Source organism: Sordaria macrospora, chromosome 1 (genome assembly GCF_033870435.1).
Source record: "Sordaria macrospora chromosome 1, complete sequence".
NCBI lineage: Eukaryota > Fungi > Ascomycota > Sordariomycetes > Sordariales > Sordariaceae > Sordaria > Sordaria macrospora.
Window position 1 is genome coordinate 5,995,713 of NC_089371.1, and position 120,972 is coordinate 6,116,684.

The 120,972-nt window shown below is 52.1% G+C and overlaps 33 protein-coding genes and 1 non-coding gene across 34 annotated transcripts; 13 read left to right on the forward strand and 21 right to left on the reverse strand.

The window, feature by feature from the left end:
* Positions 1-1,025: 1,025 nt before the first annotated feature.
* Positions 1,026-4,072, forward strand: SMAC4_01434 (uncharacterized protein). Its single transcript, XM_003352552.2, has 2 exons — positions 1,026-1,148; positions 1,516-4,072. The coding sequence occupies exons 1-2, from the start codon at positions 1,080-1,082 to the stop codon at positions 2,722-2,724; spliced, it is 1,278 nt and encodes a 425-aa protein (XP_003352600.1). The 5' UTR covers positions 1,026-1,079; the 3' UTR covers positions 2,725-4,072.
* Positions 4,073-5,610: 1,538 nt separating this feature from the next.
* Positions 5,611-6,573, reverse strand: SMAC4_01433 (uncharacterized protein; the record flags this gene model as incomplete). Its single annotated transcript, XM_003352551.1, has 1 exon — positions 5,611-6,573. The coding sequence occupies one exon, from the start codon at positions 6,571-6,573 to the stop codon at positions 5,611-5,613; it is 963 nt and encodes a 320-aa protein (XP_003352599.1).
* Positions 6,574-11,080: 4,507 nt separating this feature from the next.
* Positions 11,081-11,578, reverse strand: SMAC4_01432 (uncharacterized protein; the record flags this gene model as incomplete). The annotated part of the gene is made up of 1 exon (XM_003352550.1): positions 11,081-11,578. One exon carries the CDS (start codon positions 11,576-11,578, stop codon positions 11,081-11,083), a length of 498 nt encoding a protein of 165 aa, XP_003352598.1.
* Positions 11,579-14,076: 2,498 nt separating this feature from the next.
* On the reverse strand, positions 14,077-15,326 carry SMAC4_01431 (uncharacterized protein; the record flags this gene model as incomplete). The annotated part of the gene is made up of 3 exons (XM_003352549.1): positions 14,077-14,643; positions 14,876-15,224; positions 15,274-15,326. The coding sequence occupies 3 exons, from the start codon at positions 15,324-15,326 to the stop codon at positions 14,077-14,079; spliced, it is 969 nt and encodes a 322-aa protein (XP_003352597.1).
* Positions 15,327-22,561: 7,235 nt separating this feature from the next.
* SMAC4_01429 (uncharacterized protein) lies at positions 22,562-25,248 on the forward strand. Its single transcript, XM_003352547.2, has 4 exons — positions 22,562-23,520; positions 23,670-23,893; positions 23,971-24,074; positions 24,225-25,248. The coding sequence occupies exons 1-4, from the start codon at positions 23,514-23,516 to the stop codon at positions 24,517-24,519; spliced, it is 630 nt and encodes a 209-aa protein (XP_003352595.1). The 5' UTR covers positions 22,562-23,513; the 3' UTR covers positions 24,520-25,248.
* Positions 25,249-25,590: 342 nt separating this feature from the next.
* SMAC4_01428 (uncharacterized protein) lies at positions 25,591-31,415 on the reverse strand. Its single transcript, XM_003352546.2, has 4 exons — positions 31,105-31,415; positions 30,536-30,967; positions 26,089-30,457; positions 25,591-26,020 (listed from the first exon to the last, which is right to left on the reverse strand). The coding sequence occupies exons 2-4, from the start codon at positions 30,763-30,765 to the stop codon at positions 25,919-25,921; spliced, it is 4,701 nt and encodes a 1,566-aa protein (XP_003352594.1). The 5' UTR covers positions 30,766-30,967; positions 31,105-31,415; the 3' UTR covers positions 25,591-25,918.
* Positions 31,416-34,365: 2,950 nt separating this feature from the next.
* Positions 34,366-35,946, forward strand: SMAC4_01427 (uncharacterized protein; the record flags this gene model as incomplete). The annotated part of the gene is made up of 1 exon (XM_003352545.2): positions 34,366-35,946. The coding sequence occupies one exon, from the start codon at positions 34,366-34,368 to the stop codon at positions 35,944-35,946; it is 1,581 nt and encodes a 526-aa protein (XP_003352593.2).
* A 349-nt stretch (positions 35,947-36,295) lies between these two features.
* Positions 36,296-38,125, reverse strand: SMAC4_01426 (uncharacterized protein). The gene has a single exon (XM_003352544.2). It carries the CDS (start codon positions 37,895-37,897, stop codon positions 36,398-36,400), a length of 1,500 nt encoding a protein of 499 aa, XP_003352592.1. The 5' UTR covers positions 37,898-38,125; the 3' UTR covers positions 36,296-36,397.
* Positions 38,126-38,538: 413 nt separating this feature from the next.
* Positions 38,539-41,821, forward strand: SMAC4_01425 (uncharacterized protein). Its single transcript, XM_003352543.2, has 2 exons — positions 38,539-40,753; positions 40,817-41,821. The coding sequence occupies exons 1-2, from the start codon at positions 38,939-38,941 to the stop codon at positions 41,519-41,521; spliced, it is 2,520 nt and encodes an 839-aa protein (XP_003352591.1). The 5' UTR covers positions 38,539-38,938; the 3' UTR covers positions 41,522-41,821.
* A 2,388-nt stretch (positions 41,822-44,209) lies between these two features.
* Positions 44,210-44,755, reverse strand: SMAC4_01424 (uncharacterized protein; the record flags this gene model as incomplete). Its single annotated transcript, XM_003352542.1, has 1 exon — positions 44,210-44,755. One exon carries the CDS (start codon positions 44,753-44,755, stop codon positions 44,210-44,212), a length of 546 nt encoding a protein of 181 aa, XP_003352590.1.
* A 2,007-nt stretch (positions 44,756-46,762) lies between these two features.
* SMAC4_01423 (uncharacterized protein) lies at positions 46,763-49,171 on the forward strand. Its single transcript, XM_003352541.2, has 6 exons — positions 46,763-46,878; positions 47,011-47,243; positions 47,595-47,637; positions 47,695-47,744; positions 47,796-47,815; positions 47,895-49,171. Exons 2-6 carry the CDS (start codon positions 47,199-47,201, stop codon positions 48,508-48,510), a joined length of 774 nt encoding a protein of 257 aa, XP_003352589.1. The 5' UTR covers positions 46,763-46,878; positions 47,011-47,198; the 3' UTR covers positions 48,511-49,171.
* A 99-nt stretch (positions 49,172-49,270) lies between these two features.
* SMAC4_01422 (uncharacterized protein) lies at positions 49,271-50,434 on the reverse strand. Its single transcript, XM_003352540.2, has 2 exons — positions 50,182-50,434; positions 49,271-50,026 (listed from the first exon to the last, which is right to left on the reverse strand). The coding sequence occupies exons 1-2, from the start codon at positions 50,182-50,184 to the stop codon at positions 49,382-49,384; spliced, it is 648 nt and encodes a 215-aa protein (XP_003352588.1). The 5' UTR covers positions 50,185-50,434; the 3' UTR covers positions 49,271-49,381.
* A 406-nt stretch (positions 50,435-50,840) lies between these two features.
* Positions 50,841-52,368, forward strand: SMAC4_01421 (uncharacterized protein; the record flags this gene model as incomplete). Its single annotated transcript, XM_003352539.1, has 2 exons — positions 50,841-50,976; positions 51,086-52,368. 2 exons carry the CDS (start codon positions 50,841-50,843, stop codon positions 52,366-52,368), a joined length of 1,419 nt encoding a protein of 472 aa, XP_003352587.1.
* A 28-nt stretch (positions 52,369-52,396) lies between these two features.
* Positions 52,397-53,677, reverse strand: SMAC4_01420 (uncharacterized protein). The gene is made up of 2 exons (XM_003352538.2): positions 52,843-53,677; positions 52,397-52,767 (listed from the first exon to the last, which is right to left on the reverse strand). Exons 1-2 carry the CDS (start codon positions 53,525-53,527, stop codon positions 52,667-52,669), a joined length of 786 nt encoding a protein of 261 aa, XP_003352586.2. The 5' UTR covers positions 53,528-53,677; the 3' UTR covers positions 52,397-52,666.
* Positions 53,678-54,755: 1,078 nt separating this feature from the next.
* SMAC4_01419 (uncharacterized protein) lies at positions 54,756-56,951 on the forward strand (the record flags this gene model as incomplete). The annotated part of the gene is made up of 1 exon (XM_003352537.2): positions 54,756-56,951. The coding sequence occupies one exon, from the start codon at positions 54,756-54,758 to the stop codon at positions 56,445-56,447; it is 1,692 nt and encodes a 563-aa protein (XP_003352585.1). The 3' UTR covers positions 56,448-56,951.
* Positions 56,952-59,707: 2,756 nt separating this feature from the next.
* Positions 59,708-60,760, reverse strand: SMAC4_01417 (uncharacterized protein; the record flags this gene model as incomplete). Its single annotated transcript, XM_003352535.1, has 1 exon — positions 59,708-60,760. The coding sequence occupies one exon, from the start codon at positions 60,758-60,760 to the stop codon at positions 59,708-59,710; it is 1,053 nt and encodes a 350-aa protein (XP_003352583.1).
* A 456-nt stretch (positions 60,761-61,216) lies between these two features.
* On the forward strand, positions 61,217-61,301 carry SMAC4_13106. The gene is given in 2 exon segments: positions 61,217-61,252; positions 61,266-61,301. It is a non-coding gene; the product is annotated as a tRNA-Arg (tRNA).
* Positions 61,302-61,816: 515 nt separating this feature from the next.
* SMAC4_01416 (uncharacterized protein) lies at positions 61,817-65,231 on the reverse strand (the record flags this gene model as incomplete). Its single annotated transcript, XM_024655234.2, has 3 exons — positions 61,817-62,903; positions 62,963-64,513; positions 64,568-65,231. 3 exons carry the CDS (start codon positions 65,229-65,231, stop codon positions 62,254-62,256), a joined length of 2,865 nt encoding a protein of 954 aa, XP_024511141.1. The 3' UTR covers positions 61,817-62,253.
* Positions 65,232-67,375: 2,144 nt separating this feature from the next.
* On the reverse strand, positions 67,376-69,981 carry SMAC4_01415 (uncharacterized protein). The gene is made up of 3 exons (XM_003352533.2): positions 69,194-69,981; positions 68,944-69,086; positions 67,376-68,868 (listed from the first exon to the last, which is right to left on the reverse strand). The coding sequence occupies exons 1-3, from the start codon at positions 69,632-69,634 to the stop codon at positions 68,571-68,573; spliced, it is 882 nt and encodes a 293-aa protein (XP_003352581.2). The 5' UTR covers positions 69,635-69,981; the 3' UTR covers positions 67,376-68,570.
* A 747-nt stretch (positions 69,982-70,728) lies between these two features.
* On the reverse strand, positions 70,729-72,476 carry SMAC4_01414 (uncharacterized protein; the record flags this gene model as incomplete). Its single annotated transcript, XM_003352532.1, has 3 exons — positions 70,729-70,904; positions 70,986-72,237; positions 72,348-72,476. The coding sequence occupies 3 exons, from the start codon at positions 72,474-72,476 to the stop codon at positions 70,729-70,731; spliced, it is 1,557 nt and encodes a 518-aa protein (XP_003352580.1).
* A 6,476-nt stretch (positions 72,477-78,952) lies between these two features.
* Positions 78,953-81,768, reverse strand: SMAC4_01413 (uncharacterized protein). The gene has a single exon (XM_066089588.1). It carries the CDS (start codon positions 80,656-80,658, stop codon positions 79,399-79,401), a length of 1,260 nt encoding a protein of 419 aa, XP_065945783.1. The 5' UTR covers positions 80,659-81,768; the 3' UTR covers positions 78,953-79,398.
* A 2,106-nt stretch (positions 81,769-83,874) lies between these two features.
* SMAC4_01412 (uncharacterized protein) lies at positions 83,875-85,721 on the reverse strand. The gene is made up of 2 exons (XM_003352530.2): positions 85,468-85,721; positions 83,875-85,406 (listed from the first exon to the last, which is right to left on the reverse strand). The coding sequence occupies exons 1-2, from the start codon at positions 85,504-85,506 to the stop codon at positions 84,471-84,473; spliced, it is 975 nt and encodes a 324-aa protein (XP_003352578.1). The 5' UTR covers positions 85,507-85,721; the 3' UTR covers positions 83,875-84,470.
* Positions 85,722-86,370: 649 nt separating this feature from the next.
* On the reverse strand, positions 86,371-88,934 carry SMAC4_01411 (uncharacterized protein). The gene is made up of 3 exons (XM_003352529.2): positions 88,069-88,934; positions 87,766-87,987; positions 86,371-87,705 (listed from the first exon to the last, which is right to left on the reverse strand). Exons 1-3 carry the CDS (start codon positions 88,245-88,247, stop codon positions 86,454-86,456), a joined length of 1,653 nt encoding a protein of 550 aa, XP_003352577.1. The 5' UTR covers positions 88,248-88,934; the 3' UTR covers positions 86,371-86,453.
* Positions 88,935-90,443: 1,509 nt separating this feature from the next.
* Positions 90,444-92,281, forward strand: SMAC4_01410 (uncharacterized protein). Its single transcript, XM_003352528.2, has one exon. It carries the CDS (start codon positions 90,550-90,552, stop codon positions 92,221-92,223), a length of 1,674 nt encoding a protein of 557 aa, XP_003352576.1. The 5' UTR covers positions 90,444-90,549; the 3' UTR covers positions 92,224-92,281.
* Positions 92,282-92,313: 32 nt separating this feature from the next.
* SMAC4_01409 (uncharacterized protein) lies at positions 92,314-93,372 on the reverse strand (the record flags this gene model as incomplete). The annotated part of the gene is made up of 1 exon (XM_003352527.3): positions 92,314-93,372. The coding sequence occupies exon 1, from the start codon at positions 93,367-93,369 to the stop codon at positions 92,314-92,316; it is 1,056 nt and encodes a 351-aa protein (XP_003352575.2). The 5' UTR covers positions 93,370-93,372.
* A 695-nt stretch (positions 93,373-94,067) lies between these two features.
* SMAC4_01408 (uncharacterized protein) lies at positions 94,068-96,137 on the forward strand (the record flags this gene model as incomplete). The annotated part of the gene is made up of 3 exons (XM_003352526.2): positions 94,068-94,640; positions 94,715-95,382; positions 95,917-96,137. Exons 1-3 carry the CDS (start codon positions 94,480-94,482, stop codon positions 96,135-96,137), a joined length of 1,050 nt encoding a protein of 349 aa, XP_003352574.1. The 5' UTR covers positions 94,068-94,479.
* Positions 96,138-97,151: 1,014 nt separating this feature from the next.
* SMAC4_01407 (uncharacterized protein) lies at positions 97,152-98,405 on the reverse strand (the record flags this gene model as incomplete). Its single annotated transcript, XM_066089587.1, has 1 exon — positions 97,152-98,405. The coding sequence occupies one exon, from the start codon at positions 98,403-98,405 to the stop codon at positions 97,152-97,154; it is 1,254 nt and encodes a 417-aa protein (XP_065945784.1).
* Positions 98,406-98,743: 338 nt separating this feature from the next.
* SMAC4_01406 (uncharacterized protein) lies at positions 98,744-100,069 on the reverse strand (the record flags this gene model as incomplete). Its single annotated transcript, XM_003352524.2, has 3 exons — positions 99,631-100,069; positions 98,960-99,548; positions 98,744-98,907 (listed from the first exon to the last, which is right to left on the reverse strand). Exons 1-3 carry the CDS (start codon positions 99,841-99,843, stop codon positions 98,744-98,746), a joined length of 966 nt encoding a protein of 321 aa, XP_003352572.2. The 5' UTR covers positions 99,844-100,069.
* A 338-nt stretch (positions 100,070-100,407) lies between these two features.
* On the reverse strand, positions 100,408-103,162 carry SMAC4_01405 (uncharacterized protein). The gene is made up of 4 exons (XM_066089586.1): positions 102,712-103,162; positions 102,602-102,633; positions 102,423-102,502; positions 100,408-102,334 (listed from the first exon to the last, which is right to left on the reverse strand). Exons 1-4 carry the CDS (start codon positions 102,791-102,793, stop codon positions 100,978-100,980), a joined length of 1,551 nt encoding a protein of 516 aa, XP_065945785.1. The 5' UTR covers positions 102,794-103,162; the 3' UTR covers positions 100,408-100,977.
* Positions 103,163-103,336: 174 nt separating this feature from the next.
* Positions 103,337-105,671, forward strand: SMAC4_01404 (uncharacterized protein). Its single transcript, XM_003352522.3, has 5 exons — positions 103,337-103,478; positions 104,401-104,546; positions 104,640-104,707; positions 104,979-105,148; positions 105,210-105,671. Exons 2-5 carry the CDS (start codon positions 104,407-104,409, stop codon positions 105,501-105,503), a joined length of 672 nt encoding a protein of 223 aa, XP_003352570.2. The 5' UTR covers positions 103,337-103,478; positions 104,401-104,406; the 3' UTR covers positions 105,504-105,671.
* Positions 105,672-105,749: 78 nt separating this feature from the next.
* Positions 105,750-107,386, reverse strand: SMAC4_01403 (uncharacterized protein). The gene is made up of 2 exons (XM_003352521.2): positions 106,947-107,386; positions 105,750-106,861 (listed from the first exon to the last, which is right to left on the reverse strand). The coding sequence occupies exons 1-2, from the start codon at positions 107,186-107,188 to the stop codon at positions 105,868-105,870; spliced, it is 1,236 nt and encodes a 411-aa protein (XP_003352569.1). The 5' UTR covers positions 107,189-107,386; the 3' UTR covers positions 105,750-105,867.
* A 799-nt stretch (positions 107,387-108,185) lies between these two features.
* Positions 108,186-109,852, reverse strand: SMAC4_01402 (uncharacterized protein; the record flags this gene model as incomplete). Its single annotated transcript, XM_003352520.1, has 2 exons — positions 108,186-108,376; positions 108,439-109,852. The coding sequence occupies 2 exons, from the start codon at positions 109,850-109,852 to the stop codon at positions 108,186-108,188; spliced, it is 1,605 nt and encodes a 534-aa protein (XP_003352568.1).
* Positions 109,853-111,660: 1,808 nt separating this feature from the next.
* Positions 111,661-113,740, forward strand: SMAC4_01401 (uncharacterized protein). The gene is made up of 2 exons (XM_003352519.2): positions 111,661-112,766; positions 112,968-113,740. Exons 1-2 carry the CDS (start codon positions 112,492-112,494, stop codon positions 113,446-113,448), a joined length of 756 nt encoding a protein of 251 aa, XP_003352567.1. The 5' UTR covers positions 111,661-112,491; the 3' UTR covers positions 113,449-113,740.
* Positions 113,741-114,486: 746 nt separating this feature from the next.
* Positions 114,487-118,432, forward strand: SMAC4_01400 (uncharacterized protein; the record flags this gene model as incomplete). Its single annotated transcript, XM_003352518.2, has 5 exons — positions 114,487-115,176; positions 115,256-115,404; positions 115,482-116,193; positions 116,267-116,553; positions 116,610-118,432. Exons 1-5 carry the CDS (start codon positions 114,848-114,850, stop codon positions 118,430-118,432), a joined length of 3,300 nt encoding a protein of 1,099 aa, XP_003352566.1. The 5' UTR covers positions 114,487-114,847.
* Positions 118,433-120,972: the final 2,540 nt, after the last annotated feature.

Consider the following 120,972-nt stretch of genomic DNA (forward strand, 5'->3'; position numbering starts at 1 on the left):
CAAAACCGGAACCGTAACGGGCTTGCGAGCTGCAATCCCGAACAATTATGTTTCCCTAGAGATCAATCCAGTGCTAGACAGAAAAGAGAACGCAAGAAGCCACTCATCTGACTCTGACCATTTCCTTTGCGGGTGAATGTCGGCAAGCATGAACTCTTAACTTGTTCCACCAAAGGCCGATGGGTGCAGCGTCCGGGACAAAAAGATAGTGCGAGGCTGTGGTGGTATACATGCCGGCGTCATATCTGTTGTTTGTGTTGTCGGTTGCGCGTTGCGGACGTGGGATTTTCGGAGCTGCATTACTGTAAGGTACAAAGGTACGTAAGTATGTAGGGTGGTACTGTTCGGAGTCGGAGGGTCAGCCCGTCCATTCCGTCTTTAGAAACGAGGGAAACATGGAAGGGGGGTCTGCTTCATTGTGCCGGGCAATCGTTACTCACCATTGCATTGAGGGTTGAAGCGATCTTCGTCGAATGCCACTCTCCATCGAGATGCCCTTGGACATTCGAATGCTGCTGCTTCTGAATGCGTGCCATCTCCGATAACCCATAACACATAACCGAGCAGTCAGACTGCGCGAAACTCGCAATGTTCGGGGGGCCTGTCGGCTGCCAAATTGCTGGGCGTCCATGTCAGGGTTTGGGGGGTTGAAGGGAGAGGGGTGCTTGCTCACTGGGCAGAACCGACGCTAAGAATTGCCTCCGACATGGGATGGGGACGGGGGTCTGAACTGCACCAGCTGCGGTGTGTTGGGTGGTCAGTGTGGCAGGCCATGTCCGCTGCTGGCCTTTCTTGCTGCTTTGGCACCCCCGATGCTCACATAACTGCACTTGGCTTGACCAATGCCGAGCATCCCTGAGGAGCACCATTCGAAGTTGCAGCCAAATATTGCCGGGCTCGGAATAGGTACCCATGAAGAGGATGGGAGATCAGCCAGAACAGCATAAACCGTGTGCCCCGCGTACCTTGCTAAAAATCCAGAGCAGCAAACCACCGCACAAGGACCGATTGCGACGAACCGAAGCAGCCACAACACCCATCGCCATCGCCATCGCCAAACGTGAAAGCGATACGCAAACATGGACTTTTTGAACCAAACACTCCGCCACACTGCCGTCCGTAGGCCATCCGACATGGCTCATTATCAGGTTCGTGACCCATTTTCTCTCGTCACCCATTTTTTCTGCCTCCAAATCGCGATAAGAAAGGCCAGTCGGCGTGTAGGCAAACCTTCGCCCAGTGCTAGTATTCAGCTACGAGTGAACATGGCGATAGCTGAAAACCCAGACAAATGGCAATACCTTTTTTCGCTGTTCTGCGTGTGTGCCATCGTTCATGTCGTGAATACACAGTGCGCGAGTCGTGTGGTGTGTTTTTTTTTCCGAGGAAACGGTTCGAATCGTCACCAATGTCGAATTGGTCGCGGCGCACATGTGCGGAAGCCATCGGCGAATGATCGAAAACATCGTTTTGTTTTCGTTCTCTTTTTTGATCCTGTGCTGACAGATGGCGTAGAACATCCAGTATTCGTATCCCATGTTCCAACCAGGGCAATTGCCGCCTTCGAATGTCGAATCTCAACCGATGCCGTCGCACTTTGGATTTGCCCCGTGGCAGGATTTCCCCATGATGCCGAACGCGAAGATGTACCTCGGAAGCGATGATTTTTCTTCTGCCCCATTCGCCCAAACATACACAGCTCGCGCAGCCTCCGTTTCGCACAGCGTGGGCTCAAGACGCGTCGACTCAACCGCAGCGCTCCCAAGCCAAATCCCTCTTGATAACGCCATCCAGACCGGCGCACCGTGGCCGGCCGCCGACCCATCAACTCCGGTCGGAGGAGAAGCCATGACTGCCTACGTCCACAGCCCCATGGGCACATTGAGTAGCGCTGCTAGCAACATGAGTTTCCCTCTCACGCCCGATGCCACGAATTCTGTTTCCAGCTTCGACTGGCAAAATTCCGATATCATGGCGAGTCCTGGTGTTGCGTTTAGTGTGGAACAGAGCGCATGGCCGATGAGGTCATCATTTGACAAAGCCGCTACAGCGGAAACAATCGCATTGCGGTCCGAATTGCCCAATATGGCAACTGGACCGTTGCTGGAGGGTTTTGCTGAGGCCGTAAATGCAAACAACTTTGTATCCTCTCCCAGCTATTCACAGCCAAGTGTCGAAATCGGGGCATCCGGTGTCGACAGTCGTTTGCAAACTCCCGCGCTCGACCAGTCGCAGCCTGAAAAGGCAGAACCCAAAAAGCGCGGCAGGAAGAAGACTCCTGAATCTGCCCGCAAGGTGTGTGGTCAAGACAGAGCAGCTCCTGTGTCTGCATCGGGCCGTGCTCTGCGAACCGCCGCCCGCAAGGTGGTACGCCCCAAGTCGGCACAGAAGCCGGGGGAGTCTGCAGAAGAGCGCCGCGCCAGAGTAAACCACAACCAAGTGGAGAAGCAATATCGCAACCGGTTGCACGAGTATTTTGACAATCTCCTCAAAGTGCTCCCTGACAACCCTAGCTTGGAGCCCAAAGCCGAGCCCGGGAACGATGGTGAGTCGCAATCGTCGTCGTCCGCAGCAGGCCAGAAGTCGAGAAATTGGAGCAAAGCAGAGGTCCTGGAGAGGGCTTGTCGTCACATCCTCGACCTCCAAACTACCAATGCCAAATTGATAGAAGAGCTGGAGACCAAGAGACGGGAGTCGTCCGCTTCGCTGCCATTTTCAAACTGAAGTTCCGAGGAGGCCCTCGTCTATTTCGTCTCGGTATATGACCTCGGAGTGCCGATCTCGAAATCGAGCCGGATCTGTTGCTGTGTCGCGTCTTTTCTTCTCTGTTGTTGCATCACATTTTTGGCGTGTGTTGGCGTGGTCTGCTGATTTTTTTCAAGTTTTGTTTTTGTATCCTCAGGATCGGGATCTGGAGTTTGGCGGGTGAAATCATGTATGATATCTTTTGCTTTGGTCTGCACAATTGTTTAGTATGTTTTCCGACTGGACCGACAAGTTCCAATTGTTTCGCTCTGCTTCGACGCGCCCTGAGAAGTTGTGTTTGTTGTGTTTTCAAAGTGATGAAGGACTCTCTGGCTTTGTTCCGCATTTTTGGCTTTTGACTTTGGCAGTGGTGAAGTTGTAGCGACGAACGGTGAGTGGTGGCGGCGATGATAACAATAGTGCTAATGATGGTGGTAGTGTAGTGGTAGTGCTTAGCGCCAGTGGTAGTGGTGGTGTTACCTGGCGGTGCATCGTGGTGGAGGAGGGGAGACGGATTGGTGGTGAATTTTGGTGGTGAGATTTGGTGTTCTTTTTGTTTGGCAAAGCAAAGACGGGAATTGGGGAACAAATGGATATATGGCAGCCAGGCAGAGCAACAAGGTTTCTGACGTCAGAAAGATCCACGTATTTGTACTGTGTTGAGAGAGAGATTTTGCGTGAAAACGAGTTGTGTTCCCGTCCCGCGTGGTCGAATTTGCGCCGGTGTGCCCCTTCCCCTTGGTTTGTCGGAGGTGTCGCCGGTGGTGGTGGTGGTTGGTGCGCTTTGGTGGTAGTCGGTGTTGCTGTAATAGTGGGGGGGATTGGCAACGGTTTTGTAAGTCAGCTCAGAGGTACCTTTCCCATCATTGTGGTCCCCCTCCAAACAGGGTTGTCCCTTTCCCGACGTAATAACCCATTTTCCGCCTTTATCTTCAACAATGGAAGTCGAGATTTGCGAGATGGGCACGGGTCCTGAATCCGTACCTGAGGAGAGTCGTGTAAATAGAAATGGAAAGTTTCCGAGGTGTGGACGAAAGAAAGACCGGTGGTCCCTTAAAGGCAGGTAGCCAGACGGTAGTCGGTTGTGCCCTTGCTTTTTCCAGCGCGCATAAGTGTCTGAGAACCGAATAATATCCTTCTAGCCCCTCGAAGCCAGTGAAGCTGCGTTGAATCCGCGTTGGTGCCGTGCTGCCCCAGTGCTGGAATAGGAAAGCATGATACCACTGTCGCGCAACCGATTCTCCAATTCTCTATAAAAGGGACAATTTCATGACAGATTCGCCGGGGAGGCCGTGTTCTATATGTCCTGGCTAGCGGTCCTGAGTCGGGATCATGCTGTAACAGACTGGATTCTGGCAGTGGTTTCCCTTGCCATTTTGTTCCCTGTTTAATTTTCTCTGATGCACTCGCGATCCAGTGGTCCCAGAAACCTTGGCGCTCCCTCTTGTTGAACGCTGATTTGCTGTGGTTGCCAGGGCCAGGCTCGACTTCCGCAAAGTTGAGTGCTGAATGGTGGGTGAAGTCACTGACAGACCCTCGCTAGCATCATACGATAGGCACGCCTCAGGCTATCCACGGGCATCTGGCTGCCGGGTAGGAGGCACCTCCGATTCGCCCAAAACGATGTCTGATTGGCCAGAGCCCATTGACTGTCAACACTAACACCTTCTAGTGTGTACCTCTCTCTACCTTACCTATCCTTTGAGCCATTGCTGTTTCTGCCGTCTCACTGTCAGCTTTCCCGATCGCGGTTGATATTGAAGGAACCTGATGATCGTCGCATCTTGGTTGGTCTCTTTCTCCTGCTCGTCGTTTTGAGCCATCCAACCGCTCTGTTTTCTCCGCCGTTGGGATGACAACATGTGGTATGTACATTAAACATCATGTTCACATTGCAGCGAGCATTCGAGCGATCGGCGGTGTCCTGCGCCTATAGCAATCCTTGAGGCCATCAAGAACGTGCCTTCATTGAACCCTGCATTCTCTCGCTCTCTTGGCCAGAAGCACCGCTGCAACCCGTCAAGTCTAACCTCAATCTGCTCGTAATTCGGTCTTCTTTCAAAACATCATGATGGTTTCCCTTTTCCAATCTTCAACGGTCTTGCTGCCGCAGTCATAGTATCTCTCCGATTGGCCCGAACATTCACCGGGTCGGGTCTTGTGATCGAGATCCCACGGCTGGAAAGGAATTGTTGGGCACACAACGACGCTGACCACAGCAATATTGCCATGTTGACCGTTCTACCCTGTCGCAGCGTCCGGAGTCCGTTCCTGCTCATTTGGTTGGCCACCGGAGGAAGGCCCGGTGTGGACAGGCCAGGGCAGGATCATATCGCTCTGGTTCTCTTCAATCTCCGCTACAATGCCCCCTCCCCCCTTGGAGGCAAGCACCAGGCAACATGGACAAAGGACAAAACTCGGTGATCTTCTCGGCTTCTCAAGACAATTGCAGCCCTGCGTTGATTTCTTTTTATATGTACAACTCCGCTCCGCGACTCAGGATCCTCGAATGCTCCGGTTACACTACTTCGGTCCTTCACTTTAAATGCTCGGATGCGCCTGGATATGGAGATCGATTACAGCCATTATTTGGATAGTGTACGTGTACAATGATGCGTGGTTACCCTACCCGGCCTTCCCGCTCAAGTGTGCCTTCAAGTTCAGCTCGCTGCCCGCCCAATGGAAATTTGCACTGTCAACGCCATACCGGACCTTCCTCCGTCTTTTTGTTATCCCTCAAGAGACTTACTCGATGGACCCAAAAGGAAGAAGAACAACATAACGCCCAAAACCCCCCGCCGGAATCGGCACGGTATAAATGATACGTTTCCCGCCAAAGTGACATTGATACACCCGGTGTGCCGGTCATCGACGACCACAACCACAAGTCCCGCTGACAGGATCCCGTTGCGTCAACACGCGGTGCATCACGAATCCCAAGTCCCATCCATTATCTCCGTCCCTCGTCAACACGATGCTTCCCCAGCAGCACAACCTCTCCTCGCTCGACAGCTGAGCCGCCTCTTCCTCGTCCAGCTCGGAGAAGTCCGACAAGATGCACCGCGACTGCACCCACTCATCGGCGTCGTCAAAGTGGCGAGGAAAGGCGACGTCAACATCCATACCAGCAATCCCGTTGGGCAGGCGGACGCCAGACAGGAATTGCTGCACCACGGCCCGCGGCAGAGCCACTTGCTCGATCTTGATGCTTCCATGTCCCGGATATGGACCCCCTCTGCCTGCTGCTGGTAACGGCTGGTGAATATCGTCGAAATTGGTGACTGACAATTTGCACCGCGGGATGTGGATAAACGGCGTCTCGACAGACTCGCTGATGCTGATACTCTGTGTTGGTTGTCGGCTGCGTCCATCTGTCGATGGTGATGTTGTTGTCATTGTTGTTGTCGGCCATACGGCTACGAGCAGCTCGGGGGAAGACGTCGTCACATCGTCTTCATATTGCGATGATTCTTGCATCGGACACCAGGTGATATCTTGCATCGACGTTGAAACTGGACGGTGAGGCTCTAGCTCTCTCGAATGGGCCAAGATGACGCTTTGCGACATGTTGGAATCGGCATGCTGCTGTTGCTTCTGCTTGTGTGGTGATAGTGGTGGCGGTCGTGATTTGGCCCCACTTGGTGTTGGTGGGTTATTGGTGGGCGTACTGCTGGCGAAGCTCCCCGCCGTGCTGGTGTTGTTGCCGCTAGTTTTTGATGCTGCTGATGAAGAGGAGATAATTTGAAGTGAAAGACGGTCTGAAGCTGAACACGACTGACACCCGCCGGAGTGCGGCAGGACAGCCGGGCGTGGGAGCGTGGCGGCCATGGACGCAGATTTTCTCTTCAAGGTCAGGCAAGCCGGGCAGCTAAGGTGGTGTGTGTTGCTGTTTGACTTTATGTGCGTCCCGTCCTTTTTTTTAAAAAAAAAAAAAAAACCCCCCCCAAACCACCACCGCTCAATGTATGTTCACCTTGGTGCCAGCGAACGCTCACGAGACTTCCGAGACAAAGGAACCTGGAAACCGGATTTTTGGAAGGGTGCCGGTCGGTCGTCGACAAACTTTTCCGTCACAGCAAGAGAGCTTCTGAGGGCGTCGTTGGATGTATACCCGAATACATGGATGATGGATGGGTGTGGGTGATAACACATCTCATATATGCTCTCTACGTGTAAGATTTTGGTACAGCAACCAAGGACGGGCACGTTGCAACGAAGCAAAGCAAGATGATGAAGGCATTGACAGGGCACTGGCGACGATTGCCAAGGGAGTAGTTCAGCGTTGCATGCTTGATCTTATCCCCTATCGACACGGTACAGGTGATCCCCCGTTTTTCTTTCTCCGTTTGTTCCATGTGCTGACCCGGTTTATTGGTAACCCCCTGATCACGAATCAGGTGGGTGCTGCTGAAGACTTTCCCCAGGCATCCAGCCAAGCCAACTTCCATGCTCCATTGCTCCCCCCAATCACTCAACGTTCAGCCAGCGTCAGCTTCTGATCATTACCTTTCCCCGTCTCCCCACAGCGGATGGGAACACTGTGAGAGACTGTGAGCTGGTGGTGGTCACTGGGCGGATGCAACGCACCAGGCCATTTCCCTTTTGGGCCCAAACAGTTCCTTCAGCTTGAGGTGGTTTTGGTCTTCCTTCGACATTGTGTGCCTATTGTGTCCAGGAACGGGCAAGGAAAAGGCAGGAACAGCCGGAATAGGGCACGAATAAGGTCGATGCGATTCCGTGTCGCCGATGTGATGAGACATGCAGCAGTTGGGTTGTCTCTATCGCATGCCCCTTGTCTCTCACTCCGTTGGGACACAGCCACTCATCACGGTTCCTCCATAGGCGCCCAATCAGGGGCTGACTCGGTGAGCGGAGCGCCCAAGGCCACACCAAGAAATAAAGCTTGACGCTAATCTCTAGCGCATCATCAATGACCGCAGGCCCGGAACTGCTCCGGTTCTAGCACACCGGGAAAGTGACCGTCCTCGCCCACGGAACCGTGTCCATCGTCTCCGAGACACACTTTATCCACCACCCAACAACAACGCAGCGAAACGAAGGATCCCACGACGACGCAATAGCCCAAGCACCCCCAAGGAATTCCAGACGCGAAAACGAGACATGATCATCCACACCCTACCCGCATTGGTGACACATCAGATGACTGTCAGCGCTTGAAGCCACCAGATCGTCGACGTCTTCCATTTCCCAAGAGATGGGGGGGAAAAAACTGGCCACTTGCCCCTTTTTCACGCCCATATGCCAATAAAGCCAGCCAAGCTGGCCATATTCAGGGCAATTGGGTAATATCGATATGTGAAGAACAGTGAAGCACTCCGTGATCGAAATCGGCTCATAATGTTTCCTTCACTGCAACATCACGGAATTGGACCACATACGGAGCGAAATACCGATCAGAACTCTTTCCAAGGGGGGACTATACTCCTCGCAGTACCAATGAACCGTCTGAGGGGAACCGCGCAAGAAATACGGGGTTGAACTAGATGCTTGGGATTTGGTAATATCGGAAAACCGGGGTGTTGCAATGGTGAGACCCTCTGGGAGTAGTAGGAGATTCCGAACCAGACAGTGGCTGCAGACAGACACACACACGGCACACACCTTACACACCCTGGCAGGGCCTGGCAAGGCCTAGCAAGCCATCTTTTTTACCGATAGCTTGGAAAAGAAGCATCACTCACGACTGAGACACTTTCACCGGTTTCAAGGTTGTCTGCCGGTGAAGGGGAAGGTCAAGGACCTCTCTCTCCAGGAGTCCTTCAAATCGTACTGTGTGAGATGTGGCCTCTTGCCTCATCTTTTCGGTCCTCACGGCTTCATACCGAACCTGTCAATAACCTGGGAGCAAAGCCTTTCTTTTGGCTGGCGAACGCTAGTACCTATACCCTAGGTAAGGTATCTATGGAGCTTCATCGTCTCTCCGATACGTTTTGGATGTTAAGAAAGCAGGAGAAACATGGCTTTGATAGGGTAGAGGCACCTTGCACATCTGCCGTCTTCGTATTGTAGACTCACGCGGTCAAATCTCTTACCTTCGGCAAGTGGATGATAAGACTCACTTGCTATAAAGTATCTCCAGACATGGTCAGTCTGCTTTGTAATCGACATCTCTCATCCTCCTAGAGATTGTTGTGCGGGTTATGATGGACTAACTGTGCACCAGGTCTTGCTGCCTGATTGCTCATGAAGATCGGATGCAAAATAGCAAGGAACGAAAGCGTCGGCAATTTGGACACGACAAGCTCCAAAAGCCGAATGAACGCTTCGTTCCTTTTTTCCTCGGGATAAGGTATCAAAAGGAAAAGCTCGCGCTTAAAAAGTGCTGTCAGGGAGGGACGAACCGCGTCAGGACCTGTTGGGACCTGCATAGACGCAGTGTTAAAACACCTGACGACAACGAAAGCCAACCTCATGTTGTCTTTCTATCATCCCATGTCCCCATATACCTAAGGTACCCTCCTCCTCCGGCGACAGTAAATACGCCAAAGATGTGTTTGCCCGTCAGCCTTCGCATCCGTCTGTTCATCCACTTCTTGGGGATTAAGCCTGTCATGCAGGTATCTTGAGGTACACTGTTGCATTCTTCACTTCCCACGATAACTCGAGCAAGATGACATGCAGAAGCTAAACCAGATCCCACCAGCGTCGAGTTTGAAAACTCCGAACAGTCGCAGATTATCGGATTTACTGTTTCGGATATTCGACTGGACTCCCTGACAGCCCACCCGTTCTCCGGACAAAAGTCCTTAGGGCTTACAACGCTACCAATTGCTTTCTTCTTTTGATCATAGACTTCCTAACTCGGGCCCGAAGGGTCCGAAGATCGTTTGCGATATGTCGCGAGGTGACAAAAAGCAATAGACCCGGCAAAGATAAGTGACGACATGCCATGCCATGCCTTTAGGAAACAAGCGAGCCGTTAGCCTTTTTTTAGGTTCTTTATTGTACTCTTGCCTTGCTTTTGATGGCCAAAAGAAAAAAGTTGGAGGAAGGATTCTCCTCCCTGTCGCTGTCGCCCTCTAGTACCTGCCTCTAGTATCTTATAATAAAACATGAACCGAGAAGGTGGAATACCTATGCAAGCGCGCGCCGGAGTTATGAAAACCCATTGATCGGATTTATGTTTACCGTACTACCGTACTTGTTAGTAAATGGCAAGGGATTACACAAAGCCATCCATCTCGCTCACCTTCTCACGATCTTGATTAGCATCTGTTGCGTTGACTAGGTACCTCTAGATAGTATGCTGAGTTGCTCCATCTCTTTGTGCCCTTTTCCTTTGCTTTTCCTGTGATTATTAATTATTTGCGCCTGCAGACAAGGGTTTAATCTACCGAACACCCGGTCCTTAATTTCTCCAAGCCATCAGAAAGCCACCATAAAATGAGCAAGTTCTGTGGGTGTCATTATCACCTTGCAGGGCTGAGAAGTTTCTTCTTCTCGGTGTCGGTGCCCTTGATGATCAAGTGATCGTGGCTTGACATGACATGGGAAGTACAAGAAAGGTGCAAGGTGAAGAGGCGCGGCAATAGTTTCGATCTTTTTTCTCGCATTGGTCGGTTTCACGCTTTTTCCTCTAAACAAGTTACGTTACAATTGTTTTGGAGCTTTTCAAACCCCTGGATGGGTTTATCGTTATTCAATACATCTTTGACGCGTACCTACATATTGCACAGTGACTCATACCTCTGGAGATACTTACCTCTATGTCAGAGGAAAAAGACAGAAAGGGCAAGCCATCCGACTGGCTTATTTCCGAACCTATTGGGCCAGGGACTCATGCACATCGTTTTTCGCTTTGACATGGACATGGCCGCGGTTTCACGACAGGAAAGTCTTGAACCAGACTGTTAGGTCGGCAGTTGAAAAGAGTTAACGTTTCTTATTGCCTTTTTTTTCCACTATGTCATTGTCCAATGTACTGCTTTTCAACCTAACGTCCCAGTCTCCCATCCCCTTCATGTCTTGCTGCAGTTGTCCATTCACTCTCTCCCATCGCTCTTTCCTTCACACTCTTTTTGAAGCAGGAAGGCAGACATGATGTCATGAACCTTCCTCCGTCCTTCGGCTGTTACCGATTTCCTAGAACTCCAAGACTTCAACATTCGTCCCTTCCAATCGTTGCTGCCTCGTGCTTACCGATCCTTTCATCAGGGCAACCGCTTCACTTTGAGTCCCCAACCCAACAGAACCTCAAGTACCGCCTTCTTTTCCCCCATTCCTTCGTAACTTTATCCCACTTATCGAACTCCTCTTCCGTCGCGCCATCGCGCCGTCCTCCTCCTCCACCTCCTTTTTGCCAGGCTCATCATGGCTAACCTCCCTTTATCCCCACCCAGTTTAAAAAAGCTGAACGAGCAGCCCCTGTCTGCATCCTGATCTTCCTCCTCTTTGCAGCATCCTCTGTATTCACTTCTTCCTCGCGCGTCGAGCTATCATGAGCCTGTGGTGTGCTAGCAGAGTCGACTGTGTCTTGGCCTGTTATCCCCATGCCCTGTGCCGTTATTGCTGCTGCTGTGCCTGACTCAGATCTGGTGGGAGTTGTGTATCCCATGAAACTTGCGTCCGTGCCGGCGACGAGGAAGTTGGAGGTGGCTAAGGGAGTAACATCCAGGGGCTGAGAAGGCTCCCGTCGTCGCGGCTGAGTGGTTACCGCGGTGGCGTAGGGGGAAGTGGAGGACGAAGAAGGCGAGGAAAGGGAAGAAAAGGAACGGTTACGTGGTGTGGCTGGTGGTCCTGATGGACTGGTCACGGGGGTTGTGTCTAACTCCTGAACCTCCTGGTTGGAGGTGTTCTGGGTGGTTGGCGCCATGATTTCTGCTTGAGTGGTAGACTAGTAGGTTGCTCTCGTTTTCTTCGTTGTCGGTTGGGGATGGGGAAGAAAAGGACCAAGAGTTTCCGGCCAGAACCACCAACATGGCCGGTCTTTTATGAGCATTTATGGCTTTGATTTCCTCGTTGATGGAGCATGTCATGGATGCTGGGACTGCTCGCTGTTCATCATGATGCTTTTGCCATGATGCTTGATCATGGCTCCCAAGGACATTCACCATGCCCCCTCCATCGAACATCTTCTGAACATGGAGGCTGAGATGGCCGAACATGAAGGATCTAGGAGTTGGTGCATCATGAATGGGGGACCGTCTTCATTTTAGAGTCATTTCACCAAACGCTGCAAGGCATTTTTCTCACAGTATTGAAGGCTCCCAGGGCAAGGGTCCTGGCCTTGATATATGCAGAACCCTTCACCGTGCAGACACAAGGCTGGATCTTACCCATCGCCGTTCGTGAAGACTATTGGACACTGACATATGTTTGTTGAAGGGTTGATGGAGGTCACACGAACCAGGGATAAGCTCCGTTCACTGGCCCTGTAAGGCAAAGAACACGGGTACGGCATGGGTTGTGAAGTTCGGCCGGGAACGCAGGTGTAACCGTTGGATACAATCTGTCGTACGTTCTGGAAGACCATGGTGCTTGGGCAAGGGGTGGACGTGAGACCAATCATGGCGGCTGGGATGTGTGACTGGATATGGACCAAGGACCTTCAGTTCAACAATGGTATGACTCTCCATAAACGGCCATGACATGTACGAATGGTATCTGGTCACGCGGCCATGTCTGTTCACCAACTTCAGCCGCGATTCATTGATGCCTGGTGCTTAAGGAATAATCTCAATACCGTATATGAGCAAGCCCTACCTTCACTGCGGATATATCTATATCAGACGGAAGGGGCCTGCCTACCAAGTGAGAGACAGTCACCCGGTAATGCCTTCACCTGCGGCGAATTCACCTAGACCAAGACGATAGGAAGAATCCCAGATGAAGGGCACTAACTCGGCTGTCACTCGCACTCCTGCTTAGGTACCTTATGAAACAGTCGCTACTGATCTACATGGAAATTCTGTCCTCCCGATACCTATTACGCGCCCGGATCCAAATACCCTCCAATCCCCTTCGAAGCTTCCACAACACCGTATTATTATGACCGAGCAAGTTGAGACCATTACCTCGATGCAGTCGTAATCCACATTTTCTAGATCATTGCCGTGGTCGCCATAGAGCGGCACAGGTGTCTTGTTCTGTCGGGGTTGTCTCGGTGGCACGGCTCGCGGCTGTTGGCTGGTGAAGTTTGGGGCCAGGCTGTTCTTGGTCTTGGTCCCAAAATATCCACGGCCACACCACTCCTCCTGATAATCCCCGTTCTCCTCTTTCTGCACATCCTGGTGTGCCGCAAGAAAAGCACCTCACCCAACAGATCTATGAATTTGGGGATTGTTGACCGGGTGGCATATTGTCATCGTTGTCTACGGCGCTCTACGAGGGATTACCCGATGAGGAATCCACCGGTTTCTGTGCGAGAGGACATATGCTTCTTTTAGCACTGCAGCGCGGGGAGGCTCGGGTGTCTGTTGGGATCCGTGGACAACCCAATTCCCTGACCATGACGCCCTCGGGATGTCGCAGCTGGCCCTGTACTGAAAGCCAACTGTAGTAGCTTAAGGGACAAGCCTAGTGGCTTGATTATTCGTAACTTGCCGCTATGTGGCGGTGTTATTTATGTGTTTTCATACTTGTGTATATTCGTTTATTTACATTTTCCTGTCCTGTTTATATAGGGATAATAAGGGACTGCTAGCACGGCAACAGCAAATTAGTCTCAACTATAGACATGTGGCTATTTTCTCTCATTCTACCTGTGCATATGAGTGATGTAGGGGATCTTTATCTGAGATCAACAGTGCGGAATGGAAATTCAGGATGACTGGGATATAATACATTGTCGAGTTTGCTGTAACATAAAAGCGGGGAAGTTATTTAAGCTCGAGAAACCTAGGCACCATGAAGCAAAAAAAAAAAAAAAAAAAAAAAAAAAAAAAAAAGGAAAAAAAAAAAAGGAAAAAAAAAGAAGGAATTGAGGGGCGTTGAGGTATAAGACGCAATGCGTGTCCCTATGACAAGAGGAATTCGCGATGCTCAAAGACAAAGAGTCGGTAGGCTTTGGCCGGTGATACAACAAACGAGAAACGATAATGTGAGAAAGACACGCCCAGAACTACTGGTCATCTCGGAAACCTCGAACAGGCCCGAAAAAGATGGAAAGAAACATACCAACTTTCTACATCAACCAGCCCCAAATTGCTTCTACTAAATAACCTGCCTAGTAAGTAATATCCTCATAAAAGCGCACAACCCCCTTAGCTGTGACAGGCTGGGGTGCATATGCCCAGACGGCCAAACCTACAAAAGATAGGACGATGTTCTGCTTGCAAGGCAGAACTCGGAATGCACACTATATAGCCAATGTCAACCTGTGACATTAGCCCTCTCCCCTTCGTCTTCTCTCGACAGCGTATACCCACCCGCCTCCTCACCAGCAGGCCTCATATCAGCCAGTCTGGCTAGAACCCCCAGCATTGCATAAATTTCTGCATTATGAACGTAACTTGGTGGCAACGTGGTGGAATCCATGCACCCCGCCTCCCACCCAAGATATGTATAGATAGGGCCACTGGCGTTTGCGTCATGGAGGCAGTAGTATCGACAATGCATCATCTCGCGGAAGATGATTCCCAGGATTGACCACTGTACGATGTCATCAACTTTGAACTCTTTTACTGGGCCCAACGCCGCCTCATCTTTGGCTTCTTCACCTGGGTTCAGTGGTTTCAGGTGAGCGAGGCAGAGACGGTTCTTTGCGGCTCTTATGCTGTCCGGGAGCTTCCCGAAGGCCTCCCAGGTGGACTTGCACAGGTCGATCACCACTCTATCTGGGTTGTAGACTTCGAAGTGACCTTTGATGCCGTCGAGACCCCACAGGTTGCGGATTACTCCATTCTTTCCCTCAGCAGAAAGCACATGGGGGGTAAAGGCCTGACCTTTGAAGTCTTCAGCGAAGGGGAGGGTGTTGAAGACGAAGTTTTTGTGGTCGAGGTGGGTGAATTTCAGGCTGGACGAAGGATGTACGAGGTTGAAGCGAGCGCCTGTGGGTCAATTTGTTAGCATTAAAGTCACCTGCCGGCTTGGTTAAGGTACATGAGCAGGAAGGAGGACTGATTATGGACTTGTCATGGGGGAAAGTGGTGGGAAATTTTTACTTACCAGCGTCGCATTGAAACCATACATCTGCTTCCCACCGGTTGTGGGTCTTTCTCCAGTTAGTAGCAAGGTCTCTAAGCACTCCAACCACATGTTTATAGGTAGTCATTCGGACTGCGGCGCTGTGGGGGTTCATAGTGCGGAAGTTCTTGCCCCAGTTGAACTTTTGCGTATTAGTCTTGGGAACCCTGAAGAGAGTTTCGTATACTCGGGCAAAGTCGGTATCAGAATCTAAGGTCAGCCGGTTCACGGCCCGTTGGGCATAATCCATAGCTTCTTTGACGAGACTCTCAAATTCGTTGTCGAACTTTATATTACATGATGGATCGATGTAGTACTTCTTGATCTTTCGGGGGCTGATGTAAGTCCGTGAAGGATATGTTAGTAAGTTTCACTAGGCCACACCTAAGAAACAGAGGAGGGAGAGGGAATAGTGTAAGTGCATTTGCAATGGCCATTTTGTGCTGTAGTTTTAGAGAGCACTATACTAGATTTGTTGGGAAGCCTTCGAATGCGGTCGCTGGAAAACTTAAAATCTTGCTGATGTCAGCTAATCGAGGCTCTAGATTGTCTTTCCCGGCGCTGGTAGTGATAATGGTTGGAAGAGGGAAGAACCAGGATGTTGAAGAATATTTAAACTAAAAATCTCTCCTCCTGATCATGTTTGAACAAGGATTGACAATGCACAGGATATGCAGTGAATAGGGCATCATCCACTCGGAATCCATCCCATATAGTCAGCCTCCCAATGGACAGCCACTCTGTGCCGTAGGAAGCTTTCGAACCTTGGAGGATCTGTGATGAATAGGCTGCGGAGAGCCTCTGTGAATGCAATTATACTTGGAACAAACAGAAAGAGGATGATAAGGCGGAGGAAAAAGATTTCCAGTGCGACCGCCAGACCCTTGTATGTGTTTTCTTTTCTTTGTGCCGGGAAGTTTCCGAAGTTCCGACGAAGGAGGACCGGAGAACACGGGAAGGCCTTCACTGGACTTCACCTGAGCATTTTCTTGTTGAAAAATGGACAAGTGATGACACAGAAAAGCGTGATTGGTTCTGGAGGTCCGATGGAAGAAGAATAGAAAGAAAGAATGGAAACCAGGACAACCTGCCTCGTTGATGCGGATGCTGATGCGGATGCTGATGCGGATGCGGATGCTGATGCGGATGCTGATGCTGATGCTGATGCTGATGCTGATGCTGATGCTGATGCTGATGCTGATGCTGATGCTGATGCTGATGCTGATGCTGATGCTGATGCTGATGCTGATGCTGATGCTGATGCTGATGCTGATGAGAAGATTGAAGATGGAAGAAAGGGAACCGACCGGGTTTGGCATTTCGAACTCCCGTCTCTCTCTTGCTGCCTCGACGTCATCTTTCTTCCATTGCACCTTCTAATCTTTCTATCTTCCATCGTGCCTTTCCGAAGGGGGAGTCATCCAGTTCCACTCCTCCCGCGCAGTGGATCCATAAGACCCTCGAAAGTTATTGGTCGGATCCATCGATTGATCTCTATGAGAACGGACGGGTACTTACTGCGCACGGTTTTCGTCTCTGGTTGCTGTTAGCTCTCAGTGAGCCGTTTTCTAGCATCGCAAGATCTCGATGGAGGGAGAGACGGAGCCTGTGCCAGCCAACAAGTCTCAGACGTGACCTGCACCAACATAAACATGGATTTAGCCAGAAATATCCCGCCAGCTCAACGGGTTGATGGGACCTTACATACCTTTTCACAACTCAGCAAGTAGGTACCTACCTACATGCTTCTTCTTTTCAAGGCTTGCATCTCCAGACTGATCGTTTGTCCCTGCGGCACGGACATTTGGTTATCGCTCGTGAAAGAAAACGAGTGATCAATGATTGAACAACCAACATGAAGCGAGGGAGAACTAACAAAAAGGGCTAAAGCAATCAATCCAATCCAACGTCCAACTCCTAAAATATTGCCAACGCAACCGAAGTTCCTCCAAAACAGGCAACATGAGAAATTGTTAACAAGATGCCAAGAGATGGTTCCCACCAGATTGATTATACCTAACCAAGCAACATGAACACCACCAACACCCTCGAAAGCACAAGACCAAGCCATGCTGAGACTTATCCGGACAAACAAAACCGTACCAACCAGAGCAGATCATGAATCCCTGCCAATGAACCTCCCAATCGACTCGATCACAAAGGAAAACCAGATGAGGGCCAGCCTCAACCCAAACCCAAGCCTCAACCCCAGCCTCACTACCTCTAGGCTTCTTCACTGCCGTCCGTTTCTAGTGTCACCACTCATCTCATCGCCAAAAACTCCGTAGGCCACACTTCTGCAAATGCCAGCTACTATCTTCATCAGACCTTCAACACCAGCATCACCTAGTCTTCATCGCCAACCCCTTCCCACAGGCAAGTCACTTCTTCCCATAACCTCCACCATATCCACCCCCGCTCCCGCTCCCACCACTAGTAACATGATGGGGATTCCATCCTTCTTCGTAGCGACTCTGGCCCTTGTATCGATCGATGGGGGTGTTGCCGTTGGCGGAGCCGTACGTGCTTTTGTAGGCGGAGTAGTTGACAGAGTTGCTACTGGTGCTGTTGGAGGAAGGGGAGGAGGAGTAAGAGTTGGTGGAGTTGTCTGGAGCAGATGGGGGTTAAGGGTTAGTGAGTTGTTTTGAGAGGTCATGGTGGGGAGTAAGCTGGATGGGAAAGGGGAAAGGGTTCGGGATGGGAAATAGGACTGAGCAGGGGGGAAAGATCGAAAGGTTGATATGGTGCGTGGACAGGTCTTGGAGGCATGTGCTGTGCTGAAGGAGTGACTAGGCATAAACGTACTATTGGTGGAAGCTTGGCCGGACATATTGGATGTGGATCTGGGAGTTGGTCGATGAGTGAAGGCAGTTGATATGAGACTGCTGTTTAGTTCAGCCGAGATGCTGACGATGTTAAACAATGATGAGATGAGTTAGATGCTGAGGTCTCTTGATGATGGTGATGCTGTTCGGACGGTAATGGGCCCAGGGCGGAGCCTCCCTTATATACTCCTCCGGAGTGGTGTGGATGTCGGTCTGGTGTCCTCGAAGTGGTGTAGGCGTGAGATTCTGGATAGGTTGGTTGCCAACGTATATTGACCGGTGTAGATCACCCAACTCCTACTCGCCAGGTCGGTATCGATGAGAAGTTGACACGCATTTGTCGAAGCTCACGGGTTGTCAAGGTATCCCAGTCCCGGCTGATTTCCGGTCTACTGGTCTCAGTATCCCGCCCATGAGCCGGTCTTCTTCCGACTAGAGTGCCACGCAAGTAAGCCACACTTGGTGTATGACAGCACGCATACTCTTTATCCATTGGGGTGCATGTGTGGCCAGCATTATCTGCGTACGTGCGTAGGGTGACATGTTGTAGTCCTGCACGCCTCTTTAGTTGACACTAGCGGATGTCAACCTGCAACATAGTAAGGAGGGGCGCAAGACAAAAGAATCTTGAGAACTCCAGGTGTGGGAGAGGTGCAGCATGCATTTCACGGTTTGGGACATCCCACTTCGAATAGGATTTTGTCTAGTCAAAACATCGGGTCGTTTGAGAGGATGAAGCGGCCGAATGGTAGCCTGTGATGACAGCGACATAAGGCCTACTCAGGCAGCGTCCCGTCGTACGACCCGAAGAGCAGGCACCAGGAATGTTGAGCCGCAGACGTGAAGCGGCCTTCGAGCATATCCCGCCCTACGCGACATACTCGGGAGTTGTCTAGTAATATCGTCAGCTGTCAGACATCCTGGATGAAGGGGTGCTGTCATGCTCGGGACGTTTCAGTGATATAGATGGCCTTTCCTGGTGATTTTCTCCGAGGCGCTGACATCCAGAGTTGATGTTGCTTGGAGACCTTCACTTATCACAACGAGCTGATATCTTGCTCTGTGAATAGTCCCCTTTTCAGCGTCGGTACCATACGAAAAACGCACTTGATTCTCATACTTGCTGCCTCGAAACCCGTGAGTGTCCCGACAAGGGTTCCCACAGCGGGCCTTACCCAACCCGCCCGTGATCGTAAGCCGGAATCCGTATCCGTGACCTGAAGGTTCCGAGTCCCGACGACGGGGAATCTTGCCCAAGATGGCAAAGCACATCATAAGCGCCCAGGCTTCAGAACTCGTTATCAATTAGTGATTGCTGGCGGAAACGTGCAGGTTGTCATGGGTTTGCACATACCCTATGAATAGCGAGCGAGCCGGTCATCCATCGGCCCGCAAATTACTACACAAGGTGTCAGAGAAACGCTGTCCTAACGACAGTGGTAGTACAACCTACTACTTCCCAGTATCGTTACTGGATCCCTCAAGTTGAGAGGGTGATTTGGTTCACATCCGGGCCTTCGGTAAACTCATCAACCTGCGAGTTGGGAGATATGAATCTTACCAGAAGTGAAGGCGTGACATAGATATTGCTTCGACCGCATCGCCATACTATATGCAAGTTCCCGTTATGACAGGGTTCGAAGTCACTCCAAGGCAGGGCTGGCGGAAAGATACAAGGCGAGATGTCAAACTAGATTTTCGTGCTTCCCTCACACGCGTGATTTTCGCGATACAAGACATCTCGTGTACCGATGGGTAAAGCTAGTAAGTCATAGGGTTCAAATACGAACCCTAAATCGATATCATCGGGGCTTTTCTGGCACCTTTTGAGTTGCGCTGGTGTATAAGGAGGGTATAGCAAGGGAAAACCGGTGTGTGAGTGTATCGAAATGGGCTGTGAGAGACAGTAGGAAAGGTTAGCAAATTCACGGTTCTCACCTTGCTGCTGACTTTCTTACACCTGGCTTGGATGAAGAGTTATGCTGCGGATACCTGCCAGTCTTGCTATCCTCGGACTTCAAGCTATTGGTGCAACTTCTCTCGAGTTCCGATGGTGGCCAAAGCCTTAGTTGCCAAGAGGAACCCCCGAGGTCGTGTTCCATTTCCAACCGCACTTTAAATATCATCTTCCACAAGTGACCACATCCTCGAGCTGCGACCGTGTTAGAGGCCTCTCTACGAGTGGGGATTCCTTTTGACCGTAAATATGACCCTGCGACGGACATTGGGAGTCACAAACCCCCACGAGCGATGTATTTTGGGGGAACTACAAGCAAATGTTAGTGCCTTACATGCACAGGCAATCTCGCGTTTGGAGGCAGCTGAGGCTTGAAGTCCTATCACCAGGTGATACCTTTGATAGAGGCTCGATGACCATGACACCTATGAAGATTAGCAGTGCTTTTTCCACAACTGCGTCTGGGCTGTTCCACAGCGTCTGTATCGCCCGTAGTGCAGAACAGCGGATCAAGCCAGAAGTCCGGAGCCAGTAGCTAACAAGCTTGAGCAGCTGAAGCACAACTTGATGTGCAGGAGAGCTTGACCGCCCTTGTCATATTGATGAGCTGATCATACCCGACTGCGTGACCGAAGGACGAGATAGGTATACCTGTCAGGGGATGGAAGCCAATGGGGGCATCCGCAGGTTCTACGGCAGCGTGGAGAAGCACGAGGGAGTCAGTTCCGGCACCCGAAGGAAAGGTTCGACCGTCAACGGATGCTGTTTCCGGTCCTAGACCATGTTGGCTTGAAATTTTGCGTCCTCTTCATCCTGTCACCGTACCCATCACCTTGGTATCATGTGCCGGACTGCATGTACATATCATGCAATTACATGATGTACCCAGAGAAGGTTGCAGCGCAGCATCCCCGCCTATGCGTTCAGGGCTGCCCGTTTCTCACCGCCGGATGGAGATTATCACGCCCAAGAACAACGGATCAGCATTGATATATTTGACATTAAGCACGTAAGCGCGGAAGGAGTTTCGAAAATGGTATACGGGCGTAAAATCGTATGGCAAGAGGACGGTTTTCCTGTTCTTAGAGATGGCTTTGCCACGGGAGAATGGCACAGCAGCAAGCCACTGGTAACACGGAGATGATCCCAAGCTCAAGGCAACCCCAATTTCGCGATATAAGGCAACCGGACATGTGGTCAACTACCATATGCCTCTCTTGACTTTGAGGCTCTGTGAAGGTAGGGGGGCAACGGCAACCACTGACTGGCTCTTCCGGTTATCATGATCACTCCATTGTCTCCCACGCTTCTTTGACTGGAAATTTTCTGGGATGTGCGAAGGAGAGAGCGAAGAAAAAAACATCGAATTGGGAACCCCCTGGAACATCACTTTGTCGATATGTTGTCGTCTCTTTCTCCACTTTATGGATTTCTTTGGTCGATGACACGCATCGGCACGGGTTTCATATCAGGGCCAGATATTACCCGAGGGATGATGACATTGGCTGCAGAAGGAAGATCCGGGGAGATCGGATCGCCCTGAGAGGGGTATCTTCAGAGGGTGGTGGTGTCGGAGAAGCGGCTCGGTTAGACTTTTGTTTCCAGTTCCATGTGCCGTTTTGTTTCTCGAAGTTCGATGCTCCCTTCCACGGGAGCGAGTAGTGGCACGGGTATTGGGGGTCGTTGGAAGTCGGGGAGAGTCTGAACGGCAGGGCAACCAACACGAACAAAAGCAGCTGGTGCTGACTGGACAAAGCAGAGCAACATGCCGGTTGGCGGCCAAAACACCAGCGGGAAATAAAGAATTCCTACATAATATTGACAACAGGGGGGAGGTAGATATGTGTTCAACATTCACGCACTTGCTCTCATTGTGTGAAGATAACCGTTTCAGTGTGTTGCGGCAAATCCAGGATAACTTGCCAGACATGTAAAAAGCGTGTTGATTAACCCCATCATCTTGAAAGTAAAGAAAGGTGACGTCAACCTAGAACATCAATGTCGAGTTCAAGGTTTTGAGTGCAGGTCGAGGGGGAAGAAGGGAATAGCCGCTACTCCTCAAAGAGCATGGGTTCGATTTGCAGTCCTGATGCTGGAGCCAAGGAGCCGCCAAGGGCTGCGCCGACCAGCCCGACCTCCTACAAAGAGTGCCAAGGGTGATTCGAGCTGGAAAATAAGAAATGGGCAATCGACGGGATCGCAGTGGTTAGAAATCCTGCTTTGGTTTTCGACACACATGCCGTCGGTCTCGTGGGGAGAAGGTCACAAGGTGGTGTTGCCGAATGTTGGTGTCGGTGGTTGGTGTTGGTGTTGAGGATGTTGCTGACTGAGCGGAGGAGATTGCAAGACAAGCCAAGGAATTGAAGATTGAGCAGCCGACAGCATCGAATTCGGAAGAGGAAACCGCAACTTGGGTTGGGACGACAGCTGGGAGATTTGGAACATCTGTGACGCGCCAGCTGGTGCATCCGAGTTCCACCTGCTAAGAAAAGTGCCTGGCGCTGTGCCAGCACTTCCAGCACTTCCAGCACTCCCGGTTCACCTTTCCATGCGCGCTCATTGTCTCGTACCTATTTGCGATGGATCCTCTCTTCTGATTGGCCGGGAGTCGATCCTCAGCCCGCCTAGCCCAGCCCAGGACGCCCAGCCCGGGACGCCCAGCAAAAAGGGAAGAAGCCGGCGTGCCGTCCACCATCGGGCGAAGAAAGAAGGACCAAAAGTTGCGGGTTGCAGTCAGCCTGCCAACAACTGCAACAATCCAATAACATTCCCAAAAAGAGTCCAGAATCCAGATTGGTCCATCCACGCTGCCCCGAGTGCTGACGCTCACTCACACCCTCGTTTGCACTGCGTAATCATCCGCTTTCCCCTCGCTTCGCCTTTCTCTTTTGCTCTTTGTCACTTGCTTTTTTCCATTTTGCCATTTACCGCCGACATCTCACCAACAACGACGACTCGACCACCGCCGACATTCGCTTCCCCCGACGACGACTTCGAGAATCGAGCCTCTCCTGATTCTGCCGCTTTTCACGACGGGCAAAGACATCAATCGTTCAGCTTTGACGACACTTCGCACCGTCCGTCCGCTCGCTTGGACCGATCTAATCGGAGAGGAACACTCGGACATTACCAGGGAAATACACTGAGGGAAGATCCGCGTACTTGTCTGCCCAGACAAACCCCCCCGGACGGCAAAGGGACCAACTGAATCACGCACAACACCAAGCCTTCAATCGTTTCTTCAGCAATCTCGTCGTTATCACCATCCGCAACAACGGTCAACAACAGAGTTCCAAAGCGATCGTATTCGTTGCACTGTCGTTCCTTCGGTTTTCTCCACGGACCCGGGCGCCAGCAGCCATCTGACATCGGGTGTGACGGTGAGACGAGAGTATCAACAAGCTTTCGCCCGTCAGCTGTCATTCGACCATACAACGACGGTTTCAGGGACAAGAATCAATAGGGCCAACATCAGGAAAAGGAGTGTGTCAATTGGACAACACTCAGCAACCATCATTCGGTCTTTCTGTTAAATCGACCAGCAACCCCTTTCGCTCGCTTCGCAGACACCGATTAAATTGAATACGGGCGCATTTTCGGGGGCATCTTGGTGGAAGGAATTGAAGGTTGGGCGGACGTAGCATTCCATCCGCCGACACACATTTGGGGCGAAGTAAGCCACCACACGCAGCAGCGCTGTCGCCAAATCACGGCAGCCTGATACACCTGGAAGAGGACCATTCTTTCGGAAACAATAACAACACCAAAACCTCGCCCACTCGACGATATTTGCACAGACACCGACAAAATATCCCCCATCCAACCGTACATAATCATTCAAAATGGCTGGTACGTCAAAACCGTGCTTACGAAGTTGCATGAGCTCTCCACAAAGGAGCCATATCTGGCGCCCCCCCCCCCCCCCCCCCCCCCCTGCTACTGCATTGTTCCTTTGTTTGCTGCTGTAGCTTGTAGCTAACACCGCCGCTGTACTCTAGCGCCAGTAACGACAATCTTCCCAACACAATCGTTGCCTGCATGCGCAACGGCATGTGGTCCCCTTTATGATGTTAACGGAGCCTGCGCAACCGCGACGGCCGCCGCCAGCGTTCTCCAGCAGTGTTTCTGCGGTGATGCACGATTAGCTCCCTTCAGTACCGGCACGGCCGGGGTGTGCGATGGTGCTTGTGCGGCTACTCCTACAGATTTGGCAAGCATTCAGGTACGGGGAATTAGACGTTCTTTGATCGTTAATCAAACACGGTATGGGGATTGTAACTGACATATGATGTCAAACAGGCATGGTACACAGGCTACTGCAATGCCGCTGGGACAGCGACTGGCACAGCAGCAACGTCGACAAGTACCGCTGTCGGAAGCAAGGATAACGGCGGAGGCTCATGGTATGTTCCTTTCTCAGTTTTCATCCTTCAATCCTACGTTGATCGGCGTCATGTTGCAACTGCGCAATACCAGCCCATCGGTACACTACCGCCGACGTCACAGTATCGTTGTTGACCCAGCATGTAACTAACACTTGTACCTTTCAACAGGGTGGACAATCACTACCAATGGATCATCTTCCTCGTCATCATCGTGGTCGCCATCATCGGCATCTGGATAGGTGCCTGCTTCTGGAGGCGAGCCTACCTCCGCAAGCGTGACCGCCGGTACGCGCTCGGCAACAACCTTGCCCACACTACCGAGTCCGGCCATGTGATCCCCAACGACGGCGTGCACGTTCCCGGAGCGACCATGTTCTCGCCTGCGCCTATCGCCGAGGCTACCGTGTTTGACGATAAGCCAAGGAAGACGAAGAAGAAGTGGACCGTTAAGGAGAGGACATGATTGCGTCCAACGGGCTTTGCTCTACGTTCACGCATATGGCTGTTTGTTCTGTCGATGACACTATGAGGAAGGCAATAATACGGATAAACTCATCTCGAACATGGATGTTCGAGCAATCGACGACACCGCACAATAGATCAGTCTTTCACCACCTCCGCCCACCGCCCACCACTTCTCCCTCCTTTTCAACTGGAGGACCAGTTTTCGCATATCACTTTTAGTCCACCAACTATCATCCTTACGCTCTTGTTGGGTATCACCGCGCGAGGTCCACGTTATTTGCTGTCCCTGCCATTGAGCTTCTGACACACTTTTCCATCTAGTCGGCGTTTTTTTTTTTTTTTTTTTTTTCGCATATCCTTTCAATTATTCTAGTTTTCTTTACACGGGGTGGTGGGGGGCGGGCAATGTATGTTTGTCAAACTGTATCAGTAGCATGGATAGGCTCTGCGATGTGAGCTATAAGCTAGGCTGTACAGAAAGGGGTAGGAGGAGGTGGAAAGGGGAAATAGAAGCATGAAGGGAGACATGCATGCATGATGGTCAAAAGGAGAGAAGACAAGAGAAGAGAAAGGGACGACAAAGGGACGATAAAGGATACCTCCTAAACCACGGTATTACCAACCATTTCTGCCTGGCTGGGAAGAAGCCAGATATTCGAACGGTCCTTGGAAGTCAATCCTCTTCATTACCAAATAGAGCGGAGGTTTCTGTTTGTGCCCAAAAGAATACAATGCATTTTAGGTTGATTATACTGTCACAAAACTCTGGTCTTCCAAAACCCCCCTTTTGATCTTTTGTTTAAGGCTCATATGCCCTCCCCAAAGTGCCGAAAGTTGAAGTAGTGGATCATCGCACATAGCAATGTCAAGAATCTAAGAATGGCAATCTCGTTACGTTCCCAAGCTCGCCAAGTTCCTTGACTTTTGGAGCCCCCAAGAGCCCAAGAAGCCATGGTGCCTTGGCAAATCTATAAATGCTGAAGCCCTTGCTGCCCATCACTTATAGCCCCGGACACTACACTAGGTAAGTATTCTACCATATATAGTCGGTACATGGTGAAACGCCGGGCGGTGTAACACCTTTAGTAAAGGTATAATCTTCATTCTCTAGGTTATATCCTATATCTCTACTCTCTTTCCAAAAAAGCAAGATCCTTGCTTGCTGGCTTGCCTTCTTTGTGTCTGTCTCTTTTCGGTTCTTTGTCTAGGTTAAACCAAAGTGTTTGTACGCAAACGCTCCATCCCATGATCTATCACATTTATTTCAGCTTTTCGTCCAAGGACCACCATTTCTCGTCATTTCCCGCGTCATCATCGCTGTCACGCTCGCTCGTCACCGTTGTCGTAGTCGTCAGCTTCGTAACCAAGTTCGTAGCCTCTTCAACCACCCTTGATACCTATCTCAGGGGCAGCGACTGCCTCTCAAGCTTGGCTTGTTCCTCAGCGGCATCCATGTACAGATCGATCAAGCAACCAGAAGACCACGCTTGGGTGGGAGACTGTACAGAAGGAATGAACGGTTAGTATGGCATTCATAATCGGAGGGTTGTGCAGATGGGGAACTCACCGAATCATGGCACTCCTCTCCATTCTTCTGCGTCAACTCCGTAAGTCCAGCCCATGGGCTCCGCTCAATCATCTCCTTGCATCCAATTAGTCTCCTGGTGACCTGCTGGAAGGCCTCGGTGCGGCCCTCGGCATCATCACGGCCACGACGCATCAAATCAAACTTGAGCAGCGCACGAAGGAAGAAACCAGTAGGCCAGAGCCACTCGGGACCCTGGTGGTAGTTGCGGCCCTTGCTGGTGGCAAAGTCGTCACTGTCCTCGCTGTTGCGGTAGTACGGCCTGTAGTTCAGGTCGCTGGGGTCGAGCGTAGCCATACCAGTGGGACCGCGGAGAGCGGTGTCTGCTACCCAAAGAGCATGCATAGCGTGCTCCGGAACAAAGAGTTCAGGAGCGCATGTCATGGCAATTGGGAAGTTGCAGCGGAGCTGGTAGTCTTCATACTCCTTGCCGGAGCGGTAGAGATCCTTGTAGATACCACGGCGGTTGATGATTGCCGGATTAACATCATACTTGGAGTCCTCATCTGGGGAAATGGGGACGAAGTAGCAACGCTCAAAGTTCTCCTTGATGAGCGCAGCCCAGTCCTTCAGGGCAATCTCAGTGCCATCGGCCTTCTTTACGCGGGAGTGCTTGAACTTGCCGGCTTCATTGAGAGAAGCCACCCACTTTAGGTTGCTATACAGCATGCCCGTGATCTCAACGGCAGCACCGTCTCTGGGAGTTCCTGGAACGCCCTTGGAACCAGCGCGTTCGCTTTCGCCCATCTTGTCCATCCAGGTACCGCAGTTGGCCTGGTTGCCACCAAAGATGAAGCCGTTGCTCCAATCAACCTTGATCTCCTGGTTGAAACCCTCGTCGCTCATCTGCATATCCAAGTTGGGGCCGGCATTGGCTTCACGGAACTTCATGCCCTCGGCGTGGCGCTGGAAGACTTCCTGGATGATCTCGGCGATGGTGCTCTCCTTGCTGTACGCACGCTCATCATTGACGTCAAAGTAGGTATCGTCGTAAGGGAGGAAGCGCCTTTTGACCTTGTCGCCCAGGATCGACAAGCCATTGGGAACCAGACGGGTGTAGTCCTGGATGCACTGCAGGAAGAACCAAACAGAATCTCTGGAGTTGTATCTGGGGTTGTTGCCGCTTCCTAGGAGGTTGGGAATCATGCCATGCTTAAGCACGCTGGCGAAGGCGTGGATGTGCTCTCTGGCCTCGGCGTAACGACCTGTACCGAGGTACAAGCCACGGAGGGAAATGAACACATCACGACCCCAGCAGCGAGCCCACTCGACAGCAAAGTGAGGAAGACCCGCAGCAAGCGACGGAACGAGCCTGTTAGGGTATAGTGACGCCGACTTGACAAGACCAGTCTGCTGAACGCTGACCATGGCCAAACTCTGCAAGAACCATTGGCCCTTAATGACGTTGCTGTCCATCAGGGAGATACCGCGCTCAAAGGCCGCGAGATAGGCAGTACGAAGAACAAGACCGAAGTATCTGGGAAGCAAGAAGCTTGGGATGGGGCGAATAGCGTCGAAGCGCTCCTTCAACCACCGCGCAGGCTTGGCCAACCGGCGGTACTCCTCCTTCTTCGAGGCGCGCTCGAGTCTCCCAATAATGTAGTCGAGAGCCCACTGGCCGTCACGAAGATGCTGGCACAGAGGATGTGCGAGGTTGTTGTCCTTGATGACATCCTTGAGGATACTCCACCAACCTTGCAAGCCAGCATACACAATCTTGCCGTGGCCGGGGATGTCGTAGGTACCATCCTGGCCTTCGCTGGCATCACGCTCTTCGGGCTCGCACTTGTACAGCAGGAAGTTGAGGTCGACAAGATCAAGCTCCTCCATTGCGGCCTTCGCGCCAGAGGTGACAAAGTTGTCCAAACCGCTCGAGTGCTCCGCCGCCGGGATCCAGGTCTCGAAGAGAGCAATACTTCCGGGAGGGAACTTTTCACGGACGGTGATGATGGTATCTTGACCCTTCACTTCCATCCGTACGCCAGGCAGACCAATCAGACGGCTGGGAAGACCGCGAAGGTGCTTCTTATCGCTCAGAACCTCCTCAACAGCTTCCTTGCTAGCATCAACCTCAAGCATCCAGCTACCGAGGTGGCGAGCCTTTGTACCGGTCAGATGAACAGGGTTGAAAGCGCCGTTGCCATTTCCATAACCGGGGAACGCAGTGTGGGCAATGAGGAAGTAGCCCTTCCTTGACTCCTGATGAACTCTGTGGACAGTGACGTACTCGCCCTCATGATGGATATGCGTCTCATCGTAGCCATCCATGCCCATCAAGGTGTGGATCTGGTTGAGAAGCTTCTTGACACCCGCAATTCCACCTTTACCCTCTCCCGTCTTGACGGGAGCCTTGGATGCCTCGGAAGTGTAAAGACGGGTCTCGCTAACCAAGTCAACAAGCTTGGGGTAAATCTCGTCGTATCCCATCACACTGCCGGTAGCGCTGGCGCACATGGCGACCAGGGCTGCGTTAGGGAGCGTGTCGCGGGCATCACGCTTTTGAGCAGGAACCTCATTGTCATGAGTGCAATCCATGAATAGTGCTTGTACGGGAACTGGCCTGATACGGCGGATGACCTCACGGGTGTAGACGCCATCTCCATTCGTGCTGCTGATGGATGATGACCCACCCTCGTTGCTTGTGATTTCATCGACCTCGAAGCTACCAATGGGGCGACCTCCGTGGCGATGAACCAGACGACTGAGCTCGCCAGTGCTCCATGCCTGCATGGCCTCACGAATCAGGGCGCTGATACCCAGGCGCTTGACAAAGACGTAATCCATCTCCTCGGAACCGGTGAAAAGCTCGGCAACGACATAGAGATCGGGACGAACACGACGAGCCTCGTCCAGAATGTGCTCGGCAACATGAAGAGGAGTGGAATGACAGTTGTCGATGCGGAAACCGGCGAAGTACTTGGCCAGCATACGGGCGTACTTGGTCATGTGCTCCCACAGCCATGGGCTGTCTTCAGGACCGTTGCCGTAACGGAGCTTTGTGCAGTCTCCCCAGACAATGACTTCGCGGCGAAGGTAGACACGAGAGTTGGGGCCGGCGTTGTCGACCAGCGCGTTTCCGCCCCATACCCATCCGTTGTTCGCAAGAACAAGGTCTTCTTTCTTGTGCTTCTTCGTCTTCTCGTTGACGGGAAGACGCGTGAAGTACGTCTCGATCAGGGGGTTCTCGGCGTTGATAGGCCCAAACTTGGGGCCATGGTCGTCGAGGCGGACGTACTTGATGCGGTTGAAGAGCTGCTGCAAGATTTCGGCAACTTCGTCGTCATACTCCTTGTAAAATGGAACGTTGACAATCTCTAGGATCTCAACAATCTTGTTCCTGGCAGCTGCCTGGTCGGCAGTGTCCTTAGTCTCCCCTTCGTACCGGCCGAAGAGGGCAGACAAAAGAGCGGCAGCCACCTTGGGGTTAACCCTCCGCCTGAAGCGCTCACCGAGATAATCCATGTTCTGCAGACCATGCTTGGTCAAGAACTCTGCTTGCTCCTTAGGTGTAGCGGAGTGAAGAGCGTCGATACCGCCAGCTCCAATGGATCCTTGTGGGAAGTCAGTCTCGTTGGCAACCCAAGCCTCAGCCGCGGCATCAGCGTCGCGCTCCACATCGAGAGTATAGTACTCCCAGAGACGGATCTGAGCAATGACCTCCTTCTTGATGGCGTCCATAATCTTGACCAAATCATCGACGTCCTTGAGCTCAGTGGGGAGGCTAAGCTCCTCCAATCTGGTACCAAGCTCGAGCAGCTTGGTATCGAGAAGGTAAGCGGACTCGAGCCATGGCGCAGTCGTCAAGTTGTAACCGGCCTCGGGGTGCTCCAAAAGCCACTCGCTGTTGTGTGCAGTGTGGTTGAGGACAATGTCCGTCAAGCTGAGCAGTGAGTGGTTCTTCTCCAGACTTTCCACCATCTTCTGGACATCGGGCTCGCCCGCGGGGAAGCAAGCTGGGTCCCAGCCCAGTTGATCATACAAGCTGTATGGCGAGTTTGATGCACCTCGTACCTGCAGTGGTGTGAAGTGGATCATGTTGTATCCTCGGTTTCTGATTCCCCGTAGGTGGCGTTCCCAGTCTGTTGGGTACTTGCCCATGAACTTGCTGATAATGGAGAAGATGGATAGCGCCGGAATTGGCAGCGGCTGCCCGTCCAGCGAGAGCCTAGGTGCGACATCGATATAGTAGACTGGTGTCTTTTTCTGAGTGGCCTTGGTGACGGTTCCGTCGGCGTTTACCAGGTTGCTAGCCAAATCAGGGAGTTCGGCATATGTGGTGTAGAAGGCGTATGCGCCAGCCTCGTAAATCGGAATCGAAATCTCGAGCGTGCGGTTGAAGTCAGGGACGAGCCTGTAATGTGATTGTTAGCAATGTTTCCCGGTATTTTACAGCTTTCATCTGGTAAAAGTAGGGGGTGGGTTTGTTTACTTGAACTCGCGGAACTTGTTCCGCTGGAACTGCTGGCCGTGCTCAGGGATGTTCACCCACAAGCTGCCATGGCTGCAGATGCTGGAAGTGCCCTCGATGGCAAAGCGGATGGTTACTGGATCTTTCGACTTGGGTGCAATGTAAATGTACTCGCCAGGCACGTCAGGCGAGCCATCGTCCTTGAGCGGCAACAGGTAAACTTCGTTGGAAACCATTGTTCTGGGGATCATGTTGAGGAAAGAAGGGCGGGGTCGGAGGGAGCTTCCCACGACCTTTAGTATGGAGGGGAGCTTGGAGAGTGCTGGCGTGTCGGTGAGGCGCTAAGCGGGCTCTAGCGTAGCAGACCGGCGGTGATGGAGCTTGGTTCTAGGCGGTTCAGAGAGGAGACAAAACTTGTAAGGATCAACACGGTGGGATCCCAGGTATATCTGCCTGATCAGCAAGAAAGTTAGAACGGTTTCACCCTATCAACGACGTCGGTAGGGCCTGTGGGAAGCTGTAGTGGCGATGTCCGTAACGGTTGCAACGCTGGAAGGGCACAGGGAATCAGGGATGGCTGCTGGTCTTACGGTCGTTGGTCTCTAGACGCGAATTAAGTAGACAGCAGAGACAGAGAGAGGGCTTGACAAAACATTCCAAGACGACGTGGCTCCAACAACAGCCAAGGGGGGCCAGAGGGGATTATGTATGAAATGTAAGTAGGTGACGGCTGTTCAAGAGAAATCCAAATCGTCGATATCGTAGGTATGGGCCCGTGTGGTTTGTCTGTGATAGGACCGGAAGGCAGACAATAGCTTCCAAACTGGGGCTCGACTGGAGCAACTTGGCTGGCGGATGAGCTTACAACCAAGGTTTGTATTCAAGCTCGACGACTCTGGCCGGGGGGGGGGGGGGGGGGGGGGGGGGGGGGAAATACCGAACGGCAGTCTAGAGCAGAAAGGACCCGTCAGAAAACAAGCAACAAGCAGCAACGACAACACTGGCGATGCCACCCCAGCCCGTGTTCAACACCACCTCGGACCTGCCGCTTCAAGTGGTGACAGACGAGACAAGGGACTCAAGTGAGCTGATGGAGGTCGTGAGAGCACTCACTCAACAGCACGGCCAGACTGATGCCAAGAGCGAGTTTGATCCACACCAATCAATTGCTTGTCCAATGACAGACGGAAATGCAGGAGTGACAGCGAATAGGTATGACTGCTGTGAGGTTGCTGCAACTTGGTTGTAAAGAAAGAAAGAGACGGATGAGATGGGGATTCAGTTGTGATGTGGGTGTTGTGGGTGTTGTGGGTGTTGTACGACGAGACACTTTCCATTCTTTTATCTTGACCATATTGCGACGGGTTCCTTCCTTTGTAGAGAGGACTGGATGGAGATGCCATTCTCGCTTGTCATGAACGTTCCTTAAGATCTTGATCATGATGGGTTTCAAATTTGGCGATTAAACACGCCTTGACAGTTTTGACAGTTTTGACAGTCTGTGCCTGAAGATCCTTGACTCGTCGTCGCAACGTGCTTGGCCAGGCGGACCATTCAGATTGCAGACCGCTCGCTGCAGTGAGCTCCGGGTCCGATCGAAGCCAGACGGAGGATTGCCCATGGCGCCCAACGGCCGGTTTTTCAGCTTCATGCGAAAAGATGCTCCCATGTCTCGAAGGAATCACAAAGTAATTTCCTTGACGTCCTGTCTGGGCGCAAGTGTACACTACGGATGCTGACCGCAAAAAAGAAGCGGGGCGGTTTTCCTTCCCCCTTCCAACTCGATGACGATATCAACCAGTGGGAGCTAGATGGATTCGGTTTAGGCTCGTTGGTAGGTACAGTACGTGTTCTGTCGGCCTAATCCTGGGCCTGGCTAGAGTTGCTACCATACCCGTGCCACGCAACCCTTAGTAGACTTTTGAATTTGGAGAAGGTGTCTCCTCGTCCTGCACAATGCCCGCGAGGTTGTGAGAGATGATATCGCCAAAAGCTTCCGCCGCTGTATAAGTTGGGTACTGAACTGATGTGCTCTTTCAGTCCAGACCCTGAACTGACCTGACTGCAGAAACTTCTGCCGTGCCCACTGAATTTTCAAAGATCGGCCGACTTCCAAACCAGTGGCATGTCAAACGCCGTCTTGGAGAAGGAACTGAGGGGTGGCATTGGGCTGCCCCGCGCCGATTCCATATCCCTGTCCAATGACATCACCGTTCAGTCCGCGCCCGAAGCTCTCGTGGCTCCAAAAGAGTCTGGCAGGCGCACAAACCACCACGACTTTGCGCATCCGGAAGGTGACGGTATCGGATGACAGTTGTTGGATCGATCGGATCGGCACTTTTATCTCGCTTTCCCCTGCTTATCTGACTGCAGATGATGCGACGGCCACTTTTGATGGCCGGGCCCCAGTCATTGCACGGCTTCCGGAGCTTGGTCTTAAACTGGAGATTGGGCGGAGCTTCACCGGGCTGATCCGGCTCCGGCTCCGGCTCCGGGGTGGGGTGTTACATAAACATGGAGCCCGGCGTAAGACCTGTACTGTGTACGTCCGTGAACCGCCCGAGCCTCTGTTAATTGTTAAAGGAATCAATGAAAAACTTTGGACAGTAGCGACAGTTTGGGGTTCTTTGGACTGGCCCAAAGTCGAGATTATTCGCGTCGCTATTATGCAGGGCGTAATGACGTCTGGTAATGTCTGATATCGAGACCTTGGTGACGTTCCCGTCCTGTCAGGACCACTCGTACGGCACTATGTCTGTGCAAGCAAGCAAGCCCGGCGGTTTGGTTCAAGTTGTTCGAGCACGGTCTGTCGTCCGGACGTGGTAACTCCATCAAACAAGCTTTTATGGGACCTGGCGTGCAACTCGGTTCCTCTACAAAAACCCCCCATGCCCCTAACGACAGACATCAACCGCATGCCCGTCCGGGACAAGGTTCACACGCCGACCGACCGACCCCCTTTCGGTCCTCAAGCCGAGACGCCAGCACTCCAGCCGGACGAAGCCCAACATGATCTCTGGATGGGCGCCAGGATGATCAGAATCCAGGCGCCCCAGATTTTCTAGCAGAATCCAGACTGGATTTCTGTGGAGCCCTCAGCGCTTCTATCACTCCTAGTCCTGTGACAGGACGGGATTCGCAGTGTCAACCGAAAAAGGGGCTCCAAAACCCCGCCATGTTCCCCGCATGGACCCTACGTAACCATTCCGGCTTGTGCCCGCCTAAAATTTTCGAAAGTCTTCTGGCAAATCTGGCAAACAATGGAAGGGGGTGCTATGGCCATTTTGTATGTTATCGTCCACGAACTGATGGCCTCATTTGACCCTTATTTTGCCTCGGTGCAATGATAACAATGTCGCAACGTCTCTGAAGCGAGGCTTGGTCCTGGTCAACGGTGATCTTTTTTTTTCTCGTTATGTAGCATCGGATGTGGCCGAGACGGAAGTAGACCGAGGTGCTCGGCCGAGGTGAAAATGGAATGCGCTGCACTTTTCTGGAAAGCATGGGCGCGACTCAAGCATTCCAGCAATTGCAATCCAAGCCAGGCCATCCAGGCCTTTGACGACCCCCCTGGTGACTTTCACAAGCTTGCCGTCTCCATTTCTGCCGGGGCAAGGCGTGTGTGAAATGGAGGGTGGGAAAGTGCGCTACGGGAACGATTTTTTTGTTGAGATTCTGATAGGGCATTGAGCGGCGTGACAGTAGCGAATGACTTCGGCTGCCGCGCTCCTCCTGCGTCATTGGAGCGCCTTCCTCTTGTTGTACACCACATATCAGATCTGTTAGCTCTCGCTCTTGTGATCTCTTCTTTTTTTCCTTTTTTCTCCTCTTCTTCCTGCTCCGTATATCAGATGAACTGTCCCCGTCTCGGACAACCCCTTTTCCATCAGGCCCGTTACAGAAGTCGAGTCTCAAGCTCAAACGCCGCCGTCTTCTCTCGTTGTCTACAAGGACCGCTTCTATCGTTTTGGTCCCCGCCAACCCACCCACCGCTCCGCCGTCCGTTTTACGTACAGTCTTCGGCTTCTTCGAACCCAACTTCTCCTCTTCTCCAACAACAACTTCTCCAAAGCCCCCAACCCGCAGCCCGTGCCGCCGCACTCGTCGAGCCCGCTTTGTCCCTCTGGCCCAGCCGCAGTAGTAGAGCCTCCCTTGTCCCTCCTCCGAACAACACACGACACTTCCTTGTCCGTAGATACTCGCAATTCGCCAAAATGACCGTCAACAACTTCACCAAGAAACACAAGGTTACCGTTATCGGTTCCGGTAACTGGGGCACCACTGTGGCCAAGCTCGTCGCCGAGAACTGCGCGGAGCACCCCGATACCTTCGAGAAGGATGTTCAGATGTGGGTTTACGAGGAGAACGTGACCCTCCCCAAGGACTCCAGGCACTTCGATGCCTCGATCGGCGAGCAACCGCAGAAGCTCACCCACATCATCAACACATACCACGAGAACGTCAAGTACCTCCCCGGCATCCCGTTGCCTCACAACATTGTCGCCAACCCTTCGTTGGTAGACGCCGTCAAGGACTCGAGCATCCTCATCTTCAACCTTCCCCACGAGTTCATTGGCAACATCTGCAGACAGATCAAGGACCACATTGCGCCCTATGCTCGCGGTATCAGCTGCATCAAGGGTGTCTCGGTCACCGACGACAAGATCGAGCTTATTTGCAACTACATCAGCGAGAACCTCAACATCTACTGTGGTGCCCTCAGCGGTGCCAACATTGCCAGCGAGATTGCCAACGAGGAGTGGTGCGAGACCACCATTGCCTACAATACCCCCGTTGTTGACAGACGCGACGAGAACGGCAGGCCAGTTGCCAACGGCGAGTCCAACGGCAACGACGTTGCCAATGGCCACTCCAAGCAGCTCACCCCTCTGCCGCTCGACTACCCTCCTCTGGACCACGATGAGTGGGCCCTGCTCTTCAGCCGCCCCTACTTCACCGTCTCCATGGTGTCGGACATTGTCGGTGTCTCGCTGGCTGGTGCTCTCAAGAACATTGTCGCCATTGCTTGTGGCTACGTCGAGGGCCACGGCTGGAACATGACTGCTAAGACCGCTGTCATGCGTCGCGGTATGCAGGAGACCATTCGTTTCGCCAACGAGTTCTTCCCCGGCCAGATCGAGCCCAGTACTTTTTGGGAGGAAAGTGCCGGCTGGGGTGACATGATTGTGAGCTGCACCTCTGCCCGCAACTGGAGGTGCTCCAAGTTGGCCGTGGAACGCAACCTGCCCATTGAAGAGGTTGAGAAGACGGAGCTCAACGGCCAGAAGCTCCAGGGTATCTCCACCACCCGCGAGGTGTGCAGCTTCCTCCGTGCCAAGGGAGCCGAGGAGCGCTACCCCGTCTTCATGGCTGTTGAGCGTATCATCAACCAGGAGATCAAGGTCGAGGAGATTCCCAAGCTCTTCAAGTAGGAAATGAAGAAAAAGGGTGCAAAATCGGTCCGGGTTGAGAAAATGGGGCGTTGTACGGTTATTTAGGTGCTTTCTTTTCTTTTCTTTTATAAGTGCACTGCATCGAGCCTGTTGGTGAGGGTTGTTCCGGGGTGTGTGGGGAACGGATTTTAGATTCATCATGTATACGGGGTCGGCTTTAGTGCATGCCATAGCGTACCGGATACTATGAAAGGACACAAAAACATATATACACATAGGAAAGGGTGATTCCTCGGGATATGTAGTGTAGGCTAATTCGGTATACGGACGGTGTATTGAGCTTACGGAGTAATGGATCATTTCGTGTCATACATGTTCGAGTGTAAGATCCAAGTGAATAGAGAAGAGTGCTATATAATGAATGCCACGGGACACACAATCTCAATCCGCAACACCCTTCCCTTCACTAATCCTCCTCCCAAGTGCCAAGTCAACTCAACAAACACCTCTTCTCTTCATCATCAACCGCCCTCTCACTCCTTTTACTCAACCAAGTAAAAGACCCCGATCTCTTCCTCCCATTCACCCACCCCTTTCCATCCTCCCCGCTTTCATCCCCCTTTCCACCTTTGTGGTCATCATCATCATCATCATGAACCGTCCTCTCCCCCTCTCCAAACACCGGTTTAAACACCCAATCATAGCTCACCCAAACAAAATGCATCATAACCGCCATCCCCCCGGCCATCCAACCGGGTATCTTGCCCTTATCATCCGCCACCAACTTCGTCACCTTGAGCACAATCATAAACAACGGCATCCAGATTACCATGAATATAAGTCTGCCGATCTGTTGTCGACAAGAGGTGATGGTATAGGGTTCCAGGTTGTCGAGGTAACGGCAGTAGGAGGGGGGTAGCTCGTGCTCGAGGGCGCCGGAGCGGAGGAGGGAGAGGTACCGGAGGGAGGGTTGAGGAGGCGAGGGGGTTTGGGGGCGGTGGATTGGGAGGAGGAATTTGGAGATGCGTTGATGCCATTTTGGTGGGAGTTCTGGTTTTTTGGGGTCCTTGGGATCCGAGGGGCGCTGCGGGTGGTCAGGCTGGCGCTGGCTGGGGCCGTCGGTGAAGGTGGAATAAGAGGTAGGAGGTTTGGGTTTGGGGTTCTTAGGATCGTCCTCGGGCAGGTCAGGTAACTGAGGAGCGTACAACGTCCTTGCCAGGAACGGCTTGGGCAACTCCGGACGTGGATGCTCGGGAATTCGCACAGGAGCAGGAAGTTCGATGCAGGGCACCAAAATTTCGTGGTAGCTCGCTCCGCCGCCTTCGGTGGCTAGGATGCGGGCGTAGTCTTCTGCTGTTACTTCGTAGACCACGCCGATGAGACCTCCTATGTCCATGTTCCAGTCATCCTCTTGCAAGGAGCTCTTGGACGGTGGTTGCGGTTTTGGTTTCGGTTGTCCCGGAGGCGGGAGATGTGGTGGGTCCAGAGGGGGAATCGGTACCACGGGTGGTTTCTTGGGTAGCTTCCGCAAAGCAATGTTGGCGAAGCAGGGCTCCAGGTAAGGAATGCCGGGTAGATCGAAGGTCAAGCGGATCGAAGGCGCGGAGACGACCACTTGGCTTAGGGGACGGATGTTGCGCATCCCCAGGAAAGTTTTGGCGCACATGTTGGAGCCGTAGGCGAGGTAGAGGACCGTAGAAGATGACGGTGGGAGGTCTGAGCCGCCCTTCGCCTCGGCGGCGGTTCCAAGTAGGATCGGTTCATCGGGGAAGGGAGTTGGTGAGACGTCTGGTTGGGAGAGACGCGCGCGAGAGGTCCGTGGGACAGTTCCATGTGAGGATAATGCGGATGGCGGCGTGGTTGAGGCAGAGCCAGAGGGTGGAAGATATTCAAGGTGTTTGAGCGTCGCGGAGGTCGTGTCCTTATCGTCTTCGGTGTACATCCAGCTACTGCTACATTCTGTCGCGTTGTAGTCCTTTCGGGAGTACATGGTCGCTTGGGTTCGCTGGGTCGGGATATCGACCGTGCGCAGATGGCTGATGGGTAAGGGAAAGAGATGGAGATGAACCAATTGAAAGGAAGCCAGCAAAGACGTGATGGCAATGGAAATGGCGAAAGATGGACGTTAGATGGCTTTGAAGTATATAAGATTCAGGGTTCAAGGCAACCAAAACATGGGATGACCGACTCGTTTGTGGTTGAAAGCCGGAGTTGTGTCCTGTGTCGTCGTCAGATTCGGTTGGATTTACAATCCGTCAAGGTACATGAACTACTGCGTACTGCTGACTAATCGATTTGATTGGAGGAAGCTTATCGAATGCAACCCTACGCCGGCGAGGAAAGCAACTTGTCGGCCATGCCGAATCGGAACGGGGCAATCCGGTGACAACAACAAGATAAATTCCCGAGATGACTTGACTTGCATCCTTTGCCGGCAGAGATGGGGTCCCGAAGTCCGAAGCGCTCCCCGTTTAGCGTCCCGGTCCGCGAAAATCATCAGAGTACTCTGTTGAAGACTGCGATGCGCTGTGCTTCCATTATCATTGCCTGTCCCACATTCGGGTTACCTGACCATCTCCTAGTAGTCCTTGAGTGGGATGGCTTCCAAAGCCCAACACAACGTCAGGTCGTACATCATCGACCTGAGATGGCAATTGCACGTCTTCGATGGTCGGATCATAATGTGGGGATTTCCCTGGGGCGCGACTTCCTTCTCAACTGAAGGGGGAAACATATGTCGCTCAATCGTCCCTTCCTTCTAGGTCATGTTCCCATATGTCTCCAAGAACATGGGAAGGCGCGAAGCGAAGGATAGGTCGGAAAGCCCTCTGCCCTCCCGATGCCCTCACGATGTGCGCAGCGCACAATTTAGACAAAGTTTTTTTTGACCAAATTTCTCTGCCACCGTGATCCGGCACTTCTCGTGTACCGATGGGTCAGATTCTCGCACCATTTCAAACTTGACGACCCTGGTCAACCTGGCGATCACGGCCGCGCAGTTCTTCTGCACTTTTTTTACCATTCTTCCGACATGGAGCAGTGGTTGCCTCCAAATTCCCAGAACTCTGTCAGCCTGATACGTGTCGATGGCGGCGAGATCTGGACAGTCCTTTCCCCTCAGCGCCGTGCTAGAAGCCCCTCAAGACTCACGACGTTTTCTGATGCTAATGGCCTGGTTTATCTGGACTCTCTTCCGGAACTCATCATGAATGGCCCCCATCCAAAAAGAAGGGATCCGTTGGCGGACATGCTCCCTGCTGACTGGGAACGACCTGAGAAACATGATCTTGAGCCCATCAAGGAGACACCAATACAGTCCAAAATCAAGACCCAACCCGCGACTGATGCCCAGACTCAGAGCAAAACTCCTCCACTGACCCTTGACATGCCATGGAATTCTGCTTCGTCCCGCACAAGGCCTACCAAGACCCGTCCGACTCAAGCCAAACCAAAGCTCAAGTCCAGAAAAGATGCTGGCTCAACCCTGCCCAACGATCCTGACAAGTCTACTGATTCTACGTCCCCGCATGTTGGCTCTGCCGTTCGGAGGTCTCCTCGGATTTCCAAACTCATTGCCCTCCAAAAGCTTCAGACTACCACTCTTTCTTCTTCACCCTCTGAGATCGAGAAAGACAATCGGCAATCGAAGCTTGCTCTGGTTCCTGTCATACCCAGGAAGCGAAAAGCGGCACGGACACAAGGAACCAAGACTTCGGAAGCAAGTGGCTCGGATACACGCGATAACAAGACATCAGGAGCTCAGCCTTCCAAGATTCAACGCACTGGGAAAGCCAGTCCAGCCAATGCCGAACCTGCTACCAAAGACAGCGAGGTGGCAAGACTCGGGCCAACAGACACAGAGGTCCAAACTCCCGCTGAGCCCGAGGAACAAACCCCTCTTCATCATAACAGACCTGAGAACCGCAGCCTCGCAAGCAACCAGCTTCAGACTCCTCATTATCTGGAAGAGTCCGCTCTTTCCTACCACAACAGAGTTGAGAAGCAAGAGTCGGCAGTCACCGGGGTCCAAGGTCCGAGTGAGCTGGAGGAGACGTTGCGTCCCCCTCACGAGATAACTCAGAAGACCAAGACACAGCCCATCTACCGAGACCAGGCAATCCAGGCATTTGGGTCCCTGACAATATCCAACGACGAGCCCCCTGCCGAGATAGCTGTGGCGAGCACACGATATGAGCAGAGACCATCTCGCAAGCCAGCAGGGCTCGTACATCATGTCGTTGATGATCTACCCAAAGGTATCCCAAAGGATGCTTCCTACTTGCCAGCCCCCAAAGACCTTGTTCCTACGCATATCGCTCATGTGTGGGATAAGTTGGCCAAGAGAGGACCTCAACACCAGACCCACGACATCAGACAGACACCCGAACCAGACCTCGTTCCCCATCCTGCCGATCGTGGAGAAGACCACTATGGCGTTGACTCTGTGCGCTCGAGTTCTCCCTTGTTCATGGGTCAAGGGCCTGGTTACGATGATGATCAAGAACCTGGAGCAGCGCCATGGCCGCCTAGGAAAATATTCCCCAATGGGTTTGACACCTACGAAAGCCAAGTTTCGCAACCCAACCCAGCTTCCACACTACACGAACAGCCTTCATACAACCGGTTGCCTGTGCCCGCTTCCGCTCAGCATTTTGACTCCGCCTACTCGCTGCCACATGCTGCCAATCTCACAAATGAACTTGGAGGAATGCCAGTTCAGCACCCGCTAAGCCAAGGGAGTGCTTCGGCGTTTTCGGAGCAAAGCGGAGAAACGAGCCCGGAAGAAGTCTGGAGAAGGGAAACGGAGGATGAGTCTACATATGCGATTGTACACAAGATAGGAATGGTAAGTTCCGTCGTCCCTAAGCCTTTTTGTTGTATCTGATGTTCTGACTTGATCTTCCTGTAGATGTTACATCGCGCACTCAAACCGAGAGAAGAAGTCGTCGATGACATTGTCAAGGAATATTTGGAGAATTCAGTGCTGCTACTCAAGCAGATGAGCACCTGTCATCAAACTGAAAGGCAAACCACTGTCGACAACCACAAAGCCGTAACCGAAGCCTTGTACTCCCTGTTCGACACAGCCTGGCAAGATGTCCGAGACCTGCAAGAACGATTGCAGTCCTTTGACATCTCGAAGATACTGGCGAGCACCTGCAAGCCGGGATATGCCAGAAGCTCGCAGACGTTGAACCGGCTCTGCGACGAGCACCTTAGCAATTGCGTTGAACAGTCTTCACGCGCGACAACCCAAGATGAGGATCCAGCCAAAAAGAAGGGTGACCTCGTAGAGGTTTTCAAGTCGCAACTTTACGAACAGATTGGGCATTCTGATGCTTCAACCACGAAGCTCCAGATGATCAATGCGGAAGCAGACATGTTCATCGAGCGTCTTCGCAACGACGAGTTAGGCTTTCCCACTCAGAAGCCTGACGCTCAGTTTGTCGAAGACGACCCGGAGACGATTTCGCGAGCTATGGGTCAGGCAGCTGACGGACTGAGCAATTCGAAGCAGAACCGTGCTCCAGCTGGCAAGCCACTGCCTGGCAGTTCTCAAGAACCTATTGAGGTGTCGTCACACTGTGAGTCGGACAGCGATTACGTTGATTGATCCTTTGCTTTTTACACTGTTTCGTGATATTGGTCGTTTTCCAGGAATCTTTCTGCCGTTGATTGCCAACAAGTACCTGTCTTGCTCGGGGAAGTGTTAGCTTTCAGTCAGTCATGTCATATGTGCGAATCTTTGGTCAACTGGCGACTGGTGGTAGGACCGGAACTAGGTGCCTGTAATTATTAACGACATTCTAATTTTTATTGAGTGCGTTGTGCCAGCTGTGGCCTGCGATTTGCGCTGGTCTTAATCTCATATACCGTGTCTGATGCTGCAGGGAGCCACAGTCGAGCCTGAAAGTTCAGGAATATAAATACATATATCCCCGGCTCCATTTCCTTTACGTATCAGACGTCGTAAGCAAGTTCCGAAGCTTGTAGAAAACAGGTACGGAGACCAGAAAGCCACATGGTTTGAAAGTTTGCACAATTCATGGCGGACCTCCCGAGTGACCTTCCCGCTTTTGCCTGCCATCCCGTTTGCCCTCTCCCTCTGACGACACTCTGGTCATACCTCGCCCACTGGGCGATTCGATTGGAGGTGTTGGGCCGCATTTACGCTACGGGCAATACATGATTTATACTGGCAATAGGCCTCGGGTTGCCCTCGGGTTAACGGTCTTTTGGCGGATATTTAGGGTACTGCTCTTATCTTTGTACGCGAGATTCACCGATGTGGCACGTCTCATGTCCTACGGGAGGCGGAAGTAGACGTTAAAAATAACAACAACAACAATAACGACACTCTGGTCATATACCCCACTACGAGCCGTTTTTTTCTCTCCCACAAACGACAGCACTACCTTAAAAACCTGATCTCACTTCTGCAAGAAACAGCCATCGTGTCCATTCACCAGCAATGTGTATCTTCGTCTACAAGTCCACATCGCCCTCTACCTTTTCGCGCTTCGAAGCAAGGAACCCATCTTTGATCAAGATCACAACCCAACATCTACAATCGCAACGTAAGTAACCTTAACGCATGGCATTCATTGTCCTCTCTCCAGCTTTTGCCCTAGCTACTCGTTCCTTACTCATACCCGTTTGACTACGCAAGCAAGCGACGCGCTCATTAAAGCCCCTGCTAACCTGCTAACGCGAGAAAATATCAGTTTCTCCTCACAATACACCGCAACCTCAGAGACTCGTCACTCAGCATTGAGGTCAAGCGTCCTCGTTCTTCTTTCAAGACCTCATCGCCAACAGTGCCTCAGCATCGAGGTCAAGCGACCTCACTCTTCGCCTCAAGATCACATCACCTACTATACCACATTCCCAAAGCCAGCGTTAGCCAAGTGCCGAAGCAACAATGGCTTCTCCCAAATAGGACACCGACCGGGTGATAAACTATTATCACATTCTACCTGGCCCTGGTCTGGCGCTGCTCACTGGCCGCCACAGCTTTGAGCTGTGAAATTCGGGTTTGCGCGAGTATCTGTGGGAGAATGGCTTGCTGCACCATCTGGTGCTCGACGAGATGTCTGAGTCCTGGGACGTTGACTCGTGCGGAGGTTGCCATGGTGCGGACTGGCACGTTGAAGAGGGCAGGATTATATGTCTCCTTGCGCTGACCGCCTTCGACAATCGTCACGTCAAGTTAGCTCTTCAGCAGCACGACTGGGATCAAGATGTCCCCATCGCCAAATATCACTACGACATGATCGTCAGAGTTTTTGGTCCCGTCGCCCCGGCTTCGTCCTGAACTGCACGCCAGCGCGATGCATCCTGTCCTTTACGATACTCTTATCGCCTTCGACAATACACCAGAGGACTGACTCCACGGCAAGATGAAGTCATCGGCAGAAGGTCTTGACGGATCGAACCTGAGGAGAGTCAAAGCTGAAGGAGAGGAAAAGCTGCGACAGATTGTTGGGCGATTGAGAAGGTTGACAGGAACATCACCGTTGGACCGAATGGCATCAACTTTCCTCCCAACTATGCCTTCACACCAAACAGCACAGCGAATAACTAGAGCGGGTTGGTTCATCCTGTTGGCTCGCAGAGGTTGTCTCGACATATGCTAGATATTCCCATCACCGCAAAGAGCGATTCCATCTGGGGCCTCGACGGAGTTTTACATGAGGTGGAGGATTAATGGGCTGAAGATCGAGGAGCACGTCATGAAGCCATCGAGGCTGGATGAGCTGATGATCAAGAACCACCCTATTGTGCCGCCCGACAGCATCATCAAGACGTTCAGCCACCTCAAGGGAGAGTTCAGGTTGGCGATCAGGAAAAAATAAAGTCGGAACAAGTGCAAGAAGGCTAGGATGAAGTTACGAATTTAGAGACTGACGATGTGATGGCCGGAGTACTTACAACGATCCTAATGAAGCCGGCCGAATCCATATTCTTCTTCATGAACTCATGTCGTATCGCTTCCGCGGTCTACAAAGTGAATGCCGACAGGTAAATCAACGCTGATGTGCAGTACACCACACCGCCTTCCTCACCAAGCTGCCGTCAAGATTGGAATCTCAGCAACAGGAGTTCTCCCAAGAACACCAGTCCTCGGAGGCCATTCAGTGCTTTGTACGGCCACGACGTCGGAACTTCCTCCCTTCTTCCCGGGCACTCTAAGTCGTAATTCCTGCCATTCCCACGATCGCTTCTTTGCACCAACCAAACAAAATGCTATAACGGACTCCCTCCGAGAAACATACATAGGCAAAGACCGAAGCGAGAACTCCTAATTCTTAGTTTCCCTCTTGTTCAACCCCATATTTCTCTCGCTGTGCTCCTCCTTGGTACCGTCTCCTTGACCGTCGACCCGTTCCTTGTTATCCATTCTGCCCTTCTGAACCTCCTCCTCGGGGTAATGAACCTGGTTATTCCTGACTGCAAGCGTCTGATACCGAAGCATCATGACCGTAAATGGATGGAGGCGGGTTGTTGCTAGTGCATGTGATGACATGGAGGTACTATCGATGCCAGTGGTATAAGAATGGGACATGTAGTGGGAGAGAGAACCATTTGCCTGCTGGCGGGCAAGGTCAAGGTCAAGGTCAAGGCGGTCCCTTCTTGTTTTGACACTGGGAATGGCGTTGAATCTGCTTTTGTTCAAACTGATAGTGTGTGTGTCTTGGGCTGAGGGTTGCGGCAGGTTGGGCCTGATCCTCGAGGATACTGTGACGGCCTTCATCCTCGCGGCCGTGCTGCTGGCGCGATGATGGATGAGAGAAGAAAGTGCCATAGGGGTAGCGTGAATGCTAATGCGGGTTTGGGGTTGTCTCATCTTGTTGTCGTTTGGAAGGAGGGTCAGTCGTGTATCGTCTAGTGACTTATTCTGGGTTGTCTTTGGGGACGATGGTTGAGGGTCGAAGGCACGTGGTTGGGAGTCGGGGGAAGTAAGGATAATTATACTTACCTATATCCTGTGGGCCACATATTTGAGCATGAACGATAGGTGTGCTGGGAGACAGAAATTCACGCCCAGGCAAGCCTGTAAGGTGCAATTTATGGTTTACCGGGCTTCTAGCACCGCATATACCTATGCAATGCTTCCACTTGATGCCTGTGGTCGGCAACCTTTGTCCGGCCACCGGTTGACGAACAAAGTCTTCGAACCATGTGCATCAACATTCACCATGCCATCCATACCTTTGGTCCTAACTCCCAACTCGAACGCCACAGTGCCTTCCGGTTCTTAACTTGCACAACTACTCGTGACGATGCCTGCAAAACTTGACCGGCGTAGGTAGACGGCACTCGGACGCGGACAAAGAATAGTCGCTGTGTATAGTACCCGAAGGGCGCCTCAAGCGCGTATGTCGCTCCGTCTGCATATCAAAGCCAATGCCCTCCATGACCGGCGTCCTACCAACAGCCCTACCGGCATTGATATCAAGCCTGAAATAGACTGACCGGAAGTATCGTTCACGCCATAGCGAAAGCTCCAAAGATCACATCGACCACTCTGGCAATTTGCCGAAGCTAAAATGGGATGGTTTTGATGGCACTTGTAATCAAAGCAACCATTTTCTTGGGAAGAAGCGCCGAAGACAACACTCGAGGACACTTGCTTGATTCTTATAACACTTGCTGGAATGACGAAAATCGAAGACGTTAATGACCCAGAGCATTAACAGCAGTAAAGAGCCTCGACGTACAGTCTCGCTCGGACAAGGGAACTGAATGACTCGAGTTTGTTACAATGAGGTTCGTCCCAAATGGGTCATAGGGTTGAAATGAGCCTCAATGTCAGACGCAAGCCAATGGTGGCAGTGCTGGTCTGGCCAGTGGACACTCGGGTTTATCGTCGTCACCCTCGGCAGAAGCTGGGGTTTCCGTTCTCGGAAGTCACGAGCTGGTTTGACTATCCTCGTTCATCTGGTAATAGGGATAGTACGAAGTAAACAAACCGATCGTCTTTCGAGTTCATTCAACAAGGGCATAATCTCGAGTCTCGCCGTGGCCCACTGTGATTCTGAGCGGACGGGACTCGAAACATCAGCAAAACAGCGATAAGGTGGACGATAAGGCGGTCCCTACCGAACAGGCTTGGCGTCGATCTGCACATGCAGATTCACGGCACTTTCGCCCAATGACGTCTTTAGCTCGGCCATCGCGATGTGCCCTCTAAAACCTTTGGCTGCTTTTGCCAACGCAGTCTCGCAGATGTTAGCGTGCCCCAGGTTTGGTCAGTTTGAGTTCCCGTTCGTTCGTTCTTTTCGTTCAAGGTTGCTGTTCGAATCGATTATTACGAGAACGACTTTGTGAAAGAGCCCCCGTGAATGGAGGAGTCAAGGGACAGGGCAGGGCAGGAACCGCAGGGTACTCGGGCCACCACCTCAACCAGCATGGTAGGGGAGCAACATTCTTCACTCCCGCTCGGAGACCGGTGTAGATACAGTATAGAAATCTAGAACAAAATGACCACCCATGATGATTGTCTGATGTTCGTTGTTCACATCCTGGGACTGTGCCTTTCCAAGACTCACGGGTAGACGTCAGTCAGCTCCCGTAATGTCGGCGTTAGGTAGGTAGGCGGGCGCTGTCGATGCACTAACGGGTGGGGTGGGCCTTCATACAATGGGATTGTTAGTGTATGCACACAAAGCGGGAGTGATTCTTAGCAGATATTGGTGGGCTATAAACCCTCAACCAAGTGGGAACTTCAAGTTATTACCCCATACTCTCAGCAGCGCGGGGCGCGGGCAGGCAGGTCTCAGGCTGTCCACCACACCCGTCCACCAACTGAATGCATTGGTCGTTCCCGCTAGCCTTTTCTTCAACCAAGTCCCCGGTCTGAACCAAGTGGTGCCCTTCATTCTTTCAACCGACTTTCCAGTGTTCCAATTCTTGCGCGCGCGTTTGGAGCCAGTGTCTCTGTGGCAATATTCCAAAGACAACAATCCGGTAATTTCTCAGACTTCCATCGTCATTGCACCTCGTCCCGATTCCCAGTCGCAATTTGCAGTTCCGAAGCCCCAGACAGCAAACACAAACTGATACGAACAACAACGGCTGATTCAACCAAATCTCACAAAGAAGACGTTCCAAAGAAAGACGATAACCACTTCAACAATTCTCTACTGTACATTCCGAGGCTCCGACCCAATTAGCGACACCGATACCGTTTCCCGCGATACCAGCGATCCCGTTCAGATCCCGTCCTTCGGATACCCTGACCCACTCCGTTCTGTCCTGCGGTTTTCCGAAACCCCGAATAAATCACAATGCCAGGCTTCCGGCGCAAGATCACAAAACACTTTGGAGATTCAGTGAGCAACCCGCGTCCCGTTCCGTTCCTTTTACAAGTTCTGGAGGTTCATGGTTAGAAGGCGACGACGAGCAAGCAAGCTGGGGCTGGTGTTGGTGCTTGGTACTACCTCGATCTGGAGTGACCGAGTAGCCGCCTTCGCCAGGGCGCCACGGGAACAATAGCTTCCAGTCGCGATTCTCGGCCAGTTGCTGGTTGATACAAGAAATAGGTTGTCGAGCTATCCGAATTGGCCGCCCTTGCCTGTAGGATTGCGGCTGTTGACATCGCGGGATGACGAGTTGGCGCAAACTAGGCGCATCACCGCGCTACTGGAGAAGAAAACTTTGGCTAACAAAAACAATCCGTCTAGCTCACGCCTTCAAAACCATATCTCTCCTACCATGACATTCTCCGTATGTGGATCGGTCTGGCATAGTCTGTTGACCTCGATCTGACTTGGGGGTAATTAGTAACGAGTGACGATATCGTCTCGCTCAAATATGACTGGCTTACCGATAACGTAAGTTACTCCCCATGTCATAGTCACTGTCGGTCGCTAACCTGATCTTAGAATATTGCCTTTTGGGAAGAGTATGTCCCTGTTTACACATGCCGATACTTTCCACCCCTTCCTACACCGGGTCCCCCTATCTGACACCCGTAATTCTAGATGGCTCGAGAGAGAGGTCCTCCCCAAGTACCCGCGCGCCCACATCGTCCTTCTACGACCTAGCATCACGTTTCTCCTGATGCAAGCAATCGACCTCAAAAGCATCGGCAGCGCCCTGCCAGACTTCAAGAAAACGACGCACATCTTCCTTCCCGTCAACGACAGCCGGGACCGCGAGCGCGCCGACGGCGGTTCCCATTGGTCGCTGCTCGTCGTGTCCGTCATCGACCGTGTTGCATTCCACTACGACTCGCTCGGTGGTGCAAACTTTTACGAAGCCCAAAAGTGTACCGAACGTCTCGGCCGGGTGCTCGGCCAGCCCCTACGGTTCCACCAGATGGAGGACTCGCCCCAGCAGGGCAACAGCAGCGACTGCGGCGTCTACGTCTGCATCGTCATGCGCCATCTGCTCATCAAGAGGCTCCTGAACGCCAACTCGAACGAAAAGGTGTCCATGTCCATGGCCAACAAGGTGATCGACAGCTCGGGCGGCCGCAAGGAGATGATGCAGATCATCGAGTCGTTACGGAAGGAAGGCGAACGAAGACGGAGCTTGAGCCCCATGTCGACATCGTCGAAATCCGGATCGTCAAAGACACCGCCCCGCATTGAGTAGTTGTGCGAGGGCAAATGTGCAAGACAAATGAGCTAGCCAGCTTGTCTGTTTGTTGTTGATTGTGTGTATGTGTGTGTGTTGGACAGATGATACCCCGCCTGTCTCAGATGTTTCGACTGTATTCACACAGGCAGACAAAACCAACATGCTTTAGGATACCCCGTCTAAGGAGCCCCAATTGGAAGAAGCTGGAGCATGGAAGGAACCCTTATTCCACTGGGAAGATTCCGCACCACTGCGTGCAACGGGAAAAGTTCTTTTTCGGGTCACATCATGGAGATGAACAACCCCCTCTAAAGGAGTCACTACCAGCACGAAGCGCGGCGTCAGACTGATGGCGGAGAGGCAGGCGTTCACAGGCGTTTAGGATTCAAGTTTCGTACGAGCAGTAAACAACATCGGCGCCGCGCATAATGGTTTGGGGCAGAGGTGATCAAATGGAAGAAGAAAACTATATCACAAAGTAAGTGGACGACTCCCTCCTGGCGCTGAAGGCTCGAGGAGGTGAGGCGTGCAAACTTGATGGAATATCTAGCATAGGAGGGGGATATTTGCATTAGGTATGGCATTGTAGCCTCTTTTCAGGCGTGTGTATATGGCTTATAACGTGGTTTTTTTGGTTGGATCTCTGTACCGAGTTACTTATAGCAGTCCTCGTGGCTCTTCATGCTTTTGCAGTCTTTCTTAGGTATCGCAAGATAGTCCCACTTGTAGCGAATGGAGCAAAATGAAACATAGGGTTGTATACCTTCTAGTCGATGTAGAAACTGGAATAAAAAAGATACAGAAATCGTGCATTATATATGCCTCTCGAACGCCATGAACCCAACAACCAAGTAACCGCAAAGGATAAAGGGCATTGACCATTCAATCAAGCCGTCTTGCCCAAGAAAGCAGGGTTCTGCTCCATAGTAGCAGAAATAAACCCTCTCAGCGCCGCCCACCTATTCGTCGTCGCCGGTTGTGGTGTTGTCGTCTGCGCTGTCTGTGTCTGTGTCGTCTGCTTCTCTACCTCCATCATCGGCGCCGGCGCCGCCGCCACCGCAGGTTCCTTCACCGTAGCCAGCTGCGCCAAACTCCTTCCAAACCGATCCATCTCCGTCTTCACCACCTTCTCCTTCCTCTTCAGCGCCCCCGGTCTCGTCTTGAGAGACTTATGCCTAACCCTCCCCATGGCCTCCTGCATCTTATCCATCGTCTTGCCACTCTCTTGGTCCTCGCGGATTTCGTCACTAATCTCCCCCAAAACATCGCCCAAGCTTTCCAAACTCGTGACCAGTTGCTTGGAAGGACGCCTGCGCTTCTTAATCTTGCCGGACCCAGGCGCGGTCTTGGCGATCCGAGAGACAAAGGCGTTGTGCTTGATTGTGCGCTTGTCTTTTTTCGAGTCGATAAAGGAGTCGGAGACTACGTTGTTTTCGCGGTGGAGCTTGCGAGGGAGCAAAGGGTCGGCGAGGCGCTTGAGAGCTTTTTCGCGGGCGGAAAGGCGCTTGCCGGGGGTGGGGGCTGTTGGGGCCTGTTTGGTTTGTTGGGGTTAGTGGTAGTCGTCTATGGAAGGGAGGTTTTTTTTCGTTGTGCGAAGCGCTGGAATGAGGGGGAGTTTGGGTTGGGGGTTAAAGGTTGGTTGGGAGGTTGGCTGGCCGGTTGATCTGTTGGTTAAGCAGGACATACCATGGTGGTTGTGTTTCTTTGGACTGACTCTGTGGTCTTAATGGGCTGGACTGAAAGAATGCGATGGGAGGTAGGCGCGCGCGAGGTGGTTCAAGGGTCGATGATATACTTGTAGAGGCTGGCTGGATTCAACAAGATGGGGACAGGATGGAGTTGAACCACGCGCGGACCACGACGCTTCCCTTCCCCAGGATTGAGTGATGGGCAGAATCGACTTTTGAGTGGAGCTGCTAATCGATAACGCCAGGGCGTGAACATGCAAAAATCGTCACCGCCCACGCCTCCGCTACCTCTACAGGGGGCCGAGCTGTGCGCCAAGAAGGACTGCTGCGGCAGTGGTCAGTGGGGTTGATTCAGCCCTACGACTTCAAGGTTTCCTTTTCTTCACAGCATCTTGTATTACCATCTCATCTGAACGAGGCGAAGAGAGATCAAAGTAGCCGAGTATAAAGAGTTGAAGCACATATTGATCACCACTCCTAGTGAGCATTCTAAAACGTTGCTCGGTAGCTGATGAGGCCATCTACCAGAACCCGGAAGCTCTTTGATCTCGCGATAGCTGCCCCGCATTTGCTATCACTGACACGATACCTAACCGGGGACTTTTTAGCACATTGGTTCCATTCATTCCAAGTTATCTTCCCCCAAACACAACAATAATGCAGAACGGCGATACCAACACGGACCAAAATGGCTCAGGCAGCTCTGTCCCTCGTGACACGAGCCGTCCTCTTACAGAAGAGGAGCTTGACCGATACTCTCGTCAAATGATCGTCCCGGGAATGGGCAAGGAAGGTGAGCCACTTCCCTCCACGTCACTTTCTGTGACTAACCAACCAACTGTTACCCCTGAACCAAAGTAAACAAACCACACCTGGTCACTAACACGCATTACCAACTGAAGCCCAACTCCGACTCCTAAACGCCAAAGTCCTCATCATCGGCGCCGGCGGTCTCGGCTGCCCCGCCGCGCAATACATCGCCGGCGCCGGCATCGGCACCATCGGCCTCGTCGACGGCGACATCGTCGAGCGCTCCAACCTGCACCGCCAAGTCGGCCATGCCACCTCACGTATCGGACAGCCCAAAGTGCTCTCCCTCATCACCCACCTGAAGGGTCTCAACCCTTTGCCTAATTACGTCGCCCACACATGCCACATCAGCCCACTCAACGCCGCCAACCTGATCGCGCAATACGACCTCATCCTCGACTGCACCGACAACCCGGCCACGCGCTATCTGATTTCCGACGTTTGCGTGCTCCTTGAAAAACCCCTTGTTTCGGCGGCCTCCGTGCAGACCTCCGGGCAGATAATCGTGCTCAACTGCCCTCCCACCCCGCAAGGTCTACTAGAGGGCGGGCCATACCCTCCTTGCTACAGATGCTGCTTCAAGAAACCGCCGCCGGCTAATGCCCAGCTGTCGTGCGGCGAGGCCGGGATTTTGGGTCCGGTGGTGGGACTAATGGGCGTCGCGCAGGCGGGGGAGGCCATCAAGATTCTGGCTTCTGGGTTGCATGTTCCTTCAACAACACCACCAAAGGCGCCGGTGGAACCGACGTTGTTGCTCTATTCGTACTCACTTACTTCGTTTTTGTCACCGTTCACGTTTCGCGCGCTGAAGATGGCGCCGAGGAAGAAGAGCTGCTTTGCTTGTGGCGAGGGAAGCAAAGGAAGACTAACGCTGGAGGGGGTGAAGAGGGGAGAACCGAACTATGAATTTTTTTGTGGGTTGAGTTCGGGGCCAAAGCAGCATGTCCTGTCGGAAGAGGATAGGATCACGCCCAAGGAGTTTGTGGAGAGGGTACAACAGGGTAAGGACGGTAATAGTGGAAAAGGGAAGTATGTGGTGCTGGATACGAGGGAGAAGGAACATTTCAGCTTTGGAAGCATCGCGGGCGCGGTTAATGTGCCGTTCGGGAAGCTGTTGAGTAAAGCTGCGCAGATTAAGCGGGGCGGGGAGACGCCACAGGTAGGGGATATTTTGCCGCCAGAGGTTAAGATCGAGGAGGGAAAAGAGGATGTTCCAATATATGTGGTCTGTAGAAGGGGGTTGGACTCGCAGGAGGCGGTTGAGAAGTTGAAGGAGATGGGGCTTGATAATGGAGGGAAGAGGAAGATTGTGGATATTGCTGGGGGAATGAAGGCTTGGAAGGAACAGGTTGATCCAAGTTTCCCGTATCTATAGCCGCAGTCTGTCTGGCTTGAAGAGACAGGTCACTTTGTTTTCAATGACGAGCTCCTCCGCCGGTGACCAAGACATATGCACATATATAAATAACACAAAACCTCCCTTGAAGTTGGAAATGGTCCCTTCATCGACAGACACATAGCCAGTCCCAATATTCCGACCAGTGCCCTGCGGTATCTGTACTCATACATTGTCACACGACCTGATGTCAAGTCATGATATCATTTCTTCCAATTCGTCACGGTTTGCCAGAAGTCGAACACAACGCAAATCCAATGTTCCCTGATTGATGTGTTCAAACGAAGGTGGTGCGCTTCTTGTTGAAAGCCCTCTGGTCCTTGAGCCATTGTCTGTAGCCAGCAACGCTGGAGATCTTTTCGCCGTAGAAATCGGGAACTAATTTCAGCCTCATGTTAGCACAATCCATACGCACCGGTCCATTCAATATGATTCAGCGACGAGAAAACCTACCAGGGTTACCCATAGAGCTAGCGCTAGGATCAACACGGTGCTTCTTGATCCTGGCAAAGAACTGGCTCTCCTTGATCGCCATCTGACTCCTGTACTTGCTCTTCATCGCGTTGAACACCATGCCGCCCATGGCAGGGCCCATCAGCCAACCAAGCGCACCGAAGCTGGCCGTCATCAGGCCGATCGCAAACATGGGCTCAAGCGGCACCTGCGACACCAGGCTGTCGGCCACTCCCGTGCTCAGAACGGCGCCTCCGGCTCCCGACGTCACCAGCGTCATGATCACGCTGAAGACCAGCTGCACCCTCCGCCTGGTCTTGCGCAGCTTGAAGAAGGTGTTCCAATCCAGCACGGGCTCCCCGGCGTGGGCGGCTGTTTGCGCGGCGGCGGCGGCCTCGGCAGCGCTGGCGTCGAGCTCGGCATCGGAGCGCGGGCGGGTGGTAGACGAAGCTTTGCGAAGCTGCTGCTGGGCTTGTTGTTGGGCGCGGAAACGGAGGACGAGGGCAGAAGGTGTCGTCGAGAGAGTGCGCACAGAGGTAGTAGTCGGTTTTTGGAGCTTGGTGGTGCTGTTCATGGAGAAGGGCGAGTAGGGGCAGGCGGCGCTGCGGAGGAGCATGGGCTGGAGGGCGCCGGAGGACCGGCTAACGCCCGCGCGGAGCATCGTTGTTGCTGTTGAGCTAAGCATTGTGTATGTTGTATATATGTGGTGTGTGTGTGTGTTGCGACGGAGTGATGGGTCGAGTCGCGAATATGTGATTTGTCTTGGATTCGAGGTCTGGTGTAAAGGTTGTTGAGAGCTCCTCCCGGTTGAACAATGGGTCGACGTGCGTAATTTGGTGGGGTGGGGATGGGGGAAGAATCGAGGCCGGTGGATGCAGTGACGAAAACCCACGGTCTTTCGACAAAGTTCGCCGTGATGCAAGAGCCAGGGGGCTGTTTTAGCGGCTATGGCCCGCTGCAGCTACCTTACCTGTAGGTACGTACAGGGGTATGCTGCGTTGCAACATGGAAGCGATAAGATAAGAGTCCTGCGCCTTCTTGCACTTGAAACCATCGCCGACTTCGAAACAGAGAGGGATTGATCCATTATGAAAGAAATAGGTACACACAGGATAGCTTTGAAGAGTCAATTGGCAGGTGCTAACTTTGTCAGGGCAACAGTTGAGGAACAATTGATTTGCGCATCGTTATAGCAACAGCAGAGAGTTCCGTTCAACGTTTCGCGACAAGGTTGGTCAGGGGACCGGACATTGCATGTGAACGTTGGTCACTGCTAAGCATCCCCGTGCCATCTGTCGAAGAGAAACGCAGGTCCAAACCAAGAGCTGCAATGGTACGAATAGTAAGGGAAATATAATAAAAAAACTGAAAAAATGTTATATTAAAGTCCATCTTAATTCAAATCCTATAGAAATCAATACCTATTTATTCTATTTATCCATTATAATTTTATTTAAAAATTAAATTATATCTTTATCTTAGTCTTACAGCTTGCCAGCTTGGAACTTTGGTCTTGGCGTAATGCGTACTAATTACGTATAATTTAATACGCCGAGATTTCCTCGTCTTGGCGTTGGTATATACCTAATGGTGCACGCGCTGGATAAACAGCGCGGCGCCAGCTTAACAATCAACCTACAAGCAATCATCACTCAAAACACATCACGACATGGCGACCGACAAGCTTCGTCGAGGCGCCCTTTACCAGTAAATCGTCACTGTCCCAATGGCGCATCTTGAAGAATTAACGGCGATCATCTTCCTGCCCTCACGCGACAAGTCTCGCCCTCGGCCCCTTCCTCCACAGCTGCGCGGGTCGATCTGTCGGGGTGCGCTGTCGCACACGCCCACTTGAACCCAACCACCGACTCACAACCACCCAACGGTTACATACCATCCCCTCATACTACGCAATGGCCGGAAAGCCTGTCGCCGGCCGTCCGAAGACGACTATCGAGGTACCTCTCTCTTCGATCAAGAAGTACACCCGTGGCTCGGGTCCACCACCACCTCCTATTACTCTCGCGCCGCCTCGAGACTCGACCGCATACATCATCGACCAGTTTGTCCTGCCAGCGCCTAAGGACACAAAGCCAGACTCTCGACGGCGTATCTTCTACCACATCGGATTTACCGACATCCCCGCTGCCAGGCTTCTAGTGCCCTGCGACGAAGCCCTCCAATACGTATCTCCTCGCGAGGTGGAGGAATTCGAATATGAAGCTCTTGAAATTAAGGAAGCGGAGAAGGCTATCGAAGCCGAGAAGAAGCGCAAGGGCCAAGGGCAGGCTCCCGTCAAGAAGAAAACTGGGCGCCCTCCCAAGGCTCGCCTGAACGACCCAGCGCTGGACGCACCCGCGGAGCCTGTCATATCGATGCAAGAAGGGGACGTCCTGTTGGCCAAGCAGGAGGCTGTTGGCGGTCCCTCGCTGGCTACCCCACAGAAGCGAAAGCGGGCGGAAATCCCCCGGTTTGACGATTCGGACGAAGCAGCCATCCGGTTCCAACTACAGAACGAGTCGGCAGCTGCCAGCGAGGTAGAGGATAGCGGCACGGACCTGGAGGGCTACGATTCGGCCGATCCTCTGGCGGACGACGTAGGCCACCGAATGTCATCTTTTTCACGGGCTGGTAGCTCAGTATCTGCGCAACAGCCCGTGGCCGGCCCATCCAAACCAACAGTGATAAGCCTAGGCGACAAGAGCAAAGTTACCGCGCGCCCCTCATCGAGCGTCGCTTCCACCCCAGGAAGGATTCATCCCATGTTTGCCCGCAGCATTGAGGCAGGACGAAGCTCTGTCAGTGGACATGGCACCCAGAAATGGGCAGGCCAGAATGGGGTAGGTCATTCGCTTGGCTTTGGAGGGAAGACAGAGGCCATTGCACGGGCTTCTCCGTCTCGAGACAGCACACGTCAGTTCAAGGCGGTTCCTAAGACAGCAGTGCATCCTTTGCCACACCCAGCACATGTCAAGCCAATATCTTTCACGCCTCTTGCAGTCCCTATTGCAGTTTCCAAACCGCTAGTCACTTCTGACTCTCTATCCAAGCAGAATGAGTCCTCCAGCGCGAGGAAGCGTCGCAAAGACGAGCAGTCAAAACCGAATAAAAAGCAAAAGAACAAGCTTCAGATCGATGAACCCGTTGCTTCCTGGGTAGTTAAAGAACTACTCGACGACCAATGGGTAACCGAGTTCGGCGTCAAGGTTCACAAGTATCTAGTCCTCTGGGAAGGCGAATGGCCGCCCGACCAGAACCCCACATGGGAACCTGAAGACAACATCGAGGACCAGAGCCTCATCAAGAAATACCTGAAGAAGAAGCAAGCCGGGGTCTTGAAGCCTCCAAAGAAAACACAGCGGTCGATGCTGTCGTATTTCTCGCAGCCACAGTACTCTAGCGTTGCTGAGGCTTTCGAAGGCGATATTGACGAGCTACAGCCAGAAGCCGCAGTCGTGACACCGGATAGTGACTCGGATGACGGCGGTGATGAGCTTTTGGTGACGGAAGAGCCTGTCGTGAAGAACGGGAAGGAGAAGATTAGTAGTTTCACCTCGTTCGACTCGAAGCTGGAGCAGTACCAGAAGAGCTTTTCGAGGCCATGAGGGAGTGCCGTGGTCCAATTTTTGAAGTGCCAATGGGCACGCACCCATCTTTTGCTTTCAAGCGGGCTTGAATTACACTACGTTCTTGGAATCAACGTGTTGGAGAAGCTTCATGGGAACAGCAATGGCTAACTGGTATCATTTTATACGCGATCCAACTGGGAGGGTTCTCAGCGGTGCCGCACTTCGATGCTATGCTTCCACGTTCCCATCTCTACGAGTTTTTCCCCCGCCAACCAATTTCGGATAGACTGGACTGATTATACCGGGCTCCGCGGTGGCCAAAATGGTACCATAGACGGTTGGATGCATCGAGCAACGCCTTGGGCCTAATTAGTGGGAACGGTATTGGGCGGAATGGTTCGATAGTGCAGAGAAACCACATCGGAAACATCGAAAGATCATCACGGGTGTTCAAATGGAGACCTCGGGTGTTGGTGTATATATATTTGCTACACATAACTCCAACTACTATTAGTTCTCGCGAATCACAGCGAATCACCATCAACTCTTCCGTTTTCGCCCACCTATCCAGACATCATCACCGCTCGGTGTACTGTGTCAAGCCTCGCTCTGTGTATATGGAAACCGTCTGAGTTCAGGGTTCCGCAGCCAGCTGCATTCACCCGACTAACCAAGGTTCTGTCTCATCCATAAGCTGGTCTACCTATAAATATTCTCCGTTATCTGCCTCCAACTCCACAGGCCATTACTCTCCTCCCAGTCATCATCACTATAATGGCTTTCCACGTGCCATCCTCCTCCCCCGCCGTCCAAATGTAGTCGCATCCAAGAAACCAAGTCTTCGCCCAGCAACGGCACGGCCATCGTCATATCCCTCTTGAAGCACCAGTTGCCTTCAAAGTGCCCTAGAATTCCGACCTTCACTCTCTGCAACCAACCCACGGTAACCGAACTTTGAACTGCCTCCAACTCCGTCATCATATCCAAGCAGCTCGGCGGCAACTGCAACATATCCTGCAAATGGATAGCAACTTGCTCCAATGACCGCAAGAGCTCGTGATATGGCACCCTTCGCCACCACCCCTCTGCTTCTGCCTCAGACTCCATGTCCCCAGCATATTCCCCGCCATACCAGTTGATATACTGCGAGTCTGCATCATCCATCAAATCAGAGGAAGCATGAATGTTGCCAGCTTCGGATTTGCCCCCGGCCACATCCCCATTACTGAACCCAGCAGCACTCTTCTTGCCATAAACAACTTCGTCCTCTTCATCATCACCATCCAGTTCACACACCCTCCCAGGCTTGGCACGAGGGGCATAAATCCAAACACCCTTCAACCTCCCCAACGCATTTGCCAGCTTCCACACAGCCCCCGCAAACGCCGAACTCATCGTTGGAGGATCAGGCAGACTTCCATACGCAGTGTGACTCCCCAAGAAATCCAAACCGAGATTCTCCACGCCTTGCAGCTGACCGAGGAGTGTTTTGAAGGAGTAGATGTAGTCCCTACCGCTCAACAAGATCTTCGAGGTCACAAGGAGTAGGTCGGAGATGTTCTCCAGCAAAATGACATCTCGGGAGAAGTTACAGCGCAGGATCCCGCAGTTTTGGCCGGTGGGAGGGCGGAGGATTATTTGGTGAGGTAGAAAAGGCTGGGGTGCGTCGAGGATTGAGGAGCGGGACTCGGAGCAGGCGGTTAGAAGGTTACGAATAGGGGAAGTGGAATATTTGAGCGATGTTGTGGGAATAAGGACTAGGACTGGCTTGGGCGCTTGTGGCATCTTCCTGATTTCAGTGTTGGGAGTTGTGGAGGAGGCAGGAAGAAGCGCAAGTTCCAACCGCAGGCGGTGGACCTTTCGGTGGCAGCATGCCTCTTCTGCTGCTAATTTCCAGATTTGGAGGCGGAGCTCGGTGGGCAGGAGAGGGAATTGGTGGAAGGTTTGAGAGATGGTGGAGGTGGTGGTTGATAGTTGACTTGTCTCGTCACGATTGATGTCATAGAGTCGTACATCATCATCGATTTTCTAAAATTAGGGGCATATTCGTTAGAGTGTCTCTGATGAGGAACTCGCCTTTTCCATCAAAGACGAGTTCGATGACTGACATATCCACACTTTTGAGTCATACGTCTAGGGATAAAAAGGAAATCACGGCATGCAGGAGAGAGGAAGGAAAAGAAGAACTTGGAGAAGGAGTCTTTAGTCCACTTACCTAAAAGAAACGAAGATGCATCATATAGCCACCACCATGGGCAAGGAACTCATGACTCTACATCCAACATCCGAACCATCGAATTCGTCGACAGACCTTCGCCTGATTCTCTTACATTTTTCATCGTTTTTTTTGCAACTGTCGTTGGCGATCTCGGGGATTGGGCGTTGGGCCTGCGGCACAAAGTGAATGAATGTAGCGGACTGTATGGGCGCTTAGGTATATCCTCAATGTTCGTACTCACAATGTACATAATACCTTCCTTTGTCCGATTTTACTTATCATAGGGGATTTCCCTGTCCCGTCCTGGTTTTTACTCTTCTAAGCGCCCAACGCAACCGACGTAGAACGACCAACGAACGGTTACCAGGTAACGTCCAACATCCAACACCAATCACCAAACCCTCAATCCCAAACAGCACCTCAATAAAGCGATCCTTCCTTGCTTAGGCAGCGTACAGACAGCTTGATCGCGCAAAAGCTACAAGGCATATAATACATTATGGGATATTGTTCGAGAGATGTAACATCCAAAGACACTGCTCATCAACAAAAAAATAACTCATTGAATCGAGGGAGACGCCTAGGAGCAAGGCAAAAGAAGGAACAAATAACCAAACGAGAAGGAGACCAAGCTTCTGACTTGGAGGGCATTAGAAGATGCCAGTTGGAGTCGTGGCCGGCGTCTCCACTTCCCGCATTCTGTACTGCTAGAGTGTGTCTTCCCGTTTCCTTCCTTTATTTTCGCCAACGGGTAGCCGCATTCTACCTTCTTCCCCTTGCTTCCGGTCTCAATCACGAGTATCACTCCACTCGCACCTTCCCTTGCTACAAAAACAAATATGATACTGGTCACTGACTCGGCACCAAGTACTCGTCAGGCCTAGAAGTGTCTCTGCACAGTATTCTCACATGGAACCAACGGGTTCTTTCTTTTTGAAAGAACTTTCAGCACGCCATGCTTACACTCAGGTACCTTAAACAAGCTGGTTCAAGACCTCCGCGTCAGATTTTGCTCTCCTTCGTTAGGCAATCTCAGCCTTACACCCGTTGGAGTAAAGTCCATCAGCATCGATGAAGCTCACACCACCATGAAAAGCGTGATGAGCCCTACCCCTACCGCTACCCACGACCCCAACAATGACGACGACGACCCCGGCCCAGCCCTACACGCCCGACTTTCCTTCTTCGGCTCCTCCGCAATTGCGGCAGACTCAGCTGAGCCACTAGCCACTGTTACTGCCGGCGTTGTCGCTGTCGCCGTCGTCGTCGCCGTCGCCGCAAGTTCGAATCCTGTCGGCGCCCCAGCCGAAATACTCGCCGCAGCTTCTAGACCAAGCTTAGCCTGACACGAGCTATCCCGCGGCAACGAAAAAGTTCCCCAACCCGCCAGCCGGGCACAAATGTGATAATCATGACCATCATGCCCTTCCTCCATCCACGCTTCGCCCAGGACCTGGACTACAGTGCTGTAGTACGGGCAATCGGGAGAAGAGGCCGCAAGCTCGCTCAGGTCGGGTTTCTTGGCGGTGCCCTTGTTGCCCTTCTCGACGTAAAAGGTGTGGTGCACCACCAGGCTCGCCGACGACGGGTTGGATTGCCAATCTGGGTCCACGAGGTCGGTGCAGTTTACGTAGTTGATGAGCCACGTGACGGAATATACGCCCTCGGGCACCGTGTCGTTGAGCATTCCCGTCCAGGCCGTGTAGTAGTAGACGCCGTCCTTAAGGTTGTCGGTTGAGAAGTTGGACGGGGCACCGTCGGGCAGACTCCAGCCTAGCTCGGTCATGACGCCCGACTCGATAGCGGGCTGCTTAAACAAGTACTCGAGAGTGGCTGGATCCTCGTGGTGCATATCCTCCGGCACCGTTCGAAGATACCAATACACTTGGGGACGGAGTGCAAGGGCTGCTGTGGCGTTCTGGACAGCCAGGACGAGCGGGAAGGCGGAGGCTGGGGCGTAGGTTTCTTCGATGACGGGGAAAATGCCGTCGAACTCGACAATGGTGGGCTCCTGGACGTATTGAGGCTTGTGAACAGCTTCACGAGCAGCTTGGGCCAAAGTTGAGGTCAATAAGAGAGGAGTGATGAAGCACCAAATAGGGTGCGAGCCCGCCATGACGAATGACCGCATGGTGTCTGACTATCGGACCTTGCCGTGCAAAGGGAAGATGCAGGACGGGAAACTAGAGCAGACGAGAAGAAGAATGTACTACCGTCGCGATTGGGGATATATAAATATAACACGCGAGCGAGCGTCTCAGCACATCGTGTCTGACCGGCGCTAAAGGCAGAACGGAAATTAAACCCGTCAGCACTAATAAACAGTAAATGCTTCGTAGGACACCTAAGCTAGCGCCGACAAACCCCTGGATATCGATTCTATCGCACGTACCTCTAAGTACCTGGATAAAACATTGAACCATAAGGCGACGAATGTGGTTTTGAAGCAGAGTGCATCATGTCGCTGCGAAGAATATATACCCGGACCGAAATCTTTTGGCGTAGTTAGGTAGTCAGCAAGCACTTCCGCAATTCCTGTCGATCTAGATAGGTATTAGTCTCTAAGCTTCAACTTTCAATAACTGATGGTCCGGTGGCGAAATGGCATCGTGTGGTCCTCCTAATTCGGGAGGATAAGACTGAGGTTGTGGGTTCGAGTCCCATCCGGATCGTCTCTTCTTTTTGTGCTTCTTCTTTGCGTCCCTCATTTGATCTAATGATTTCTGTCTCTATTTTTGTTTGTTTTTGGTCGATAAATACAAATTCCTTCGAATGCTGCACCTGTTTGTTGATGTATATCTTGGGGTCATTCTTGTCTTGCTCCTGCCGCTTCGTACGGTCTTCCGACTGAGAGGTAATAGTCGCGCCTGCCCTCAACGGGAGAGCTTTGATAAGCCGGATGTTTCGGAGGTGGATACAAGTGACTGGATGGGTATCCGGCGGCGGATCGGGATATGTGGGGCTCCCGGGCTTGAAAGCCGAAGGACTGGAGGACGATCGGAATCGGGGGATTTGTGACTAAAATTTGCGAGTGAGGGCAGGGGCATGTTTTGCGGTGCTCATAACCTGTATCCTTTCCTACAGTGGGTAGAAAGAATGATGGTTTCTATCCCGAGGTGATATTAAGTCCACATTCAAGCATTTGGGGAAATAGAGGCAGTCCTTTCAACGACCTTTGGCCTTTATTGTTTGTCTGATCCAAAGTTCTCCAGCTTCTATTATTCTTCTAACCACCAACATTGTGGCGTGACCCATATGACGCTGTGTAGCTACTTGTATTTTGCGCTTTATACCGTCTACCTCTGATCTTTCCAATCGGTCTAGCCAGACAAATGGAAAGAGAATGCCTGTATGCAAAAAGACCCAGTAACGCCATCATTCATGATCATTCCCAACGAAAGAAGAAAAAATGAAAATAACAACCATGAAAATGCTACTGAGAAACCCAAGTTATGCATATCCAAAAAAACGCTCTCGACACCACCGGCCCCTTTTTCATAAACATAAACCCCGAGTCATTTTTCATCAATGACCATCGCTTTGGGGGCTTTCTTTCTTTCTCTCAGTGGGGCATCTCTATCCAGCTTTATGTGCTTGTTGTATGTAATGTTAAAAGTGTAAATTTTAGAAACTGAAGAGACCGCTTCTCCTCTTGCCAAACGGATAAACAATGAGCGCGCTCAGCGAAAGTCCAACCGAGATGCTGATAGCAACCTGGATGACGCTGAACAAGACGTTGAATGCCGTGCTGTTCAGATCTGCCGTTTGCGCTTGCGTGGCTGGAGTGAAAGTCTGTCCGTCGGCAGAGAGAGTCTCGTTGCGGGTGATTTGGTCGGCACTCTGAACGCCACTGAGGAGCGAGCCGCTGACAGCCAGGCCTGAGGGGACCTGCACGAAGATGGCGGGCAGCATAGCGGCGGCTGCAAGCCCGTATCCGATGCGGCGGGTGTGCTTGTGAGGGGTTGCGGAGGGCTTTTCTGTCGGTAGGCCCATTTCTGGGTCTGTGTCTTTGCGGAACGAGCTGTTGGATCCTCCTTCGGTGGAGTATAAACGCCTGTGGTTCTTTCCCTTGAGACGAGCGATGCGCGGCTGAAAGATCCCTTCCCAGATATCGAGTATCGTGTTTAGCACTACGCGTCCCACCCGCGAGTAGAGGTTCGCCAGGACTCCGATGCAGAGGGCACCTAATGAGTTCGAAAGGGTCGTGTTTCCTGAGAAGTATCTCGATGAGAAGTTGTTCACGCAGTAGCCTGCCAGTGAGATGACAACCATGACTGTAGAGATCGTTAGCAACGTTATCGTGGATACTAGGGGGGAAGAAAATGATGCGTACCTGGAAGCTGCTTGAACTTGGCCTGGTTGATGGCGCATAGACACAAGGTAAAAGGCAATACAAATAGGATGTAATAGTTTTGGTCTGGCCGTTTACTGTACCACTCAGGACCAATACTACAATGCACGGCACTAACGGCTTTGTCGTCCATATATCCGTAGATAACGGACCCGATAGTAATTCCGTAACCAAGGAACAGCGAGTAAATCAGTGCGTAAACCATGCGGACCGAACCGGATATCATGGAGTGACTTTGTAGCTCCAGACTTGCACAAAGTACCATGTAACCCGGAAGGATCAGAGCAATTGACGACTGTGCAAGTGAGGAGAAGCAAAACAGCTGTCCATTGTGGATCGATCCGAAAACACGCGCAAAGAAGGAGGTGACGAGAGCGGCCGTGATTTCGAAGACGTTTGCGTACAGTTCGTTCGCAGGCGCAATATAAAGTTGCAAGATACCAACCATGCACCCGAGGATGAAAGCGATGGGCATATCGATGTACCGACCCTCGAAACCAAAAGGGGCGACTGTCGCGGAGGCCACGCCAAAGAGCACCACACGCAACCAAGTAGGATACTTGTTCTTCCGATTCGTGATATCGTTCAATCGGGATGTAGCCTCGTCAACGCTGATGAGATCATGAACGACCTCCTTGTAAACCTCGTGAACGTCGCGTAGTTTTCCGAGGTCGACGCCGGCATTGCTGCGAACAATTTTCATCTCGGTGGTGTGGGTGTTGCTGTCGTCGAATGAGATGATCATGGTTCCCGGCAGGTACATGAACTGGCCTTCAATGCCAAGGACGCGGGCGGACGATCTCATGTAAGCCTCCAACCGATGTGTGGGCGCACCATACATCATCAACGCATTGCACAGCTTCAATAGGTACCGGTGGCGGCTGATAATCTCTGCAATGTGTTTGGTGATGCGGAACTCTTCCAGTTTTTGCTTGTCGGCTCGGAGTCTCGACCTCGACCGTCTCTTGGTCTTATCCTTTTCCTCCCTGACCTTTTGCGTGGCTTCAGACACCTCTTTTGCAGCACCGGGTACAGCAAACATGAAGGATGATTCCATAAGCCTTGATGTAGACGCTGACCGAAACCCGCGGTGTCTCCCCCGGTCCTTTTCCAACTTGGGAGTACTGGGCCTGGAGGTAGGAGGACTCGACGCTGGCGTTCTGTTCGGTGTTTGAGTCGGGGTGGTCATGGTACTGGAGCCACCAGGCGTTGCTGCTCCCGTATTCTCGTCTGCGTTGTATAACTTGAGCAAGTTCCCCAGAATACCACCCCTATACTTTTCTGGGCGAGGTACATAGTCCAGGTCGTGAGGGACTGGCGTGGTAGCTCCGGATGCGTGCGTGCTGACGGCGGTTTGTGGGCGGTTGAGAGCGTTGAAGGCGCTAATGCGGCGTGTATGGTTCCGAACGAGGTCATTGGCAACTTGCTGTGATTTTCTGCGAGCCCGGAGGCTGTGAAAGTCGTCTTGTTCCTGGGCCTCGAAGTCGCGACTGACAGAAGTACCGATTGCCGGCACGTTCCCGTTCAGAGTAGCTTCGTCTCCGGAGTCAGTATCATTGCCGGCGAACGAGCTTCTTCGGGACGCACCAGCTGATGAAGTACCGACGGCGTGGGCAAGCTTGTCGGCGCGGTTGCGTGCCTCCACCTCGGATCGATGGGGAGGCTTGAGCATATCGGGCTGGGGATTGGGAACAGTAGTGTTTTTCCGAAGAACAGGACGAGGCCGGACGGGATGGGCGGAACTGCCCTGAATGTGAAGCTCGGGCCTCAGAATCTCGGCTAGGGCAGCAGTGATCTCATCCTTATTAAAAGAGTCGCGCTTCGTTCCTTGAGTCGCGAAGGAGTGGGTTGGAGGGGTCGTGGCAAAGTCATATTCGTTGATGGGCGAAGAGAAGTAATCCTCCGCAGCATACTCCTGTCCATCTGGAGTGACGACTACCTGGGGGGCTGGAGGGCCGCCGGCCTGGGCTGGTGGTCTATCGCTGAGGAAGCCAACTCTCTTCTTCTCTTTTCCCTTTGGAAGTTGGAGGTGAGGGATAGGGATCTGTGGTGTGAGTAGCGGTTGTTCCAGTTGAGGGGTCAGATTTGCGCTGACGTTGGCGCTGGCATTCTGACTGCTGCTATCGCTTCCCTCCCCGTTTCTACTCCCAGATTCTACCCCATTTCCGCCCTGGAGAGTAGTCTCACTATCACTTCCACTCCGGCTGTTGCTGGGCCCGCCGATTTCGTCCTGATCCCGGGGAGAAACCATGGCTACGGCAACGCCCTCTCACGGGTGAGAGGGCTAGTATTTTGCCTTTTCCACAAGTGTCTCAAGGTTGCTGATGTAAGAGATGGTTGAGGAATCCGGAGCTCTGGTGCTAATGACGACGAGGCTCCAGTGCTGGGTTCGGATCGTCGATGGAGAGACTCAGAAACGTGGAACTGAGGAAGAAGGAGAAATAAGGTGAATGATAATCTCGGGAGGAGTAGAGGTGCCCGTACTGCCCGTGATGTGTCCTGAGAGTTAGCTTGAGTCGTGGGGGTCGGCCATCAACAGACGTTGATCAACAACAGGGATGGAGATAAAGGAGTTGAGGAGGCAAGGTTCTGGCCTTGGACAAAGAGGGAAAAGATATGTAGAGGTGGTGATATGTACACTAGCACCGAGATTGAGCGAGTAAAAAAAGAAGAGAATAGAGATTGGACAACAGGAGACAAGAGTGGACTGTCCCTATGTATGATGGAGTAGATATGACACATCCTGGCCAAGAACTTGAACCATGAGTGAAGGAAAAAAATTAACATAAGATGCCCAGCTCGCCCACTTCCGCTCTCTAGGTACTCTACTGTGCTGAGGCTGGAAGCATGGAGTTGTCATCCCACATTTGCTGCAGAGAAGTACCTGTACTTGCTCTTGCGCATTGGTCCCTTTTCTGAGATTGGTGTCCCTGTCATCACCATTGGAAGATCTAGTGACTTTGGTGAAGTTGCGTAGACGGCGAGGAAGAATTGGCAGCAGGGCAGCTAGGGCCAGGTACCGTGTACGAATTGTTGGTGTTAGCGTCGATGGTGGTGTTAGTGTTGAAGGCCCCGACCCCCCCGGGCGGCGGGTTAGTGGAGATCGAAGCGACGATCGGTTAACCCAAACAGGGCATCCGCAAGGGCGATTCCACCAAGGGCCCACCTAGAAGATTCAAACATGTCAACCATATCCTGTTAAATTCTGTGTTGCCCTGTGTTGGCCCTGTCTCGCTTGTCTTGTTGGACTTGTCCTTTGCTGTCTTTTGGCAAAAAAGGGTCTTGGGTCGCAGTCCCCCTCTTCTCCCAAGAGTCTCGAAACATCCAATGACGGTATAATCGACTCGTGTGAGGCTTTGTTTCGTTGAACAGTTCCGGCCAGGGAAACCAGGGCAGAGTGTTGCGACTTTTGAGGTTGTGATATCATATCAACTCGTATTCCCCGATCTCTCCCGTGCGCCAAGTGCGACTGCAGATAGCGCCGAGAGCGCGTACTTTGTTTAGCATCTTGGGTGATCTTAGGTAGTCTGAGGTAAGGCCTGGTGAGGTGCTTTGTGGCGGCTAGAACAGTCGACGCATATTGCCAAGCTTGAGTTGGATCGGAGCCGTCGGTGTCGTGTCCAGTTGCCCCTGGGAGTCCGTCATGGAGTATGGGAATCACAGATTAGAACTGGCCGGTAGCAACGCCGTAGAATTTTTGATGTGATGGCTGACAGCCGGTGGAAGCAAAGCAGTCTCCAGCTGTGTGTAGAGATGTCAAAATCGCTTGAGGTTCCATTGTGCATGCTGGTTGCAGGTGGTTGCAAGCGGCACGGGCACTCGTCGAGTGCCAACCTAGGTAAACATGCCGCCATTGTCAGTTTTTTTTTTCCTGCCAAAAAGGGACTCGAAGGTTAGTGGAAGTTACCGCATTTCCGCCACTTCAGTGGGACTCTGGAGTTTCGCAACTTCCGCTTCCAGGTTTGGCTCCCAGGGTTTTTGGTTGTTCTGGCAGTCGCAACAGTGAACAGCGGCACCGACACACGTCATTGAATCCTGTTCCTTGCCTAAGGCCTGTGTTGTCTCCACCAAAAAATCCACCGCCTTTGTCCGAAGTGGCTCCGCAAGTTGTGCCACGGCGGGGGTCAGAAACTGAAATAGCGAAAAGGGGAACTCGTTTAACAGCTCCTGCGCTCGGCTTCACCTAATTTTGTTAGCGACTCCCTGTAAAGCCTCCGGCCACCAAGTTGCGACAAGATATTGTCGACCATCACCCATCAGGAGATTCTGGCTGAGTTTCGAAGAGAGATACCGATAAGCATGATAACCAGAAATTGCAACGACCGGAGTATTTATGTTTACTATATCGGTAAACACCACTGAACCTTGATCATTTCAAAGGCCCTTGGTTTTAAGGGACGACTCCCAATTGCTTTTTGTGCGACTGAGAGAGCAGTGATGGTTTCCGGTTTCGATCGATCGATGTCGCCTTTGCTGGCGGAGGTCTACCCTGGAGATCCACGAGTCATGAGGATCGATATTGTTGACAGCCAGGATTCACAGCGGAAGAGAAACCCCCAAAGAAAGCCATCTCAGGAGTGTATGGCAATCGCGTTTTTCTTTGGCGAGACCAGCTTGGGCATTGCGAGTGGCAGCCCGAAATGGAGTCAAATTTCACCACTGTGGGGGAGAAGGGCAAAAAAAGAAGAAAAGCCTGGCACTTGGTGAAAAACTCGAACTAGCCGCTCGTCTAAAAATGGCCGCCTTCGTCTCGGGGGTTGCGCCATTGCGGTCCGACTTGGGGAAGCCGTGATGAGGTTCTTCACAAAGTCGAGAGCGGAATGCGGCTCTTCACCGGTAGAATAGTGATCTGGTACCTGCCGTACTGTGGCCCTTCTCGCCATTGATTCGATCGTACCTGCAGACATCAAACCGCCATCGCGGCAGGTGCGGCGGGTGTGGGAGGAACATGAATTCTGGAAAGAACCTCGACGGCTGGATGGACAAGACCCCTTTTTTCAGGAATAGCCCTGTTTCTTGGCAAGGATTCTGCTAAACATTGGTCGCCCGGGCCGCTGCGGAAACAGTGGGTTCCTGCCCTGAGATGCCGCTGAGGGGTGCTGGAGCGGACAGCAACCCTGGACTGATCCAGTCCCATTTCGTTCGGACGCATTGACCAACCTCTTGCCATCAGCGCTTCTTCGACCGATTCGACTCAGGACCAAACACCACCAAAGCGACCATGAAACCACAGCACGGACATGATAACTCATTCAATTGCTCATCCAGCACCTCTCCACTCTAACATTCCAAACCATTCTCGTATCCAGCCAGTTTCAAGAAAGCTTGTTTCGCATTCCCCCCCGCAAGTCCCGCTCACCACGAGGCGGTGCCTGAAAGTCTGGTACGCGTCAACTCTCGCGGCATCCGTCTGAGTGGCTGGAGCTCCAGTCAGCCATCTGAGCGATCGTTTCCAAGTGCCAAAGCTCCAGTCTTTTTTCGGATGAAGTTGGACAGTTCGATCTACCTAGATTGCTACTCGCACGGCCAGTCTACTGCGAACCACCCCAACTCATCTTGCCGCGACATCCCTTTCCGTCTACCTGCACTTCTATATCACCGAGCGGATAACGAGATTCGAGTTGTCGTACTTCTGAGAGGTACACTTGAGCTGGCCTGTGCTGTTCTGGATGTTCCAGAAGACCCCTCCGTCCACGCCCAGCTTGGTGCCTGCGACCGTGGTTGCTGCCGTGTACTCGAACCAGACATTGTTGAAGCCGGCCATGTTGATGCCTCCAGCCCCGTCGTAATAGTCCTCGACGATCCACGCGGCATTCTTACGACACAGAGCCACTCCATCGAAAACGTTGAAGGACATCGTGTATCCTCGTTGGGTGTTGATTATTTTGCTGCCCCAAGTCAAATGTGGATTGTCAGCGTGGCTCAAGTCAAAATGTCATGGCTTTCAACTAGGCACTACATACATCGAAGCAAAAGTGGACGACGTGATGGTGATATTGACCGCAAGCCAATCACCTGGGACAGTGGGAAAGCTCGTGATGGAATACGCAGCCGACGGCCACCACTGCCACCAGGCCTCCGTGATCTGTTGGCCATTCGAATTGATCTGGAAGGTCAGAAAGTTAGTCAGACGAAGACCAACACCTGAAGCAAGCTTGAACATTACGATGGAATCGACAAAACCAGAAGCAGTGCTTCTTGTTATCCACGTACCAGCGTCGTCACACCAACCTGTAGCAGCGCCCTGTTACAGGAATCCCCGTCAACGCCGACCCACGCAGCCGCATTCTGCGGGGCCTTCAAGCCCGGGCGCAGTTTCAGATTCGGCACGGTGAAGACACCATATACGCTGGAGAGCTCTTCAGGCGAAACGAGCTGCTTTGACGCACCATACCAGCTCGGGCCATAAGCCGTGATGTCCCTCTTGCCCAGCCCCCCTGTTTCCGTTTCTGTTTCTGTTCCTGTCTGGCCAGAACCGCCGTGAACGTTTGGATGTCGTGGTGGTCTGGGCGCGGTACGAACGAACTTGAGCTCGGAGCTGGGAATCTCGCTGTCGCCTTGTCTTGCTGTTGCGACAGAAGTCAGCTCGGCAATGGCTGAGCCGGCCACTGCTGAGAGAAGGAATAAGGTACGAAGAAGGGAGGAGGGTGGCATCTTGGCTTGACCGAGTGATTGAGGCCGGGGCCAGAGAAGATGCACAGAGCTCAGTAAGCTTTGGAAAAAGGCGAAGAGATCGTGAAACGACCAAACACAGGAAAATCAAGGGTTGTCCTGGGCTCCAGATCTTGGTAGTTTGAAGCCACGGTAAGGTGGGTAGCGGACGGTATCTACATTTTGTAAACCACCACAATGTGGTGTCATGGCCATACCCCCTTCCTCCAGTCCTCTCTAACCACATTGGTATCATCACATCTGTCATATCTCTCCATCTGCATCCTATTCATTCATCACACATATGCTAACAGCTAGCTAAGTAGCTCGCTGAGCTGAGCACACAGTTTTTTGTGCAGACACATATTCACAATCCACGGTTCTGTCCTCATCAGAACCAGGTTCTTCGAGTATTTGGATACTAAATGAAAGCTTGCGTTCTGTTGAGAAACAGTAATACCCCAGCTAACAAATCCCGAAAACACTCGAGATTGAGACCGTTACCGCATTAGGGTTGCAATATGGGGTTGCTTAGCGAGCAGCCACCAGTTCTCAAAATAGCCTCTTCACCCGTCAGAGTAGGACGGTAGGGCCCGTTAACCCGGTCATCTTTGGCATTTGATATAGTGGTGCCCGTGGATGGGTACTACTAGGGATTTCATCAATTCAGCTGGTGCTTACTGTGTCATATTCCATTGCAGCAAAGTTGGTTACTAGCTCGAGTCAGTTGGGGCTATAGAAGACAGTCACCTTGCCTACTATGGCATGGGAGTCTCCGAGCTGATGGTTCTGATTGGATGGCCGGAACTTTGGGCGCTGGTTTGACAACTATGTAACCATAGTCCGTGATGGAGAGACATACTTTACGGTGTAAGGATGGAACCTTTTTTGAACTTCGAACCACTTCCATCTCTTTTCACTTTGTCATGAAGATGCATATGCACTAACACCAAAGTTGAACCAACCACATCAAATATCCCCAGATAACTAATCCAACAACACCTGTTTTTGCTTCTAACCAACCGCCAGCCTTTCATTTTATCATACATCATTCCTCCCATGTCCCAATAGACATCCCCTCTTGTCAAGTGACAGGTCTAAGGCTCAATGAGGCACCTCTTGCCCTTGGGGGACAGCAAAAACCAGATGAGGGGCTCCATGTCGGCGTCGCACATGCCATCACGGGTCGAAACCATAGCATTGGGGTAGGTTCGGAAGAAAAGGGCAGTCAGGAGACGAAGTTCCATACGGGCAAGGTGAAGGCCAACGCAGACTATCACACATACACTAGGTTAGTTCGATGCATCTCAAGAGCAAACAAATATGATATCAATGGGTCTGTGTTTTAACTCACCTCTAGCACCACCACCAAAAGCAAAGAAGGCATCTTTCATTTGCTTGGTCGCGTTTCCTTCCTCCCATCTTTCCGGGATGAACTGCTCCGGGTCCTTGAAAATCTTGTCGTCACGATGCAAGCTATACGCCTGCGTGCACACGGTCGTGCTTCCTGGGAGATGATAGCCGGAAAGGGTCGCGCCCTCAGCGGGCACAGAGCGAGGCAAAGCCGATGGCGCCGCGCTCCACAGGCGAAGAGTCTCCTCGATAACGCAGTTGAGGTATGGCAGGTCGCGCAAGTGCTCATCAGTGATCTCATGGTCATCGCGGGGCAGCTTGGTGCGCAGCTCCTCGGTCAAGCGGGCGTGGATCTTGCGGTTTTTGCAAACGGACCAGAATAGGTATGTGAGCGAGTGGGCGGTGGTGTCAGAGCCGGCGATGATATAGGAGCGCGCGTTGTCGACGATTTCGTCAAATGTCAGGTTGTCTTCCTCGCCAGCCTTGATGACCTTGGTGAAGAGCATGGGCTTGACCTGGTACGGGTCGGCCTCGACGAGCTTGTGGTAGCGCTGCAGGGACTGTTCGGCATAGGTGCGCAGGTTGTTGCCAACCGTCACGGCGTTGTTGATGCCCTCGATGGGCGTGGGGATACGGTGCTTTTGGATAAAGCCGACAATCTTGGGGAAGGTGGTGCGGAAGGCGTCAGCAGTGGCGATGGACGACAGATCCTTGATGTACTGCGTCACTTCGCCGTGCTCCAAACACCTGAAGGACTCGCCAAAGGCAAGCTCGCCAATGATATCGGTGGCCATGAACATGGTCCACTTGTACACATCCACGAAGCCCTTGGCCTTGATATCTTCGTCGATCCTCTGCATGGCCAGGTCGGCACGCTCACGGATGACGGGCTCCACAGTCTTGAGTGAGGTCTCGGATAAGGGGCCCGAGAGCAGGCGGCGGTAGCGGCGGTGGGCGTCGACATTTTGCGTGGTGAAGATGTTGTCGCCGCTGATGCCGACAAGACCTTGGTACCACGGCGACTTGATAAACTTCTCCTTGGTCGTGTAGATGATCTGCTTGGCGGCCACGTCGCAGATGTCTACTTCGTCCGGGGTAATGCGCACGACGGGGCCATACTTCTTGTGAAGCTCGTGGACGTAGAAGGAGCGCTGGCCGACAGCCCACTTGTACGTGAGAACCCAGTCGGTAAAGCGGGTGTACCAGGGACCGGGAATATGACCCAACGGACACGTGAGTCCCTGGTAGATGGACTGGAAAGACGGATGGTCTGGTTAGTAAGCGCAAGACCGTACGTCGTGGTGGACCGGTGCAGGTAGGCGGAAGAGGCTGTGTAGAAACTGATGGTGGATTCTCGACTTACAGGCACGAGGAGAATGGCGATCACTGTAAGGCTGAAGAGGAGGATGTTGGATGCGAGTGATCCCAGTGGAGGGAGGCTGATCTCCCGGAAGGGAATCACAGCTGTGAAGTCTTTGGTGATGGTGTCCATGGCTTCAACCCGACTACAAAAGAGAAGTGTGAAGTTGGCTTGAAGCTTCAAAGTTGTGACTCTTTGCTGCTCAGAAGAGCTCTTTTATAGCCAAACATCCCCCCTCTAACAAAGATAGCAGTTCGTGAAAAGACTCGATCGATCATCCATCGGAGCTCATTCCTGGAAGAGGGATGGCTGGCTCTTTTCGATTCTGTGGGGGCATGGTCACCTAGGCAGGCTCTTGGGATGGTCGAGGGAAGCCGATGCGTTGCAACGGCGGGTAAACACCATCCGTCTTGTTGACTGTGGATGCCAAGTGTGTTTCACTAGGAAGCTTTTCGATATCCGAAGTGGCAGTTCCCGGCACAAGACTCGATCGGTCCTATCTGAATGGTCGACTCAGCTCCGTTGTCGATCTCCTCCCGGTCCACAACTGCCGCAACAGTAGAGTGGAAGGCCGGAATTGAAAAGACCGCTCTTGACGTCATCCGCGGTCCAAATTTCGGTGTGTAGGGCCTCGGGTGGCAGGGGATGGAGAAAGTATAAACATCAAGGCTTCTCTTTGATATTCGTCGACGACTTCTCCGGCCAACCCTTTTTTTTCCCTCGGCGGCCTATCGACGACGGCCAGAAATGAAGCTGTCGGATCATAGATCTTCTGACAACTTGCGCTGCACCAGAACACAAGTCAGCAGCTGTATCGGTTTATCGGACGAAAACATAACCTTCGAATGCTCAACCTCTCCGACGAATTTTCTCCACACGGTTCGCACATGGTTCGAAACTCTGAACCTTCCAAGGACGCCCTCGATTAAAGGATCAGAGTCGATTTCTGTTCTTCAGTTGGTGGAATGCACCGTGACGCTCACCAAGGACTTCGATTGTTGGACATTAACCTCGAGTGGATCCCCTCCTTCCGATTTGGGTCGATTGTCGTCAAAGCTTCTTGGCTGTTGGACTCTGTGAGACATCTCAAAGCCTCGACGTCTAAGAGAACGAAGAACACAGACCAGTTTCTGGGTCTGCTGTCAAATTTTTCACCGACTAGCTTGATGACCTTGCATATTCCGGTTGTTGCAAATCAAGTTTATTGGAAAGAATGGATGAACACTCATTGGATCGTTTGGATTACCGAGATCCCGCTTGCGGCCGCGGATGAATTTGGTTCTGGCTAGGGCTCAGATTGAGCGGACCGGGCCGACACCGACTTCCACTCCAACTAGGCCTTTCCATTATATCGGCAACTGCTCCTTCCCGTCCCATTCACCGACTTGAGGACGGAAAGAGAACGTCCGCTTTCTTGCCAAAGCTGTCGTCAGACAGTGACAACCAACTGGTCGGACAAAGCAAGAGCAAACTCTATTGATTGACGGATACTGACTGACAGTCCCAAGAACATTACTCCTATTGCGGAAGGTGCGCAGTACTCTCCAGGTCATGAAACAATTTGACCAAACTCTGCGTAAGTTGGCGGTCAATCCGGACGATGCTACGTTGGCAACAGCCGGCCACCGGCCTGCATGGCATTTTCCGGCGATTGCTTCACATGCTTCCTTCCATCTTTCCGAGATCGAACGGGATCGTAGCGAATGGTTTAGTCAGCGGGAATATACCCTGGTGCATCGACGATGGTGGGATTCGCACTTTCCCATTCAGTGTGAGCTTTTGTCTGCACCTTTTCTACCCGGAGTGAAAGGAACCCCTGCCAAACATTAGTATGCACCAAACAGACCGAAAACCATCACTCAACACCAAGTTTAACATCAAGCTCAAGACGAAGGGGTCTCGAATCAATCCGTCATAGTGATGGACGGACTTCAACGTCTGTCTGTTGGCACTACGTTCTATCAACAACTTTGAGCACAATAAGCGCGACCGAAAGACATGTGCAAAACAAACCGTCCCGTAAAAGCTGTGAAAATGATGCCTGCAGAATGCCATCGCGCTATCGTGTAGCGCTGCTGCAACAAAATCTGCAGAATGCCGATCTCCGGCCCCGTTTGCTGACCGGAAGTCGTTGTTCTTATCGCCGTAAGCATTCGGTTCCTAAAACTCTATGGAAGCTAAAAGCGCCGGGGCCTAGGGAGTGTGACTCCACAATTCGGCTCGGCCGGGTGGCTCCCGGGACCGTACATACTCCGGGATTGTTCTCCATTCACCTCTCTTCAGTTCGTACATTCTTCTTGTTCTTTCCGTTTCTCTTTCATTATGGTTTCTTTCCCTGTGTTCTCAATTCAGCCCGTCACACATGAGAAGCAAAACGCCGACCATAGGTACTGACCACACCGTCGTTGTCGCGTCCTCATATTGCCGCCCTCAGCATCATCTCTCATCAAATTCTCGAGACCACCGATCCCGACATGCTCCATAGTCTCCTTCCTTTAACCAGCTTCCCTGTGAATCCATCATCATACACAGCATATCTCTGAGAAATTCTCGGGGCGGCCGATGGTGTGCACACCTTCGCATCCTGCTACACCAAATCCCGAAAACTCCAAAGTCGTTATAGCCTCGCTTATGATTGCCTTGATGCACCTTTAAGTTCGAGTGTTAGCTTAAACCGCCATGTCCGATCGTTGATCTGCTGTCGAGAAAGCCCGCCAGGGTAAACCTGGTGAGAAATCGGGTAGTGCATCACTCGACATGCGATGCAGTTCGGGTTGCTTATGCTTTGTGACATATCAGTTTCGACCCAGTCGTTGCGATAGCACCGGATGTCTTGGACCGACAAGAACAATTTCCATTTTCATGTTCACCAGGGCGTCATAATTTTCGGCACACTCTTGCAATGCCGACAAGTTGAGAGCGGGCATGCCTAGCTTTGGAACTGAAAAGATCCTGAAAGTGCCCCCAACAACCATGCATCAGTTCTCCTATACTGAGACATCCAAAGGCGCACGGCGTCAGGGATGTAAACAAAACTTACACAAACACAATGAGTCTCAGGCATTCAAAGTCTTTGGCCTACAATCTCGCGTCAAAGGAGAACGAGGTGATCGATGCTTATGAACACCAGACTCTTCCCGCAGAGCACAGGTGACAGCTTCAGACCCTTCCACATTTTTTTCGAATTAATTACCAAGAAGAAGAAAGTCGACAAAACATGATATGATAGTCTGAAAGGCTTGTGTGCCTTGCCACTGCTTTTGGTACTGTAAGTGCGGCTCATTACGGCTCACTGTGGCGGAGAAACCCTAACCCTCAGCAAGACTGGTCAATACTCTTGAGAAAGTGGCCCTTTGGACATTGACACTCGTAAGTTCTCGGTCCAGAAACAGGATATCCGAGACTTCGGTGCCGAGTGAGGAGATGGGGGCTGGTTCGCCATAATCTTTGGGCATAGATACGTCAGTTCACCTGCGGTGTACCGTCCAAAGTCACGAGTGTCTCAGTTGAGACAGTTGCTACTGCCCGCTCAACCGGCCCACCTGTCCAACGTGAAGAGAAGTGGAAGGTACTACGGAAGGAAAAACGCGGTATACTTTCCTCGAGTCTTGAGGTACATCTGGGTACCTCACGCCATTTTTCCATGTTCGAGAAGGGTCTGCAATGTTCGATGACTGAGACAATATGGGAATAACATGGAATGACATGTTCAGTTGGAGTTGGGAGACAAGGCGTTCTGCTGGCATCAGTCGTCATTGTCACTTGTTTCTCACTCTTGCCTTGCCCACATGAGTTATTCGCACTTCCCATGGATGATCAGTGCACTTCTGCCGTGCTCGACACCTGGTAAGCATGTCTCACTTTCTTCCCTGTGAAGCTGCACTCGGAGATGCTCTCTTTCTTGACAACCGAACCGACTGAAGCCAGGATCCGGACGACCAGGCATCCAATACATGGCACCACTATCGTTGAACCCCGAAAGTTATGGACCCTTCACTCCATCCTCACCAGGTTCGCATCCTGGCCAGTTTTCCTCAACACGTGTCAGCTTTTACGTTCTTCCTTCTCTAGTTTCAAGTTCGCCTTGCAAGTTTTCCCACCTTGTCAAGACTTCAATGTCGGTATCCGTCCCGCTGCCCTTCGCCGCCATGCCCAACTGCCGACTTCCGTTCTCGGACATCCATCCCTGCTATCCATTCAATACTGGCAAGCTACAAGCTATAAGAGCTCAAGCTACCATTGTACAACCCTGCAATATTAGATTCTTGTGAGAGAAGCTTTGATGAATGTGCTACAGCATTCTGGGATCATTCATGGTAGTGAACAGGTAGCTCTTCTGCCATTTTCTCGGCTCGAACCGAGGATTTGCCTTGGAGGAGAAGGTGAGATGTCGTCAATCTGCCGTTCACATGATGCCATCAGCTAACGCTCAGTATATGTAATTGCTTGATAGCTTCCCGCCGACAAATTGCTTTGCAGTTGGGTTACGAGTCGCAGAAAATTGTCATTGCGGCAGAACTGATGCCCAGCGGCGATAATAGCTGTCTATGACTTCGGTAGGACAATTGGGTAAGAATTTTGGCCCACAACAGTGAAGCAACCGGTCAAATCCAGCCTTACACAGAGAACAGAAAGGCGCGTGTTAATTATGATGTCTACAGCCCCCTGGGTAAGGAGTCCTCAGCCATCAACCGCTTTCACAAGGTGAACAAACATTTTCTTGGGATATCCTGACTTCAAGCTGTCTTTACCCTCTTCGCACATCCTTATCTGAACATCTTGCGGCCTCAAATCACGAGGCGGAACTGCCAGATCCCTCACCGAAACCTGCCCAACGCCAACACACTTGTACAACCCAACCTCAAGCCTCGCTTCACCGAGCCTCGCTTAGGTAGAGTCTGATACTCAACTTCATGTTTGTCTCAGTCTCAACCCGGATAAGCACCACTGGAGCAGCTAGGGACAACCCAGAACTTTCAACAGTTCTCGCAAGGCTGCCACGTTTGTTGGGAGACTGTTCAAGTTTGATCCCAGCATTACCGGTTTGTCTCAGCTATAAGGCGTCCGTCTGTGTGTCTTACTACTGCCATTGCCTTCAGATATGCCCGACCGACTGCAGCAACCCCACAGGGAGATCTCGGGACCGTGCCGTGTCTGTTCCATGACTCAGAGGTGCGTGCGTCTGTGAACTCCGATTGCGCTGCCGGAGCCTCCAGAGATTTCATATTGCCCCGAACGGCTTCAATGTTGATTATACGGTTAGTTGCCTTACAGCCTATTCTCCGATCCAGACTTCACTGTGACTAACTAGCGCAAGGCCAACCAATTTATTGAACCAGAGACCTACCGTACCAGCTCAGATAGCATGCAGGGTAAGCAGACGAACAAACCGCTGACCACAGAACAGGCAACATCCGAACAAAAACCTGAAGAGTCGGTCGGATCTTGTTCGCCGAACGCACCACATACCTACCTACAATACTTGATACGTCTACCTATACACCGACTGCATGTCTCGAAGGCAAGTGGGCAATGAGTAACTACTTATCCAGTCTGATGCAGAGAAAAGTGTTTGCTCTTTCTGTGCGCACACCCAACCAATGATCCTCCGCGATATCGATCACAAGCCCCCCCTTTTCTGCGACCTCTCACCAGCAGGCTCAGCAGCAAGATAGATAGATAGATTAGAATTAGGGCTTTTTGACCCTTCCGATACCCTCCCGTCAAAATTCTCCGATGAATGCCCCGGCTAACGTCGAGACGACACCTAACTTACCTTACCTACTCACCTCCAATACTCGCACACCCACACGTTCGGTGATCGGTAAGGTATTGTTTGCCTGCTTGTGCATTGAACAAAGCCCTCTAGTTCTGCGAGCAACTTCACCAAATATCTTAGGTAAATAAGTAGGTAAATTGGATCGAGGCTCATCTGATTTGAGTCATTTGACAATTGCATGAATGCCTCCAATCTCGTACCAAGGATACGGGTAGGTAAATAGTCTATCAATCTTGCCGTATTATATAGGAAATATCTCCGATACTCGCACCCAAACGTTCGGATGATCGGTGTTGTTTGCCTGTTGTGACTAGTTGGTGACGGCTGTGTCCAGTTACGCTACTCTAAGGCTGACTCGATATTGGAAACCAAACTGGCGGTCTGGGACTGGGAGTGAGTGGATCCAATCATTTTTTTTCTTGTTGTTGGGGATGCTCTTGGTATTTAGTGATGAGTTAGGTGGGTAGGTAAGTAGTTGGTGAAATGGTAACATTGTGCGGATTGATCACATGTGTAAGTTGCCTTCTTTTTTTCCTGGGGAGGGGGGACTTTGGGTCGTGAGACGGGTGAGACGGGTGCGACGGAGGGGGACATGGAGGGCGTGAGGCTCTGCGATGGGTTGAAGACCTCCCTCCATTTCAAGCGAAAGGGGAGAAGGATGAAGTAAACGGGAAGGGAGGGAGGAAATGACAAGGATGAATTAGTTCATACTTTGAGGTAGGCAATAAACACTAGAGGTAAGAAAGTGCGCGGATGAAGGACAAAGTTTCTTGTGTAGGTCACAAGGCACTTGTCGAGTTAATCAGATATTAGTCACATTATGTTAATGGTCCATCTTCCTTCAAGGATTCTTAAATTCATTTGTTGATGACACAGAATGATGGTGAGATTAAGTAACATATGATGCCGATTAATAGAATATAAAATGAAAGAAGATAAAGATCAAGTCAAACTCGGACTTGCTGTGCCTGCCGTCCAGTATCTCACCCATAGCAATGCCATTTGATCCAAAACCGCCGTCAATCGTAAGATCGTGAAGAATGCCACCACTAAATGCTTCCCAAAACCCCAAGTTTTCCCCAAAGCGGTATCCCAACCGTGTGTGTGTGTCTGTGCTGTGGTGATGTTTTCGATCTACCAATCTGGGCGGCAGCCATATGATGCAAAAATGAAGTAAGAATGAGGTAAAGGAAACAACGCTGAAAGTCAGAAAAAAGGAAGAAACTCCAAAAGAGCAACTGAAGAAAAGAAAGAGCAACACCTCGGGAGAAGACACTAAAGCCTCGAAGAATCTCCGAACTTAGTCACTTCTGGCATAAAAAAACCCCAATATTTCTCCATTGCCACGTTTCTCTCACCCTTCTCTCTCCAGATTAAGCCATGCTTATCAAGCACTGTAATCGGCGGCTCCGCTGTGACGAGACCCAAGTCGGCCTTCTTGGAGTCTGAGACGATAGGCATCGCATCATCGAACAGCTGCCTTAGCCTCCTCCTGTGCTCAGAAGGAACGCCGGCACGCACCGCCTCCCTGTGCACCCAATCGCCCAGCGTCTGTACGTTGGGGCGGTCCTTGGGCCGGAGCGAGTCACCCTTCGCACAAGCGACCTGAGCAAAGCACATGGCAAGGATGATCCAAGTGATGGCTTCACCGGAAGTGGTGGAGCCAGGAGGCTGGCGGAACTCGATGGTGCCCCGAGACTTGTTGTGCACGAGGTTGAGAAAGTTCCACCGGTAGCCGGAGTGAAGGAAGTCAGACCGTTGGCCGAGGGCCCTGCCCGTGGATGAGTTGGGATCGCAGCGGACCATTTCGCCCGCAATATGTTTCCGCTCGTTGAGGGAGTCCAGATATGAGAAGCACTCAGCAATGGTCAGGTAGGCCATTTGCTTGTTGTTCCGGTTGCTCTTGGCGAAGACCGAGGTGCGCCGGTATAGAGGCATGACAGCGTCGAGGCAGGACTCAAAGTACAGGATGGACTTGGAAAGGGCGCGCATATCGGAGCGTGACCACTTTGGGTGTTCCGAGTCTAGGGGAGCAAGGTGGATGGAAGTGCTGCATTCGTGTGTGGAAGTGGTCTCGAAGTCCCGGTTGAGAACTTGCATGAAACTCTCGAAATGCTGAATCCAGGTGTCGAAGGAGGAGAAGCGGAAGAGTGGAGAGACAAACTTCATGGCGTGTTTGTACTCGGTGGGCTTGGACTGAATAGAATGGTCACTTGTAATCGTCCATTTATTGTATGAAGGTGTGTTGGTGTGTGTGTCGTTATCGTATGCGCTGTCCGAAAGAATTTGAGACTTGATGCCCCCATTGGTAAGGGAGTAGCGGATCTCATCTCCAAGAGACTCGGAGCTTCGATGGTCAGCCCGACGGCTTCGAACCTGGAGGGTCAGTTCTGCACAGAAGCGGAACTGTTTTTGCTCTGGCTGTTCGAAGTGAACCATGCTCTGACGACGGTGGTCACGGTCACGGTGATGGTGACGGCTCCTGGCCGAACCATCAGAACTGATGGATGGGGATGGGGATGTGGCATGAGGCATGGCTGCTTAGATGCGTTCAAGATATTCTGGAAGTTTTTGAGAAGAGAGCTAGAATAAGTGAAGAAGCGAGTGAATGATGACTGGAAGCTTGATGACTTGAATGACTGAAAACTGACAACACGAACACGGGGATCTGGCCAGCAATCTTATACATCTTGGAGGATGAGAGAGTGGCCGGTAGTTAGTCTCGGTCAGCCAGGGCCATCAAGGGGCCTAGGATGCGCGAAAGCGCGGTGTTCTAGCCGGGGTGTGTTACGGGTCGTCCTCGGGACGTCATGTTGTTTCTGGTCGAAAGTAGCATCGTACAAAGAGCTCAAGTTTTGCGGACGATGAGTGGTACGGTGGGTAAGCAGGTATCTACCAATTCGGTACAAGAGTACTGAGCTAGGTCTAAGGCGGTAAGGAGGACGGTAGCCGTTTCTGTATGACCATCGAGACCATGTCACCATTTCGAAGTGTCGGACATGGGTGAGAGTGGGCCGCCGGTATGGCTCACCACCCAGTTGTAGTTGGACCTTTGGTGTTTACATGCGAGTGTCATGCGTAGCAGCATCGAGCTATTCTTCCATTGCACACACCTACGCACACCGTCAGTTTAAAGTGGACAAGCATACAGATAGCCTGCAGATGCAAGACGCAGGTAGAATGAAGTGCCGTCCTGTAGACGATCACTCATCGGATGGCCCCGAAGTAAGCTGTTGCTGCCGTGCCCAATGACGTTCCAAAGAATAAGCCTGAGGCAGAGCCGGAGGTGCAATTGCCTTGTTGAGAGGAAGGATACCAATCCACGATCTACATCGGGAAACTGCTTTACGGTAGAGTGTGCCTGTGGATCGCCAAAACAAGACGAATAAATGAGGCTGCCAGTGGGGATGAAGCACGACCGAACCTCTCTCAAGCGATGGTAGTGGTCAATGGAGGCGGCCTTTGGCCCTTTGGATGGCTGCATGAGCTCCGCCACCAAAAATACATCATCCATCAGAGTGCTGTGTTGTCGACTTGGCCGTGTTACACTGGGCCTAGGGCCATCATGCTGCCGTCGTCGAGAGGTGGATTTCTCAACCTTCGGACTTCGGATGAGACCGGCCAGACCTTTGACCCCCATTGTTTTTTTCCCTTCCCACCATTAGGAGTTTCTCTTGATAGCAATGGTAGCATTTAAGCGGCTACCGGTTCCTTCCAGCCACAGCGGTCCCCAGTAGTGTCGGTCGCTGTCGTGATTGGTTCTCTCAGGTAACGACCAGGCCCGGAACAGGGCCTCAAGTCTGTTACAGAATTCAGCCAGGGACGCATGGATTGGTTGTCAACGTCCCATTTGCATGACTCCCAGAGGTCCCAGGGAACTGGTTCACAAACCCCTGGCGCTCAAACTCTCCCAAAACCCTTCTAAAAGCGCGAGCGCGGATCGGGATGTCGACATTAACGGTAATAGCGCTGCCACCTCCACGCTGTAAAGGATCCTTCCCGGATGCCTTTCGTATCAATAGGCGCGCGGATAGGACAACAAAAATACCAAGAGGGATATGGAGGGAAAGGTGAGTTGGTGTCGAAGATAGGCCACAGACCCGACACTGCGCGGCGAAAAATATCCGGCTTTAGTCAGTCTTGCTGGCTTGGGCGGGAGGCGCCGACTAGCAGCAAGGTGGTGGTGTGGCTGGCCACCGAAGCTCTTCAGGGAACGAAGATAAGTCCAAACGTCGTCCGGTGCCGATACAGGCGATATCTGTGTTCCGTTGCTAGGCGAAAGCATGTATGTAAGATGATGATGCCGTGAACTTGCTTGTGAAACCGCACATCCCATTTGGACATGAAGAATCTCCAAATCCAGGATGATGCCACCTCAAGGGTCTCTTCCTGTTCATCTATGCAATCAAGCCTTACTTATTAACCTCGTCTTGGTGTCACGCCGGGCATATATTGCGGCACTGGGGCGACCTGTCGTGTTCTCGTGTAAAGTTGTTCGCCTGCTTCAGGCTTCATGACCATGTCCTTGTCCCTTTGTTGTCATGCGTGGCAGCGTGCGTCCACACCAAAGCGATGCCCAGGTTACCAAGCCCACTTCATATATGAACTAACCTAATCCCCTTTCAGATCTCGGTGTTGAGTTATCCTCGGTTCCTTGTTCTTGATCGCCCCCGTCTGGGGCGTCTGGATGCCTGCTGGATCGACGTCGACTCAGAAGACGACTGCCGATTACACACGAGACCGAGCAGCCGAAGCTGACACTGCCCGTTTTTGCCTTTGCGCACTGTTGCGCCATTGCGCGTCGGTTGGTTTGTCTGATAGCGGGAAAGCTGTCTCATGTGTTGTGCTTCGTAGCGAGGGTCTCGGTAAAATTGTCCGAAAGTCAGATGTGAAAATCGGTCAGGTTCAGGTCTTTTTATCTCGTGATCTGCATAGCAGTGCAAATAACCTTGGAGAATGGCTTGCATTCCATTATCTTTACACTCCGAGGTTGGGTCGTAATGCTGATGCATCACTTGTTGCTGTCCTCTCGTGTCCTGAGAGACTGTAGTTGTATGCTCGTCCCTGACCAGCTACCAAGCCCTCGTTGTCCAGTTACAGTGTGCCTTTCGGTCCGAACAGGGAAGTTGGTAATAGACGAAGTCGAGTGCCTTTTCCGCGGTTGAAGATCGGTGTTTCCCAAAGTCATATGGAAATCGCATGATGTTTCCCCGGGCGAGATCCGACGAGCACAGCATAGGAGAGTTGCCAAATGGAAGTGAATACCCAACATGGGGATCTCCAATAATCTGCGTATCCTGGAGCTCTTGCATTGTTTCAAACCGAGGTATAGTGTTGTGTTTATAGTCGATTGGTAAATTGCGAGACGGTCGGGTGTTTTCGAGCCTGCCAAATTGAAGCCGTACTTGACGGTTAGCTTGGAGCAATTAAAAGTTTGGACTTGTGCAAAGTAAGAAGAGTCGGCCATTTACGAGTGTGCAGATTAGAGTCAAGTGTACTACTCGCCTGTCGACTTCGGGAATGCGCGATACTGTTGTTGTCAGCTGTTCCGCATACATTGACCTTGAGTAAAGAAGAGAAGAGGAAGAGGAGAAGACAGGAAGACAAGATTTGCCCGCCGGGAGTCGAGTGAGTGGGTGACTCGGTGTCTCCACGCCTGTGTGTTCTCTACCTCTGCGTAAGGTAGCTCCTTCCCTAGCAGGAGGTATCTTTTGGGCAGTTAGAACCTAGCCGCCCTGGGTTTTATCTACCACATCTACATGGGACATCACATCAAGACAGGAAAGAGCTCTGGACGAGCTTCAGTTATGCAACTTTGAATTGCTACTGCTCTTTAATCAGTGAACTCCAGTCATGACCGGAGGTACCTCTAGCTAGTAGACCATGAATTGTAATCATCTCCCATCCGTTTGCGCCATGCTATAGTATCCCACCTAGCCTAAGGTCAAGGCGACGAAGAAGCCCTCTTTGCAAAATGAACCATTTTATCTAGCCCAGTAAAGACAGCAAAAAGAGAAAACCCGCTTTATATGCTGCTGTTGATGAAGACCTCTTTGCAGCAAGCCCAAACCATTCCAATCCAGCTCATGAAAAAAGAAACAGCAAGGAAAGAAAAACCGCTTTTGGTATAACTTGCAAACGACAAATCAAGTAGAGGAACGGGAAGCCTTCTTGCGAGCAGCCTCCTTGCGAGCAGTCTCACGAGAAGCCTCGCGAGCAGCCTCAAAAGCTTTCTCACGAGCGGCCTCACGAACAGCCACACGAGAAGCCTCGCGGGCAGCGTGACGAGCACGGCGAGCGGCGTTGAAGCCACGAAGAGTCATCCTGACGGTGACCAAGAAGTCGACCTACTCCTTCTTGGCAACGCTGTCGAAACACTCCTTGATGCTGGTAGCGCTCTTGCGCAGCGCCTCCTTCTCCTTGTCGTTCAGAAGCAGCTCGACATCCTGGTGGGCGCCCAGGCTGTTGAGCTTGCACGGCATGCTCAAGGCGACACCCTCGACACCAGCGTAGTTGCCGACTCTGGAGACAGTAACGAGCTGATCGGCATTAGTGATGATGGGCTCAAGGATACTGACCAGCACGCTGGCGACGCCGTAATTGGTCTTGCCCTTGCGCTGAATGATTTCGTAGGCCGCCTCGCGAGTGCGCTTGCCCAGGGCGTCCATAGCCTTCTCGTCGTATGCAATGCCCTTCTGATTGCAATAATCCTCGAGGCGCATGCCAGCGATGGTGGCGAGGGACCAAACAGGGAGCTGGCTATCGCCGTGCTCGCCGACGATGACGGCGTGGACGTTGCGGGGGTTGACGCCATAGTGCTTGCCAAGCTCGTGGCGGAAACGAGTAGTGTCCATCGCGGTTCCGGAGCCAATGACGCGCTGGACAGGGAAGCCGCTGAGCTCCTGGGCGGCCTTGGTGAGGACATCGCAGGGGTTGGTAGCCACGATTAAGATGGTGTTAGGGGCGTGCTTGGCGATCTGCGGCACGATTTTCTCGAAGAGCCCAAAGTTGGTCTTGACTAAGTCCATACGGGTCTGGCCGGGCTTCTGGTTGACGCCGGCAGTGATGATGACGGCCGTGGCACCGGCGCAGTCCTCGTAATTGCCAACGCTGACTTTGGCGTGCGCGTAGTGCGCAGCGTGAGAAAGGTCCATGGCCTCGCCGAGGGCGCGGTTCTTGTCAATGTCGATGAGAACAATCTCGGGAGCCAGGTGGCTGAGAAGGAGCGCATACGCGGTTGTAACACCGACAGAGCCGGCGCCGACAATGACAACCTTGATGCTCTGGGTTTCTTGTCAGTAATGCCATCTTGATATCGATGGCTGAAATTCAGATGTAACTCACCTTAGCATGGCTGGAAATTTCGGTGCTTGGGACCGACATGTTGGATGTTGTGAGTCGTAGAAAGTGTTGATATCTACTGTGTAGGTTTCGACCAGATAGAACGCTTGAGAAGAGACTCGGGGAGAGGTGACAGTCTCTTTATTGTTTTTGTTGTTGTTGGCGTAAGTGGGAGAAGTGGGAGAAGTGGGATGTGGTTTAAGACGGGAGTGAGGTATGATAGCAAACGGATTACGGTTGCCTGGGAGACACCTTTAAGAGATTCAGATTCAGGCACTGCCGCCAATTTGGGAAGGAGCCCGATTACGTACCCAAGCCTTTGTCAACATCGGATGACACCTTATCTCGGTCACAATGCAAAGCTGAGTGGTTGACAATGGTTGAGGCTCCCGTCAGATCGGCCTGTTGCAGGACTTGCGCAGCTTGTCTAGTCGTGATTGGGAAACAAACAGAGAGTCTGGGTGGCCGTCCAGCGAGAAAATCGCATGATGTTGCAGTGGTCTGGGCAGCCATAATCGTCGTGCCTCACTGGGTGGACTGATAGCCAAGACAAAAACTCCATCACGATCCCCTATACGAGCCTAGCTCCTGTTCCTTAGGGCTGCTGTACTGGGCTGTGGCGGCTTGGCCACCAGCGCCAATCTGAATCCAAGACTCGCCGTTGCTGTCCAAGTTCCACCTGCTCGGATCATTCTGATGGCACCAGGCCCTCGTGCAATAAATCAGTCGATGCGAATTTCTTTGACGTCGGATGAAGGGGGACGAGTATGGTGCGAGTGAGTCACTGTTTGATTTTTGAGTGCGGACATGTGCTGGAAGCTGAGGATCTGAGTTCGTGGTCATACATCTATTTCGCTTCAACCTCACCTCGTCCGGGGAATCGAAGAAGACAAAACAAAACAAGTCAGGGAATCAACAAGGACGATGTGTTTGAAGAAAGAAAACTCCGATTGTTAAAATGCAATTGACGGGTATCACGACAACAATAATCATGCAATCCAGAACCAGATCTTTTCCAACCAGTTCCTCGGGACCGGGTCCACATCATTGGCGCACATATCGTCCATCTCCTTCTTGCCCGTCAAGACATCGATCTCATGAGCGGGCTTATGGAACGGCGTCCTGTACCACATCTTGTGGCCAAAGTACAGGACGAGGAAAGCAGGCAAGGTGATGTACGCCGCAAGGAAGTCCTTGTAGTTCCAGTCGACAAACACCTGAAATCCGTTTGTGAGCGTCAGGATGCTGATCATGACCAGGGCAAACCAAGCCGCATATGGCTGAGCTGGAGTCTTGAACGGAAGTGTCGCCAAGAGTCCCTGGACCTTGAGCGCCTGACGGAATCGCAAAAAAGTGATGAGCAGAACAATCCAGCCGATGTATCCCGAGATGGTGGAAAGGTTGGAGAACCAGGTAAAGACCTGTGCGCCGTTGTTGGATACGTTCAGGTACGCAAGCAGGGAGAACGCCCAGGTCATCAAGACGGCGGTATATGGGACACCGCGCTTGGTGGTTCTGGTGAAAATGCGGGGGGCTTGACCGTTCTGAGCTAGCGAAAACAGGATACGGGACCCTGAGTACAAGAACGCGTTACCAGCGGACCAAGCAGAGGTCAAGATGGCAGCGTTGATAACATGGTTCAAGCCACTGATACCGGCAATCTGGATACCGATAACCCAGGGACTGGCGCTGGCGTCCGAGGCGTCAGAAAGCAGGTTCTTGTTATCCGAGGGAACAATGCAGCCTACGATCAAGGAGCTGATACCGTAGAACACAGCGAGACGGCCCAAGAAACGGCGGGCAGCCTTGGGGATATTGCGCCTCGGTGCGACAGTCTCGCCGGCAGCAAGACCGATGAGCTCGGGGGAGGTGATGAAGCTGAATCCGGCACGGATGAAGGCTGTCCAGTATGCGGCGAACCTGCCAGTGGCACCAGGTGCGAGGTACTCCTTGAACGCTCCTGGATCGTTCCAATAGTGGAATCCTAACCGCTGGTGGTTGGGTCCGCCTCCCAGCATGATAACGAGACCAACGATGATGAGCCCCATAATAGTGATGAACTTGATGCTGGCAAACCAGAACTCAGCCTCGCCAAAGACCTCGACCGCAATGATGTTCAAAATCAGGTTGACAATAAGGATAATGGTGATCCAAGCCCAGGTGGGAACTGGTGTGTCCCAGTAGTTGAGGAGGATGGCGCCGGCGGACGCTTCCGCAGCGACAAGGATGGCGTACGCATACCTACGACCGTCATGTCAGTTGAACTGCAGCTATCGATCCCATATCCCTAAAGAAACTCACCAATAGTTCCAGCCAGCGGCAAACCCTAGACTGGCATCGACGAAGCGCTCGGTGAAGTAGGGTAGTGTGATTCCTCTAAGGGGAAGGTATGTGCACATCTCTGCAATACAGTTCATGACAATCCAGACAAGGAGCATCATGGACAGATAGGCCAGCCATAGCGGTGCTGGGCCAACGGTGGCTAGAATACCACCCGAACCGACGAAGAGACCTGTTCCGATACTGTGAAGAAGAGCATTGTTAGCATGAAAGTCCAGCAGCAGAGGGGAAGTGAATGGTAGAGGGATAGGGACTGCAACATACGCTCCTCCCAAAGCCAGGAACTGAATGTGCCGACTCTTGAGACCTCTTTGCAACTGGTGTTCGGAGTCTAGAGAAATGGTGCCGTCGATGACCTCTCCTCGGTTGTTGGAAGAAGCCACATCCAAGGCCTCGCCGCCTCCCTGCTTCTCGGCGAAGCTTCCATCGCCGTATTTGGACATGGTGACAAGAGCAGTGTCTTTTTCGAGATCAGGCAAATGTTGGGTTTTGGTCGAGATTCGGTTCGTGATAGTTGTCTTTGGTGTAGCGGTCAGACAAGGCCCGCGGTAACGAAGACGGATAGACAACAGACAACAACCAACAGCAACAACAACCAGGAGAAGAGAAGGAGGGGAACAAAGTCTTGAATTCGGTCTTGTGCGTCGAGGTCAGCGGCGCTCTTATGGTAGCATTTTCGAGATAAGATCGGCAGGGTTTATTTCATTCTTTGGAGCACATGTCTCAGTCTGTCCATGTCGTCGTCGAAATCCATGGCAGCCATATCCAAGCCCGGCAACCTTGTTCTGCCCCATGCCGCTAGAGCTTATACCCGTAGCCAGGCCCTTGGTTGCGGCGCATTCCCTCCACTGGTGATGCAGTGCAACTCGGTGTCGTTGGCAGATTCAGGGCACTATCACGGGGCGTTGCAGACTTGCAGTAGCTCGACTGGGGAAGGGCAAGGAATGCCACACTCGATCAGGGGAAGCGAGTGGCCGGCGATAAGCGTGTCTATCCATGATCCATGATAGTCTTGAATCTCTATCAGCCAGGAAGCCATACGAGTCAGAAAAGAGCGTAGCCTAAAATCCGGTTGTTGAGGAAGATCCATTGCGGAATTCTAATGAGAAAAGAATAGAGCCGTGATTACCCCGGATTTTTGGGTCCAGAAGTGGCATCGGTATCGCCGTCGAAGAGGTGTTGGTTTACCTAAGAGTAAACACAGCCATGGGACAAGACAAAGTGAGCCGACAGAAAAGAAGATCTTTGCTCTGTTCAGTTTGGTCCAATAATTCACCTTGTCAGTTTCAACCCCCTCGGTCAAAGGAAAGAGGCTGGCGTAGTTGGAAGCAGGAACTGCCGTTGGGATAAGGCCGGACGGACACACCTTCCCTTTCCAGTTATCTCCTGATGCTTGGCGGGTTGGGGCGGTGGGGTTGCGCCGTTTAGGGTTTTCCGCTTCAGCGGGGAATGGGGATGGCCCTGGCGTGCCTGGAGATAGCGCCCCATGGAGTCCAGCCTCGGGGAACTTGGGGCCCGGGCTTTGGGGCCTGGGCTCGGGGACACCCGCCTTCTTGTTCCTTGCGCTTTCCAGTTTTCATCATGGTGGGAGTTGCCAGTCGAAGGAACTCTCCAAGGTCAACACCTTCTCAGGATTCAATGACAGCGGGATACAACCGAAACAAATGAACTAAAAAAAGGCTTCTATTCCATGCCAAGATGACCAACCGGAGGCTATTCCTGACTTTTATGCCCTCTTGCAAGGAGGTGGCATGATACCCCAACTTCCCCGCATCCAGCGAGTTCCATTCGTCCCGTCCAAAGCCGGGGTAAGCGACCGCTCGGCCGGCGCTGTGCCGACTGATGGATGTCCTGAAAACATCACCCTGAAGCAACACGGGCGGGCAAAGGGGATGACGTCGATAGAGTTACCACGGCGTAGGATGGTGTTGATATGATTTGGAAGTTCCAGACTCCACTGATGGTCAAATTCCTGTCTTTGTATGATCGTAGTGTATAAGGGACTGAGTAGATAAGACACGGCTTGTCCAGGGATCCAATTCGGATGAGAGTTTTTGAGGAAACACCACGAAAGCTACTAGGCAAACTTGGAAAGGTGAGTGCCTTTATATGACTGACTGATGATAGTGTAGAGACGGGAAAGCAGTTATGATGAACCCGTTGCCATTGTCGAAAAGGTCTGGCTGGGTTGTGCGACACCAACAAACAAGGATGATCAGTCACCAAACATAACCGGCTATCTGTTTCTATCACCCCAAAGAGAAGACATCACACATTCAGAGTCATCCGAAAATATTGAAATCTAGACCACCCTCAAAATGCTCACCCGACTCGAAGCCCCGAACCACAGAACAGCAAAGTCACTGTCAATCCGGCCTCGCCAATGGGTTGCCACAAAGTTTCGAGTCAAGCCATGTGCCGACGGGACTTGCCATGACTTTTTAGTCTTTTTACTCCGCAATCACGGCCTAAAATCGGAGCGGCGATCGCTCCAGAACCACCCAAACTATACCAAACCGCGACTCACCATTGCCGCTGGTGCCGCTGATTATCTTATCTGATCCGAATCAGCTCCGCAATATCGAGACCCTTATTTACGGGAAAATCTCCCTCCACTGGCACTAAGACGTCTTGAACTGTGATGCAACACTCTGAGACTTACATACACTCGTCTCACTCACCCGGTCAAGAATTCACAGTTTGATATCTCACCAAGCTAAACGACAAAGGAGCACCTTAAACAACATGGCCAAAACAACCCTCTTCACCAATGGCCGCATCTTCCTCTCCCCCCTTTCGCCAGGCCAAAACGCCGGCCTGCACACCCCTCCCTCCTTCGCTTCGGCCTTGCTCATCCGCAACGACACCATCCTCCACGTCGGCTCCGCGGAAGATGAACCCATCACCACCGCCCTCTCTTCCTCAGCAGAAGAAATCGAAACCATCGACCTAAACGGCAACTCCCTCCTCCCTGGTTTCATCGACGGACACATGCACCTAATGATAATGGGCCAATCGCTAACCAAGCTCGATCTCGGCGCCTGCAAGAGCCTGGCAGACATCCAATCCACCATCCGCGCCTACGCCGCTTCCCATCCAGACGTTCCGCGCATCTTGTGTCGCGGGTGGATGCACTCCATGACTCCCGACGGGGTTACAGCCAGAGACCTGGACGGATTGGACATTGACGGACAAGACCGGCCTATCTTGGTGGATACCAAAGACCTGCACTCGGCGTGGTGCAACACTGCCGGCATCAAGGATCTGGGCGCCCAAGAATGGAAGGACGTACCCGGCGGAACTATTGAGCGCAATGCAGAGGGGAAAGTAACGGGTGTGTTCAACGAAGCGGCCAACATCACGTACGTGTGGCCGTATTTAGCAAGGGTGGCGAGCGTGGAGGAGCGGGTTGCTGCTATCCAGGCGGCCGTGGAGGCGTATCATGCTGTCGGGTACACGGGGGCGATCGATATGGCCATGGACGAGGGGGCGTGGGATGCGTTGCAAGAATTAAGAAACCGGTTGCCCGAAGGCAAGATTTCGTTGAGGATTGCGGCGTATTGGTTGGTTAAACCGGGAAAGAATGACGAGGAGAATGTGAGGCAGGTGGAACGGGCTATTGAGCTCGCGAAAGAGTTCAACGCCGACACGACGCCCGATTGCAGGATTGTGGGTGTAAAGGTCATTTGTGATGGCATCATCGATGCGTGCACTGCGGGCTTGTCGGAGCCGTACGAGCATAATGGACATAGGGAGGTGCCGCTTTGGACGTACGAGCAGTTGGTGCCCGTCGTCAAGAAGGCGGATGAGGCCGGGTTGCAGGTGGCGTTGCATGCGATTGGGGATGAGACCATCAAGACGGTCTTGGACGTGTTGATTGCGCACGCGAGCCCGGATAGGAGGCCGCGCGTGGAGCATCTGGAGTTGTCATCCGAAAAAGATGCCGAGAGGTTGGGCAAGGCGGGCATCACGGCATCGATCCAGCCGGTGCATGCGGACCCGGCGATCCTGAGGGCGTGGCCCAAGTTGTTGGGGGCACACAGGTGCGGAAGGGCTTTTGCGTATCGCGAGTTTGCGGATCATGGGGCGCCGTTGGCGTTGGGAAGTGATGCGCCCACGGCACCGCATGCTCCATTGCCGAATGTGTACGTTGGAACGACGAGGAGGTCATACCGGGAGCCTGACTACGAGATGACGGTCAACCCGCACTTCGCTCTAGGCGTGGCCGAGGCGGTTGCTGCGGCGTCTCAGGGGGTTGCGTATAGCTGCCGTGATGAGAACAGGATAGGGAGACTGGAGAAGGGTTTCAAGGCCGACTTCACCATTGTGGATATGGAATGGGAAAAGGAGAAGCTGAAGGAGGCAAATGTGTTAGAAACATGGTTTGATGGCAAGAAGGTCTGGTCGGCGAAGAACTGATCGGGAACATTCTGCGGAAGAGGTATCGTATCGTCTTGGTTTTCGGATATCAAAAGTAGCAAACTCAGCAAGCCTTGCCTTTACCTCTCTCTACTCATAAGGCCAGTATCGCCTAGGCCAAATGTTCATCGCCGTCTTGAGCCCATCCCCCAGTGGAAGTCCAGCATGGTTTGTCCGTTCATCGCCAGTTCCGTTAGGATGAAGGTTAACCCAAAAGATGGCATTGCCAGCAACTGGTCTGAACGCCAACCCTCCATCCTCATGCTCCCGCCAAAGAGGCTTCAATTCAGTCACATTCTTCAGTTTCTGGTCCTCCAGTCCGCCACGCCACATGGGCTCATTCCACGGACTCGGCGATATGATCGGCTTTGCGTGCGGGAAGTGTGTCTCGCCCTTGGTACAGTTGTCCTGAAGTATGGCAAAGAAACTGGCAACGCGGTTCCACACTCTGTTGCTGCCATCGTTGGCCATCAGTGGCCTGTCGAACCAGTCGTGGTGAACGTTGAACCTCTGACCGGCCCGGTACCGAACCAACTGCGGCGGGCCCATCTCGTCCCAGCCATCTCTCAGCATGGTGCCCATGAAGCCTCGCGCCCGGTTCAACACGCACTTAACGGCGGGGTCATCACGTGGTAGTCCAGCCGAGCTCGACGTGCGGTCTTGTGTTTGCTGTTGGCGGCCGTACTTGGTTACCACCGATGGGTTGAACCTGGGTTCGGCTGTGTCGAGAAGAGAGGTGATCTCAGAGGGGGCTATGAGGTTGTGGATGTATATGATCAGGGGGTCGAGTGACACGAGCTCGGTCCTGTATGAATGGGACTCATCACAGAAAAAGGGCTGCTGTTGATGTTCTTCTGTAAATTCTGTTGTGTTCCTGAAGAGTTTCAGGGGCTTTGCGAGAGGATGGTTGGGTATAGGAAGGTCGCCGACCAAGGAGGTGAGTGATGAGATCTGGGGGGCAAAAGTCTCAGACAGATATGGCACACTGATGGCCACCAGGGCTGTCCAGGCCGATATGCCGGCGACTTTACTGAAGCTGATACCAGACATGCTGCCTATTTTATTTCTTTCTGGATCGAGCCGTAAGGCATCAATCAAGGAATGAACAAAGGGGAGAAGGGGGCAGAAGGGTTGATATGGCTTCATCACACAAAGCAACTCCGGTCCATATGCCCCATGAGGGAATCCATGATTTTTATTTCCTGCGCAAGGTCGCATATCTCCTCCTCACATGAGGGTATGACAGCGGAGCTGAATCCGGTAATCATCGCTGGCCCGGAAAACATTGCCGAGAACCTAGAGATATCTTACAAGAGCATCGAGATGGTGGTGATGGGCATCCGAACATGGTTCGATGTGGCTGTTGCAGTACCACAGTCTTCGTCACCGCTTTCCCCAAAGTTGCACACCTCTTGGCTCCTTTTGGACAGGGCGGAAGTTTCGATGCCGACGGGCATACGGAGGTGTTCGTTTTGGGAGGGCGACCTTCATCTTTGGAGTTTTGGTTCTTTGAACTTTGGGTGACTGGATGCTACGTCGATGTTAGCGAGTGGTGGGATTGACGATGAGAAAATCCGGGGCCGGAGGCATGTCTGGCCCTGTAAGTGGAAACTGCATCCGCTAAGCTCGCTAAGCTTTGGCGGGGAAGGTATCTGGGTACTCCATGTTACCCAAGCTCTCGAGCCAAGCAAGCCCGTATTGTACGTACAGTCCAATACTGATTTGTCTGTTAGCTCGAGACCTCTCGTCAACCTTGTTAGGCGTTCACATGTCGAATTCATCCCTTTCGTTCTATGATAAAAGCATTATCTTACCTCGTATATATTACATTAAAAACTTTCTAATACGGTTCCAGTCTAGGCTTCATCATTTGCTTTGTTCTTACAAGGTTGGGGACAGTTTAAGGCATATCTTGTCGAACATCTTAAAGTACCGAGCCAACAGACAAACCAGCATCAGCTTGTACATGCACCGCTTTAAATCAGCTGACCTGGCGTTTTGAGCGTGCTAATCAGGCTTATCGGGCATCTGCTTACAGGGCAGCTGCACGGGGGCCTTGATGGCCTTCGCCACTGCATCCCAGGTCCAAGTCCTTGGTCATCATCATCCTGGATCAATCCAGCACCGGACACTCTGTCACCATCCCACCTCCTCTTCCTTTTTGGATCATCTCTTTTGGATAAAAGACGTTTGGAAGCATCCCAACCAAGCTCCTTCCCTTCTTCAACGCCATATCACCATCTCCCGGTCGCAGCAATGGGCACCACCAGCAAGACAGCTGCCTCGAGCAGAAAGCGGAAGCAAGTCGATGGTGAACCCACCGTTCCAGACACCAAGTCAGTAGCTACCTCTTCGAAGAAGGTCAAGAGGTCGAAGAATGAGTTAGCCCTGGCTACAGACGAGAAGCGAGCACGCAGGTACGCACAGTCGCCACACATAATGATGCTTTGGCCCCCCAAATCCCTTAGGCTTCTCGCTGGCTCCCATCCAGATTCCGTGATAAAGCACCCCAAGCATTCGCTGTCATCTACGAACGAGCCACAACCCAACGCTTTTTCGTCCTCTCGCGTAAACGCACATCCGAATTTGTCGGCTTCCAAAGCCCCGGAGAGGAGGTGGAACTTGCTGGCTCGACAGGCAACGTCTACACCGTGACGATTAAACGACAGCCGGAATGCACCTGCCCCATGGGCGAGAAGAACGAACAGTGCAAGCACATTGTTTACGTGCTGGCCCGGGTACTGCGTGCCAAGTACGAATATGTTTACCAGCTGGCATTGCTGAGCTCCGAGCTCGAAGAGATCTTTGGTTATGCCCCTCCGATTCTGGAAGATGGAGACAGTGCTGCAACAGGTGGCGAAGATGACAAGAAGAGGAAGCCGATTGAAGAGGACTGCCCCATCTGCTTTTGCGACATGGAGGCAAACAAGCCCGCGGAAGTCGTCTGGTGCCGTGCGGCTTGCGGTCAGAATATTCACAAGGAATGTTTCGAGATGTGGGCGTCCACGAAACGGAAGCAGGATGATGGAGCCAAAGAAGTTACTTGCCCGTACTGCAGGAGCATTTGGGAAGGTGATGATGACATGATCGGGAAGATCAAGAAGGGGAAGGTGACCTCGGAAGGATACGTCAATGTTGCTGACCAGTTGGGCATTAGCGGTGTGCGAGATACTAGCACGTACCATTTCGGGGGATCACGGTCGGGATGGACATATGATATTGGCAGACCTAGAAATCGCAGGAGGCGGAACCGGTACTATTGAGGAAGTATCGTTTTGGGGATCATACAAGAAGGGAATCACGACCACCTGGCTGGCTGATATGCCGCCAAAAGCAGTCCGGATACAGAAACAATTATCAGGACGAAAGAGGAAGGGGGAGTTGTATTTTTTTGCGATTCTTTTTAGAAGAGCTGGCTTGGAAACACATCGTGTCGCCGCCTTATAATGGTACACGACACTCAACTCGTCGTAACACAGCGTACGATAATCTCATAATTCTTCAATTTTATCCAACACTTTCACACTCACTTAAACAACATCCTTTGTCGACGACATCTCGACGCAAAGTCCAACATGGTTCTCGTGCAGGTACATAGCTGCCCCATCACACCCGATTATCTCTCCACACTTCTAACCGCCCTCGTTACCTACCTACCATAGTTATGCCCAGCAAGGCGCGTCACTAACGCAGCCAAAACAACTCTGCGCATCGCCTTGAAAATCCTCTCTTTCGCCTTCTCGGCAATGACATTTGATTTCCTCGAGCCTGAAGAAACGGACCCCCGCCGCCAAGTTGCCGAAACCGTCTTACGAGCATTTGTCAATCCGATAGATCCCGGCTCGTCTAACAACGAAAACGTACCCATCCCCGTCCTCTACCTCGGGCACTATCTTCTGGTCTTCGTCACGTAGGCAGTGACCATTGCATTTCTTTTTCTTTTGCTGCTGTGGAAGCTCACAGACCCGAGAATTTTTGAAGGAGGACCGCCGCCTTCACCACGTTTGTCCTCTTTCTTTCAGGGCGTTGAACACAGGAATTAGGGGCCGGAGTGGTGGCTTTTGCGAAGGCTTTTATATCTGGGAGGATGATATACTTGGTTAATGAAGGGAAAGTCGGCTTGATTTTCCCATCTTGGATCTCGTCTTTGGATAAGGAGGAGGAAGTGCGAGGTTAAAAGGGCGATGCTGGTGAATGGATGGCGGGGCATACAGGTTGACTAAGAAGAGCTCTCTACCCATTTTCAACGGCATCGCGACTCAATAAAGGAGGAAACCAGATCGCTGGATTTTGGATTACGGATTGAGATATGACAGCGGACTTGGCTTTATGAACAAATAAAGCGTCAGGCAATATATTACACTCACCATAAGATACATCTAGCCACGTATTGATGCATAGGTAATAATTCCGATGAATTTAAAGCAAGAAGGCTGCTATTCTCTCCAATGTAAAATAACCGAAGGCATTGCAGCATGTAAAAGCGTACAAGATTACCATGTAAGACTGCCTAGGTTCGGTACTTCTAGGTATTCCCGGACATTTCGCTCTCTTGCGGCGCTGATTTGGGGGCTGGGAATGAGAGATCAAACGTTGGGCTTGGAGAAGACTCACAATGAACAAAGAAGGCCTTCCCACAACCACCAGACCAGATAGCCTAGCGGTTCCAGGTCTCTCTTTTACCAAGCTGATCTGGGCAACTGAACTGGTTACCCTTCTTTTTTTTTCCTTTTTTTTCCTCCCGAGCTCTTCACCTGAGCGCCAGGCACGGAGGATGCCCAGGACTTCCCCAGAAACATCCCTTTGTGCGGCTCGAAAAGAAACAGAAAGATAGCCGGTTGGGGAAACCTCGTACGAAGGAATATATATCACAAAGGGAATACTTTCATCTATCTGCATGTCCAGATATTATCCTGTACCTTATATATTCAAACCATATCCCACTGCTGGCTATCCCATGGATGACCTCCGCTCCCATTCCTTGACCTAAATCCGTAGCCATCCCGTTGATGACGAGTCCCATCATTTCTACCACCATTATCAATCCCATTCAACCAAGCCCCAATAGTGGAAAACAACCTGGTAGACCTAGCTCTGAATCCACCGTGACGATGTCTGCTAGAGGTACACTGTCCATCCATATCCTTCTCCTTGTGTCCTACATATCCTGAACCTGAACCTGAACCTGAACCAATGCCCCACATTCCAGGCCATCGTGTAACCCTCGTTCGTCCGTTCTTCTTACCAGTACTCCGTGTCTCTCTGACTTCTTGTCCATGCTGCTGCTCCTGCTCTCGTCCCCACCCCCCATATCTCCATTCCTGTTCCTGTTGCTGCTGGCCCTCTGTCTGCACCCTCGTGGGGCCCTCGGTGTACCCGTACCCCTCCGGCTCCCCTATTACTCTGTCCGATGGCCTACCCAGCCAAGCCGGTGCCGGTGGTAAAGGCGAAATAGGAATCTCGTCCAACTCAACATCTTCTTCCTCCCTATTATCACCTCCATCACCGATCCCATTCCCACTTCTGCTCCCACTTCCGCCCCTATCACTAATCCCAATCCCAGTCCAATTCCCACTTCCACTTCCAATCCCATTCCCACTCCCACTCAGAAAGCCCTCCTCACTTATCCCCTCCAACCGATTCAACGTCTCCTCATCAACCACCCTTAACGTTGTCCTCGGTCTCGGCGGCAGGCTGTACTTCAACCCGCCAGCTCCAGAAGAAGAAGAACGAGGAAGAAGAGGAGGAGGGCTTAATGGCGAGGGAAGGTCGCGGTAGTCGAACCGTACGCGGGTGTTGTTGTTGTCGTCGTAGAGGGAGGGGGTGGAGTAGAATGAGGAAGAGTAGGAATCGTGGGAGCCATGTATTTGGGTTTGGGCTTGGGCTTGGGTTAGGCGGTCAGAGGTGGTGGTGGTATCGTAGGAAGAGGGGTTGGATTCGACCGCCCGGGTGGTATGGGGATATGGATATGGATACGGATCGGGATCGGGAACAGGACCGAGGGTAGGACTGGACGCAATGTTGGAGTTGGGGAGGAATAGCAGGCCGGAGGGACGCTGTTGCTTTCCTTGGGTCTGGCCTCGGGGATTGTACCGATTGGCATTGGTGAATGTAGCCCAGCTGTCGCGATCGATGTCGGGATCGTGGTCAGGGTCGGGATTCGGGAGCGCCTGAGGATACATGAAAGTATGATACAGATCTCGAAGATAAGGAGCATCAGCCAAGTCATTCGACGATCCAGATGATCGGCCTTCCAACTGGTCTAGAGCGGCATTGCGCGCTTGGAGGACTCGGACAGGAAGAGGAATCGGCTTGGGAGCCCCTGGCGGCTTCAAGTTGGTGGTGCTAAGTTCCCGATTGTTGGCAAGTCCGGGTCCTCCTGCTCGATTGACTTGCTCTTGTCGGTTTTGGTTGAGATTGTGCTCCACACGTGATTCTGTTGCTCCTTCCCGACTTGAAGATGTCCATGCGCCTCCGCCCCCGGCCCCGCCGCGTCCCTAACTGCGGTTGTAGTTGTTGATTAATGGGCCGTTCCCTTCTCCTTGGGCTTGAAGCATTGCGTTGTTACCGAGTGAGCGTTCTTGAGAACTTGAAGAAGAAGCGCCGTACTCGTCACGGTATCCAAGCGAACTCTCGACTCTCGGGGTGCAATCATACCGACTTGCGCGCGGAGGAGGTCCGGATCTGTTTGTCGTGTTAATTCGATATGGGTCCTTGTTCTGATAGTAAACCTCACCACCACCACCTCTCCTGTCATCATCATCATGATTATCATCATCTTCATTGGCAGCTTCACCAGAATCAAGACTTCGTGTGCTAACGTGCACCCTCGGCTCTTCGTGTAACTGCCGCTCAAATCCATGAAAAGCCTCCCTCAATCGAGCCACAGTGATCTCTGACGGCGAACGGCGATAATCACTGCCGCCCATCGGATCACCCATCGCCCTAGCGCTCCAAAGTGCTCTGCTAATTTTTGTCGCTTGAGAGTGGATAACCCCGACCGAGCCAGCGCTCAGGACAAAACACGCGCAGACGACCAGCAAAAGGACCCAGAGGAGGTAGAGCTTCGCACACGCCACACGACCGGTTCGTTCGCCAGAGAAGTCGATGGCACCTAGCGGGCCTGTTCGAATGGTGAATGCGTTGTTCGGACTGACTTGGGGACACATCGTACCGCCGTCGTGCATAGGAAGACCGAGGAGGACCGAGAAAACGCCAAAGGGGATGAGGAAGAGTACGTCGGTGACGATGGTGACTTTGTAGGGAAAGTGGCGACGGGAGCAGCCGGACCAGGAGGAGAGGCACCAGAGGAGGGAGGCGGATGTCTGTAGGTCAGGTAGGTTTAGTTAGTATACCTTATCTCAACCGGTACAGAAGGAAGAAGAATGGGGGTTTAAACAAACATACCACAATCATGATAGCCACGACGCTCGTCGCTACAGGTTCACCTGCTTTGGTCATGTTGTTGAGCAAGCTACCGACTATGCCGGCCATGACGGGCAGTGACATGATAAGGAAAAGACGGGCAAAAAGAAAGACATAGCTGTAGAAGCATTGGGGAATGAGGGACTCAAAGTTCCGAATATAATTTGGCGTCGTGCCAGGAGAAGAGGAGCCCATCCTGATATCATGGGCTTGAACAAGCTGTCAAGGAAAATTGTTGCAAGCGAGCGTGGAGAGAGTGTGTGGTCTAAGAGAACAACCCTCCTTAACCCGTAGTTTCTCCGTTCCAGACGGGGTGTGATGATATGTGTAGTAGGTTAGTGTCCAAGAAAGAAATGTGTCTAGTGAATGTGGCGCGCAACCAGGCGGCTTGGTTACTTAGGGTATAATATCGGAAAACTTGGTAAAAAAAAACTAGGAAAGAAAACAAGGAGTAAGGCGTCAGCATGGTAAAGAGCTTGTTAAGTAGATGTCGTGTGCACGGCTCTAAGGTCCAAGCCATTGGTGTGTGGATGCTTCGTGTTGCTTACGGCAACGGATGCGTTCGACGCATTGGCCATGATTATGTGCTTTGGTACTGACGGTTATTGATCATCTTGGTGGCAATGACTGATCGACTGTTGATGTTGTGATCAGTGTGTCGAAGATGCTCGAGGCTGGCTGTGTGCTGTCAGACCGAGGCGAGGCCGAGTGCGGAAGCTTGAGTCACTGTACACATGCTTTGTGATCCATAAATCCGTGGTTGAAGGAACCATTACAAGCTCTTGTTGATGAACTGCATGTTGGGACGATGCTCCAACCCCATAGTGGTAGTTCGTACGACCTGAGGATGCTTAAATGCCAAAAGATCAAAACGTCGAAGAAAGAGAGAACATTTGAATGTGTCGGGAAATGGAAACTGTACAAACCCTAGCTAAATGCAGTAACATGTCGACTCCAGATCGACTTACCCATTCATGGGCAACTGGGAAGCCGGAACAGGTCGTCTGAAACCATCGAAGGGCAGCAAGTGTGTACGGACACTTACAGACCCGTTCGCTCTATAACCGACACGTTCAGAAGGAAAAAGGGGGTGACAAACACAGAGAACCTGAAGGTAGTATAATTAGATGTGAAATTTTGCTGCAGACGAAAGCGCTGCAAGACGCCCGCCCCTACCTCCAATAACATTACTTGAGATATAAATCGTTGACTGCTCGTTTCCTCTTTGTTTACCTGCGCACCATCGGTCTACTCCAAGAATCCCGCGTCCATCACTCAACAACGACAGTGCTAGATACCACTTGAATACTCTCCACACCCGCCATGTAATTAACCGAGCAGATCGTCCAACCCGTGGTTGTTGCTATTAGCGGGCCTGCTACCGCTGGTCGGGGTGGAGGGCGCGGGTGTACCCCAAATACCAGCAGCGCTCTTTTCCTTGGCCAGCTGTCCGATCGCGGGGCCCTTGGTGGTGGGCGTGCTCTTCTTGATTCCAACACTAGCCTGCGACCAGAGCGCACCGAAGGCGTCACCGCCAGCGGCCGGCTTGGAGGCGCCTGAGCCGGTGGCCTTGGCACCAGAAAGCGAGGAACCAGTGGACTGTGTCTGCAGCTGTACCGGGGAGAAGTAGTTGGGTTGACCGGCTTGGAAGCCCATTGGCCTGGGAGCCTGGGAGACAGGCGAAAGGGGCGTGGAGAAAGCCGAGAAGTTGGCAGCGGGAGTCGTGGTAGAACTGGGAGGAGGAGAGATGGAGGAGAGAGCAACCATCCCGCTGAGGTTGGCCTGTTGAGGCGCCGAAACTGGTTGGGGGGCGGCAAACTGTGTACCGGTAGAAAGCGAGGCAATTGGAGGGATCGCAGAAGCAGGCTGGGTGGTGGGGGCTGCGGATACGAAGTCATCGAATTCGTCGTCATCATCATTAGCGCCGCCGGCTAGAGCCGCAAGCCCGGAGCCGTTAGAAGGTGCGGCAGCGAGGGGCGCCGCCGGGATGGATGGTGCTGCGGGCTCGTCGAAGGAGAACAAGTCGATCTCGGGCTCCTTTTTCTTGGGCGGCTCGACGGGTGCTGTCGTCTTCTTGACTCCGGCTCTCTCTGTCGTCGATCGTGTTGTCCTTGAGGCGGTACGTGACGACGCCTCGCCATCAAGCTCGCCTGCATCGTATTCCTCGAACTGCTCTGCCCGTGCCTGTGTGTCGCGGAAGTCGTTGTTGGAAGACTGGCCACCAAAAACACCTCCATCACCATACACTCCTCCAGAATAGCCACCGTAGGTAGAGCTGCTGCCACCGCCACCGCCGCTGCTAGTGTTCCCGAAGCCACCATAACGGCCGCTGCTCCCACTAGAGAAGCTCATTCCACCCGAAATTCCCGTAAACTTGCCCTTGTTAGCGCGGGCCTTCTTACGCTCTGCTCGGATACGCTCGACATCCCCAAGGAGCTCGGCAAGTTCCTTGGCGCGGTTTCGAACGTTGACACCCTGATCTTTGCCGTTTTGGTCGATGAAATGGAACTGACGCAGCATCTTGAGGAGGGTAAGATGTGAGCGAGCATCGTCGACTACCCGTTCGGAACCGTGCTTGATCAGATACTCTAGTAGTTGAAGGGCCTTGTAGATCTGACGCCATTCTTCGGCGGACTTTTCGGTAAAGCGGCGGTAAATCATGGGCATGATCTCGTTGAGTGTTGCGCTAAGAGCAAGGAGAAAGATAACAAGTTAGCCGGGTTCGTTTGGTTCACACGACATGGGATGATGGGGATCGTGTCTCGAGGACGTACTAGTTGAAGGTACCGTCGGCAATCTCCTGCATCAACGTCGACGATGCACCCCAGGGTTCATTGTTGGTGGCCTCCCGCACCTGTGTTCGCTGTCAGCTCCCGTCCCATTGTCGTTTGTCTGGCGTTGGTAAATGGCGAAGGGCGAGGGGCGCCCGTGTGGTGCGTGGTTACGGGCATACCTTGGCCTCCATCTCGGTATAGTTCATGACAGCTGTTGTGGTCCATTGTCAGCGTTCTGCATGAACCTATATCACGACCATGGACCGGGTGATCGATTGTGATCACCTACCATTTTGAACCTTTCGTACGCCGGCCTTGATGTCGTAGAGTGTCAGGTTGGACACGGTATCCTTGAGGTTGTTGAAATCCATCGCGAAAGCGTGTCTGTCACCGGAACTGCTGGGAATTGCTCTAGTGTGCCAATCGTCGATATCTAAGCCTTGCGGTGGTGATTGCGGGAATGTAGCTCGCAAGGAGGTGTTGTGGCGACTTGGTGGTTTTGTTCAGGCTGATCGCTTTCAGGGCGACGTTTCACGGTCTTGTCGGGATCAGATGGACAATTGGACTCTCCGCCCTGGGCGTCTGGAGCGTCAGGGTGCCGGTGACCACGCTGACAGACCTCCACTGCACTGACGCCGCCCCGTCGTCCGTCGACCCCTGTGCTTGACCCAACACCCCGACGCCAAGAAACCAGTGGAACCCAAGAAATCTGCCAAGACTTTGAATTCATGGCCCGAGCGTCTCAGCTTTCTCAGGCCTGAAATCTCAGGCGAGAAATATCTGGCCTGAAATATCTGGCGAGAAATCTCTGGCGAGAATTCCACTTCTTTGCCGGGCCGGCCGACAACGCGGGGCGGCGGGGGGACGCTCGGCCTCCGGAACTTCCATGCGTTTTGGATGGAGTAAAAATTGTCAAACACCCGACCCGTCTCTGGTCTTGTTGTGCATCCATCGCCGTGTTGCAGATTTCCCACCGTTCGTTTGTTTTGAACGTTGCCTTGTACATTAGCTTCACCACTGTCAACAGTTCTCTTGGATTTCCATCCTGAATAATCGGTACGTTATCATTTTCTCTTTTGTCACTACCACGGAGCCTCTGCCTGTTTCCTTTCTTTGAGCCTTTTCTGCTATCTACAAGAGCTCTTCCCTGCCGGCTGGGAGCTTGCCCAAAGCTCCAAGTTCTAGAGCTCTGGGAGCTTCCATTCCCTGGATTTCTTGGCATCAATCCAACCCAAATGCCCCTTTTCATTCACGGTCGAGTTGAAAGGGGAGGAGGTTTGTCGGTTTGACGATGGCATCGCCCTTTGGTCCTTTTACCCCAGACATGGCCATCAAGGTCGTCATGCCGTCCATCCTTCTTGTTCGGCTTGGGGTGTCGTCTAGTTGGCCCCGCAATGTCGTCAATGGCTGCATGGAGGGGGCGCTGACAGAGGGGGACTCCAAATGAAAGAGGCACTCGCAACGTTATGAAGATACCGGCCATGGGTCGTCTACGATCCTTTGGACCGGGTGTCTTGGAATAGCCGTTGCCAGCACTTTAACTGCCAACTATTCAGTCATTCCCACACACACGGGCGGTGGCATTTTTGGTTGTCATTGTCACCGTCAACGCCAACCTGCTTGGAGACTCGGGGGTTAGAGGCGCCAACACCAGATGGCAGCTGTTTACTTGCTGGTCTCGTGTTCCTGAGCCGACGAGCCAATCCCAAGCCCACATGCGCCAAACATGACACTTGCAGAGGCGGCTCATGCCACTCCACGTTGTCAAGCTGAGATGATTGCCCGCCTGCTCCTGCCGTCCTCTGTGGAGGAATGAGCAGCAGTCGCCGCACTGGCAAACGAGAGGGGACCGAAACAGGCCTGGCAAACAGCCCGACTGCCCGAGTCGTACTGTAGCATGCAGTCACGTGGCGGGCAGCTACGTACCTTCTCCGCCCCCCACTTCCAGGATTGGCTGACCCCTCCTTTTCCATTTTAGTTGAAAATGTTTGGACCCCGCCATTTCTCTGTCCTTAAGACAACAGGTTCTCTCGTCTCCTCGACTTTCTCGTCATCTCTCAAGCCCACTGCAACTTTCTCCTGCGCCAGAGCTTTTTCGCAAACATCCAACATCATGTCCAGAGTGTAAGTCCCGCCGCCCCTCAAGCTCCGCGCAACTTGGAAGCTGTGCCTACCTACCTCTAGCTTCAGGAACACCGACTGACCTGCATGCTTTAGTTTCTTCGATATCGAGTGGGAGGGCCCCGTCCTCGGCGCCAACAACAAGCCCACCTCTGAGACCAAGGGTATGTCTACTCCATACCGCCTGTTTTGTCTTCAGCAATCAAGCCCGGGCAGCTTGCGATGGTCGCTACGACATTGACCTGGACGTCACGTCTGCTATCGTTCTCAATGAGCGGCACGTCGCCCGGTGTTGCCGCACCCTCCAAGCTCCCGAACTACCCCTCCATGCTGGTGTGCCCCTGAATCAGGATGCCCGCACTTAGCCTCACCGCCCCCCTGCCCCGCCCTTCAAGTGTCATGTCAAGCCAATCCCATGTCTAACTCCCATTGCAGTCCAGTCTGGCCGCATTAACTTCACCCTCTACGACGACGTTGTCCCCAAGACCGCCCGCAACTTCAAGGAGCTCTGCACTGGCCAGAACGGCTTCGGCTACAAGGGCTCTTCTTTCCACCGCATCATCCCCGAGTTCATGCTCCAGGGTGGTGACTTCACCCGTGGTAACGTAAGTTCAATCCCGCTTCAGCAAGCTATCTTCTGGATCGGTGCCTAACCTTTCAAAACAGGGCACTGGTGGCAAGTCCATCTACGGTGAGAAGTTCGCCGATGAGAACTTCACCAAGAAGCACACCCGCCCCGGTCTTCTCTCCATGGCCAACGCCGGCCCCAACACCAACGGCTCCCAGTTCTTCGTCACCACCGTTCCCACCAGCTGGCTCGATGGTCGCCACGTCGTCTTCGGCGAGGTCGCTGATGATCAGTCCATGAATGTCGTCAAGGCTCTTGAGGCTACTGGCTCCAGCTCCGGCGCTATTCGTTACTCCAAGAAGCCCACCATCGTCGACTGCGGCGCTCTCTAAATTTCCTTTGTGGAGATCTGAGTGTTTTGGGGTTGGAGTCGCGGTGCCATGATAGTCCGTAATGCGCTGCTACATACAATTTAGATAGCTCATCAACAGGACATATTGCGCCACCAATCTTTCTTCACTGCATTGACATCGCGGTTGACTTTGATCGTTGACACCTGCACGCAAACTGTTGTCTTTCTTCAGGATGCCCTTAGACCGTGTGATTGTTGCCTCGTCAATACTTGAATGCTAAACAGGTTGCCCCCAACGCCTAAATGAAACCGAATTACCCTTTCCTTTTTCTACGCCGTTGATGCAGTTCTAATAGAGACCATGAATGTCTTGACAGAAAGAGACAGAGAGGCATTGTAGTCGATCAAATCGAAATGACTTGTTCCTTGACCTCGTCACCATCCAGCCACTGTCTGAAATAGACGCAGTTACTGGGGCTCACTGGTCCGCCTTCCTCGCACATATCATAGACGGGACACCGCCCACAGGGAGCCTCCATAAGGCCACTGGCACTCGGCTCGACTCCCATAAACGAGGTGATGATGCCTCCTTTGCTTGGGTCGTGATCCAGGCGTCGTTGGTTGCACGTCCTGGTATCCTGTTTGGGGATGCGCGTTACACGGTACCCCTTGCGGCCATTGACCTTGACCGGTTCTACCAATCCGTCGTAGTATAGCACGTCCACAAGCTGCTGAATATCCGCCTCGCTCAATGTCGTGTTGTTCGTGATGCCGGCGTGGTGGATGAACTTGGCGATGTCCGACACGGTCGGGTACGACTTGTAGCCGGCCGGGAGAGGCAGCAATTGCGGCTTGGCGGGCTTCATCTTCTTCGCAGTGGTAGTAGTAGGTGCCGATGCCGCCGCCGTATCGTCATTGCTAATTTCGCCCGCGCTGCGCTTCGTACCCTTCGCATCCTCCGAGTGAAGAATGGTCCCCTGAACCACGCCCTTCTTGGGGACCTTTTCACGTTGCGCTCCTCCTCCTCCTCCTCCTTGTGTTCCTACAGCTCCGCCGAGCGAAGTATATGTAGATTTCTGCTTGATAAAGTCGAACACGATCTCCTGCAACTCGTTGATGAACGCCGTATCTAGCTCGCCCTCGGTGAACCAGGGACCGCCCGTAGCACGATCGGAAGGCCGAAGGTTTGCCTTGATGTACATCTTCTTGTTGGGATGCTCGACGTTCTTCATGCTGGCGATGTAGCCCTTTTGCTCGAGGTACTTAATGCATTGCTTCATAAGCGAGTCTGCCATGTTGAGCTTGTTCTTGATGGTCCGGTTCCAGATGCCGTCGGCCCCGGCTTCGTCGACCATGGCGTACACCATCATCAGGTCCGAGTTCGGGAGGGAGGTGTACCTTTTTGGAAGAAAAGAAGGTTAGTTGGTGTTCGGCTGTTTTCAAAAAGGGGAGGGTAGGGTAGGGGAGGAAAATGGTAACGAACTTCTTTGCATCCTCCCGGCTTCGCCATCTCCATGATAGTCCCGACGCAGTCGTGTTTCCGACAAAGAGCTTCTCGTCGCAGAGAATCTGGATCACCTGGATGAGCAGAACGAGGTTGTCTTGAGGAATGACGTGCATGTCCAGCAGGTCACGCTGGCTGAAGAGACGCTGGTCGGAACCGTGGTCCCTCGCCGCCTCGTAGAGCGCATCCTTGAGGATCTGGAGTTTGTCACGGTCGGCCATCGTGGGCTGGTGGTGATTCGGAATTTTGTTGTGGTGTGGTTTTGGTGACCGAGACGGAAGGGTTAAGGGACTCGAGTCGGGGCAACAGAAATCCCTTGTAGTGGCCGTGTGTATATAGGGATCGGTGTCCGGTTAAAATTCGTCGGCGGGTTGGATTCAGATTGCAGATGTGGTGGGAGGTCAACTGCAGGTCGGTTGGTCAGACCGAGCTACACTGTCGGCCACGAAATTTCCCAGAACAATTGCCCCGCCGGAGTGACTTGTCAGCCTTGCATGAAGGAATGAATGCGACGTGTTTTCATTGGCCAGGAGAAGCAATACCAAGAAGGGGACCGAGATACACCATTTTTATTCGTCGGTTGTCTTCTTACGAGCGTCCAAGTCAACTGAAGAGTCATTTTCAAAACAAAATGGATGTCAATGGATTCTTTATATTTCGAGTTATTCCATCGACAACCATTCCATCTCGTTCTTCCTTAATTTCTGTCTTTCAATCGTACATAAACTGCTATTTCTCCGGGCACTTCTTGTTGTAAGCGGTCTTTTTGGTGGAGCACGTTCCACCTGGCGATCAGGCTTGCAGGACCAAGCGGGCCGTCCCATTTCAACTTTCAAGGTTCTTCTGCAACACATTGTCTCGTTGTCTCATTCTTCCACGTCCAAGTTCTAACATCACAACGGCTCCTCCTCGATCAAGTCATCACACCGTACACACCACACCCTTTTGGCCCGGATGGTTTTTCCAACCCGACCTAACACAACCTCTTCATTGGATTCACTTTGAGAAAATCATAGTGCAATGCAAATGGTCCCCATGCCCAAATGCACGAACACCGCATAAAAAGCAGTTGAGACAAAAGAGCAGCTTACAGGAATTCAAAGACAACTTTCTGCCCGCAGTGTAACCCCATGGTCCAGCCACCGACAATGTGGGCATAAACACCTCTTCACCTTCTCTCTCACTCTTTTCTCTTCGTCTTCTTCCACCTTGTCTCAATCACATTATGATTCGCCAGTTCGCTTGACGATGTCTGATTCTCGCGCCAAATGGAATCAACAACGCCATACCTCCGCCCATGATGAGCGCAAATACGCCTGCTGTTGTTCCGAAAGCCTCAACATAACCCACCATCTGGACCCAGACCAAAACGGAAGCTGCGAAGAAGAAGCAAACAACATTCTTGGATCCTACGTCATGCCACAGTTAGCAAGATTTTACTGGAAAAGGAGGGAGTCATGCTGCTTCTTACCATTCACAAGCATAAGGGCATCCGAATTCACTGGAAGGAGACAGTCTGAGACATAGGCCATGGTGATGGTCGGCACAGCTGTCAATGCTACCGAGATCATGCCATAAGCAAAGAACAGGCTGGCCCAGTTCATCGACTTTTCCACGCCATATCCGAACACCAAGCAGCCCGATCCGCTGATCAATAGCGGTACCACGCAGAGCCACAGTCGGTACTCCGGTTCGTACACGCCATTGTTGCGCTTGGTCTTCCAGTCGCAAAACCTGTCAACCGTCCAGCCACCCAAGACGCTGCCAAAGAGGTTGCCGATGAGGCCCGGGATATTGATCAAACCGTTGACCATGGGCGACCAGTTAAACGGTGGTGCCTGGAAAACGAAGGGATTGAGGATGTTCACGGCCACTGTCATCTCCAGCGAAACTGCATATGCAAGAAAGGCGAAGATGACACAGGGATAGAACCACATGGGGAAGGGTCGGAAGAACAACTTCCAGAGGGGGGTCTCGCGAGAGACTACAGGCCAGACACTGATCTCCTCTGCCCAGGACTTCTTTGGAAGATTTCGAACTGCGGAGCTTTCATCAGTGCGGTCCAAGGGTGAACGAGCTCCTCGAGCATTTGAGGAGCCCATCGCCTTTTCCGCATCCGAGCGACTGGCTGGCCCTGGAGTTGGCCCTCGGCTGGGCCACGAGTCAGAGTCAACTGGGTTGTGGCGGTAGCGACAATAAGTGGTCTCCGGCACCAGGAACGTAACCGCCAAAAAGTTGACCATGGCCAGAATGAAGGTCATCCACTTATGCCATCTCCAACTGTACTCTGACACGATGAAGCCACATATGAGCGGCCCGATGGTGTTTCCTGCCGCGATGAAGTTCATATAGATACCCATTACGGAGCCGCGTTCGTGCAAGAAGTACAGATCGTTTGCGATGCTCGCTCCAAGGGCTTCTGTCGATGACCCGGCAAACGCTGCGACGACGAGGGACCACAGCAAAGACTCGAACGTGTCGGCTAAGGCACCCCACATGGAGCAGGCACAGAGCAGCGCGCACGCGAAAACGAAGACTGGCCGCTTCCCATAATAGTTGGCAATGGGAACCCAGAAAAGGTTGAACGCGCCGAGAGTGAGGACAGGCCATAGCAACAAGGCGCCGACCTCTACTGGCGTCCTTTCGAATTCCAGGGAGAGAATATAGAAGGCTGGTGTCAGGCCCCCGATTCCGAAGTTGGTCAAAAAGGCGAATGAACAGACCGATAGGAAAGCGACTCTCTTCTTTCGCCTGCTCCAATTAAGGGGATCATTTGGGTCGTTCCCAGAGGGCCTCGGGACCATGAGAATTGGGGAGTTGTCGGCTAGGTGAAGCCGCACTGTCCCTTCGGCGGGATCGAGGTCGTGAAGGCTATGGAGTACCATAATGACTTGAGGCGCTTTGTTTTCTCGTCTCTTCGTGGTCAGAGTTGTTAAAAGGTTTTTACAACAAAGAATTTGACAAGTATACGGGCAAGAAACCACAAGTTGGTGCTCCAGCCTTTACAGAAACGAGGTGTGATGGAGAAGGTGACCAGTGACCGTGAGGGTCGAGCAGTCCCTGATCTTGTTTTACAAACCATCTCTTCAACTCTCTTGTCGCCCTCGGAACTGGTTTGCAGTCACATCCGATTGTGAGTTCTTTGTTGCCGAACGTCGACGCACTTATACCTTACAGGAGCGCATTAACATCTGCTGTCAACGTCCGCTGATCGATATGCTCAGAAGTCTGCAACATCGAGGGTTGAGCCTCCAGAAAGCCTCTTGACTTCCAGAAAGATCAGTCCAGTCGTCTCCAGCACCAGCTGATGACAGATACGCTGTGCATGATCTCTGTGAAAATGCATGCGAAAGACAGATGATTCAAGGGTCTTGATCTGCCCCTGTCTACCTGCATGGTGAATGGGTGTGTGCAGGGTAAGCCATTTCAGTATCAAAAGCTCAGGTGCGATGACATCAGCGACCGACTCTTACGATTGTTAAAATAAGTGCCAACTGTACCGCGTCTGCTAAAAACTGTTAGTCCATAAGGCGGCCTCGCCACCGATTAGCTAATAGCGACAAACAACACTGCCAATCAACCCTCTTCAACACCAAGACCAAGTCAACCTCAGTCTGACGAGCATCGTATCAGATTTCCACGGGATCCTGTAATTGCGTTTCTGGATATGAGATATCTCTCTTACATCCGCCTTTGTGAGCCCGGTCAGAGAGTACGACAGTCAGTGACAATGGAACCAGCTCAGATTCAACCCGCCCTCGCAAAGTTCATAGAGGATTCAGGAGAGGCCTTCAGTTACCCTGTAACACGAGTTCTTTGCGGATGTGAGTTCGTAACGGTGAGCTCTGCAATTTTTCGTGTTGTCCGAGTCTAGAATCCCGTTCTGGCACAGGTGAAGCTGCATCTCCTTCCAACGCACTCGCCGTCAACCTGGGAAACCCATCCGTGGCAGAAGCAAGAATTCATTCAATAAAGCAACGGTGATGGAGCAAACATGTTCGGCGAGAAGCAACAATTCGGAATCGTATGCAAACCGCCCCAAAAACAAAAACGAGACTGCCGAGACTGCCAACAACTGCCAATACCTGCCAATGTCTGCCAAGCGAACATCGAAATCGACCTTTGGGTCTTCCTTCCTCTATCGGTCGCTTCACCGGTTCGCTTGCGAATGTTTGCTCGATAGTAGCTCGTCGTCGGTATCGGAACTGACCATCTCCGCTCTTTCGTAGTCGTTGCCTGTTTGTTGGTTATGATCTCGCTTGTTGCCGCTGTGGGTTGGACTTAGTCTGTGAAAGAACACCAACCCCGAACCCTGCGGATTTTTGATGGGGTTGTGGATGCCCATATCACCGATTTCACTCCACGACGGCCACTGCAATCTTTGGTGAAATCCCAGGATTGCGACGCGGTGTCTTCGGCGTAGAGGCAGACGGCCAGTGGCATCTCATCATAGAGCGCCAGGCGGCCGCCGTGTCATTGCGGAAAGGAGTGAGACCCTCACTCGTTCGTTTTATCGATTTCTTTACGAGGTGAGTGGTCTTTTTCTCATTCCAGCCTTGTTGGGCTAACTATTGAAATCTTTCTGCCTACCGCATTCGTTGCCGTATTCCCGGCGCTACAGATATCGTTCCAATGCAGAACCGGGCGCCCAAATGTGCCTGGCGCTAGGGGTAGTGGATGTTACCCCCCCCCCCCCCCCCCCCCCCCCCCCTGAAAAAAGAAGCTGGGAAGAACCTGGAGAGGCCCGCTTCCTTCATTCGCTTCTTGTTCGTGGTGGATATTTGCCCCAGAGTGCCACGCCTTTGTAATTGTCTCGGATATGACTTATCAAGTCGATATCATTTCGATGCCTGGGCGACTCAAAACATCATTTCGCTCATCACAGGGGACGCCGGCGGCCGCCAGAAGGTGACACCAGTTTCCCGTCCCAGCGCCAGTCAGCAATGCTAACCCAAAATGCATGGCTTGCATGGGGGTTCGTCTGAATCGATACGGATGAGACGCAAGGTACGGTGCAACCTCAACATTTCCAAGGGTCGTGCGCTCTGGTACCAACTCCTACTGGCTCTGGCAAAAGCCATCGTGATGATTTTGGCAACCAACGAACCGTTTTCATTGGGCCATGTTCATCAAATTTAACGATGCGAGTGAGAAAAAAGGCAATCCATAACAGAAATGGTGCTAGTTTCGGTCCCTAGCGTCCTTCTTTGGCTCTCGGAAGGCACCCAAGGTACCCTCCAAGAGACCCAAGACATGCGACACACATCGTGGGAGGTGTGATTGTCAGGGGTAAGAGGTGGAAAAGATGGAGCAGAGCTGAGAGTCAGAACCATTACAAAAAGAAGTCCAACGGCCACCTCCACGTTTTTCTGTCCTTCTTCTTTCTGATCGTCATCCGGCCGCAGTCACTCTTTTGCCATATCCGCAGTGTCGTCACTCCTTACATTCCTTTTATATACCAGCAATCACGATCTATTCTTTTTTTGGTTCTTTTTTTGGTTCTTTTTTGGTTCTTTTTTTCAAGATGAAGTTTTTTGCTCTCGCTGCTCTCGCGGCGCCGCTCGTCTCGGCCATCCAGTTCGTCGAGCCCGCCGCCAATGCCACCCTTCACAAGGGTGACACCTTTGACCTCAAGTGGTCCACCGTCGATACCGATCCCACCGACTTCAGCGTCTACCTGGTCAACTTTGTCAACTGGCCTCCCTACTATGCGCCTTTGGCCTATAACGTTGAGCCTTCCTCCGGCGAGCTCAGCGTGACCATCCCCTGCGACATTGATAGCTCCTATGGCTGGCAATTGTATGTTTAACTCCCTTCGCATGTTCATATCAGGACATGAGGATTCTTCCATCCAACCCAAACAAACCCCTGGGTCTCCTTCCTCCCCCCTTCTCTCCCAGGAAGTGGAACCCGTTTCAGGAACCAAAACAACCAAGAACTTATAGAACGTATTGGCTGACTCGCTGCCCCCTTTCTTCCCTTGGCGCTTTTGGTCTCTAGCAATGCCATTAACGGGACCAACGTCTACGTTATATATGCCCAGACGCCCAAGTTCTTCATCAGCGGTGGTCCCTGCTCGGTTGATTCGCCCTTCCCGACCGGGGCGCCTTCTGTCTGCGCGCCGGAGGCCACCGTCACCGTCACGGTGAGCACAACCCTTTCGCAGTCCTCCTTCTCCACTCTTCTCTACGCCAACTCTACCGGAATCGCCAGCCCTACCACTCTGAAGCCCGCCACCATTACCAAGTCCCCCCTCCCTGGAAAGTGTCCTGACACCATTGGCTGGGGCCCCTCAGGCTACGATAATCCCGTAACTCTGACCGCTATCCCTACCGGTCCCGGTGACATCCCCGCCGCGCCCACCGTCACCGCTCCCCCCGTCGCCAACGGCGCTGCGTTCTCGAGCAAGGCTGGCAGCACGAGCACCATCTACCACACCGTCTACAAGGATCTCTCTGAGGTCCAGGGTTGCGTGTGCTAAATGCTAAGCAACATGTGTGTGCTCATGCTACCATGCGAAGAAACAAAGAAGAATAAGAAGGAAATACGATTGTTGGAGGGAAGAAGGGAAATAAAGGAGATGATGGAGGAAGTTCTGCGGAAGGCTATGTGTTGATTGGTGGGTGGTTTGTTGTTGACTTTGGAAACCCGAAAGCGAGCAAAGCGATGATGTCTTCGATCAATCAAGGGAAATCAACAGTTACCCTGAAACAAGAGAAGATATTTACCTTTTTTTTTTCGAGAGCACTAGCGTTTGAATGAAAACTCGTCGTTGAAAAATCCACCGAGTGCCTGATTGGGGTTGCGAGTGCGTTTGTTTGAGTGTGCCATATGAAAGATTGTTAAGGAACCTAGGAGCTTGAGATGGAGAATATGGCAGTCAGGTTTTCAATATTCGAGAGCGACGATCCCTGGTATGTATTTAGGTGGACCGGAGGTAAACCGAGGAGGACCTGGAGAAGCCGAGGCTTAGGTTGCGGAAGCCGGGAGTCTGTCCATCGTCAATTCCAATCGGTCGGAAGATCGCCTACCATTAAAAGAGACCTCGGCCGGACAGCACATCATATCATCGGGTGACGTCTTTCCATCCGGCACGTCCGGGGATTGCGTTGTTGAAGATGAACGTAGCCCGGGGCTGGTGGTCGTCCTGCTGTGAAACCATCCCCGGACCCTCTCCGGTGCCCTCCGGATGGCGGGTGCCCCCCCCCCCCCCCCCCCCCCCCCCCCCCTGGCAGACGATTGTGGGCCCCCGGAAACGTACCAACGAGATAAGGATTAAGGCCTGGGCGCATCTGCAGGGTCAGCAATCAGCATGGTCATGGCCTGACAGCAATCTCCATTTTCTAACAAAACCCCTGAAATCATCAACAATCACATGTTGAACTTTTGCAACATTTTGACTCTGATCCCCACGACAAAACTTGATGAACGGAGCGGAGGATTGAATCGCTAAAAGACTCAGCCATGGAGTCAATCACAGACCGCCAAGTATCACGAACACCTGCAAAGAATCATGGCGTCATCAGTCGGTGTGAGTTGTTTGCATTGGAAAGTTGCTGTTACAGTGGTGACTGGTGAGAGTGGGAGAGGGTAAGGGATCGGACTTCCAGATCAGAATTGGACCGATCATTTTTCACTGGACCAATCATATCAATCACTGTCTCCGAAAAAAGAAATAAGCGGGTGTCCTGTCTGAGACGGAGAAATGCTTAAATCTCCGGTCCGTTCCACTTTCACCCTCTCACTCGCTCTTCCATGTTTCTAGAAAGCCGGTTGACATTCCCAGTCTGTCATCATTTTTCTCAATTGATTACTCCCTATCTGAAAAGCGATGTAACACATTCTCTTGGGTCTTTTTATTCCTATACAAAGTCACAACAATGGAGCAAGTTGGGCGAGAAGAAACTCCAACAGCAACGACGCACGGAGTTAGCGGTGGAGGAGGAGGACACGGACATGGAGGACGGAGCAGTTCACTAGCATCCGAAGGCGCGCCGTCCAACACGAATGCGAACGCGAACACGAACTCGAACTCGCACCCGTCAAACGCCAAATGGGGAAATGCCTGTGCCCAGTGTGCGGCCGCCAAAGCAAAGTGTTCACGCCAGTCTGATGCTCCTGGGATCAAATGCCAAAGATGTGAACGTCTGGGTAAAGATTGCACGAACCAGGTGCACCGCCCAAGAAAGAAGAGAGCTGTTCGGCCATCGTTAGTGATACCATCACTCACTCATTCATCCGTCGTGTCCTTCGCTATCCTGTATTACTAACACATACTCAACACTCAGAAAGACTGCGCAACTTGAACAGCGGCTCAATGGACTCGTCGACCTCCTCAAGGCATCCGGGGATTTGCGAGGCATCCCAATCGCAGACAGTGTTGCCTCTCATGAGGTCATGTCCGCCTATGACAGTGTCTCATGCATAGCCCGCGATCGTAAGCGAAATCTTCATCACCACCATCAACATCAACCTTCAGAGTCTTGCTGACTCATACCTTCTTCATACACCCAGACGACCTGCATATTGCCGTTGGTGCTCCTCAAGGATCTGGCTCCGGAAAGAGGCGAGCAAGTCTCACGCCCTTGGAAGATGATCGTCATGGCACCACCGAGGGTGGCTATTCCGACGATGAGAGTCATAGTGACAGCTCAGAACTGTTGGGTGAAGGACCCATTCATGTGCCCAAACACTACAACTCTTGCGCCCCGTCCGGGTGTATGTGCAGAGCACGCGGCGAGATTAGAGGTCCGTCAGAGTCAGACGAGACCATCCTCGCCATCTACCAGACCCATCTCAGCCCGCTCTTTCCGTTCGTCATCATCCCAGTCGGTACGACCGTGCAAGAACTCGAACAGTCCCGTCCGTTTCTCTTCTCGGCCATCCGGATGGTGACCACCCTCACGAGCATGCGGTCGATGCGAGCTCAGATGTACCGGCTGGTCCGACATGTCTCAGAACGCATGCTCTTGCGGTCAGAAAGGTCACTGGATCTACTGCAGGGCATCCTCGTCATGATCGGCTGGTATCAGTACCATTGTCTGATGCATGCCCAGTTGAACAACCTCATCCACCTGGCCGCGAGTCTCGTTTCCGACCTAGGACTGAACCGGGATCCGAAGGTGCAAGAAAGGATTAGTGTCATGGTACTGTACCCCGACGATCCAAAACCACGGACGAATGAGGAACGGAGGGCGCTGTTGGGCTTGTGGTATATGGCTTCAACGTGAGTATTTGTTTGGTGGAACCATCAGCTTACTGAACCTCTGGCCTACGTATGTACTGACGTGTAACATTAGTATATCCGTCGCCTTTGGAAAAATGGAGTCTATCAGGTACTCGCAATACGTTCAGCAGTGCCTAAATGAGCTGCAAGAGTCGAAGGAGTACGAAACAGATGGGATACTGGTTCACATGGTCCAGTTACAGCATCTGATGGAGAAGATCGCTCAAATCAATTCCAAAACTGAATCTCCCGACTCCGTCGGAGGGATTGCTAGGGCTCCAGTTGCGGCCTACATGTCGACGTTCCAGAGTGAACTTGACAAGATATGTGGTTCATTCAACAAGGGCCAAAAGAACAATAGTATGCTTGCGTTTAAGCCTTCAAAAGTTGTCAATCCTTGCTAACACACGCACTAGAATACCTCATGGTGTATGTACATTCAGCTAAGATGCGTCTCTGCGAGCCTCCGGTCATCGATGCATCTCTACTGGCCAAGTTTTACAAAGACCTTACTACGCTTGACGACAACACTCCGTCGGCTCTTGATCTCTTTTACCGAGTAAGCAGTGGGGTACGAGAATGGTTCGACCACTGGTTTACCGTACCCGTATCAGCATACTTTTACCTGCCGGTCTCCATCATTTGTCAGATCGTCTACGCCGTTACGATGCTTGCTCGTTGGTCCAAGATAGTCTCGCCAATCAAGCCATTACCTTCTTCACAACCCAGGAACACCATCTCAACGACATCCCAACCTCCGCAACCCACCGCCACAACATCTTACGCTTCGACACCTACCTCAACACCCGCCTTTGTACCTACACCCTCCCCACATTACAGCCGAGCATGCGGCTATGGCGCCGGCCCACCGCCGGACTTCTCACAACGGCCACCCGCCACCTCCTCAACCATTAGCACATCCGTCCCTGCCACCCCGGGTCCCGGCCCTGGGGCCCCATCCCCATCCAAAATTCCAAGGGACATCTCCGGCCCCGTCTGCTCCCGCGCCACCTCCACCGAACCTCCAATAACGAGCACCCCCGACCCAGTCACAAACACCACCACCGACCCGACAACCGCCCCTCATAACCCTTCTTTCTCTAGCAGCAATAACAACAAAAACAACCCCCTCTCCTCCGTCCGCTGGCGCGAAACCACCGACCCCCAACTCCCTCACATCGTCGCCATGCTGCAAGAACAGCTCAACTCCCAGCCCGGGCTGTGGATCGACATTACCGAGACCATGGCCCAGCTCGGTGCCCGTTTCCAGCAGGCCAGCGATGACATGAAGGAGGCCAGCGGCGGCGAGCCGGATAGCAACATGTGGGAGGTCAGTGCCAAGGGACTGGTCATGACCAAGGCTAAACTGGAGAGGTTTGCGGAGTTTGTCGCTCAGGGGGGGGAACTCGATGATGATGATCAGGGGAAGGGAGGGGGTGAGAGGAAAAGGGGTGGTGGAAGTGGAGGAGGGGAAGGGAGAGGGGAGGATGATGCTGCTTGTTCAAGACTGGGGAACCGAACTGGGACGGGGGCTGGGAAGGGGACGAGAGCTGGTGAAGAGCAGCCGGAAGGGGGTAGGGCGAGCGGTTTTCTGTATCAAGAAGGATCAACGGGTAGCAGTGGAGGAGGAAGTGCAGGTACAGGTGCAGATGCAGGTACAGGAGGACCAGGAGGGGTTGAAGCTGGGCGTGCCTCGGCCCCGTCTGGCTCCATGTCTGGAGAGAGATATGCTCAGGTACAGGCCGGTTTGGCAAGAGGAGGAGGAGGAGAGACTTCAACGAGCAGCGGCGGCGGCAATACCACCGCAACACAATCATCACAGTTGCAGCCGTGGCTGGCCAGCCAAAGCCAAGGACAAGGACAAAGCATGGGGGCGCCACCAATACCGCAGCAGCAGCAGCAACAACACCAACAACCTCCCTTTCAAGGGCATTCCTATGCAAATACAACAGCCATGAGTGGTGCGAATATTCATCACAGCCTACCAGGCAACGCGGGGGTCCATGGCGGGGATGCCGGGTATCCCTCCGCTACGATAGGAGCAGCAGGAGGAGGGGTAGGAGGAGGGGTAGGAGGAGGGGTAGGAGGAGGGGTAGGAGGAGGGGTAGGAGGAGGGGTAGGAGGAGGGCAATGCAACAATCTGCTTGCCACGGAGTCTATGTTTGTGGATCAACTTGCTCCTTGGCTTTGGTACTACGGCGTTGAAGACTGGCCCGCGGCAGGACCGGGCGGGGTATAAGCCGTGGTGGAGGTATAGATATAATTGGGTATATGGGTATCGGATACAGGATAGGTGGGCAATCGGGTATGGGCATGGATATGGGATAGATTTGCTTAAAGGTACATTGATACATGAGACAGATGGTTGTGTCCAGGAGCCAGGCAGATAAACACCTAGGGTGACATTGACGGCAGCTACACACACAGCCTCTTCTTTTTTTTTCCCCACAGGTGGTTGCCAAACGTTGAAATGTTGATGGAGTCTATAACAGCCAGCCATCCTCCCCTTTCTGGAAGGACTTGCGCGGGTAGAACACACTTGCATGCCTACACCCCAGTGCTTACTGCATTTAAGGGTATCACGGGCTGCCGTCAAGGGGGGTGCGGGCGTGGCGTAATCTAACCTGAACTTGGTTGTTGATCGACGGAAGCACAAGAGAGGAGTAAGGTGTGTTTCTACGACCACTACCGCTACAACATATGACCCTAACATAGGACAGTAGAAGTACTGTAGGTAACGGTAGGTAGGCTACGGTAAAAGTGGAAGTGACATGGAATGGAGTCTTGGTTTCAGCGAAAGGCAGAGTTCTACATCTGGATACTATATGGAACGGACACTTTCTCCCGAAAAATATTTTTCCGAACTGGCTCCGGCCAATCAAAGGACGTCTTTCGAGAGTAAACCAAGTAGAACTAAGTATCTTAAACAATTACTAAAGTACTAAAGCAATCATTACGACTTTTTTCCTATTTTAAAGAGGGCCCGGAGCCTGCTTTCCTGTCATAAGTTGGCCAACCTATAACATTTCCCTTACAATTAGCTGCAATAGTACCCTTCAAGGATCATATTATTATTATTTTATGTAAAATTAACAAAGAACTTATTTAAAAGCTTCAAACGCGACTCTAAGTTGCTGAAAATTTTATCGAAGCTATCAACGTTATTTATAGCGCCCTTAATATTATATATATTGTCTTATAACGCTAAACTATTTACAGTCTACTCAGTGGGTATGCGGTGCTGCTTCCGTTCTTAGTCGGTGGGAAAAACCGTACCGTAGCCGGATGAAAACCCTCCGCTTCTCTGTTGCAACGACGCCGTGTCGACGCCGTGCCTTCGATGTTTATCTTCGTCTCGGTATGACCTCGCCGTCATTCCCGAGGCCCGATCTTTGATTCCGCTGCGTGGTCCCCCGATCGTACTCCCGCTCTCCAGAATCAAAGATCAATCTGAATTCCCTAGTAGCTCTTCTGCTTCCTTTGCTTGTTCGATCTTCACTGCCAGCTTGTACTCCTGCAGTCGTCCCAGTTGCAAAGCCCAGCGAAGGATTCGTTCCGCCCCCGCCACTGTCTCGAGTTCGTCGTGGAGTTGTTCAATGTTTGTCGGCCACGTTGGGTCTCCCCATAACCATGTGTCTTCCGTTTCTCTACATTCCAAGACAATATGTTCGAATGTCTCCTTTGCTAACCCGCACCGGCAGTACGGTGTTGTCACCTCCGGCACTCTTCTCTCGAAGAGGCACGCCCGTACGCCTATTTTGCCCGTTCTGATTTGCACCAGGAGTGAACTCATAGCCTTCGAGAGGTAGTGCGGAGATGACTTCTCATCTGTACTGGGCCATGTGTGGTACTGCAGCGTGGTTCCATTGAACCGCGCACGCGCCTCTGCGCCCTTAATATTCCTGTTTAAAAACGGGCGGCCGCCCTATTCCGAAAATAATTTTACTTTCTCCTCAAATCTTTTCTTCTATATAAAAGTAGGTAGAATAATTCTTCCCAACTTTTCTTATTAAATAATAGTAGTAATTATTTAATATAATTAATATTAGGTTTAATATTAGTATACTACTATTTAATATTAAGAAAGTGTCATAGGTTGGCATTGGCCAATGCCAACCTGTGACAAAAAGAGTTTTAACTCGCTTATTACTTTAATTACTCTAAAAACAACTTTATTTAATTCATACCCTAATTTTACCCCAGTTAATTAAAAAGAACGTGAACGTATATTGAAAGTGTTATAATGCACCAGCTCACGTAGTTCCGTATCGCGTAGTTGGGTACAAATGAATAAATAACTAAAGCTAAAGAAGAAAAGAGGGAGAGATTGAGAGCTGGACTCTAGAGTGCATCCTCACATGGGAGGAGCCCAGATTCTGCCAGTCTCTACCGCCTTCCTTATCTAATCTCATAATGTGTGAGAGTTGCGGGATCCATATCGTCACAGAAGGCGCTTAAAAGCAATTTAATAAGAAATTAAATTAAAAACAAAAAGTTACAAAGGCTAAGAAAATAAGCCGTTCCTCTTCCGTTACTGCTAAATTTAAATACTCCGCTATTTATAAGAAAAATTGTAAAACTTTTTTTGAACTCACTTAAAATATGAAGTTTTAGTTAATAATATTTAAACAACTTCATTTTTCTACGCTATAGAAGAAACTGAATTCCCCTAGCAATAAATTCCAAGAATTTATTTAACATAATTAAAATTTTATATCAAAATTTATTAAGCTCGAGTATTACTAATTCCTCATTAAATTCAATAAAGTAATTCTACAA

Coding starts and splice junctions, on each gene's coding strand:
- SMAC4_01426 (XM_003352544.2), bottom strand. CDS start 37,897: ATGTACTCCCGAAAGGACTACAACGCGACAGAATGTAGCAGTAGCTGG.
- SMAC4_01410 (XM_003352528.2), top strand. CDS start 90,550: ATGGCCAAAACAACCCTCTTCACCAATGGCCGCATCTTCCTCTCCCCC.
- SMAC4_01429 (XM_003352547.2), top strand. Junction 23,894..23,970: donor CAGATTTGGCAAGCATTCAG/GTACGGGGAATT, acceptor GATGTCAAACAG/GCATGGTACACAGGCTACTG. Junction 24,075..24,224: donor GATAACGGCGGAGGCTCATG/GTATGTTCCTTT, acceptor ACCTTTCAACAG/GGTGGACAATCACTACCAAT.
- SMAC4_01425 (XM_003352543.2), top strand. CDS start 38,939: ATGGAGCAGTGGTTGCCTCCAAATTCCCAGAACTCTGTCAGCCTGATA. Junction 40,754..40,816: donor TTGTACACAAGATAGGAATG/GTAAGTTCCGTC, acceptor ATCTTCCTGTAG/ATGTTACATCGCGCACTCAA.
- SMAC4_01404 (XM_003352522.3), top strand. CDS start 104,407: ATGTTTGGACCCCGCCATTTCTCTGTCCTTAAGACAACAGGTTCTCTC. Junction 104,708..104,978: donor GCCCACCTCTGAGACCAAGG/GTATGTCTACTC, acceptor CTCCCATTGCAG/TCCAGTCTGGCCGCATTAAC. Junction 105,149..105,209: donor GTGACTTCACCCGTGGTAAC/GTAAGTTCAATC, acceptor CTTTCAAAACAG/GGCACTGGTGGCAAGTCCAT.
- SMAC4_01403 (XM_003352521.2), bottom strand. CDS start 107,188: ATGGCCGACCGTGACAAACTCCAGATCCTCAAGGATGCGCTCTACGAG. Junction 106,862..106,946: donor AGCCGGGAGGATGCAAAGAA/GTTCGTTACCAT, acceptor TCTTCCAAAAAG/GTACACCTCCCTCCCGAACT.
- SMAC4_01411 (XM_003352529.2), bottom strand. CDS start 88,247: ATGTCCAAATACGGCGATGGAAGCTTCGCCGAGAAGCAGGGAGGCGGC. Junction 87,988..88,068: donor TTCCTGGCTTTGGGAGGAGC/GTATGTTGCAGT, acceptor TCTTCTTCACAG/TATCGGAACAGGTCTCTTCG. Junction 87,706..87,765: donor GCCGCTGGCTGGAACTATTG/GTGAGTTTCTTT, acceptor TGACGGTCGTAG/GTATGCGTACGCCATCCTTG.
- SMAC4_01428 (XM_003352546.2), bottom strand. CDS start 30,765: ATGATCCCCAGAACAATGGTTTCCAACGAAGTTTACCTGTTGCCGCTC. Junction 30,458..30,535: donor AACAAGTTCCGCGAGTTCAA/GTAAACAAACCC, acceptor ATCACATTACAG/GCTCGTCCCTGACTTCAACC. Junction 26,021..26,088: donor GAGAGGAGTGCCATGATTCG/GTGAGTTCCCCA, acceptor CCTTCTGTACAG/TCTCCCACCCAAGCGTGGTC.
- SMAC4_01401 (XM_003352519.2), top strand. CDS start 112,492: ATGAAGTTTTTTGCTCTCGCTGCTCTCGCGGCGCCGCTCGTCTCGGCC. Junction 112,767..112,967: donor AGCTCCTATGGCTGGCAATT/GTATGTTTAACT, acceptor TTTGGTCTCTAG/CAATGCCATTAACGGGACCA.
- SMAC4_01412 (XM_003352530.2), bottom strand. CDS start 85,506: ATGTCGGTCCCAAGCACCGAAATTTCCAGCCATGCTAAG. Junction 85,407..85,467: donor AAATTTCCAGCCATGCTAAG/GTGAGTTACATC, acceptor CAAGAAACCCAG/AGCATCAAGGTTGTCATTGT.
- SMAC4_01434 (XM_003352552.2), top strand. CDS start 1,080: ATGGACTTTTTGAACCAAACACTCCGCCACACTGCCGTCCGTAGGCCA. Junction 1,149..1,515: donor CCGACATGGCTCATTATCAG/GTTCGTGACCCA, acceptor CAGATGGCGTAG/AACATCCAGTATTCGTATCC.
- SMAC4_01405 (XM_066089586.1), bottom strand. CDS start 102,793: ATGGATTTCAACAACCTCAAGGATACCGTGTCCAACCTGACACTCTAC. Junction 102,634..102,711: donor CGTACGAAAGGTTCAAAATG/GTAGGTGATCAC, acceptor GGACCACAACAG/CTGTCATGAACTATACCGAG. Junction 102,335..102,422: donor GCCGACGGTACCTTCAACTA/GTACGTCCTCGA, acceptor CCTTGCTCTTAG/CGCAACACTCAACGAGATCA.
- SMAC4_01413 (XM_066089588.1), bottom strand. CDS start 80,658: ATGCCTCATGCCACATCCCCATCCCCATCCATCAGTTCTGATGGTTCG.
- SMAC4_01415 (XM_003352533.2), bottom strand. CDS start 69,634: ATGCCACCCTCCTCCCTTCTTCGTACCTTATTCCTTCTCTCAGCAGTG. Junction 69,087..69,193: donor AGGTTGGTGTGACGACGCTG/GTACGTGGATAA, acceptor CTGACCTTCCAG/ATCAATTCGAATGGCCAACA. Junction 68,869..68,943: donor TCGTCCACTTTTGCTTCGAT/GTATGTAGTGCC, acceptor GACTTGGGGCAG/CAAAATAATCAACACCCAAC.
- SMAC4_01423 (XM_003352541.2), top strand. CDS start 47,199: ATGCCAGGCTTCCGGCGCAAGATCACAAAACACTTTGGAGATTCA. Junction 47,745..47,795: donor ATGACTGGCTTACCGATAAC/GTAAGTTACTCC, acceptor ACCTGATCTTAG/AATATTGCCTTTTGGGAAGA. Junction 47,816..47,894: donor AATATTGCCTTTTGGGAAGA/GTATGTCCCTGT, acceptor CCGTAATTCTAG/ATGGCTCGAGAGAGAGGTCC.
- SMAC4_01420 (XM_003352538.2), bottom strand. CDS start 53,527: ATGCTTAGCTCAACAGCAACAACGATGCTCCGCGCGGGCGTTAGCCGG. Junction 52,768..52,842: donor TAGCTCTATGGGTAACCCTG/GTAGGTTTTCTC, acceptor GGCTGAAATTAG/TTCCCGATTTCTACGGCGAA.